This window comes from Oncorhynchus clarkii, chromosome 4, assembly GCF_045791955.1.
Source record: "Oncorhynchus clarkii lewisi isolate Uvic-CL-2024 chromosome 4, UVic_Ocla_1.0, whole genome shotgun sequence".
In the NCBI taxonomy this organism is placed as follows: domain Eukaryota; kingdom Metazoa; phylum Chordata; class Actinopteri; order Salmoniformes; family Salmonidae; genus Oncorhynchus; species Oncorhynchus clarkii.
The window spans coordinates 43,383,074-43,527,252 of record NC_092150.1 but is presented as its reverse complement, the minus strand read 5'-3'; the positions used below and the strand labels follow the sequence as shown (position 1 = coordinate 43,527,252).

The 144,179-nt window shown below is 42.3% G+C and overlaps 4 protein-coding genes across 5 annotated transcripts; 1 reads left to right on the top strand and 3 right to left on the bottom strand.

The window, feature by feature from the left end:
• Positions 1-10,866: 10,866 nt before the first annotated feature.
• Positions 10,867-22,507, bottom strand: LOC139406832 (prohibitin-2-like). Its single transcript, XM_071149904.1, has 10 exons — positions 22,176-22,507; positions 19,965-20,097; positions 19,783-19,867; positions 19,578-19,657; positions 19,217-19,401; positions 13,379-13,508; positions 13,098-13,201; positions 12,864-12,941; positions 12,434-12,510; positions 10,867-11,511 (listed from the first exon to the last, which is right to left on the bottom strand). The coding sequence occupies exons 1-10, from the start codon at positions 22,194-22,196 to the stop codon at positions 11,490-11,492; spliced, it is 915 nt and encodes a 304-aa protein (XP_071006005.1). The 5' UTR covers positions 22,197-22,507; the 3' UTR covers positions 10,867-11,489.
• Positions 22,508-23,706: 1,199 nt separating this feature from the next.
• Positions 23,707-30,395, bottom strand: LOC139407704 (retinal rod rhodopsin-sensitive cGMP 3',5'-cyclic phosphodiesterase subunit delta-like). The gene is made up of 5 exons (XM_071151554.1): positions 30,013-30,395; positions 25,753-25,841; positions 24,760-24,885; positions 24,532-24,637; positions 23,707-24,257 (listed from the first exon to the last, which is right to left on the bottom strand). The coding sequence occupies exons 1-5, from the start codon at positions 30,078-30,080 to the stop codon at positions 24,176-24,178; spliced, it is 471 nt and encodes a 156-aa protein (XP_071007655.1). The 5' UTR covers positions 30,081-30,395; the 3' UTR covers positions 23,707-24,175.
• Positions 30,396-46,063: 15,668 nt separating this feature from the next.
• LOC139406831 (nuclear receptor subfamily 2 group F member 6-like) lies at positions 46,064-54,381 on the bottom strand. 2 transcript variants are annotated; one of them, XM_071149903.1, is made up of 4 exons: positions 53,613-54,381; positions 52,780-52,874; positions 48,864-49,433; positions 46,064-48,182 (listed from the first exon to the last, which is right to left on the bottom strand). In XM_071149903.1, the coding sequence occupies exons 1-4, from the start codon at positions 53,879-53,881 to the stop codon at positions 47,908-47,910; spliced, it is 1,209 nt and encodes a 402-aa protein (XP_071006004.1). In that variant the 5' UTR covers positions 53,882-54,381; the 3' UTR covers positions 46,064-47,907. The 2 variants fall into 2 exon arrangements, with proteins under 2 accessions (XP_071006004.1, XP_071006003.1); XM_071149902.1 differs by having other exon boundaries at positions 48,864-49,436; positions 53,613-54,299.
• A 36,947-nt stretch (positions 54,382-91,328) lies between these two features.
• LOC139407703 (anoctamin-8-like) lies at positions 91,329-143,163 on the top strand. Its single transcript, XM_071151553.1, has 18 exons — positions 91,329-91,596; positions 117,059-117,169; positions 117,642-117,774; positions 121,983-122,121; positions 122,270-122,366; positions 122,596-122,712; positions 124,722-124,849; positions 127,936-128,097; positions 130,175-130,327; positions 130,742-130,868; positions 134,233-134,288; positions 134,428-134,502; positions 136,920-137,167; positions 137,361-137,871; positions 139,749-139,940; positions 140,779-140,910; positions 142,044-142,154; positions 142,492-143,163. The coding sequence occupies exons 1-18, from the start codon at positions 91,428-91,430 to the stop codon at positions 143,161-143,163; spliced, it is 3,333 nt and encodes a 1,110-aa protein (XP_071007654.1). The 5' UTR covers positions 91,329-91,427.
• Positions 143,164-144,179: the final 1,016 nt, after the last annotated feature.

Sequence of the window (144,179 nt, the reverse complement as noted above, 5' to 3'; positions counted from 1 at the left end):
GCAAACACACACCACACACACACACACACATAACCTTCATTGCACACAGACTGCACACACCGTAATCATTCACAATACAGCATGTCTGTGATAAATGAATAAGTTGCTAAAATGTTCAAACTTAAAAATGGGCATTGCATTCCTGCATTATTCAATTATAGCATAGAATTCCATGAAGTCAGAAAATTATCACAGTATTAGATTAGATAACCCCCTAGAATATATCAGGGCTCTTAGAGTTCCATAGTTATGCAAAGGGCGCCATCAGGTGGGGAAAGGGTGGAACTACCTTGTCACATTGTAACTGCGTCAAGTAATTGAGTACCACAGTATGAGTCATAATACCCATAAAACCTAGTAGTAAACCCAGAAATGGTTCCAATCCGTTTTTCCCCATTCAGTCTTTTTACGTCAGAGACTTTAGAACGACTTCATTTAAGGTCTGTGTTTCGTGGAGGCTTACCCTGGCGTGATGTTTTGATAACCGCGCAAATCTCTCTTGGGCAAGGTCACTTCTTTCAATATATTTGCCTGTGATTACACCCCCCCGCCTCCCCCCAAAAAAACAAATGTGAAATGCTAATAAGCCACAAACGTGGCTATCATATAGAACTACACATCCTGTCTCCCACTTTGACATCATCCCTCTGTTGTTGTTTTTTTGCGAACTAGCTAATCTTAAATATCTCGATCTGAACCAAGGATGGTTCTGTGCTATGAACCGGGTTGTAACCACCACTCCGATAAGAACTTGTGCATTTTATTTTTTTCCGACCTAAACAAGAGATGTTTTCCGATGTGAACAAGAGACATCGCTGGAGCTGTGTGATAAGACAAGCCCTGTTTGCTAGCTGCTTACAAGCTATTTTGATTAGTTCAAAGATCTGTGGTTAAATAGGCGATTGTAAAAATTAGATAGCTAGATAACCACTGACTGTAGTTACATGTAGAACGCAACTTCCTTACAAGTAAAAAGAAAACCAGCATAATGATACTTATGGCGGGGGGGGGGATTCAGGCCAGAATTAAGCCTCCTGAAGCTACTGATACCTCTCACCAAGTCACCTAATGTCTTACTAGTGCCATAAAATACCACCATGAATTAACATAAACTTGTCTCCATTGACAGTCTTTTTCTAACGCATCAAACTGCCGAAGCATTCAAGTCACGTTCATGTCAGTTTGCTTGTAAGTTTATTATTAAAGATCTCACCATGAACACCTTAAGCGTCTACATGTACATGATTTTGTCAATTTAAAATTCAGTGCCAGAGTAATCTAATCAATTTCATTTGTCGATTTAGCTAAAATAGGCATATCACCTCCAATACAAAAATTATTAGGCTAGTTGATTTGCAGCCAGCCACAATTACTGTGTAGATATGCCTATTTCTCAAATCAAAACGGACACAAGGGCTTCTTTGTTGGAGGTAGCCCTATCTCAGAAATAGGAGGTTGCCTAGTGGTCTCTAGTGGCGCATTCAAAACAACTTAGAACTCGGCAATCTCTGATTTCCAACTTCACTGCCTTCAAAACAACTGGGAACTTGGGGAAAAAAATGAGCTAAGACTGGGAAAAGTAGTTTTGAACGGTCATCCAACTCGGAATTCAAATTAAGAAACTCAGGCATCTTTCTGTGACTTGAAAATCACTGATGTCATGATTTGACCACGAGTTCCCAGTTTACCACAAGTGTACCATTGCGATTAATGGTATTTACTATCTTCTGCTTTTTATGAATAAACAGGCATCTGAAGAAAAAAAAATGTTTAGATGCCCCCCCCCTCACACACACACAATGTTACTTATCTTACAGATAACGTCAGCTCATTTACACTCCATTCATATGCAAATACATTTTAATCATACACTGGCTTGTCTGGTTGGTATGTTTTCATTTTAAGCTGGCCTTCCCTTATCTACCCTGAAATAATATTATTTCAGTAGTCCTCTTTATGATAAAAAAAAAATCACAACTCATTAGTACACCCTTGTGGTTGAAAATATATATGTTGTAGGTTCTAGGATGTAACAATGAATAATATTGACCTTACAAATACCATCAAGGGACATGTTACAATTTACAATTATGAACACCTTATGAAACAGCTCTGAAAACCAACCTGGCAATATTTAAGATTTAAATATATAAACGTTTATCTTTTTTTGGTACATTGCCTAGAGAGTTTTCAGCTATACTTTTCGTGGCTGTTTATTTACCACCACAGACAGATGCTGGCACTAAGACCACACTCAGTCAGCTGTATAAGGAAATAAGCAAACAGGAAACCACTCACCCAGAGGCGGTGCTCCTAGTGGCCGGAGACTTTAATACAGGGAAACTTAAATTAGTTCTACCAAATTTCTACTTGCAACCAGAGAGAAATAATTCTAGATCACCTGTACTCCACACACAGAGAAGCGTACAAAGCTCGCCCTCCATTTGGTAAATCCGACCACAACTCTATCCTCCTGATTCCTGCTTACAAGCAAAAATGAAAGCAGGAAGCACCAGTGACTCGGTCTATAAAAAAGTGGTCAGATGAAGCAGATGCTAAACTACAGGACTGTTTTGCTATCACAGACTGGAACATGTTCCAGGATTCTTCCGATGGCATTGAGGAGTACACCACATTAGTCACTGGCTTTATCAATGAGTGCATCGAGGACGCTGTCCCCACAGTGACTGTACGTACATACCCCAACCAGAAGCCATGGATTACAGGCAACATTCACACTGAGCTAAAGGGTAGAGCTGCCACTTTCAAGGTGCGGGACTCTATCCCAGAAGCTTACAAGAAATGCTGCTATGCCCTGTGATGAACCATCAAACAGGCAAAGCGTCAATGCAGTGCTAAGATTGAATCATACTACACCGGCTCCGACGCTCGTCTTACGTGGCAGGGCTTGCAAACTATTACAGACTACAAAGGGAAGCACAGCCACGAGCTGCCCAGTGACACGAGCCTACCAGACAAGTTAAATCCCTTCTATGCTCGCTTTGAGGCAAGCAACACTGAGGCATGCATGAGAGCATCAGCTGTTTCGGACGACTGTGTGATCACGACCTCCGTAGCCGACGTGAGTAAGACCTTTAAACAGGCCAACATACACAAGGCTGCTGTTGGGCCAAACGGATTACCAGGAAGTGTGCTCTGTGCACTTGACACAATTATGAAATTGCCTATCCCAGTTACTAATAAGCATAAACCAATTAAGAATATGACTGTAAAAACTGTTAAAAAAGAGATGGCAAATAGGTCTGGCTGTACAACCGATTGGCAAACATAAAGCAAATTGAGAAAGTATGTGAATAAAAAGAAGAAGAAACTACACTGTGAAAGAAAGATAATTGTGACTCACCACCTGGATTCGGTCTGATGTAGCAAAATGTGAAAATGTGTTTTTTACATTGGATAAAATTAGAGACTCAGAGCTACAAAATGGTATATCATACACTGCATTTGAGGAAACAATGGGAAAGGAATTCTGCTTTGAAAGTTGATCAATTTGAGAACTTTTGAGAAAATCGCCTTTGAATGTTTTCGTATCTAGTGAAGAGTTCTTCTTTGTCTACACCCATTCAGCATCATTCACACCCTCTTAAGCTTTAGCCCCACCCATCTTGTTTCAATCTCAGATCGCACACTTGACACTTGTTTACCTTTGGATAACATGAAAAACAGCCTAACCAGATCTGCTGACAACAATTTCATTACGCTTTTTTGTAGACATTTACTGACAGCAGCCATATTCAACGGGTGTTGTACACACGTCAAGTAACGTTAGCTAACAAGCCAGCCAGCTAACGTTAGCTAGTTAAACAACAATGAACAAAGTGCCAACAATGAACAAAGTGCCAATAATGCCTAACATTAGGCTCTAACTAGAAAATCAAACAGCTCTGGGAAATGAATAATAACGTCCGCTTGGGAGCCAGCCAGCTAACATTAGCTAGCTAGCTAACAGTACACTTAGGCTTAAGACATATAGCTAGCTAGCTAAACAATGAACCAAGCTAGGTAAACAATGTTTAAGATCACACACGTAACGTTAGCTAACGAGCCAGCCAGCTAACGTTAGCTAGTTTAACAACAATGAACAAAGTGACAACACTGAACAAAGCGGCAACAATGCCACAATGCTGGGAGGTAACCAACCAGGTCTAAAGCAGTTGCAATGATGAAACTGGCTCTCATGAGGACCACCACAGGAATGGAAGACAGGACCACCACAGGAATGCAAGACCCAGAGTTACCTCTGCTGCAGAGGATGAGTTCATTAGCGTTACCAGCCTCAGAAATTGCATACCAAATAAATGCTTCACGGAGTAAAGTAACAGACACATCTCAACATCAACTGTTCAGAGGAGATTGTGTGAATCAGGCCTTCATGGTTGAATTGCTGCAAAGAAACCACTATTAAAGGACATCAATAAAAAGAAGAGACTTGCTTGGGCCAAGAAACACAAGCAATGGACATTAGACCGGTGGAAATTTGTCCTTTGGTCTGGAGTCCAAATTGGAGATTTTTGGTTCCAACCGCCGTGTCTTTGTGAGATGCGGTGTCGGTGAACGGATGATCACCGCATGTGTACCCACAATCCCCCGACTTCAACCATATTGAGATGGTTTGGGATGAGTCGGACCGCAGAATGAAGGAAAAGCAGCCAACAAGTGCTCAGCATATGCGGGAATTCCTTCAAGACTGTTGGAAAAGCATTCCAAGTGAAGCTGGTTGAGAGAATGTCAAGTGTGTGCAAAGCTGTCATCAAGGCAAAGGGTGGCTACTTTGAAGAATCTCAAATATAAAATATATTTTGATTTGTTTAACAGTTTTTTGGTTACTACTTGAGTCCATGTGTTATTTCATAGTTGTGATGTCTTCACTATTATTCTACAATGTAGAAAATAGTAAAAATAAAGAAAAACCCTTGAATGAGTAGTTTTGACCGGTAGTGTATGTGTTATGGCTTTTACACCCCCTGCTATTTTGTGGCTAAAGAGTTGCCTGTCTAACAGAACATAGAGGGTGTTCTTTAATGGAAGCTCTCCAACAAAATACAGATAGAATCAGGAATTCCACAGGGCAGCTGTCTAGGCCCCTTACTGTTTTCAATCTTTACTAAAAATCATGCCACTGGCTTTGAGTAAAGCGGATGACTCAACACTATACACGTCAGCTACCACAGCGACTGAAATGACAGCAACACTTAACAAAGAGCTGCAGTTAGTTTCAGAATGGGTGGCAAGGAATAATTTAGTCCTAAATATTTCTAAAACTAAAAGCATTGTATTTTGGACAAATCAATCACTAAACCCTAAACCTCTTGTAATGAATAATGTGGAAATTGAACAAGTTGAGGAGACTAAACTGCTTGGAGTAACCCTGGATTGTAAACAGTTTTGGTCAAAACAAATTAATACAACAGTATCTAGGATGGGGAGAAGTCTGTCTATAATAAAGCGCTGCTCTGCATTCTTAACAGCACTCTCAACTAGTCAGGTCCTACAGGCCCTAGTTTTGTCAAGTTGTGTGGTCAGGTGCCACAAAGAGGGACTTGGATGTACACATAGAGCTAGAATTACTGATATGCATGTCAATCTCTTCTGGCTCAAAGTGGAGGAGAGATAAACTTCATCACTACTTGTATTTGTGAGAGGTATTGACATGTTGAATGCACCAATCTGTCTGTTTGAACTACTGGCACACAGCTAGGACACCCATGCATACCCCACAAGACATGCCACCAAAGGTCTCTTCACAGTTCCCAAGTACAGAACACACTATGGGAGGCGCACAGTACTACATAGAGGCATGACTACATGGAACTCTATTCCACATCAAGTACCTCATGCCAGTAGTAAAATTAGATTTAAAAAACAGATGAAAATACACCTTAAGGAACAGCGGGACTGTGAAGCAACACAAACATAGACACCTCCATACAAACACACGCACTATACACAAATGTACACATGGATTTTGTATTATAGATAAGTGGTAGTAGAGTAGAGGCCTAAGGGCACACACGTAATATGTTGTGAAATCTATTATGAATATATTTTAATGTTTTTAAAATGCGCAACTGCCTAAGGCAGGATGAGTAGCTGCTGCCTTAGCAGCAAGCTCGTCTCTCATTAAAAAAAAAATGTGTCAATAATTTGCCCCTTGGTAACCAGCGCACTTTTCTATGTTGTAAAAGGGTTACATGGCCACTGCCCATATCATTGCATAATGCAGAAAATACAAGAGAGTTCAGGGGCCTTGCCTTAACAAAGTTAACAATTTTCCAAAATGTATTTCAAGCTGTCAGGCATTCCCTTGGCAGCAATAGCCTCTCGGTGGATGCTGCAGTGTACCCAAGTGGTGATGGGAGTAACTGCTTGCACGCACGTTACCACTCCACTATGTCTCCCTGTCATGGCTTTTGCGCCATCAGTACAGATACCAACACATCTTGACCACCAAAGTCCATTACTACTTTACTTTAGTACTTTAAAAATATCCCCTCATGTTGTCCTGGTTTCCAGTGGTTTGCAGAAGAGGATTCCTTAATTGACCCCAATATAAACGCAACGGACATATACCATATACGTCTATTGACTCATCCAGCTGCAATGCATATAATTCACTGGCTTGTTTGCGAAGCAGTAATTGTTTCAAAACATATCCTGTCATGTCACTGATGCGTCGTGAAACAGTGTTGTTTGATGGAGACAATGTCTATAATTGTTTTGGCCTTTTCCCCCAGCATTGTCCCAGTCATATCCGCGGCAGCAGGAATAATTAAGTCCTCCACAATAGTATGGGGCTTGCCTGTCCTAGCCACTCGGTAGCTCACCATATAAGACGCTTCTAGCCCCTTCTTATTAATAGTATCTGTTGTTTTTATGCATGTCTTACTACGCAAAAGTTGTCTTTATTCTCGCTCAAAAAACTCCTGTCTTATTTTTCAAATTGTCAAGTTTTGTTTCTAAATGTCTGCGCAAGAGTGAAGGTTTCCCACGAGTGAGTAACGGTTAATTTATTTGGATGTTAATTATTTGACAAGGTTACCTGTATTTGACATTGTGTTGTTATTTCGCTGAACACTAGATGGTTAAAAAAAGAAATTGCCAGTTTTCCGTTAGAAAATATAAATATAGGGCCTCCCAGGTGGCGCAGTGGTCCAAGGCACTGCATCGCAGCGAGACTCTGGGTTCGCGCCCAGGCTCTGTCGCAGCCGGCCGCGACTGGGAGGTCCGTGGGGCGACGCACAATTGGCCTAGCGTCGTCCGGGTTAGGGAGGGTTTGGCCGGTAGGGATGTCCTTGTCTTATCGTGCACCAGCGACTCCTGTGGCGAGCCGGGTGCAGTGCGCGCTAACCAAGGTGCACAGTGTTTCCTCCAACACATTGGTGTGGCTGGCTTCCGGGTTGGATGAGCGCTGTGTTAAGAAGCAGTGCAGCTTGGTTGGGTTGTGTTTCGGAGGACGCATGACTTTCGACCTTCGTCTCTGGGGACATATACCATATATATATATATATATATATATATATATATATAAATGTAATGTTTGAAAATGTGAATCACATTTTGTACCCCCGACGGCATTGTGCTCTATAGCAAGGGAGTCAAGGGAGTCAAACTAACTTTGCCCCAGGGGCTGCATTCGGTCTTCAACGCGTTCTGGAGGGCCGCAATGAAAATGTATTATATTTCCCCGCATTCAAAATTTGCAAAAAATATTCCTCTATCAATCGTTTTTGGAATTTTTGATGGTCCCTGATTTTCTAGCTTTAATTTCAGTGATTATTAGCGAGCTGGACACAGTCAGCATGAATGTAAGTCCATTATTATTTCAACAAAGTTTCTATTTGGTTTTAGTAATTTTAAAGTATATTGAGTTCGTTCCCCCTCCCCAAAAAATCATGACCATTTGAATTTCTTACTCAAACCATCCGTGGGCCCCCTCGCGAGCCATAAGTTTGACACCCCCTTTCTACAGTGTTCAGTTAGTATTAGCATGTTGAGCTAAAGCAGACACCCCTCCAAACAATACCAGGAGCTCATTGGTGGCCTTCAAAGAATGCAAATACAAAGGAACCAATGGGAGAGTTGTACATGATTCTGTCTCACTGAGGGAGTAGAAAGGTTGCGCCAAAAAGTTAAATATCATAAAAGAGTAACACCGCACACACGCAAATGTGCAGAGAGATATAAAGTCAGTTCTGCATTTTCCCCTTGTGATTAGGGGAGGCCGGGTTAAAATGAACCTATACTGAACAAAAATATAAACGCAACATGCAACAATTACATGTTCATATAAGGAAATCAGTCAATTTAAATAAATTCATTAGGCCCTAATCTATGGATTTAACATGATTTCCTTGATTAGTCCCAGTCCCAGCCAATCAGAATGAGTTTTTCCCCACAAAAGGACTTTATTACAGACAGAAATACTCCTCAGTTTCATCAGATGTCTGGGAGGCGGGTCTCAGACGATCCCACAGGTGAAAAAGCCGGATGTGGAAGTCCTAGTCTGGCTAAAACTACATTGGAGGCGGATTATGGTAAATAAATTAACATTACATTCTCTGGCAACAGCTCTGGTGGATATTCCTGCAGTTAGCATGCCAATTGCACACTCCCTCAAAACTTGAGACATCTGTGACAAAATTGCACATTTTTAGTGGGCTTTTACTCTCCCCAGCACAAGGTGCACCTGTGTAATGACCATGCTGTTTAATCAGCTTCTTGCTATGCCACACCCGGCAGGTGGATGGATTATTTTGGCAAAAGAGAGATGCTCAGTAATAGTGATGTAAACAAATTTGTGAGAAATAAGCTTTTTGTGCATATGAAACATTTCTGGGATGTTTATTTCAGCTCATGAAACATGGGATCAACACTTTACATGTCGCAATTATATAATATGTTTCAGTATAGTTCTGTGCCTAAAGGCAACTTCTTCAGTGGTGGAAAAATACTCAATTCTCATTCTTGAGTAAAAGTAAAGGCACCTTTATAGAAAATGACTGAAGTAAAAGTCACCCAGTAAAATGCTACTTGAGTAAAAGTCTAGAAGTATTTGGTTTTAAATATACTTAAGCATCAAAAGTAAATGTAGTTGCTAAAATATACTTAAGTATCAAAAGTACAAATAATTTAAAATTCTGTATATTAAGCAAACCAGACAGCACAATTTGAATATATTTATGGATAGCCAGAGTCACACTCCAACACTCAGACATCATTTAAAAACAAAGCATTTGTGTTTAGTGAGTCCGCCAGATCAGATGCAGTAGGGATGACCAGGGATGTTCTCTTGATATATGTGCGAATTGGACCATTTTCTTGTCTTGATAAGCATTCAAAATGTAACGAGTACTTTTGGGTGTCAGGGAAAATGCATGGAGTAAAAAGTACATAACTTTCTTTAGGAATGTAGTGAAGTAAAAGTTGTCAAAAATATAAATAGTAAAGTACAGATAACCAAAACACTACTTAAGTAGTACTTCAAAGTATTTTTACTTAAGCACCTCACACCACTAATCTTCTTACTGGAACATAAAAGCTTCAGGACTTGTAGTCCAACAAAATAAATATAGATGAGTTCTCTCCCTGTGGGGGCACATAACCACAACCAGATGCTAGAGGCTAATGCTATGCAGCCCATAGAAGGGGAGCAGTGGGGTCCAGATTCAGAAGCAGAAAGAAAATGTTTAAGTGAAAGAAAAATATTCTACATGTAGTGCATTCGGAAAGTATTCAGACCCCTGGACTTTTTCCACATTTTGTTATGTCAGAACTTGATTAATCAAGCAACACACAATACTCCATAATGACAAAGCAAAAACAGGTTTTATACATTTTTGCAAATATATATATAAAAAAAAAAAAAAAACAGAAATATCACATTTACATAAGTATTCAGACCCTTTAATCAGTACTTTGTTGAAGCACCTTTGGCAGCTATTACAGCCTTCAGTCTTCTTGGGTATGACGCGACAAGGTTGGCACACCTATAAATGAGGAGTTCCCTCCCATTCTTCTCTGTAGATCCTCTCAAGCTCGGTCAGGTTGGATGGGGAGCGTTGCTGCACAGCTTTTTTCAGGTCTCTCCAGAGTCGTTCGATCGGGTTCAAGTCCGGGCCACTCAAGGACATTGATACTTGTCCCGAAGCCACTCCTGCATTGTCTTGGCTGTGTGCTTAGGGTTGTTATCCTGTTGGAAGGTGAACCTTTGCCCCAGTCTGAGGCCGTGAGCGCTCTGGAGCAGGTTTTCATCAAGGATCTCTATACTTTGCTTCGTTCATCTTTCCCTCGATCCTGACTAGTCTCCAAATCCCTGCCGCTGAAAAACATCCCTACAGCAATTAAAATGTCTAGTCTCATGGCAAAGGGTCTGAATACTTATTTATATAGGGCATTTGTTTGTTTTTTTAAACCTGTTTCACTTTGTCATTATGGGGTATTGTGTATAGATTGGGGAAAACAAATTGAATCAATTTTAGAATAAGGCTGTAACGTAAGAAAATGTGGAGAAGGGGAAGAGGTCTGAATACTTTCCGAATGCACTCTGTTCGATTCCCATCTCATAGGTCACCAGGGAAGCATATGGCAGTAACACATTCAATCCAGAGGAGCAGTCATGTAGACTTTAATGTCATTGTAAATGTATAGCTAAAGATACCTAGTACAATAACAGGCTGTACTGTTATCTAAGATGTCTGATTAAGTCACGGAAACATATCATTTCTCAGAAACTGGAGAGAAAAAAACTAGACATTTTGTAAGAGTACTTTCCTTACATAACAAATGTACCTGCATGCACCCACACATTAGGTCATGTGAAAAGGCATTATGAAATAAAAGCAAGACATTTGTGCTGTCCCTTTATTTTCAGTCATGTCTCAATCTGCTGCCTTCCTTTCCACTTCAAACTAGTAAGCCATAAACAGTGCAGTTGCATAAAAAAATAAGACTAAGTCATCATTTCACCTTCATTTTACAAGCACATCTTCAAAAAGTATTTATTTTTTGAATACACCATTCCAGTACAGCATTTGTCCAATCAAACTGATGCATTTGATTCCCCAAGAGTCCTGCTGTCCTCAAAACACATGTACACATCTAGGGCCAGACATAACAAGTAGAGTTCCTTATCTATATCATTACAGCATCATCTGCACAACTTATTAATAACAAAGCAGCTTATAGGCTAGTGCTATTTGGTTTGAATCCACAAACATTGATTTCAGATCGTTTCTGGAGTTGACCATGAAGATATTATATCACTGCAGGTTCCGCCTGGCCCTAGCCATGTCATGCATACAGCACGAGCCCCATAGGTCAACTTTACAGAGCAATCCGATGCTTTAGAGTCTTCTCCAGTGAGTTGGTAAGCCACTTGGTTATACAATCAGAGATATAGGCAGTTGGACAGACAGAGACAAACTGGTCTTAGCTGTGGATGGAGCCTCAGACAGGTGGAATGCTAGAGCCTACTTCTTTCCCAGTGATAGACTGAAACACAAGCAAAAGGGGGTTGTAGGTGTTAATGATACTGTAAAAAAGAAAATGTATATAATATTCAAAGTGCTCTAAAAAGTACAGGGATGACAACGAGAGATAGCGTCAGAGGAAAAAGTATGATTTTTAACGGTTTTTCCAAGGCTCTGACAAGACTGATTTCAGTCAAAAGTGCATCAATATGCACGGGGTGGATTGGTTGCTTTGCTGAACATATGGTACTCCCAGGTTTTTCTGTCTTATTCTCAACTGTATAATATAACATGTATGAGGAATGAACGACCGGCATTTGGCACCAGGTCCTGTCTCAGTTTCTGTGAACAGTTACATATTGACATTGAAGATCCTTGGCAACATTAAGATAAGCCAGGAACTATTTCAGTGTGATACAGTCTGACTAGTCATATCCACTCCAGTGACCAGGCAAAAGCAGTGAGATGGAGAGCAAAAACCAGGGTCGTGTTTATTAGGGCACGCGTAACAAAATGTTTAAAAATGTTTTAAGAACAAGTAGCATTTACTACTTGTGGCTCTCTGTGGTCTTCCAATGTGAGAAGAGCAGTCATTAGACATGTTTTTGCTAAAAAAAATCATGTTCTCTTCAAGCTACCATTAATGCCAGTATGGAGTTGCTTCAAAAAAAACTTAGGGCATCTTTAGGGATTTTGGTGGAATTCCTACTTTTCCATGGGAAATGTGATAATGCATTCCTGCACTTTTTCAATAATGCCATTGATTTCTCCCAGCACCTGTACTGCACTACAGTGTTCAAAACTATGGATGTGAACATTCAACATTTCTAACCTTGCTTGAGGCAACTGAAACAAACCATCTGGGCGGTGTTGAGCCATGCAAGAGAGGACAGAGCCAGACTAGGGCATGATGATATGAGAAAGTGAAGCTAAGAGAAACATACTTGTTAAAAGAGTCATCCTGAAGGTTAAGGACCAGGTTGTCTGCGGAAAGGTACACTTTGTTCTGGGACGTTGCCACCTGAAAGACAATACACAAAGACACAAAACACAGTTGAAAACAAAGCGTCACAGAACTAGTCTTGTAGCAGCTCGTAGCATAAGGGAAATAGCCATCCTTCAGCCATAATGATACTGATATAACCAGCTAACTGCACTGTGGGTTACCATTGCAATGAGAACCAAACAGCCACAACAAACACAGGCTGCTAAAATGACTGACCCCATTCTTACTGAAACAATGTCTGATTAGGACAATAACATTACAGAGTCTCTGGGGATGAGTAACTATCCCCTCAATACATAATTAATAAAGTATTTCTGTACAATTATCATGACAGTCACTGATATCCAGTTCCTTTATGAAGAACTCACCGTCTTAGCAATGGCCTGGGCAGCTCTAATTCGTCGAAGCTTCAGGTATCCAGGATTCTTAGTCACTGCTTGTCCCAACTACAACAAACACAGAGCCAGAATCATATAACATGCTAAAGTAAATAAAAAACTATTGTTGACTAGAATAATCATCCTGGTGTTTGAGTTCGTGCAAGGTCATGTGAAGACGAGGGGACAGGTCGTCCAAAGGTTATGGTCAGGTTAATGTTTTACCATCTTGGCAGCCTCTGCCTCTCCCTCCGCCTGGATAATCTTGTGTCTCTGGTCTTGTTTGGCTTTCTCCACGTAGAACTGGGCTCTCTGTGCCTCCTGCTGGGCTGCGGAGACACACAAGCTTTGTTTAAACTCCACGCGTGCACACACAATCTACTAACACACATTAGTGCATTGACTAACCCACACACAGAAAAAAATATAAAAACAGGCAAGTATGCATCCACAGACAGCCGTATACACCCCAACACATGCGCACACAATATGTGGCAGATACATACCAACTTGTTTGGCCTCTACGGCAGCTGTGTACTCTCTGCTGAAGCTCAGCTCTGTGATGGCTACGTCATCCAGGATAATGTTGAAGTCTTTGGCTCTCTCAAACAGCTCTCGGCGAATCAACAATGACACCTACACAGCACACATACGGTTACAGACAAGAAAAGGGCAAAAAAAAAAATGTTGGTTCACGTTTCAGTCCATTTTAAAGGGGTCTGAACTTCCTGATTTGGCCTCGTTTTTCCAGCTTGGTCATTATGAAATGCAGCGTCCATGATTGAAGCCAAACAAGAGTTGTTTTGGGGGATAATGTGAGTGTCCCTTCTAGACAACTTGAAACAGTCGAAACAGGTCGTGTCAAAGTCCCCGAGGCTAGCTAGCTTGCGCTAACCAACTTCTTTCGCCAATTAGCTTCACAATGGCAAAGTTGGTTTGACATTTTATAGCCCATCTCTGGGGATTGTTAGGGACTGTCAATAAATTACACAATGTAAATGGGAAAATATTTTCATATTGCACATCTTTTACAGGGATGCAAACTGTAGAGGTCGACCGATTATGATTTTTTCGATACCGATACAGGATATCGGAGGACCAAAAAAAGCCAATACCGATTCAAATCGGCCGATTAAAAAAATATGTTTATTTGTAATAATGACAATTACACTTTTATTTTAACTTAATATAATACATCAATCAAATCAATTTAGCCTCAAATAAATAATGAAACATGTTCAATTTGGTTTAAATAATGCAAAAACAAAAGTGTTGGAGAAGTAAAAGTGCAATATGTGCCATGTAAAAAAGATAACGTTTAAGTTCCTTGCTCAGAACATGAGAACATATGAAAGTTGGAGGTTCCTTTTAACATGAGACTTCAATATTCCAAGGTAAGAAGTTTTAGGTTGAGGTTATTATAGGACTTTTTCTCTCTACCATTTGTATTTCATATACCTTTGACTATTGGATGTTCTTATAGGCACTTTAGTATTGCCAGTGTAACAGTATAGCTTCCATCCCTCTCTTCGCCCCGAACCAGAAACACATCAACAGCCACCCTCGAAGCATCGTTACCCATCGCTCCACAAAAGCAGCGGCCCTTGCAGAGCAAGAGGAACAACTACTCCAAGTGAGTGACATTTGAAACGCCATTAGCGCACACCCCGCTAACTAGCTAGCCATTTCACATCGGTTACACCAGCCTAATCTTGGGAGTTGATAGGTTTGAAGTCATAAACAACGCTGGCAAACGCACAAAAGTACTGTTTGAATGAATGCCTACCGCCGCCCAGTCAGACTGCTTTATCAAATCATAGACTTAATTATAACATAATAAAACACAGAAATACACAGTAGGTCATTAATATGGTCAAATACGGAAACTATCATTTCGAAAATAAAATATTTATTCTTTCAGTGAAAAACGGAACCGTTCCGTATTTTATCTAACGGGTGGCATCCATAAGTCTACATATTCCTGTTACATTGCACAACCTTCAATGTTATGTCATAATTATGTAAAATTCTGGCATATTAGTTCGCAACGAGCCAGGCGGCCCAAACTGTTGCATATACCCTGACTGTGTGGCAATGAACGCAAGAGAAGTGACACAATTTCCCTAGTTTAACATTGCATGCTAACATGAATTTATTTTAACTAAATATGCAGGTTTAAAAATATATACTTCTGTATTGATTTTAAGAAAGGCATTGATGTTTATGGTTAGGTACACATTGGTGCAACAATAGTGATTTTTTCACGAATGCACTTGTTAAATCACCCGTTTGGCGAAGTAGGCTATGATTCAATGATAAATTAACAGGCACCGCATCGATTACATGCAACGCAGGACAAGCTAGATGAACTAGTAATATCAACCATGTGTAGTTAACTAGTGATTATGTTAAGATTTATTGTTTTTTTTATAATGCTTTTTTAAATGCTAGCTAGCACCTTACCTTGGCTCCTTGCTGCACTCACATAACAGGTAGTCAGCCTGCCACACAGTCTCCTCGTGGAGTGCAATGTAATCGACCATGATCGGTGTCCAAAAACGGCAATTACCGATTGTTATGAAAACTTGAAATTGGCCCTAATTAAAATCGGCCATTCCAATTAATCGGTCGACCTCTACTGTAGAGGGCTCAAAACGGCACTGAAACGTGCAAAAAAATAATAAATCCCTGCTATGGGAAATACAGGTTTTAATCTCTCTAGGATACATGGGACGCTAACATCCCACCTGACCAACATCCAGTGAAAGTGCAGGGCGCCAAATTCAAACAGAAATCTCATAATTAAAATTCCTTCAACATACATTGTATTATACACCATTTTAAAGATAAACTTGTTAATCCCACCACAGTGTCCAATTTCAAAAAGGCTTTATGACAAAAGCATACCATGCGATTATGTTAGGTCAGTACCTAGTCACAAAAAAACAGCCATTTTTCCAGCCAAAAAGAGGAGTCACAAAAAGCAGAAATAGAGATAAAATTAATCACTAACCTTTGATGATCTTCATCAGATGGCACTCATATGACTTCACGTTACATGTATTGTGTATGTTTTGTTCGATAAAGTTCATATCCAAAAATCTCTGTTTTCATTGACGTGTTATGTTTTACCTCCAAAACATCCGGTGAAAGTGCAGAGAGCCACGTCACTTTACAGAAATACTCAACATAAATGTTGATGACAATACAAGTGTTATGCATGGAATTAAAGACACACTTCCCCTTAATGCAACCGCTGTGTCAGATTTCAAAAAAGCTTTATGGAAAAAGCACACCATGGAATAATCTGAGTACAGCGTTCAGAGACCAAAACAAGCAATACAGATACCCGCCATGTTATGGAGTCAACAAAAGTCTGAAATAGCATTATAAATATTCACTTAACTTTGATGATCTTCATCAGAATGCACTCCAAGGAATCCCAGTTCCACAATAAATGTTAGTTTTGTTCGATAAAGTCCATCATTTATGTCCAAATACCTCCTTTTTGTTCACGCATTTAGTACAGTAATCCAAATGCGCAGGCAATAGGCCCAGACAAAGTCAAAAAAGTTATATTACGGTTCGTAGAAACATGTCAAACGATGAATATAATCAATCTTTAGGATGTTTTTATCATAAATCTTTAATAAGGAGAATTTCTTTGTCTTTAGAAATGAAAAGGGAACGGAGCTAACTCACAGGCGTGCGCCTGACTGAGAACATGGCCTTCTGGCAGACCCATGACTCAGTCAGCTCTCATTCTCTCCCACTTCAGGGTCGAAGCCTGAAACAAGGTTCTAAAGACTGTTGACATCTAGTGGAAGCCTTAGGAAGTGCAATATGACCCCACATACACTGTATATTGGATAGCCTAAGACTTGAAAACCTAAAAACCTCAGATTTCCCACTTCCTGGTTGGATTTTTCTCTCAGGTTTTTGCCTGCCATATGAGTTATGTTATACTTACAGACATCATTCAAACAGTTTTAGGAACTTCAGAGTGTTTTCTATCTAATATAATATGCATATCCTAGAATCTGGGCCTGGGTAGCAGGCAGTTTACTCTGGGCACGCTTTCACCCGGACGTAAAAATACTGCCCCCTACCCCAAAGAAGTTAACTAATTAAACAAATAATATGATCTACATGATCAGTCTCTGTGTAAAACAAATGAAATTGGTTAATGTGAACCTAACTCACAGCTAAAAAAAAATGTAAAGAAAGCAATCCAATGTTATTTGTTGCCTTGAGTGCCTGCAAATGACAATCAAGTCTTGAGAAAAAAACAATACTTTAATATTGCAGTTAGCCATGAAAGCTTTTATAATATAAATATTGCACTTGGGGAAAAGATATCTTAAGTAGAAATAGAATAAAACAGGAATTCTATTTTTGCTCTATTATAGTGGCCACTATAGTAGACATAGATCAAGAGCACAAGGCTACATGTGTGAAAAAATAACATTCACTAAGTAAAAAAAAAAAAGTACAATCCCCCTCACTCACAAGTGTTACTGTCAAATTCAACACAACAAAAGCAATATCTTTAGACTACACATTCTGCCAGTGGACATCTGTTCTACAATGTGCCAGCAGCGTATGATACCCTTTGCTGGCATAATTGATCTCTTTCAGGCAGAGAGCCTGGCATACCCCCTTTCATCTACTGTATTGAAAAAGTGAGAAAGAGGGAAAGTGTGTAGTGTTCCTTTCACCTCTATAGCGGCATCCAGCTTAAGCCAGGCCCAGCTCCAGCTACACTTCATCCATGAATCCACTTGTTTAACAAGCAACGTCTCATTTTCACCTAATTCTCTCATTCTGAAAATTAACCACATACTGTAGAGGGAAAACATCAGTTCACAGATAACTAGCTAACATTTCACACAGATTGCTAGGGTCCAATAAGCAACTAAGGCTTTATAACTTGAGGAACGGCAAATAGTCGCATACCAGTTAATACTTTAGCGAATTGGTTAGGTTACTAACGTTAGCGCATCTGACTTTATTAGCCATCTAATTTTCACACCATAAACTCAATTATTTGATCAGTTAAGTTGGCTAATGTTGCTCAACATTTCTCTGGCTAGCTAACAGAGAATTCGATCCAGCAAGCAAGATAATTAACAATGCTAACAATACTTGGTCCACCACCTCAAACTTTCCCAATGCCAATGGTTTTTTGGTAACAGCTCATGAAGTACGCTTCATCACCCTCGTCTCCGTGGTCAGGCTTCTCACCTACCTCTTCGTTATCGTTTAGGGGACGGGCTGCTGTAACTGACAAACTGCCTTTCCACACTACCCCGCTGTATTTCCAGAGTGCGCGCTGATCTGGAAACTAGCAAATGGGTTGTCTCTTCTCTCTTCAGTTGCGTGCTGCATTCTGTTATGTAAACGATTGGCTGAGCCTTAGATACAGCCTGTATTGCTCTAAACACCCATCACTCGTTTGCTTACAGCCAGTAGTGATCCAAAGTTTGTATGTGAAAATTACTCCTAAAGACGCACACATTGTTGTTCTGAACTCACTTCACTCGTGCTAAAGAGGGAGGCTCGCTCAGCTGGTGCTAACACATGCGCAGATCAAATACATCCCGCTGGAACGCAGATAAAGGTGTTTACATGTCCCAATAATTCAAAAGATTGCTCAGAAAATAAGGTGTTTTAATCAGCGTATGCTTACTTCGATTTTGACCTCACGCCGATGAAGTTAAGCAGAGCAAGGTGTTTACATGAATATCGCATAATCTGCCTACTGCCATAATCAGTTTAATATCAAATTATTAGTAAACCTACTCATTGAAATGTAGAGCTATTGACATTTGAAAATATTGTCCCATGTACATTGTGTAATTCACTGATGGTAACTAACCTCACCCCATAGGGATATCAAATGTCAAACCAAATTGACCATGGGCATTACGATCAGGTTATGTGCAGATGCGCTCTGAATTGATGATTACTTGGGTGCTGCCAGCTGTCGGTAGGATTGAAATAAACACAACCCAAGAAATACTGTTACAGTACCCTTCAATCCATAACATACAAGTTTTCCTATCTCCCAGATCTCAGTTTTGGACAAGACTGAATTTATGACCAAAATTATCCTACTTACACCATGTCGTCAATTTTGACACTAGAAAAAAAACAATCCGACTCATATCGACGCCACGTAGGCCATTTTCAAAACGAGAAGTTGCTTTTTAGGGACAATCACTTTTAAAGCAGAGACTGGTTTAGTACACAACCTTTGTACCATACAATCCTGAGACTGTGGCAGTACCGGTACTCTCTGAATGATGAGATTTAAGCTACCTGTGCGAGTCACTCTGCCATACCTGTGCTCTCTGAGTGATGAGCTGCGAGGCATTGAACTTAGCCACCACGCTCTTCAGCACCTCGTTGACGATGGAGGGTAGTACTCTCTCGTCATAGTCCTTCCCCAGCTGCTGGTACATGGCAGGCAGGTTGGCGGCCACAGGACGGGACAGCACACGCAGTCCAATGTTAATCATCTGCAGATCTAAAGAGGTAAGAGAGACAGGGAGAAAGAAGTGTGGGCTGTATCTTCCTTTACCTCATCTTCCATCTTTACTGATCTGAAAGCTTCACATCTTTACTGATCTGCTAGACAATGTATTGGTCTACATGTATCCATACTGGATTCAAATTAATCCACCTATTTCAGCAATCATGTACCTTTGCTTCCAGTTAGTGAAGCAATCTTCCTGGGCCTGGCTCTGATGTCATAGATTATGGGGTACTGGATCCATGGTACCCTGAAGAACAACAAAAACAGTTCAGTTAAATATGGTCATGTGAATTTAGCTTTGCATTGCGTCGAGCCAACTGACAACCCTGGCTTCATTATAAACCCCTGGACAGAGTAAGAGTGTAGGCCTACCTGAAGTGCAGTCCTTCAGCCAGCACTGTGTCCATCTGCATGCCCCCAATTCTGTTGAAGATGATTGCTCTCTGACCTCCATCCACTGGGAACAAACCATTCCACACAACGTTAGAGGAGTGCACTCATTATCGTGATAATAGTGTTACCCATTTCACTATCAGACGCTAGGTTAGGCCTACCTGTGAATGTAGCTTCTTTGACCCCATAGGCCAGAGCTCCAGCCCCAATGAGCAGCTTGAGGCCTATTCCTGCTCCCTTGCCCCCCGCGCCAGACATACGACTGGCCAGGTCCCTCAGGTTTGTCAGGAACCGCTGGGAAGACGGGAAAAAAAAAATGTGTTGTTGCTATTGGACAGAGCTTATGTTTTCACAAAATATTACAAGGCTTCTTTTACCACTGTTTATTTATCATCAGGTCAGTAATACACTGCACATTAAGTGTTTTGGAGGGCTTGTTGTGATGTCCAGCTAATTTATCACCATTATCCCATCTAGTGGTCTTAAGGGGTACTGTGGCCTAGATCTGTCAGTGTCATTGTCTCCATCTCGAATATTCTTGACCATTTATAGTTAGTGATGCACTGATGACATTTTTGGCCAATACAATATCCAATATTTTTCTTGCCCCCCCCCACAAAACAATACCGATATTTTAGCAGCCTTTTAAGCATTCTAGTAGTTATAGTTAACACACACATGGACGCAGCAGTCTAAGGTACAGCATCTCTGTGCAAGATGCGTCACTACAGTCCCTGGTTCGAATCCAGGCTGTTTCACATCCGGGCGTGATTGGGAGTCCCATAGGGTGGCGCACAATTGGCCCGGACCACGCTGGGCTGTCACTGTAAATAAGAATTTGTTCTCAATTCAGCTTTTTTGTTGTCTCACTGCAATTCTTACTCTTTCAAATGACTGCCTGACTTGTTGACTGCTCGATCCACACAACATACATTGTGGGCTAGGTTAGGAATGCTGTGTTGCACGTGTAGTGCAACATTTTACGTGCTGTCTTTACGTCATGTACCTACGTTATAAAAGGTATGCACGGTAGCTTTGACATCGGTTTTCAACGTCGGTGTTAAACTAGACATCGGGCCGATACCGATGTTGGCATTTTTAGCGAATATCGTCCGATTCCGATATGTTCACCGATATATTGTGCATCCCTTATTATTATGTATTATGAAACTGTGGATTGTGCAGGTCTTTGAGTAATCAAGTTTAAGCAGCACTTAAACCAATGTTTTCCACATAAACTGATATGCAAGTAACTTGCATGTTAGCTGACGAACACGCAACTCCGTTTTCTTATATGGCGGCGGAGTTGAGCTTTCTCAGCCACCTGCATGTTTTATGATAACAGGGTTACCATGGCCAAATTGGTCTACTTCGAAAACGATGTCACGGGTCAGAATGTATTGGTCGTGGGGTTTTGGTCAACTTCTAAGTTGCACCACGGCCGCAATGGCATTCTTTAAAAAGTGTATGTATTAATATAATCAGTACCAGTCAAAAGTTTGGACACACCTACTCCTTCAACGTTTCTTTGACTATTTTATACATTTTTGAATAATAGTGAAGACATCAAAACTATGAAATAACACATATAGAAAGAATCATGTTGTTACCAAAAAAAGGTGTTAAACAAATCAAAATATATTTTATATTTGAGATGCTTCAAAGTAGCCACCCTTTGCCTTGACAGCTTTGCACACACTTGGCATTCTCTCAACCAGCTTCATCTGGAATGCTTCTCCAACTGTCTTGACGGAGGTGAAACTGGTTGAGAAAATTCCAAGTGTGCAAAGCTGTCGTCAAGGTAACCTACCTTGATCAATCTCAAATATATTTTGATTTGTTTAACACATCTTGGTTACTACATGATTCCATGTGTTGATGTCTTCACTATTATTCTACAATTTAGAAAATAAAGAAAAGTCAGGGCTGAAAAACACACATTATTCCAAACGACAATATTTAACCATAATTCATCAAGAAACTAGTTAGCTAAAAATTTGACTAGTTATCAGTTATCCAAGCTTGCAACATGAGAACTGGCCTTTTTCTAGTTGGTTAGGGAGCTGTTTACCTAAATTGCCATTGGCAAACCTTCACTTCCATATGAAATCTAAAAAAGACCAAGCTTTAGTTTGAAAGCTGGCATAGTTAAGCGTTGCTGAGTGAGGATAGGCAAGTCAGAATAACGACCTGCGTAGCTAACGTCGTTAGCTTGCTAGCTAAGCTAGCTACCTCGATCTCCTCTTAAAATCATAGTCTAACGTTATAAGGCAATAACACACGTTTGTGTAGAATACAAAACTCATTTCACAATAATAAGGTATGTCTTAACTTTGTCTTTAGTAAGTGTGGTTGCTATTTGAAATACTCACGTTCGGCTCTTTATTTGCCATGCTTGCAGTAGATATCCAAGGTCGTGACCAATGAACGCGTCATCACCATAGAGAATGATAGAGCCTTCTAGTGGCCAAAATGACGTTTTAGCATTGGCAATGCCAGTGAGGGCTTACACAATTTTAATGTAGTCAACTAGACGGGACTTCCAACTCCATTGGCTGATCCCTCCTGGTGACCCTGTCAGAGTCATGTCCAACCGGGTCATGAGGGATCAGCCAATGAGAACATTGACTACTTCAAAATGCAGATAGCCTCAATAGCGCTGCCCATGCTGTCACAGACGCTATAATGACACGGCTACAAAGAGCCCACTCTCTCTCTATGGTCATCAGAGACAACTTTGTCTTTGCATATTCAGGTGAAAGGCTTTCAGGGATTTGGAGTTCAATGCAGCTAGAACTTATATAGCTGCCCTCTTGTGGGTATTTTATGAAACTGGCTTGTGTTCAATGGAGTACATTCAAAGTTAAAGGTAGACTCAAGTGATATGACGTTTTAACACTGCTGCTACTCACTGTTTATCTATGTGGTCACTTTACCCCAACCTATAGGTACAAATTACCTCACTAACCTGTACCCCGCACATTGGCTCAGTACCCGCGTATTTTGCCTCATTTTGTTACTATTTAGTAAATATTTTATTTTCGTGAACTGCATTGTTGGCTAAGGGCTTGTAAGTATGCATTTCACTGTAAGGTCTACTACCAGTTGTGTTCGGCACATGCACATTTAATTTGATATTACTGAACAAAATTATAAACGCAAATCGGTGGTCACGTTTCATGAGCTGAAATATTCCAGAAATGTTCCATATGTACTAAGTGTATTTCTTTTGTGTGCACAAATTTGTTTTACATCCCTGTTAGTGAGCGTTTTTATTTTCGCAAGATAATCCATCTACCTGACAGGTGTGGCATATCAAGAAACAGCATGATCATGACACAGGTGCACCTTGTGCTGGGGACAAAGGCCACTAAAATGTGAAGTTGTCACACAACACAATGTCACAGATGTTTGAAGTTGAGGGACTGTGCAATTGGCATGCCGACTGCAGGAATGGCCACCAGAGAATTGAATGTTAATCTCTCTATCCTAAACCAGTCATTTTAGAGAATTTGGCAGTACAGCCAACTGGCTTCACAACTGCAGACCACATGTAACCACGCCAGCCCAGGACCTCCACCTGCAGGATTGTCTGAGACCAGCCACATGGGCAGTATTGGTCTGCAATTAAGCCCTTGTGGGGAAGGGGAAAAAATGCTTTGTGGTTAGGCCCATGTCCTCTTACAGATATTGATCTGCAGTGTTGCTGAGACTACCTTCAACAGCCCACAGGTTTATCAGTGTTGAGTGGCTGTAGTTAAAATATGAACAGATTAATTCTGCTTTCACACAGGTACCTTGTGCCTCACTTGGCAAGTATGTACTCCCAGGAGACAAAATATCTTATGACGAAGTTCATGCATTCGGTGATAGTTAAGTCAACTACAAATAAAAAGCTATGGCTTTGTCTTTCTGACATATTTTAATCCATAATTCATGTAGTAAACAGTCTATATTACATAGTTACATCTAAAAAATAAAAAAAAAATCGAAAACAATGAGAACATCAGCAACCACATCAACAGAGCAAAAATTACAAATGCAAGGTGATGAGCAGTGTACATCTTAGGGTTACATTTCTGGAATGACAAGGGGAAAAAAAAATTACAAATAAAATAATTTACATGGTTGTCTGTCATGAGCATTGTCATTGCCCATATATATATATAGATATTTACATACAAAAAGTCTTGTCTGACAAGAAGCCAGTGTGACCTTGGTTGGATTTTGGTTTCTTTGTGCTGCTGTCACTGTAGATTGCAAATACACTCCTTCAAACATGGCCTCCTGTGACCACTGAAAAACAACAATCAGCAGTGTATGCCTGGTCCTCCCCACTTCCAAGGGTTGAAAAAATAAATAGTGTTCCTCTTCAGACGTAGAAAAGTCGTACCCGGGAGGTGCTGACGTGAAGGTCGTCATCAAAGAACTTGGTCTCTATAACAACATTCCCACTGCAAGGGAGAGAAAAATAAATGTTACAAATCAGCAAACACTGACCATGAGCTGCAAAGTATAAGGCAAAGCAGTCCCATAAAGGAAATGACAGTTTCCTGCAAGTTTAGCATACAAAAGTGAGGTTAAGGAATATTTCAGCGTAGCCTAATTACTTACTCAAGCTGTTGCCTAGTGTGTGCATATTGTATACTACTGACAAACAATTGCCCAACCCAACTGTAGGAGAATGACCAAAAAGCCCAACATTTATTATTTGTTGCTTATCCTTACGTTAAAACATTTGCGGGCATCATCTGAGACTCTGGCGCTGCCTCTATCAAAGACTGCCATGTGTTTGTGGAGTTGGGAATCACAAAGCCAAACTCAAAGAACCATTCTGCAGGTAGAGGAGAGACACACAAAATACATGTAATGAGTGCATTCACTATGCACAGACATTGCATTCTTATTGAGTATATTTATAATAACAAGATTGAAACTGATCAAATAGAGTAGTACCTTCTAAGCATTGGCCTTTGAAGAAAACCTTCTGTTCAAGATGGAACTTTTCCAGTTTTTCTGATGAAGAGAAATTTAGCTCTCTGGACACAGCTTTGCACTTGAGTATTTTCTTGGGGACTCGAGCTGCAAGGAAATGAATGGGACAGTCAAACTACTAATTAGGAGAGAATAGATGCACTCAACACAACAGCCTGATGTTTACCAAGACCTAGGGTACTTTCTCACATAAGAGATTCTAATATACTTTCTCACTACTGGAATTTTCTATAGACTCTTATATACACAACATTGATAACTATATGGAAAGGTAAATTAATAATAATTTTGACTAGGGTTGGGCGGTATCCAGATTCATACAGTCATACGGAGAGTACAGAAATTGTACTACCAAATGTGCAAACAAGGGGTACAATTTCTATTTTAAAAACAATATGCACAAAACAATTTAGGCAACAGGGATCAGGATCGGGGGGGGGGGGATTGAATGTATTCTGTAACTAAGACGCTTGATCTTGACATCAAGCAACTCAGCAAACAAAATGCATAGCTGGAACCCTGAGCTGGATATAACACATTTGACATCTTATGTTATATTCAACTTATAGTTAGTTATAAGCGGAGTAGCACAAACTGCTTTTTCCCCCCTACGGTATTGAAAAATCATTCTGTTGGTATTTCAAAATATACCGTATACCGGGGTATCACACAAGCCTAATTTTGACATTGGTTAGGGTTGAAGTTCTTGAGGACAAACTGGCAGACTGCTGAGATGGTTAGAATGGCGTGGTCAACAAAGCAGGACTGACACCATGGACAGTCATTAATGAAGTGGTCAGTTGCTGCAAATGCCTTGCTTCTTTAAAATTAAGATTTATTTTGTCTACAAACTTTGTCTACAAATACAGAGGTCATCTTATGGCCTAATAATAATAATAATACATTTTCTACACCAGGAGGAAAGCTGACAGTAATCTCTGGAGGATCCAGTACCTTCATGTTCAACCCCAGGAAGCGACAGGTCCTCTGTTCCCTGCCACAGCACCTTCCCAGTCTCAGCATCACGCAGGTTCATCCAGTTTCTGGGAGACCAGGAGTCAAGGAATACTACACAGTCATAGGTTTGACAGCAGTAACCTTGTCCAAGTTACTTCTATATATGTTGTCTTTGTCTTTAGCAAGTGTCAAATTTCCCTCAGTGCATCAATGAAGTAACGGCAGTATTTCTCAAGGTGGCACACAAGGTAACAGGAAACCCTGACCCATCAAGCTATGATAGTGGCAGCCAACTGAAAAACAATAGGGTGATTTTTAGTTCTCAAAGATTATATTTTCTACATACTGGTTTTAGTCATTTAAGTTACTGAGTATTTTTTGGGGTACAGGGAAACTGGCATGTGTTAAAGCCAAAATTGGAAGCCAGGTATACCCATTTGCATTCTTCCAAAAATCTTCAAGCGCCGCCGCCATGTGTGGCCCTAGTCATTTACACCAGCTCTCACGCCATGTTCTTTTATTGGAGTGGCCTATTTTAGTGGCTTAAAGCCACCCATTATTTAGCTACTACTAGATAACCTATTCTAATAGGTCATGTGGTACAAGCCAAAGCAAGTGGGTAACAGTACTCCAGCTGGTGCAAGTGCTAACAGACAGAACAAAGAATTTCTAACTCAGCTCTGGGAATAGAAAGCCAACTGGAAGACATAGCTGTTGTGTGTCAACTAGAGGGTACTATGTCAGAAGCACCTGAACCCCCCCCCGTCTCAAAACCATATGTGCTGCTCTTCATCCTCCCGCCCAACACACACGGCACAAAAGGTTGTCAAGCACAAGTGTCAGTCAAGTCATTCCCCACATGGGATAAATTCTTTCAAAGGAATAGGGGCCTTGACTGAATGATGGTCAAATGTTAAAACAGCAGGTGGGGGGGGGAGTTGACACGCAAACATGAAGCAAGCAACCTCAGCACTCAGCTTGGCTAGCAAGCTACTGTAGAGTAGGGCCGTCTTAGTGAGATGAAATTTGTGGCGCTTTGAACCACTTAAGCCTTTCAAATCTGACTGCAGCCCAGTGGGCCCACCAACAGCTCAGTTGCCTCCCTCCAAGCAGCTTCCACATCCTTCTAGAATGATCATCAGAGTCCACAGTATGCAGCTTTCTCATCTTAATAGAAACTTCCTTAGAAAACATAGGCCTGGAAAGGCACCCTCTTTCAAACTAAATGACGAGGCTGCTTTGTGTGAAGTGGCTGTTGGCCGTTACCTAGACAAATTAATTGAACAGTTGTCAGCCCTGCTGGACAATGACTGTCTGGGGGACAAAGCAGTGTCTACCCAGCTTACCGTTTATGAATTAACTGTAATACAAGCTGCTGCTGCTACTTTTTCAATGTGAATTGTAAAAGTGGCCTCCGTGTTAAGCGCATTAACTGGCTGCAAAAAAACTATGAAGCCAAATGTTTCCAGTACATTCCAAGGTCAGACTAGGGCCTAGACAACTCATAATAGGCCTGGATAGGGTAGTCAAGTTTAAATGTATTCTGCAGCCAACTACAATTAGGCCCCGGTGGCAGACAAGGTGACATGTCTCCTGGATCACACATACAGACATCCCTGGTGCTAAGCAGGGGAGACCTGCAGGGGAGGGGGGGGGGGGTCCCACAACACTCACAGGCTTCTTAATTAGCCCTTATGGGCATGCTAGCCTCCATAAAGCCCCATCCATTTTTAAAGAGTAGCTCCTTGATGAAAAACACACGTGAATGCATGACCAATACACATGCAATAGACATAAGAAATGAAAATGAATAGGCTAGATCTCACCAAGTAAGCAGTGTAGCTAAAATGGTTTAACATGGTTTATTCAACTCAGTGAAAAACTTCTAAAGTAGCAAATAGCAGAGCCCAGCGTCAACTCAGACTACCACTGTTTGGTTAGCTAGTCCTTGTGTTCATAGTTCTGTGGATCAGTTTGTTCCAGGGACAGATTACATGCAAGTCATGTCCACTCAGGGGAAGCAGAAGGTGGCTGCATCACACACTGCATTCTCCTCAGAGGCCAGCCTCTGCCTGTCTTAGGTATATAACAGAGGCCATGTTGAAGCGCCGTGTTCCTGTACAGGCCTGGAAGCCCGATGTAGCATCATACCAAGAAACGGAACGCAACGGAGTCATGTATGGACTTTGTCAGATGCATGTCTAATTAACCTAGCTACTTGTGTTCATGTGCAGTTTTTTTTTCTCCATACAATGACCTACTGTAGGGCAATGAAGGGACTACTGATGTTATCCTATAAAATACATGTGTACTATGGAAGCAAGGCGGTTCCCAGGAATCAAAGTTTTGAATCTGATTAAGCACACTTTCAGGTTATACTTATAAAGAACGTGACTATTATGCTAGCCTTAGAACCTGTAGTAACTGAAAGCAACTATGATACCCTTATCAGTATCCAAACAAGCAAATTGGTGCTGAAGCTGAGTTGGAGCAGGACCTGTGCTTTCTTTGAATACTCCCCGCTGTGAAGCAACTTCTTGAACTTTCTATAATGATCTTTATTGCATATTGCATTATTGCAAGAGTTCCTGTAACCTCAACCAAATAGTCACTATATGGCACACAGTGATTGACAACTTTGATCAGCCCACCACTGATCAACACAGTTCAAATAAATACACAACTTCTAGATTAATTTGCTGAAAAACCTTAGAAATTGCAGCATCCACAGATTTCCTTCGTGACGTTATAGTCACAATTAACCCGATGCTGGTTACCCAACTATAGTTTTTGTTTTTAGTTCAAAGACTGACAATTCCTCAGAATACAATTGATTGCTTGGTCTCAGGAGGATCAACTTAAACAAAACAGCTTGACCTACAACCCACATGTGTTTTTATTTATTTAACCAGGCAAGTCAGTTAAGAACAAATTCTTATTTACAATGATGGCCTAGGAACAGTGGGTTAACTGCCTTGTACAGGGGCAGAACATATTTTTAGTTACTGGCCCAACGATCTAACCACTAGGCTACCCGCCACCCTTAACTGCATAGGCCTAACTTCTTCACAAAGGTCCTGAAATGAGTATGTGTATGCAGCCAGGGCTCCAAGCAGAGGTAACACGCTAAACTCAGTCACCAGACCTGTTAGGAGGAGGACTATAAAGGCAGCAAATCCCCATCCTTGCAAATCAAGGATTTAAGAATTACCAGCCTAGAAAATGAAGCCTGCCCAAGGAAGGTCACACAGATCCACAGCCTGTCACAACAGTCAGGATTCTTACCTATTCAACTGAATATACCCTTAGTACTACCAAAAAATTTGTAAAGTACAGAGCAGAATTAAATAATGGGCCTTCAGTCCATGTTAAGCCGGTGGAAGCAACGCAGGTGTGATTATTCTAGTCCGCATTACTGTGTCTATTTTGGGACCAGTGGCTTGTGTTATGTAAACCAGAGGGCTCCCACCCAAGCTAGGAGATGAAAATAAATTACCCACAGAAGGTACTTCAAACAAGCTCCACTATGGTTTAACTATATGGTATGATTAAAAATGCTTGTTGAGCTAAGATGGTGATTGCAGGAGGTAAACTGTCAGATTTCCCACTCTGCCCTGCCAACAGCTCCAGGTATGTCCAACAAGTTCAGTATAGATCACCCTTCCAGTCAGACACATATTTTCAATAATATTTTTTTGATTTTAGCCACTGTACAGGCTGTTTAAATATATTAAAGCATTCTCCTGTACAAGTAATAGGCAAAGTAAGACAATTAGCAATATTGTTCTGTATGCATGGACAGATACAGGGAGCATCAGCAAACGGCTACCCAAGTTAAATTCAAGTCAGAACCAGCCAGCTAACTAGCTAAGGCACCCATTTAGCTAACACCTAACCTGTGTGCATGTTCCACTACCTCCTTGTCCAATTTGACTAACTAGCGAAGTTAGTCAATTTATCCAAAGTTATGTACCACATAACGTTACAACTGCAGTGTCTAGCTAGCTAGGCCGGTTATCTAGCTAGGTAACTTGCCAGCAAACCAGCTAACGTTAGAAGCAGGATGGCCCAGAAAGACACTAGCAACCCCGCTAACGTCAAACTGTCAGACTGACAATATTAGTTAGCTAGGTTCACTAACTAGTTTAACGTGTGACAAGCAGCAAGAGCCAGCAAGCAACACCACCTGGCTAGCTAGCTACGGCAGCTAACTTAGATAGGTGAGCAACCAGGCAAACCATTAATTGAAAAGGATACAGTTTAAAACCCTTCAAAATCTCCTTGGCTCTGTCTTCAGTTGAAGACATTATGTCGGAGTCGGACATCTTCAGTTTCTTGAGTGGCTTGTTAGCGTTAACTGATAGGCTGGCTAGCTAGCTACCAAACTAACGTAAATGCACATAAAAATGGCATGAAGTCCGAGGACTCTGGCGATATCGCATTAATTTGCCGTAGATCCCAGTTTAATCTCACTGGTAACCCCTACTGATCCCTTAATCAACCTACCATACGTGGAGTTTGGTCGGAGATTGACAGCAAATTCGTCCGAACACTTTACGCGGTAGCAGAGCACCACACAAAACAACAAATTAAATGAGGCTTCTAGGGAGGGAGTTGGCTGAGGGGACACGCCTCAAATCTCCTCCACCAGTAACCTCACAGATAGAACAATGAGACAGATCTTTCACCGTACGTATAAATCTGAAGCATCCGGTAGGCAATTCCACTCACCACCAAATATGGTTATGAAAGGAAGATCAGTGGCAAGGCAGTGGGAGAAGACAGAGGAAGACGGATTTTGGCCGACATTCTGCTAATTTTCGATTCGATGAAACATTTATCTCAATCATGTTTTCTGTTCCCATTTCTAGAATATGTTAAGAACAGAGTGGACTGTTTTGTAGACTTTACCCTTTGCCAAAGTAAAAAAAATGCGTTGTTTAGGAGTGGAAGGGGCGAAAGTAGTTATGCAAATACATTCTACAACGTGCCAATAGGATTTCGCTAGCTCGTGCTTGGCTCTGCCCAACCCCTTGTATGTTCTGCCCACTATGAGGCTGTGGTCTATCTTGGATTAGATATATAAACATCTTTGGTAACCTTCTTCTTCTGTGGATTTTATATGGCGTCTGGCAACCAACTTTAAGGTGCCTTACAGCCACCAACTGGACTGGAGTATGAACCAGAGAAGGTCCCTTGGAGATCGACAAGTCAATCGCGATCAATGGGTTGCTGACCACTGCATTAGACCATTTTCCTTGTTTGACTGGTGGAGGAGAGTCAGGCATGTTCTACTGATGCTGAAAGACAAATTCCAGATGCACATATTTTAGCATTCGTAGTTGAGGCTTACTCAGACACACTTCTCTAAATTGATGGGTGTAGTGAAAGAGAGGCTATAAACACCCCCCAGCCACATCTAGCTAAGTGGATGGGTCTCTATTGTCTAGACCTATTAACATGTTCAAGAAATACAGTATTCAGAGTCTATATATTACGAGTTGAGTTTATATTGAATCTTATTGTTGTGCTTCAGGTATTTGGATCATCTGATTAGCCTTCCCTCACACCAGCCCTCCCAGGGGGACAGTTTCAGCCCCTCTGAGGAGGCAGGGGAGGGGGGGGGGATAAGCCCTCAGCCAACAGTGGGAAGAGGCGCCGGACAAGCTGGACAAGTCACAGTTGAGCTGGACAAGTCACAGTACGAGACAGAGTATACCACGGGGGGAGAGACTGGCAACGAACTGGACTCAGAGCAGTGGGATAGGTGACACACATGCAGGAAGGAAGTCAGGCAGGCACACACACACATGCACACCAGGGTTTCCGTTAGCCGGCAGTTGCCGTTTGAAAAGATTATAAATAAAACTGTTGACGCCAAAATGAACGGGAGAAAAAACATCCCATTGCAAAATAATGCTAATTGATGGAAATACCAGTGGATGTAAATACATTTGACCATCATGCTTAACGATCTATAAATTCGTTTGAATACACTACCATTCAAAAGTTTGGGGTCACTTAGAAATGTCCTTGTTTTTGAAAGAAAAGCTAATTTTTTTGTCCATTAAATAACATCAAATTGGTCAGAAACACAGTGTAGACATGGTTAATATTGTAAATGACTATTATAGCTGGAAATTGAATATCTATATGGAATATCTATATATATTTTATGGAATATCTACAGAGGCCCATTATCAGCAACCATCCCTCCTGTGTTCCAATGAAACACTGTGTTAGCTAATCCAAGTTTATCGTTTTAAAAGGCTAATTGATCATTGGAAAACCCTTTTGTCCTTCTTTAGACTAGCTGACTATCTGAAGCATCATCATTTGTGGGTTCGATTACAGGCTCAAAATGGGCAGAAACAAAGTACATTCTTCTGAAACGTGTCAGTCAATTCTTGTTCTGAGAAATGCCAAGAAACTGAAGATCTCGTACAATGCTGTGTACTACTCCCTTCACAGAACAATGCAAACTGGCTCTAACCAGAATAGAAAGAGTGGGAGACCCCGGTGCACAACTGAGCAAGAGGACAAGTACATTAGAGTGTCTAGTTTGAGAAACAGACGCTTCACAAGTCCTCAACTGGCAGCTTCATTTAATAGTACCCGCAAAACACCAGTCTCAATGTCAACAGTGAAGAGGCGACTCCGGGATGCTGGCCTTCTAGGCAGAGTTCCTCTGTCCAGTGTCTGTGTTCTGTTTCCCATCTGAAACTTTTCTTCTATTGGCCAGTCTGAGATATGGCTTTTTCTTTGCAACTCTGCCTAGAAGGCAGAGTCGCCTTTTCACTGTTGACGTTAAGACTGGTGTTTTGCATGAACTATTTAATGAAGATGCCATATTTGTGAAAAGATTAGATGTCATTTTTGCCTCCTAAATAAGATAATTGTTTCATAGTAAAACGTAGGCCGACTCAGTGGCCACGCCCAAGTGAACAGACATTGGTTGAGAACTATGAAATACGCCCTTCTCTCCCCCAGTACAAAAACCCGTTGACGGAAGTCAAATTCAGTTCCCAACGACGTGAGGTCTGGTGTCCATACGTTTATAAGGGTGAATTTCAACGTGGAGGTGACGATCACCTGGCTGGAATGGTGAATATCAACAAGACCAGACAATACAGCACGAGCTTGCAACTTGGTATGAACTTTGAACGATTATTCACTAAAGAAGTGATACATCCTAGACATCGAGTTATCAGCTGCAGCTGTAAATGTACGTGGCCTAGGAAATAACAGAATCTCTGAAGAACAACATGGCACTTTTACGTATCCGCTCTACAACACTGACCAGAAAGTTTCTTCAAAGGACAATGGCGATCTCTGCTGGGTAAACCAGTCTTCCATCTTCGACCCATCTATCGAAGTGCAGCTCAGAGTAAATATATATATCTTGCATTTTCCTTTTACAAATGTGCGGTTATTGGAATGCATAAGATTCTGTATTTACGGTTGCATAGCTTCTCAAGGTCCGACCCAATCCCTTTGTCTCTTAGTCTTCCCGCTCTTTCATTCAAACCCAACCCCCTACCTTTGCGTAACTAGCGGTCATACCGGGTTAGCCCACTAGGGGCTTTTCATGACATGATTAGTAATCGATGTGTGATCTATCCTCTGTGTGTGTGTGTGTGTGTGTATATATATATATATATATATATATATATATATATATATATATATATAATTCTGTGTAGGTATTTAGTAAATAGGGGTGGCAGGGTAGCCTAGTGGTTATAGCGTTGGACTAGTAACCGGAAGGTTCAAATCCCCGGGCTGACAAGGTACAAATCTGTCGTTCTGCCCCTGAACAGGCAGTTAACCCACTGTTCCTAGGCCGTCATTGAAATTAAGAATTGGTTCTTAACTGACTTGCCTAGTTAAATAAAGGTTAATAAAATTAAGCCAATTTGTGTATTGCTGATTGAACTTATTAGCTAGGGTTCGTGCAGAAACCAAGTACTTACGACAATCATAATGAGACCGATCTATTTATATAAAAGATCTTTAAGAGAGTGGATTCGGGAGATAACCGCTCTATATAAACTAATGCTTCCGTGGTGCCCCAGGTTATTAATGGTTTAATTGTTGCATAGTTTAATTCAATCACGTAATCAATTAAACGTTCAATTTGATAAAATAGCATGTCATATAATTTAATCACAGTTCGAGACAGGACATAGGAATGATGGTTGCTGATAATGGGCCTCTGTACGCCCATGTAGACGTTCCATTAAAAATCAGCTACAATAGTCATTTACAACATTAATAACAAAGTCTACCTACACTGTATTTCTGATCAATTCAATGTTATTTTAATGGACAAAAAATGTGATTTTCTTTCAAAAACAAGGATATTTCTAAGTGACCCCAAACTTTGAATGGTAGTGTACTTCCACTGGTATACTGTTTTTTGAAAATATTTTATTTCCTCAAAGTTCCTCTTCTGTAAGTTGGCCTTCACACAGGTCTTTCTGTAATTGTGTTAATTTTACAGTGTTATTATTCTTATTATTAGGAAAGAAATCCTTACAGTTAACATCATTCAGTGGAAGTGGAGGAGACTGAAAAGAAAACATATGCCTAAAATATTTTGCCTCCTCTTTCAAAATATAATTTGGTGAATCATTTGTAACGAGTTTCTGTAAAGTCTTTTTGGTATAATTTCTATGTTGAAGATTCAAGAAAAATGTGTATTTTTCACAATTTTCCATCCAATTACCTTTAGTTTCCTGTAAACAATAGATACTATATTCTTTCACTTTTAGCCATGTAAAAATATATCTTATTTTTTTATGATCTTGTGAGCCATTACAATTATAACTGGCTATACTTATTTCCCCACTTAGCATAATGATACCCAAGTTTCAATTATACTTACCACAACCAATGTTTGTAAACATACCATTAAAAAGCACCATGATGATTAAGTGTCCATATAGCTGTACCATAATATTTGCACTGTTAAGCATACTGTAGCTGCAACTTTGTAAACCTCCAATTGTCCTAATATTCCACCCACTAAAACCTCCCCCCATATCTAGGTCTTTTGTCACTAAGACCATCAGACCATCTCCCCGACTCATGACGCACCTTTGCGTCCTAAGGCAAACCCTTGGCCGCCAATTGGCATGGGCCATGGGCCAGAGGGAAATATGGGCAGTCCCATGATAACATAAATATCTGTGAGGGTGCTTTTTAAGAGAACTAACCAAACAACATGGAAAACAGTCAGATTTTTTTTTTTTAGTAACAATAGATAATATTAATAGAAATAATAACAGGACAATATTATAAATGCATTCTCATATTTAGAAAGTCCTAGCAAGTTTATAAGCATGTCAGGCCAGCCTGCTCAGTAAAATGGATTGAATTGTTCTAAATCTTTTGATAAAATGAAGAGAAAACATCCTAAATATGTCCATTGCATGCAAGACCTATTTCATATAGTTCTCATTATATCCTGTTGTATTCCGACAAAAAAAGGAAGGAAAAAGGAACATAGATTCGAACGGCCGCTAATGACTGCAAGTAAAAATTTCTTAGGCATCACACTGCCCAAAAAGGAATACCCAAGATTAACTTACAATCGACTCTGACACAGCCATGGCACGATAGCCAAGAATACATGCAGTACTGACAATCCAGAGCGAGTAAACCTATAAAACCAACCCTCTCTCCACCCACACACATTCCGATTTTTATTCCAAGGTCGTTGCTCTATCAACTCAGCTGTTTTACACCTAGGCCTATATCATTAGGATCAAGAAAATAAAAGGTAGCATGAATAGCTTATATAGAAATATATAATATACCTCTCTCGCTTAGAGAAGTGCTTCCATAAGCCAGTTATTGTGTTAGTTCTACCGTTAACTTTAATCTGTTTATCCCAGTGTTAACCAGCCCGCAACACACTAATAGAGACGTGGACATGTTAGATGAAACAACCAGAGTTGAGAATATTGAGACCATAAAGCTTAACAGATAAGCACATTTTTATTTCAGGAGAGGGGAATTGCATTAAATCTAATTATTAATTTCCAATGATTTACCGTCTGTAAAGATGGGGTGGCGCTAATCTTAAATTATATTCCGATTGTAAACTGTGAGAGGCAATTTCAGTCCCTAGTGGGACTATAGATTGGAGATGGATAATATAAATAGCTATTGCTTAGTTCTAAAAAGTTTAGCCTACAATAATTAATTGATTCAACGGTTATGTGAATGGCAAATAATGGCAAATAATGATAACTCTGGGTTCGCGTCCAGGCTCTGTCGCAGCCGGCTGCGACCGGGAGGTCCTTGGGGCAACGCATAATTGGCCTAGCGTCGTCCGGCCCAGGTGCACAGTGTTTCTTCCGACACATTGGTCCGGCTGGCTTCCGGGTTGAATGCGCGTTGTGTTAAGAAGCAGTGCGGCTTGGTTGGGTTGTGTCTCGGAGGATGCATGGCTTTCGACCTTCGTTTCTCCCGAGCCCGTACGGGGGTTGTAGCGATGAGACAAGATAGTAAATTACTAACAATTGGATACCACGAAATTGGGGAGAAAAGGGGGTAAAGAAAAAAAGACACCAAAACAGTCCAACAAAAAAACAAACGCAACCATTCACACACAGAACAGAAAATAAGCCCGCACAAAAGCAGGCCGGCATAAACGGCTTAAATAGCCCTGAACAAAACCCCAAACGAGAAACAGGTGAAACCAATAAAGACATAACCAACAGAAAAGGAAAAGGGAATCGGTGGCAGACCGGTGACGACGACCGCCAAGCGCCACCCGAACAGGAAGAGGAGCCACCTTCAGTGGATGTCGTGACAGATAGTCTATTCATTTTAAGTGTAAAGTTTATAGGATTATTTCAAGATCCAACCATTATAAACGGAAAATAATTTACTCATAGCTAATTAATATAATATTAATATAATAATATTAATATTAATTTTGCAACATGCAGCAATCCTGTACATTTTGGCAGGCCAGTATCATCTATGGCGGGCCAGTGAGTAAAATATTCAACAGCATCTCATGGTGACCCGCTGCGCTGTTTTCCCCAACTCTTAAACTAACCCTTCAAATCATTTCAAATAATGCTGTCAAATACACCAAGGTATATGTGTCAAATAAGCAGTGTTGCCAATTTAGCATAGGGTAACTGCCCCCACAGTGGTCTAAGGCACTGCATCTCAGTGCTTGAGGCGTCACTACAGACACCCTGGTTCAAATCCAGGCTGTATCACTACCGGCTGTGATTGGGAGTCCCATAAGGCAATTTGCTCTGTTTCGTCCTGGTCAGGCCGTCGTTTTAAATAAGAATTTGTTCTTACCTGACTTGGCTAGTTAAATAAAAAATTGTTTAAAAAAGCACAAGGGGGAGCGCTGTGTGGCAGGAGAGAGGGACGGAAACGGTATGTGGAGACTGCAGCTTTGCCACAAAACAGAAAATTGTTGCTGTGACATCATCGCGGCAACGGCAGAGAGTCACCTATCCACTTCTAGCGACAAATCAAGCAGCCAATAGTGATTTTCACTGAAAAATTGTTGTCAACACTGCAAATAAGCTCTAGGCCTAAACATATAGTAGGCAACAAATGTGAGCTGGTAGACAAACTGGAAGGGTGGAAATAATACTTCCACGCTTGGATGTGGTCGCATCCATGGGAGATGCAAATTCTAGCTGGTCATTTCACTCAGAACTTTCTATGTTGAGGGCAGCTAAACCAAGATTTGGTCCAACAGTAGCATCTTGATTCCTGCATGAAAGTGTTTGCCTTGCCACAGTTTTTCCCTGTGTGCTCCGAGTAGCCTAGATGGACAGTGGTGGACTTGGAAGCCCCACATAGAGGTTAGTCTGAGACCCCCTCTTCCCCGCACCCCTCCTATGCAAGCGCATGCACAAAATGTTTTAATAGGTTATATAGTAAAGATGTAATTCAACTTAAATGTATTATCTTTTCATGTGCCGTGAACACAACCAGTCATGATATTTTCATCTGTTTGTCAAACAAATCACTTAAAAAATAATGTTACCTTTGCACATTAATCCAAAATAATTCCAGCATCCGAACAGTGCACTGTGCCCCTGCCAACTTTCCCTCAATTAGCATTAGGCTGAAACTATCTCACCAGAGAAAGCATCCGAGTGAGCAAAACAGCACCTGTCGGGCTGTATCACAGCCTGGTACGGCAACTGCACCTCCCTCAACCGCAAGCCTCTCCAGAGGGTGGTGTGGTCTGCACAACGCGTCACCGGCAAACTACCTAACCTCCATGACACCTACAGCACCTGATGTCACAGGAAGGCCAAAAAGATCATCAAAGACATCAACCACCCGAGCCACTGCCTGTTCACACAGCTGCCATCCAGAAGGTGAGGTCAGTACAGGTGCATCAAAGCTGGGACCGAGAGACTGAAAAACAACTTCTATCTCGGGGCCATCAGACTGCTAAACAGCAATCACTAACTCAGAGAGGCTGCTCCCCACATTGAGACCCAATCACCGGCCACTTTAATAAATGGATCACTAGTCACTTTATACAATGCACTCTAAATAATGCCACTTTAGTAATGTTTACATATCTTACATTACTCATATCACATGTAAAAACTGTATTTTATACCATCTATTGCACCTTGCCTATGCCGCTCGGCCATCGCTCATCCATATACTTACTTGTACATACTCTCATTCACCCTTTTAGATTTGTGTGTATTAGGTAGTTGTTGGGGAATTGTTAGATTACTGGTTAGATATATTACTGCACTGTCGGAACTAGAAGCACAAGCATTTCGCTACACTTGCATTAACATCTGCTAACCATGTGTATGTGACCAATACAATTTGATTTGATGCTGTCTGGACAAAAAAAGAGAATGACATGCCATACTTTTTTGGTCCAGACGGCATCAGATACATGGGCTACACATACATGTCCTCTGCCTCTGCCTTGACGACGATGGCAGTATTATCATCAGCACCTGTCTTTTTACTAAACAAATGCGTATAGTATCCCCCTGGGATACAATTTGGCTGGGTTTCTACTAAGATAGCCTTGTCGAGAACCAGGCTAATACAGGTAAGCCTGGGGAAGTTCATTGCAGAAAAATAGCTAAATTGGAGTGGAGATCCGCATTTCTTGCTTAGGCAGAGCTCCAATAACAGTCACTAGAATAGTGTCATAGGTGCAACAGTGCATGCCGAATCATTTTACAGTCTATAGTGAAAAAGGCTGGGAAATCGCTGATTAAAACCCCATCAAAATATATTCATGAATGTCGATTTTGTCTTATTCTGACAAAACAGAATCACGTCTTTCCTTGAGATATTCTGCCATTTTCATTAATGTTGCAAACTAGCATTACATATGTATTTTTTTACTTTACCTTTATTTAACTAGGCAAGTCACTTAACAACACATTCTTAATTCAATGACGGCCTAGGAACAGTGGGTTAACTGCCTTGTTCAGGGGAAGAACGATACATTTTTACCTTGCAAAACAATGCAAAACAATGCAAAACGTTATGTTTGGCGTAAAAGCAACACAGCTGAACACACCATCCCCACTGTCAAACATGGTGGTGGCAGCATCATGGTTTGGGCCTGCTTTTCTTCAGCAGGGACAGGGAAGATGGTTAAAATTGATGGGAAGATGGATGGAGCCAAATACAGGACCATTCTGGAAGAAAACCTGATGGAGTCTGCAAAAGACCTGAGACTGGGACGGAGATTTGTCTTCCAACAAGACAATGATCCAAAACATAAAGCAAAATCTACAATGGAATGGTTCAAAAATAAACATATCCAGGTGTTAGAATGGCCAAGTCAAAGTCCAGACCTGAATCCAATCGAGAATCTGTGGAAAGAACTGAAAACTGCTGTTCACAAATGCTCTCCATCCAACCTCACTGAGCTCGAGCTGTTTTGCAAGGAGGAATGGGAAAAAATGTCAGTCTCTCGATGTGCAAAACTGATAGAGACATACCCCAAGCGACTTACAGCTGTAATCGCAGCAAAAGGTGGCGCTACAAAGTATTAACTTAAGGGGGCTGAATAATTTTGCACGCCCAATTTTTCAGTTTTTGATTTGTTAAAAAAGTTTGAAATATCCAATAAATGTCGTTCCACTTCATGATTGTGTCCCACTTGTTGTTGATTCTTCACAAAAAAATACAGTTTTATATCTTTATGTTTGACGCCTGAAATGTGGCAAAAGGTCGCAAAGTTCAAGGGGGCCGAATACTTTCGCAAGGCACTGTATTTAACTAATTATGTGAAGGTAATTGGTTGCACCAGATCTTATTTAGGGGCGTCATAGCAAAGGGGGTGAATACATATGCACGCACCACTTTTCTGGGCTTTTTTTTGTTTCATTTTTTATTTAGTTATTTTTTTCATTTCACTTCACCAATTTTGTGTATGTCCATTACATGATATCCAAATAAAAATGTAATTTAAGTTACAGGTTGTAAAGCAACAAAATAGGAAAAAACGCCAAGGGGGATGAATACTTTGCAAGGCACTGTATGTAGGCGTCATAACCAGCTATAAAATAATGCAATATAAGTCGAAATATGTCATGACAGTGTTATGACCATATTATGACAGGTTATGTCAGCTGTTAAGACATATTAGGACATGGTGATGACCGTGTCATAATGTGTTATGATGCTGGGTTTCAAGTAAAGTGTTACCATGTTTGGTATTGGCAAGTTTTAGGAAATAATTATGTTAATTCATAGTCATTTGCAAAAGAAATCCACAAAAAAGCCACGTGTTTCATTGCTTTCTGTGTCTTACAAAAAACACGTATTGAAAAAGTATATGTTGTTTTCTAGACCGCACATTTAAACATCTGTACCTTGGATGGTGCCCACATTGATCATGCCCCTGCTTAGAAATATCTGGGCATTTGGATAGTCAATAAGTTGTCTTTTAGAAAGCATATCGATGAGTTAGTGAAGAAGCTGAGAAAAAATAGTCTTCTTCTATAGAAATAGGTAATTCCTCTCGCTTAATAGTAGAAAGCAATGTCATGATTGTTCTGTGAGGATCAGAATCAGTGTTGCCAACAGTGTTGCGACTTTGACGCTATATTTAGCGAGTATTCAGACCCCTCTAGCGACACATTTTCAAAAAATCGACTAGCGACAAATCTAGTGACTTTTTCTGGTGTTATTGGAGACTTTTGGCTCTGACGTGAAAGCAAGTATCATTCTTACTCTTCTCAACAAGCAGCGGGTGCTGCCGTGGGCCCCACCCTTGTCCCAAAGCACTCACAGGCGGCCACGTCCTCGCGCAGCAGTCCCTCCCAGCTGCAGTCAGAGCAGTAGATGTTCACCCCTCCGCATCCAGACTGCAAATGAATCCCGCATGCGGGAAACCGCCGCTGGCTGAATGAACACCCATAGAGACCAGACAACTAAGAAAAAGGACATTGTGACCTCTTGTGGACAATCAGAGCCGTACACCCACAGGAGACCTCACCAAAACCTTTTCCAAGAATTCTTGGTTCCGACAGAGATAAACAACGAATGAAGGCATTTCATACATAAATACATTCATGATTTCTTACTACAAACATGCGGCGGGTTCGTGTGAAAAGTATATGATTAATGGGTGAATAGTTATAGAATGTGTCCAGAATAAGTGTCCCTTTTTCTCTATCCCTCTCTTCATTGGTGAGTGTAAGCGGAATTGTCAGTCCACTAGGGACCTTTGTCTCATGTAAGTGTGTGTGTGTGTGTGTGTGTGTGTGTGTGTGTGTGTGTGTGTGTGTGTGTGTGTGTGTGTGTGTGTGTTCTGTGTTAGTATTTAGTCAGCTGGTAAATAAATAATTTAACAAATTTGTGTAGTACTGCATAATGAGCAAGGCTGGGGTTTTTGCAGATCCAAGAAGGTTATGACTAGTCAAAATGATTATTTTTATAAGAGGTAATGATTAATAAGATGACTGTTTATGATGAAATAGGTCAAGACCTTGTAGAGTTTAATTTGGGAGATGGTAACTCTCTAAACAACTTATTCCGTTGTGCCTCAAATCCTAATGAGTTAATTGTTACATTATTAATTGAATTGGGTAAAAATTAAGCATAGTTAGTGGATTAAATAAATAACAGTCATCAGATGAATGAAAGTAAAGTCACAAGAACATTGTGCATATAATATTAAAAATGATGAAATAATTTTTGCTAAGAGAGGAATGTGATTTTAGGAGTCATAAGAGAACTTGCAATCTTATCCTTTGCACAGTAAGTAGCCACACCCCGAGTGAGGTCAGAGAGCATGTCAGCCTGATGGAACCATCCTTTCAACCAGAGTGCATAAAAGGACTGTTTAAGAAGTAGCATAGGAGACCAGAACATTGGACAGGTTGAAGCTGTGCGTGTGAAGTGGTCTGAATCCTGAACCCTGAGTATCAACACGAGGTGTAGGCGAGAAGCTCATCTCCCAGACAATCACTGATACAGTTGATTAGCGGTCTTAAGTCAGATATTGAGAAAGGTGAATCTAAGTGAGACCATCCTACTACGAGTCTCAAATCACTGTATACTCCTGACACGGCTGGCTAACCATTAAAACTTCTTCGGGCTAGGCCAGTGGGACACCTGTCGACAACTTCCGGTGAAATTGGAGGGCCCACAATTCAAGTAAATAATCATAAAAATTATGGATATTAAACATTTAGGTACATACAAGTGTCTTATATTGGTTAAAAGCTTAAATTCTTGTTAATCTAACTGCATTATCCTATTTACAATAGGCTTTACAGCGAAAGCATGCCATGCGATTGTTTGAGGATGGCGCCCCACGTCAACATATTTTTCCACAGGCACAGGCTTGATAAAATCACAAATAGCGATTAAATATTCACTTACTTTTTGAAAATCTTCCTCTGATTTGCAATCCAAAGGGTCCCAGCTATAACATGTAGTGTCATTTTGTGAGATAAAATCCTTCTTTATATCCCAAAAAGTCTGTTTAGTTGGCGCCATCGATATGAGTAATCCACTCGTTCAACATGCAGAGAAAGGAACTTAAAAAGCGACAGCTAAACTTTGTTAAAACAAGTCAAAATATGTTTCTATTCAATCCTCAGCTACCCTAAAATGTAATTAAACTATAATATATTTCATACGGAAAGAAGTATGTTCAATAGGAAAACGATATTAGCAGGTGCGCGTCCTCTTCGTACAAAACTCAAAATTCTTCCTTGTTTGGGAAGAAACAAGCCTGAAACCTTGAACAAAGACTGTTGACATCTAGTCGAAGCCATGGGAATTGCAATCTGGGAGCTGGATTTGGATATGTCCCTATAGTTTCCATTGTAAGAGCATGGCCTCAAAACTATTTTGTGGGGATTTTCTCCTACCATATCTATTGTGTTATAGTCTCATACATTATTTTTTACATTTCTGCAAACTTGAAAGTATTTTAAAGACCATTGGTACCAATTAAATGCATATCCTGGCTTCTGGGCCTGAGTAACAGGCAGTTTACTTTAGGCACGTCAGTCAGACAGGAAGTGGAGAAAAATAGACCCTAGCCTGAAGAAGCCTAGGAGCATCGTCCAGAGTGAACAACCGTAAGAAGACGGGAAAGGGAGGACCCCTTTTTAGACAATAAAAGCCTTACAAGCGTGCCTCTGAAACACCAAACCAATACTCTTCCGAAGGAGGGCTAGATAAATGGCGAATGGCACTCACACGTAAGTACATTCATGATTTCTTTCTTCAAACGGGCGGCGGTTCTTGTGCAAAGTATATGATTAATGTGAGAATAGTTCTAAAATGTATCAACGATAAGTGTCCTTTTTACTTTCTCTCTCTCCCCCACCCCTCTTCATTTTCTGTGTATCAAGCCGCCGTATTTTTAAACAGTCCGCTAGGAACCGTTTTCTCATGTATTTCGTGTGTATGTTATCCTGTTTTCTCAGTTAGCTAGTAAATAAATAGTTAAATCAATTTGTGTAGCACTGAATCATGAGTAAGGCTGTTGTTTTTTTCAGATGTTGTTTTTTGTCATGTGCCTTTTACTGAAGAGTGGCTTGCGTCTGTCCGCTCTACCATAATGGCCTGATTGGTGGAGTTCTGCAGAGATGGTAGTCCTTCTGGAAGGTTCTCTCATCTCCACAGAGGAACTCTAGAGCTGTGTCAGAGTGACCATCGAGTTCTTGGTCACCAAGGCCCTTTTCCCGCGATTGCTCAGTTTGGCCGGGCGACAAGCTCTAGGAGGGGTCTTGGTGGTTCCAAACTTCTTCGATTTAAGAATGATGGAGGCCATTCTGTTCTTGGGGACTTTCAATGTTGGAGAAATGTTTTTGTACCCTTCCCCAGATCTGTGCCTCAACACAATCCTGTCTCGGAGCCATACGGACAATTCCTTCGACCTCATGGCTTGGTTTTTTTCTCTGACATGCACTGTCAACTGTGGGACTTTATGTAGACAGTTGTGTGCCTTTCCAAATCATGTCCAATCAATTGAATTTACCACAGGTGGACCAATCAAGTTTTTAGAAACATCTCAAGGATGATCAATGGAAACAGGATGCACCTGAGCAAAATAAAAAACAACCACATTCCTCAGTTCAGAGGTCCTTAACCAACATTCTGATTTGCCCGAAAGGCACTAATGCATGAAACTGTAGGGTATTCTGAAGATTGTTCCATAATTGAGATGCGAATTAACTTAAAGCCATTTTACCTAAATCTGTAATGACAGAAGGAATTTCAAGTTAGCCATCCTTGTGACTGGGTATGGTGTCTCATACTTCTTTCTATAGGTTAGATACATATATATATATATTTTTTTTAAATGCATTCAAACATCATTTATATCATACACATTTATTAAAGATAGAGAAATAAACTGAAATCCATCCCCCTGTATCAATACTTGGTGGAAGTACCTTTGACAGCCATTGTGAAACAAAAAAAGAAAGAAAGTCTCAACCAACTTTGTAGACCTGAGAAATCATGTATACTGTACATTCTTCTTGGCTCATGCTCTGTAAAGTTGGTTGGGTATTGTTGAATCTTCATATATTTACATGAGGATTTAATCAGAACTGAGTCTAGGGCACTTGGGGGCATTCACCTTCATATTGGTGAGCCACACCAGTGTAGATTTGACCTTGTGCTTATTGTTCTGCATAAAGGTGATTTTTTTTTCTCCCAGTGTCAGGTCTCAAGCAGAGGCTAAAACAATTGTCCAGAAACAGAAGGGGTTCAAACTGTAGAACCCAGTTCCTACATGTGAATATAAAAATGTATTTTATCAAACAAAACTATGCTACATTTTATCTCTGGGACCCTCAGGATGACCAATCAGAGCAATATTACTGAAGGGAAGTACATTATTTACCTCAGAGGTAAATGTATCAAACCAGTTGCCATGATAAATGTTTTTGTTGTTGTTGTGCACTCTCCTCAAACCATTAGCATGGTATTTTTTTCACTGTAATAGCTACTGTAAATTGGACAGTGCGGTTAGATTAACACGAATGTAAGCTTTAAGCTTTTTGCACATAAGACATAAGACATGTATGTCTATGTCCTGGAAAGTTGGCTGTTTCTTACAACGTCATTCTAGTCACATTAGCGCAAGTTAGCAACAAACAGTATCGGTATAGGGACACCAATCCCTTAGAGGTTTTAATGCATATAAGGAGCTAAATTGATCAAAATTGGATCCTGCTTTGAATTCCAGGTCCAATAAAACTAATGGGCTTCATATAACCTTTTTATTGAAGACACAGGTAATGCTAATGTTCTGTTGTTATTTCAGACATGTATGCAACAACTCAAGTCATCTGGCTATTCAAACACAAAAACAGGTCTCCAACTTCCATTTAGAAACTCAAATATATTCAAATGCTACTGAGAGCAATGTTACAACCTAGTGCTCTCAATGTTAAAACAATAGCAAAAGTTACGCAACTATTAACACAGCCATCCCACTTGGCACACCCTGGTTGAACCAACGATGTTTCCACCAGGGGCACAACTTTCACTGGGGAAGCGGGGACCCCCCACATTCTGAAATTGCACCCCCAAAAAAGGCCAGTTTTATTGCTTCTTAATCAGAACAGCAGTGTTCAGCTGTGCTGACATAATTGCAAAAGGGTTTTCTAATGATCAATTAGCCTTTTAAAATGATAAACTTGGATTAGCTAACACTACGTGCTTGGGACACAGTGATGGTTGCTGATAATGTGCCTCTGTACGCCTATGTAGATATTCCAATAAAAATCTGCAGTTTCCAGCTACAATAGTCATTTACAACATTAACAATGTCTACACTGTATTTCTGATCAATTTGATGTTATTTTAATGGACAAAAATGTTGCTTTTCTTTCAAAAACAAGGACATTTCTAAGTGGCCCCAAACTTTTGAACGGTAGTGGACATTCACCTCTGCCAGCTTCTGCCAGTTTTCGGCACCATAGCATGTATTGTAGCATTTATGCTATCACTAAATATACTATGGAGATGTCCAGAGTCCTTCATTTGCATAACATTCAAAGATTTACATTACCACATATGCATAATGTATCATTACATTCCCAACTATAAGCTCAACATTCATGTAAATCAATACCCAAAGATTTACATAAATAGAGGGCTCAGGAGACAACAGCATACAAGGAAAGTATGTGCCATGGCTGTGGCATCACAAACCCTTACGGCTGAATCTCAAATGGCACCCTATTCCCCATACAGTGCACTACTTTTGTCCAGAGCCCTATACACTGTAGCTATGGGACATATGGTCCCATTTGAGACCCAGGGGACCTAACACAGCAGCCAGAGAGTCACACAGAGCCTGGGGTCAGACAGAGTCACGTTGGGGGTCATGGGGATGGAGGTAGTAGTGGCACACGGGCTTCAGTTACAGTTTGCGTTTCAGAGCCCTGTTCTGGGGCCAGAATGAGGTAGAGAAGGACTAAAATGAGGTCATAATACAGATCAAGAAGTATACACCAAGTCAAATGTATGATTTCCTTGGAATACACACGGAACACCTAAATTGTTCCAATGGTTTCCTTCCAGTTCCATTCATTGGTATTTCCATGTGGCTCTCTCTGAGTGAGTAGCAATACAGTACTCGTCTACTACGTCCTTTAATGCCTAATGTGGTCAAAAATGTGATTTTCCTGTGTTTTATATATATTTCCATACTATGAGGTTGGAGTAATACTGTGAAATTGTAAAAAATTATGATAATGCCCTTTTAGTGTAAGAGCTGTTTTAAAAGATTGGCTGAAATTTCAGCCTGTTTTGTTGGGATGGAGTTTTTAAAAATATTTTTTTAACCTTTATAGGCAAGTCAGTTAAGAACAAATTCTTTTTTTCAATGATGGCCTAGGAACAGTGGGTTACCTGCCTGTTCAGGGGCAGAATGACAGCTCGGGGGTTTGAACTTGCAACCTTCCAGTTACTAGTCCAACGCTCTAACCACTAGGCTACCCCGCCTGACCAATAAGAAAGAGTTCCAATCCTCTCTGCCAATAACAGCTTGTTTTCAGTTTTTCCCTCCCCACTCAGACCACTCCCAGACAGTCCTAGCAAATTTTTTCTTGAGAATTGGCTATTGGCTAAGAAGATTTTATTTTGATTTTTTTTTAAACTATTTTAATTGAAAACAATCACAGTAAGGTACTTAATTGTTACCCAAATATGATTTGATATTGAGATAAAAATGGCTTTATTAGACCTTAAAGCTGCAATATGTAACTTTTTGGGTGACCAGATTCACATGGAAATGCTAGTTATAGATCTGTCATTCTCATTGAAAGCAAGTCTAAGAAGCATTCGATTTATGTTATATTTCTATGCTTCCAATTCTTAAGTTTAGTTTTTGCGTCTTTTACTTTCGGTTTTGTATACCAGCTTCAAACAGCTGAAAATAACAAAAAAAATTCATACTGGTTTAGATGATACAATGATTCTCTACACTGCTTTCTTTGTCACATAAACTGAAATTAGGCAAACTATTAGAATTTTAGCAACCAGGAAATGGCAGAGCGATTTCTGCATATTGCACGTTTAAGAATTATGGCATCACTGGCTAATAATCCCTCTCCATCTTGTTCTAGGTTCCAACCAGGATCCTCTTCCAGGATCCTGTGTGTCCTAGGCTTCTGTTCCTCACTGCCCAGGGACATATGGCCAGCTGATGGAGCTCCCAGACAGCTGCATGTCCCTGATGAGGGTCTCGATGGGCATCTTGCCCACCAGGCGCATGAAGAACAGCTGGGAGATGAGATTAGCGGGCACGGCCCTGAGAGCAGGCAGGCGGAGGAGAAGACTTCCGAAGCGCTGTGGCTGACCCGGGTACTGCATCCTCTCGTACTCCGTCAGAGCCACCTGGGCCTTCTCCTGCAGAGACTCCACATGGACGGGGTCTGTCAAACCACACGCATCTAAAGAGGACAAACCAGGACACACAGACAGACTTAAGCATGGACTTAAGGTCAATCAGAAGTGCAGAAATGGTCAGCACTATAGTGCAGAACACAGGCAGGAGCAACAGTAATGGAAGAGAATATGACTTCTCAAACAACTTGAGATCAATGAGACATGCTGATTGAAAGGTCAGTTGTGCTTCTGCAGAGGTGTAGGTCAATATTTATGACATGGACAGAGATGTAACACTTTAAAAAGCTGTTCATATGAGAAATGTGGACCTACAGACTGAACTTTACATCAGCATGACTAATGTTGTCTAGATTTGAATACTAATAATGGGTTTTCTGGGAGTTAACGGAACACTCATTCTAAAGCTATGAGCCTGGGCCTATATCCCACTTTCTCTCATATTCTCGCTTTCTAATCTGAGCGCAAGCAAGAGTTATAATTCTTGCTAGGAATCAATTCAGCGATAGTATTCCTAGGGATTGTGTACAGTGAGGCACTGCAGTATATCAGTATTTCTTGTAAGTTGGGGGACATTTTGAAAACGGAGCCAAAAGAACCCGCCCAGAGTGACTCACTATGAACATTAAAACCAGCAGAGTAGCAGCCTGTTAGGACTAGGTGTTGTATTTCTCAGGTGTAAGGGTTTTGGTTTGGACCAGAGAGTGACGACCGACCAGTACACTGACCTGGAGAGAAGAGGGTGATGGCCTTGAGGCAGCTGTACTCTACTGAGTCCACTTGGAGCCGGGTCAGCTTGTCCACCTGGTCCTGGAACAACCTCACCTGGTCCATGAAGGACACCACCCTCTCCGCCGACATGGGCTGTGAGTGGAAGCCGGCCGCGGCCAGCAAAGGAGCCATGTGTAGCGGCAGGGCGGACTGGGCTGCATTCAGGGTGAACAGCTCGCTCCAGCTCAGCCTCAACAGAGCCACCTGATCAGTGACAGGCAGCTCAGGGAAGAAGGGGATGTTCCTGGCCCACTCGATGGTGCTGAAGAGGAGGCGTGCCGCCAGCTCGCAGATGTTGTCGATGCCCATGACGGAGCCTCCTCCAGCACCATGCATCTGCTGCTGGCCGTACTGGGATCCGTAGCGGATGCTGGGGTAGGGCTCGGCGTGGAGCAGCTGGGAGATGAGCTCTGACATGGGCTGGCCGTTGAAGAATTCGCCCCCTACTGGCCTGGTACCGCCACCTCCGCCGACCAGAGAAGTGGGACTGATGCCTGGGTGGGATGGAGGGATACGTCCACGCTGGACTGCTGGAGGGAAGAGAGAGAGGGCGGAGAGGGGAAGAGGGGGAGAGAAAGGGCTTTGTAGAGGTTGTAGAGGCTAATGCAAAACACGCTGGCAAGCTAACGTTCACCATTGAACATAACAGGTGTTTGTTGATGGAAAAGTATGCTGACTCTAGCCCTTTAACGCCAAATGTTACATACACGTAACAGTGTATTTAAACACCTGGTAACGTGTCTGTACGCAATCAAAACATCAAATAACACCAGTCTCTTCTAGATGAAATCCTAATAGATACTTTTGACACTATCTGGTGGCCGATCATTGTAATTACCAAACCGGAAATCGTCACTCTAAATGGCACGCCTCTGCATCTTGTCAACATGGCAGTTCTGCTCCCCCGAAACGGTCTCGTAAAAGGTGAGTTTCTGAAATTCAATGCATGCAAAATGCTCATTAGATGTCCAGAGATGCTTGAGTGAACTTTCTAAGAACAATATTCAATTTCGGCAAAGTATAGAACACTCGAAAAAGTCACTTTGCATATATGTAACATTGGGCGTTAAGTGCTACAAACCACACATTTTAGCAGTGGTATATTGGCCATATATCACAATCCCCAGAGGTGCCTTATTGCTATTATAAACTGGTTACCAACATAATTAGAGCAGTAAAAATAAATGTTTTGTCATACACGTAGTATAAGGTCTGATATACCACGGCTGTCAGCCAATCAGCATTCAGGGCTCGAACGACCCAGTTCATAATGCTTTATATACAATGACATTGTTTGTACATCACGTAAAATAATGAAACCTTACATCCAGAGTCTGGATATCTTTATTAAACATATATTTGAGTGATAACTGCCTAGAGGCCCAATTTGCATGTTCAAAAAAGTGAGCCAACTGCCCATCTCCACAGTAATATATATAATAGACACCAATTAGAGTCGGGAGTTTTGAATACTGGAGCTAGCGTTCGCATGATATGCAATGCATTTTCAAACTGGTTGAACTATGTCCATTTTCTCAAAAGTTTTGTTTGTGTGTTAATATTTGCATGGAGTGAACAGTATGTGTATACTCTGGCTGGCAGTATTTCATACATGAAACGCATGGACTTTTTGCAATGCAGAAATAATGACACACTGAAGATAAGCAACTTGTGCAATATACTGTGTTTGATGCTGCTTTTATTACTTGTGTTTCAGAAATAACGAGTTAGATTTCATGATGAATGTTTACATTTACTGCAAGCTGTTCACAATGCAGAAATACATATAGTTGAAACTGTGGAATTTGCACCCCTTTCTGCCCAATGTTACGTATACACTATATATACAAAAGTATGCGGACACCCCTTCAAAGTAGTGGATTCGGCTATTTCAGCCACACTCGTTGCTGACAGGTGTATAAAATAGAGCACACGGTCATACAATCTCCATAGACAAACATTGTCAGTAGAATGGCCTGTACTGAAGAGCTCAGTGACTTTCAACGTGGCACCGTCATTGGATGACACCTTTCCAACAAATCAGTTCGTCAAATTTCTGCCCTGCTAGAGCTGCCCCGGTTAACTGTAAGTGCTGTTATTGTGAAGTGGAAATGTCTAGGAGCAACAAACGGCTCAGCCGCAAAGTGGTAGGACACACAAGCTCACAGAACGGGATAGCTGAAGCATGTAGCGTGTAAAAATCGTCTGTCGTCTGTTGCAACACTCACTACCGGATTCCAAACTGCCTCTGGAAGCAACATCAGCACAAGAAAACTGTTTGTCGCGAGCTTCATGAAATGAGTTCCCATGGCCGAGCAGCCGCACACAAGCCTAAGATCACCATGTGCAATGCCAAGCGTCGGATGAAGTGGTGTAAGCTTGCCGCCATTGGACTCTGGAGCAGTGGAAACGCGTTCTCTGGAGTGATGAATCACCATCTGAATCACCATGTCCAGCTTCACCATCTGGCAGTCCAATGGACGAATCTGGATTTGTCGATGCCAGGAGAAAGCTACCTGCCCTAATGCATAGTACCAACTGTAAAGTTTGGTGGTGAAGGAATAATGGTCTGGGGCTGTTTTTCACGGTTTGGGTAAGGCCCCTTAGTTCCAGTGAAGGAAAATCTTAATGCTAGAGCATACAATGACATTCTAGACAATTCTGTGCTTCCAACTTTGTGGCAACATTTTGGGGAAGTCCCATACAGAAATGGTTTGCTGAGATCGGTGTGGAAGAACTTGACTGGCCTGCACAGAGCCCTGGCCTCAACCCCATCGAACACCTAACTTCTAATCGGCCAACATCAGTGCACAACCTCACTAATGCTTTTGTTGCTGAATGGAAGCAAGTCTCCGCAGCAATGTTCCAACATCTAGTGGAAAGCCTTCACAGAAGAGTAGAGGCTGTTATAGCAGCAAAGGGGGGACCAACTGGTCCATGTATTGGCAAGGCAACAATGTCACATTGTTGATAGCAGAAACTGTCAGGTACCAGTGCTATGCTTACACTGTCTAACAACTAGTTAGTTGGACATTGGTTTCTTTCAACCTCCGTTGCTGTGAATTATTCCAAGTTTCAGACAATGTCATTCCATTTCACTGCTAGCCTGGATAGTCTGTTATTGCTATACTCAACTTGTAGTCTTGCTAAACTAGTTCAATACAGGGTCTGTCAAACTACCAAGGCTAGGCTGTGGTTAGCTGTGTCTGACTTGTCATTGAAGTATTATTGACTACAAACAGTCTGGAAGTAAAGTAGACCACTACTATCCCTGGTGAACAGTGACCTGTTACCCGACGAAGGTGATCCAAGCGTTTCCAGGTCATGAGGAAACACTGTGGCCAGGCTGCGTCAGTGCTGTCATTGGGTCAGATCCCTGCATGACTATCCTTGCTGAATATAGCTCTGGGCTGTTGCCAGCTCAATGCAGAATAAATATGACACCTAGGAGTGGCTGGCTGGCTGCCTGGGTTATCCAACCTATGTACTGCCTGGGAAATGCCTCTGACACAACGGGCAGAATGATACGTACTACGTAGCAGGGGTACTTAGAGTAGGGGTCAGAGAGAGGGAAAATAAGGATAGAGTTCAACTGGATTTACAAATACTATAGCTACATGAATGAAACATGTTTAAATTCAAAATAATAATTAGGTGGGTGCTTATATTTGTCCTATTTCACACAAGTGTGTATTGACAGAATTGTGAAATGTCAGCTCTGTTTATCATGGCAGGGGCATGTTTTTGTAGAACAAACTTGTGCTGCTGTCCGTTATGGAATATGGAACATTGGATTGGCAGTATCTCTGCCTCTGCTTTAGGCATCGTCTGAGTGGCAGAGATGTTGTGCAACAGATAAGATAGGATAGTTACCTTCTTTGCGCATGCCAACACTTAAGCATTTCTTCAGCCGGCAGTATTGGCACTGGTTGCGGTGATGCTGGTCTATCTGGCATTCTCGATTCGACCTGCACAACAGAACATTAGACAGAATGTATTGTCCTGATCTCTCTTTCTCTCTCCTGAATTAATAGTCTTAGAGTGGCTGCTCTGGCTGTGTGAAAGGAGTTATAGGCTGGAACATAAATACATGGTTTTGTGGACTGCAGAATACAAATGCTTCTCTGTATAGGTCTGTAAAGCTTTGAAATATATCTTCCTGTCCTGTATGATTCACAACTTATGAAACAGATTGAGAGCACTGTAACTACTATGTACACTGTGCAGTAATGGATAAACAGTTTTGATTGAATGTGGCCCTTAGATAACGATAAACAAAGGCTCACATTCCTCAGAAGTGTGATATGGTAGTACTGTAAGAGATTTTACTAACTGTACAGTAGGTGGGAGTGGGAAATGCACATTTGTTTGGTTCTGATACAAAATAAGTCTGTTCGCCATGTGTATATTATACACCTGAAAATCTTTTTATTTGTATTTTTTAACTTGAGATAAAGCTGTAACACAACCTAACACAAAGAGGACTCCCCAAGGGAAATATTATCTAACAAGTTACAGGGTCTGTAAGCATGCTGTACATATACTGTATGACCACCAAGAATAGGACTTTTAGGGATCCATTACAGTAGCCTATTAACACAGTAACCTTTGACATTAAATTGTGTGTTTCTTAGACTGCCTTTTTGAAATTGTTGTTTTTCACATTAACGTATTTTCTTGATATTTTACGGAGCGGCTTCACTGACCTGCAGGAGTAGTTGAGGTTCCTTCTGATGCTCCTCTTGAAGAAGCTCTTGCAGCCCTCGCAGGTGAACACCCCGTAGTGTTTCCCGCTGGACTTGTCCCCACACACCACACAGTTCACCACGCATGCCTTGTCCTCGTCTCCCTCCTCCACATCACTCCCGGCCTGGGGTGAGCCCTCCTCCTCATCCCCACGCAAGTAAGCCTTCTCCCCCCCCAGTCCGTTGGTCTCTCCATTAGGGTTGCCCCATCCCCTGATCACCATGGCCATATCCGAGTGACACGGCTGACACACACAAAGAGGTATTGGTTTTTAGTCAGCTTCCAAGCAAAACTGACAGCGTTATGAAAAGTCAAAACAACTGAAACTGCACATGTTCCAGACTCCTTCTCTTGACCTCTTTCCCCTTCTGTCTCCGTCAAATGACCCGGAGATCCCTTTCACTCCTCTATTTTTCTACCGCGGTGCTGTCCTTCGACCTCTCACTCTCTTGTTCTTCTCCTTCACTCCTCTGTTTTTCCTATGACCCCTAGACAATGGCTCCTCCTGAAAGTTCTGACACAACAAGCAGTTCAGATTTCAGGAGGGAGAAAAGGGTGCAGCCTGCCCTTTCACAGGAAACAATAAATTACACTTATAGGCTCATGCTCTCGCTCGCTCTTTCTCCGTCTCTGTCACTTCCGCCACACTAGGAGGAGGGTCTATGAGGGGTAAAATAGGACCCCCCTTCTTCATTTGTCTCTCCTCTCCTTACACCACGCTACTTTCTCCCTGGACAAGCAGGGAGGAGCGAAGGAGAAGACCAGAAAGAAAAGGACTGCTCTCCTTCAAACTGCCCGACTTACTTTACCCTACTTACAAACTAGTCGGACCAGTTCTGGGCTGTGTGTAGAAAGTGTTATCAATCAATCTTACAGGCAGCAGCACCGTTATAGCTTGGCAAGAAGGAGCTCAAATTGGTGTCAAGAATTTCTTATACGTATGTACCACAAGCAGATATTCAGAAAATCTTGGAAATTAAATGTTGTCATTCAACCCCATAGAAGGTTGAGTCACAAAAACATTTATAAATAGCACTTTTTTTGTTTCATTAGCTTGGCAGCACTATTCTATCCCCCCAGACAGACAGCCAATAGTCAGAGATGACAGACAAGCCAGGGAACAACCACACTGAATCTAAAGGCTCACTATTTACAACAAAGATTTTAAATAGATCATGATAAAGTCACGCACAGCTCCCTCTGGTCCTGCTAGTCTGTACAAGTTCAAAGTGCAGTGACGTCCCCTCTCTTGCTCTCTTCCGTGCTCTGTTGCTTGTTGTGAAACAGCGTCTGCTTCTTGCTCCTCTCCTGCTCCCAGGGATCTGTGGCTTCAATAGTTCAAACAACCAGAAAAAAACAGAGTGGAGAAATAGAGACGTCCCCTCTCTCTATTAGCCCTGAGACAGAATGGGAGCTTAGACAGAATGGGAGCTCCCCTTAGCAAGCCTCCCCTTGTCCCTCTGTTTCTGTTTCTCTCCCTCCCTTGTTTTGTCAGTGCTTGTCCATCCAGCAGTAATGGCTTCAGGCCTAAGCTTCTCTGCATTCCCGTATGCACAGTCACAGTGTCACGCCCTGGCCTTAGTTATCTTTGTTTTCTTTATTATTTTGGTTAGGCCAGGGTGTGACATGGGTGATTTATGTGTTTGTCTTGTCTAGGGTTTTTTGTAGATTTATGGGGTTGTGTTCTTTTAGGTGTCTAGGTAAGTCTATGGTTGCCTGGATTGGTTCTCAATCAGAGGCAGGTGTTTATCATTGTCTCTGATTGGGAGCCATATTTAGGCAGCCATATTCTTTGGGTATTTTGTGGGTGATTGTTTCCTGTGTCAGTGTTTGTGCCACACGGGACTATTTTCGGTTTTTACGTTTTGTAGTTGTGTTCATGTTTTGTGTCTCTTATTAAAGAACCATGAACTATAACCACGCTGTGTTTTGGTCAGCCTGGAAAGCTGTGACACACAATGTACAATTGCATTTTTAAAAATTGTTTTGTCCCTTTTTTCCTCTGGCCCGGCTTGAATAAATTAGGCAAACCAGCAGAGGAAAAACACGGTCACAGACAATAGTAATACCTAGCTGTTGCTCGGACCATAGTAATACCTAGCTCTCTCTCTCTCTCGCGCTCATTTAGTTAGTTCACTTCCCATTTCTTCCAAAGCTAGCAACTGTATGGTTAAAAAAGGTTTGCATTGTCAGGTAAAGGTCTCCTGAAGAAGAGAGGAGAACAAGGACCCTGCACCCAAGGAGTCAGATAACCTCACAGCCTTCATATTACAGAACAACCTGACAGCCTTCATGTTACATATATATTTGGACCAGCATTCTATGGTCCAACAATATAGAGTATGTACTGTTTTACTAGTCAATGGCTTGAACGACAATCTGGTCTTGCATGATTTCTTTGGAAAAGGGGTCTGTATGCAAATACAACTTGATTTCATTTTAATTTTGATAAGAGGAAAACAGTTATAATTTGCCTCATCTTTAAAGGAAGAGTCACTTATAATGTACATTGAGGTGTAGCATGAAGTGACTTTAACCCATATAACCCACACAAGTCACAGCTAACGTCCCTGTGCTACGGATAGCTCTTTTGTTTTGATAGGAGGTTATCAGCGGCAAACCTAAGCTGTGTTAAACTGAATTAATGCCCTTTCAATTAAGGCCACGAGTGTGTGCTTTTTGTTGGTGTATGTTTTAATATTTTGAGATCATGGGGAATAGAAAAGATATGTACACTGCTTGTTTCTCTAGATTCCCAGGAGCTTTGGGGTGGCTGTTTGTAAGAGGAGTGAGTGTGTACTTACCTCTGTTGTCTTTTTGCAAGAGAATGTGTGCCTTTTTGTGCATGTGTTCATGCACTAATGTGTGTGACTCTGCGTGTGTGTATGCACTCACGTGTGCATGTGTTCAAGTGCTTGTGCGCTCATGTGTGCGTCTGTGTCTGTGAGTCCCTTGCTCTTTGAACTGTAGATCAGGAATGCAGCTGCTCTGCATGGAGTCTGCTGACGCAGGGTCTGTATATTCTCAACACAGCCAGAAGCCCAATAAAGAGTGGAGAAGAGGGGCGCACAGATACAGCATGCAGTAACTGTCCCTAAGCCTATCACCCTCCACTATGTTGACCTGATCCCTATATGTCAAGCACACACACACACACACATACACACACACACACACACACACCTTAAAGCAGGCTACGCCTGAAATAGACAGATGGGGTGAATATCGGTATCCAAAAGAACAAACGTCTTAATCAAGCAGTTCTGTATTTGATGCAGGTCTGGTATTTTGACCATGCTAGTGAATGTGTTGATGGTGTGAAGGAATTTGGCCAGTGGGTTTAAAGTTGAAACCTGTTTGTGACTGACTTTCTGGCTGGGTGAACAGCAGTGCATGACTCCCAGCACCGCTCGACCCATTCGTGTCACTAACCTTTGGCCCACAACTCATTCTCTTTCTCTCGCTCTCTATCTCTCCGTCTCGTCCCTCTCTAAATTCAGTAATTATATCATTCTCTATTTCCATCCTGCTCTCATTATCTCCTTTTCTCATTCTCTCCTTTCCTATATCTGTCTTTCTCTCCTTTCATGATCTTTCTCCTCACTCATTCTCTCCCTCTCTTTATTCATTGTCACTCTCTCAGCGCTGCGGTGCCTTTTGACCTTAGTTGAATGACGGCGCAGCATAAAATAAACAGGCCAGTGGAACCTGCCTCAGAAAACCATCTGCTGGGGGGCAAGACATAACACACAACGCTTTGAGTCCAATCAATATTCACCCCATTCTCTCCTCCCCAAGACCTGCTGTAGGTTGGTGGGAAACTACACATTTGGTGCATTTGTCATTTAAACGAGTGTCTCTCTGTAGGTTGTCAATAATGGAATGTTGGACGAGAGGGGTCGGTGGGTGTGTGTGTGGTCTTGTTCTTCTATCCTTGTGAGGACCTGAAATCCCCAAAAGTCCCCACAAGGATAGCAAAACAAGGAAATGTCCACGTCCCCACGAGGACAAAGGGTATTTTAAACTTAGGAGGTTTAGGGTTAGAACTAGGGTTAGGGGTTAGGCTTAGGGGTTAAAGGGATACTTCTGGATTGTTTATCCACTTTCCCAGAATCAGATGAACTTGTGGATACCATTTTTATGCCTCTGTGTCAAGTATGAAGGAAGTTAGAGGTAGTTTCGTGAGTCAATGCTAACTGCAGTGTAATGACATTATATTTTTGCTAAGGTGTTGTCTGGTCTGTTGCATTGCTCAAAACTAGGGGGGATATGTTTATATCTAGTCACACCAAACCCTCATGTCAGTAATACTGTAGTACTAAATACATAGTTAATTAGAAGTTGATCATTACTTGTATGTTTTCAATTATATTTTGTTCAAGAAATTGCAAATCAAAGTGTTTTACATTTAACCATACAATTGTAGATTTATATATATTTTTTTGAACACATTAAACAGCATTGTAACAGAAGACAATGCTATATACAGACATTCCTGTTGAAATAACATTGAATCATCATCTTCTAATATTACACAATGAGCTTTCCATGTTAAGACTAAGCATTACCATAACCCATAACACTGAGTCAGACCATTTTGACCACGGTATCCATCTCCAATCTCCTGTTAAATCTCCATTTCCAGTTTGTTGTTCATTAGTTACTGTGGGTGGATGGAGTGGATGGCGAGACAGAGGAGTGGTTGGTTGAGGACAGGCAGACTGAGGTCCTAACGGGTCTAATTAAGACATCTCAGAGTTAGACTAATGGGATTATCAGCCATACAGAGCAGCCCAGCAGCCAGAAACTACGCCCCTCCATGGCCTTCAACTCGCCATACCAGAATCCCATAATCTCTTTACAGAGAGGCGCTGGCCTTATCTGAGACCATATCTGGGACCATCTGGGACCTTGCCACACTGGCCTTATCTGGGACCTGACATGATCAGGGCTTAGACTGGGTCTCAAATGGCACCCTATTCCCTATATAGTGCACTGCTTAGAGCCATAGGGTTCTGGTCGAAAGTAGTGCACTATATAGGGAATAGGGTACCATTTGAGATGCACTTGCTTAAAAGACTGAACAGGAAATCTAATGTAGGTTGTAGACCTAAACCCCACAAAGCAACTTGCTGTTGTAGCCTGCCCTGTGTATCTTGTGAGACCCATTTGTGACTATCATGACGGTGGCCATCATGTGTCTGACTCTGAACAGCCACGTGTGTGATTGTGTTGTGTGTGGAGATGCCTGGGTCCCCATATCTTTCTGGGCTCAGTGATGATGGGATCATTTAGCCGTTGGTAACCTGTATTGCTGGGTGTCATTACATGAGTGGGTGAGAGCACATAGCAGATGTGATGTGTTGTTTTAATAGGTCAGATCTGCTTTTTAAGAGAAAAGAGAAAAGTGTCCCTCTCTTACCCCTCTATAGGGCTCTACCCTGTCAATCTGTGGAGTGGTGTTATCACAACACTAGTCAGTGTAGTGTTGTGTGACACAAGTAGCCTTACAGGGGAGAGGGGAAGAATAGCTGAAAGGAAGAATAGAATGGGTGCAAGTGAGAGAGAGAAAGTGGGATAAGGGGTGAGCTCATGCCTCTGAGGAAGAAAGGAGTGGGGCACAGCCTGTGATCTCTTCATACACCTTATTCAAATTAGAAACGGATGCAAAAAGTAAATGAGGTAACCCTAGGGTCACTGCACTCTGTGTGTGCATTAGTGTGTGTGTGATTGACAGCCTTTGCCATTTTTTTTTTTACCTTTTTATTTTAACTAGGCAAGTCAGTTAAGAACAAATTCTTAGTTTCAATGACGAACTAGGAACAGTGGGTTAACTGCCTTGTTCAGGGGCAGAACGACAGCATGAACGACAGCAACGTCAGCATGATATTCCAAACCAAGGGGATAAGTCATTCAATAATTCAACACTGTAATTTTGAAACATTCCAGAAATGAAAAGATGTTATCGGAGAGAAGATGCTCAACCCTATCACCCAACAGCTTTCTTGATACTGAGGAATCAGACATTACTATAATGAAATAAGCCTGAGGGTTCCCTTCACATCATAGTTACTGCAACAACGCCATAGACATCGAGAGTAAGAGTGAGTGCATCAATATATCCTTTCCCCTTCTCGTGACGTCTTTGCCAAGAAAGCAGAGTCAACCAGAGGTTAGACCCTTCCCGTTGGATTGAAACCCTTTGACGAGCATGAGGCACATCTGTTATAATGGCATTTATTATAACAATGGCCACAATGACCAAGAGAGACCAAAGGAGAAGGGAGCAGGGCAGCAGACCTGCCCTGATGACTTTTGCTGCCACAAAGCGCAAGCCCAGGCAAGAGTCAGGGTGACAGGTGCTTACCTTCTAGTCTGGCCCCAATGAACCCTCCAGTCAGAGGCTTTTACAACAGCCAGGCAGTGCTGTGACCTGGTGGGTGTGACACTAAACCCTTGCCTTAACCTCCTGACCACTGATCACAGCTGCAGCCGGCCGGTCGCCTAGGACAGGGCAGAGGGGTAGAGAGGATTAGGGCGAGGGAGGGAGAGAGAGAGAGAAGGGAGAGGGGGGGAGAAGAAGGAGGGGTGAGAGAATGGAATGACAGAGAGTTTGAAGATGGAGGAAGAGAGCAAAAAGGAAAAAGAGGGCAAGCCACCCATGTGAAAAAAAATACTATAGTGTACTAAAACTGTAGTATTACTATATGTACAATGCATTCAGAAAGTATTCAGACCCCTTGACTTTATCTACATTTTGTTACGTTACAGCCTTATTCTAAAATGTATTTTAAAAAAAAAGAATAATCCCTCATCAATCTACACACACTACCCCAAAACAGGTTTAGAACTTTTTGCAAATGTAAAAAAAAAATATATATATATATATATATATATATATATATATATATATATATATATATATATATATCACAAATATTACGTAACAATTCAGACCCTTTACTCACACATTTGGCAGCGATTACACTCAATTCTTCTTGGGTATGACGCTACAAGCCCAAGATCCTCTCAAGCTGTGTCAGGTTGGATGGGTAGCGCTGCTGCATTGCTATTTTCAAGTCTCTCCAGAGATGTTTGATCGGGTTCAAGTCCGGGCTCTGGCTGGGCCACTCAAGGACATTCATAGATTTGTGCCAAAGCCATTCCTGCGTTGTCTTGGCTGTGTGCTTAGGGTTGTTGTCCTGTTGGAAGTTGAACCTTCGCCCCAGTCTGAGGTCCTGAGCGCTCTGGAGCAGGTTTTCATCAAGGATCTCTCTGTAAGTTGCTCTGTTCATATTTTCGTCGATTGGTCTCCCAGTCCTTGCCACTGAAAAACATTGCAACGGCATGATGCCTCCACCAGCATACTTCACCGTAGGGATGGTGCCAGGTTTCCTCCAGGCGTGAAGCTTGGCATTTAGGCCAAAGAGTTAAATCTTGGTTTCATCAGACAAGAATACTGTTTATCGTGGTCTGAGAGTCCTTTAGGTGTCTTTTGGCAAACTACAAGTGGGCTGTCATGTGCCTTTTACTGAGGAGTGGCTTCAGTCTGGTCACTCTACCATAATGGCCTGATTGGTAGAGTGGTCCAGAGATAGTTGTCATTCTGGAAGGTTCTCCCATCTCCACAGAGGAACTCTGGAGCTCTGTCAGAGTGACCATTGGGTTCTTGGTCACCTTCCTGACCAAGGCCCTTCTCCCCCAATTGCTCAGTTTGGGCAGACAGTTTTAAGAAGAGTCTTGGTGGTTACAAACTTCTTCCAATTAAGAATGATGGAGGCTACTATGTTCTTGGGGACCTTTTTTTGATACCCTTGCCCAGATCTGTGCCTTGACACAATCCTGTCTCGGAGCTCTATAGACAATTCCTACAACCTCATGGCTTGATTTTTGCTCTGACATTAACTGTCAACTGTGGGACCTTATATAGACAGGTGTGTGCCTTTCCAAATCATGTCCAGTCAATTGAATGTACCACAGGTGGACTCCAATGAAGTTGTAGAAACGTCTCAAGGATGATCAATGGAAAAAGGTTGCACCTGAGCTCAATTTCGAGTCTCATAGCAAAGGGTCTGAAGATTTACGTAAATAAGTATCTCTTTTTTTTTTTTTTTATACATACAAAAAATAAAAACTGTTTTCACTTTGTCATTATGGGGTATTGTGTGTAGATTGATGAGGCAATTTTTATTTATTTAATCCATTTCAGAAAAAGGCTGTAACGTGCCAAAATGTAGAAAAAGGGAAGGGGTCTAAATACTTTCCCAAAGCACTGTATATACTATAGTAATCATTGTAGCGTTTTTGTAGACTTTACTGTTGTATTCACTGTAGTGGTTTTGCAGACATGACTCGTATTCAATGTAATGTTTTTGCGGTCATGAATGTAGCATACTGTAGTGTATTTGCGGACATGACTAGTATTTACTGTGGTGTTTGCGGCCATGACTGTAGTATACTATATTATTCACTGTAGTGTTTTTGCAGACTTGACTGTAGAATACAGTTGTGGCCAAAAGTTTAGAGAATGACACAAATATTAATTTTCAAAGTCTGCTGCCTCAGTTAGTATGATGGCAATTTGCATATACTCCAGAATGTTATGAAGAGTGATCAGATGAATTGCAAAGTCCCTCTTTGCCATGCAAATGAACTGAATCCCCCAAAAACATTTTCACTGCATTTCATCCCTGCCACAAAAGGACCAGCTGACATCATGTCAGTGATTCTCTTGTTAACACAGGTGTGAGTGTTGACGAGGCTGGAGATCACTCTGTCATGCTGATTGAGTTCGAATAACAGACTGGAAGCTTCGTCAACATTCGCACCTGTGTTAACGAGAGAATCACTGACATGATGTCAGCTGGTCCTTTTGTGGCAGGGCTGAAATGCAGTGCCACAAAAGTGTGTGGCTTGTATGCTGCTGCATAAATGATGTAATATGCCAGGGAGATACATATATTGTAGCTAAGAAAGTAATACTAAGTGTATGTTGTGTTGTAAGCTGTCAAGGGCTTCACCCTAATAATTTGGTCCCTTTTCCCCTCATAACGTAGCCTACTGTTCTGACTTGGTAGTGCACATGTAGCCTATAACCTCTTCAAAAGTGCTGAACAAATAGTTATATTGACTACGTCCGTCTTAGCTTGCTTGCTCAATCGAAATTACAGATTGCCTCTTATCTGCTCATCGTTCCCTTATGCAATAGTTTGAACATCTCAATTGTCAGTAGAAACCACATGTTGAAACTCTAGGGGCAGTATTTCATTTTTGGATGAAAAACGTTCCCGTTTTAAACAAGATATTTTGTCACGAAAAGATGCTCGACTATGCATATAATTGACAGCTTTGGAAAGAAAACACTCTGACGTTTCCAAAACTGCAAAGATATTATCTGTGAGTGCCACAGAACTGATGCTACCGGCGAAACCAAGATGAAACTTCAAACAGGAAGTGAGCAACATTTTTGAGGCACTGTTTTCCATTGTCTCCTTATATGGCTGTGAATGCGCAAGGAATGAGCCTACACTTTCTGTCGTTTCCCCAAGGTGTTTGCAGCATTGTGACGTATTTGTAGGCATATCATTGGAAGATTGACCATAAGAGACCACATTTACCAGGTGTCCGCCTGGTGTCCTGCGTCGAAATTGGTGCGTAATCTCCAGGTGCAAGTATTCTTCCATGTGGATTCAGAGGAGAAAGCAGACTTCCACGAACGATATATCATCGAAGAAATATGTGAAAAACACCTTGAGGATTGATTCTAAACAACGTTTGCCATGTTTCAGTCGATATTATCTCCTACACAAATAATGTTTTTGGAAAAACTGAACATTTGCTATCTAACTGAGAGTCTCCTCATTGAAAACATCTGAAGTTCTTCAAAGGTAAATGATTTTATTTGAATGCTTTTCGTGTTTTTGTGAAAATGTTGCCCGCTGAATGCTACGCTAAATGCTACGCTAGCTATCAATACTCTTACACAAATGCTTGTTTTGCTGTGGTTGAAAAGCATATTTTGAAAATCTGAGATGACAGTGTTGTTAACAAAAGGCTAAGCTTGAGAGCTAGCATATTTATTTCATTTAATTTGCGATTTTCATGAATAGTTAACATTGCGTTATGGTAATGGACTTGAGGCTGTATTTACGATCCCGGATCCGGGATGGCTAGTATCAAGAGGTTTTAAGCAAGTCAGCCATATCAGCTACGTTTTTAAGAAATGCAGTAAATGAGGCAGAATGAACTGTTTCGCTGCCAGACAAGACTCCACTGATAGGCAGGTGTAGCAGTGGTAGATAGCCAGGTGCAGCGGTGGGAAGGATCCACTCCATGGTGCTGAAAAGAAAGTTCTGCTGTTGGGACAGCTTTATGTAGGCCCTAACAGTTTGTGGGCACCGTTTGTCACCGTTATAGTGCAAATAATTTATTGTTTAGTGTTCTGTTGTGTACGGGCTTTGCTGGCATGCATCTAACATTTTTTTGGGGAGTTTGCCCCACCAAGACTTACATACTAAAATCGCCACTGCAAAGAAAACATGTGCATATGTTGCGTACGACAGCTTGATAAATGCCAATAATTTGTTGTGCATGCAAATCCTAGAATCTCCAAGTACTCCTGAATTTAGTGAAACGTTTAAGCTCTGTTGATAAATGAGGCCCCTGTGGCTGTATTCATGACGCCGTTTCTGTTGCAAAATGTTTCTTAAAAAGAAGCAAACAGAACGAAACAGAGGGACCTTCTAATATAAACTCTTGTTTTAGTAGCAAAACGTTCCTACTAATGATTACACCCCTGCCATATGCAAAGACAGGTAGGCAGACACACAGGATCATAGTGATGTAACCTTGTCTGGATGTGTGTTTGTCTCCACAGCGTCTCCTGGTGTTCAGGAGGTTGACAGCTCCTCAGTTCTCAGACTCATGGCTGCTGTCTCTCCATGACCAGACTTGGGAAGAGGAATGAACTGCTGTGAGCGTGTGTGTTTGTAACTTTTCCATAAACAGCAGTTGAGGCGTGTGTGTGATGTGTGTGTGTTTTAGCCACCTGCTATGTGTCTCCAGTGTGGTATGACCTGCTGTTTTCTGCCCTTGTACAGTGACAGTAACTCACTGTAGGCCTCACACTCCTCGCTGTCAATCAAACATGGAAAATGTGTCATCCGTTTACATAGCAGCACACAGTAACACACTAACACCCAAAGCACAGTCATAGATGAAAAGGTATCAACATGGAATGAATGTAAATATATCACTAACGTAGGTTACAGTGCTACATTGTAATAGTACACTAAACAAAAATATAACAGCAGCAAGCAACAATTTCAAAGATTTTACTGAGTTACATTTCATTTAAGGAAATCAGTCAATTGAAATATATTCAATAGGCCCTAATCTATGGATTTCACAACTGGGAATACAGATATGCATCTGTTGATCACAGATACCTTTAAAAAACAAAAGTAGGAGCGGTGGATTCGAAAACCAGTCAGTATTTGGTGTGACCGTTTAACTTGTGCAGCGCAACACATTTCCTTCACATAAGAGTTGATCAGGCTGTTGATTGTGGCCTGTGGAATGTTGTCCTACTCCTCTTGGCTGTGCGAAGTTGCTGGACATTGGTGGGAACTAGAACACGCTGTCGTACACGTCGATCCAGAGCTTCTCAAACATGCTCAATGAGTGACTGGTTGTTTAGTATGCAGGCAATGGAAGAACTGGGACATTTTCAGCTTCCAGGAACTGTGTACAGATCCTTGCGACATGGGGCCGTGCATTATGGCGGCGGATGAATGGCACGACAGTGGAACTCAGGATCTCGTCAAGGTATCTCTGTGCATTCAAATTGCCATCGATAAAATGTAATTCTGTTAGTTGTCTCTTATGCCTGCCCATACCATGCCGCCACCATGGGGCACTCTGGGCACTCTTCAAGCCCTTGAATAAGTAGGTGTGTCCAAACTTTTGACTGGTACTGTATATAAACTCAGCAAAAAAAGAAACGTCCTCTCACTGGCAACTGCGTTTAATTTCAGCAAACTTAACATGTGTAAATATTTGTATGAACATAAGATTCAACAACAGACAAAAACTAAACAAGTTCCACAGATTAACAGAAATGGAATAATGTGTCCCTGAACAAAGAGTAATAGTCAGTATATGGTGTGGCCACCAGCTGCATTAAGTTAAGTCACCCAACTTATTGTGGGAAGCTTGTGGAAGGCTACCCAAAACGTTTGACCCAAGTTAAACAATTTAAAGGCAATGCTACCAAATACTAATTGAGTGTATGTAAACTTATGAACCACTGGGAATGTGATGAAAGAAATAAAAGCTGAAATAAATAATTCTCTCTACTATTATTCTGACATTTCGCATTCCTAAAATAAAGTGGTGATCCAAACTGACCTAAGGCAAATCATTTTTACTTGGATTAAATGTCAGGAATTGAGGGCCTCCTGGGTGACGCAGTGGTCTAAGGCACTGCATCGCAGTGATAGCTGTGCCACCAGAGAAATGGAAATGTAGCGACGAGACAAGACAGTAACTACTAATAATTGGATACCACGAAATTGGGGAGAAAAAGGGTGTAAAAAAAAAAGTCAGGAATTGTCCACCACTACTAGGGTCAGGTCAGTCTGCTACACCCTGAAGGGAACAGAACACATTAGAATTGTACATTTTTGTTGAATCAGAACATTTTCTGTATCTTTATGCGGACTCTCCCCCACCCATACGGACTAGCAGCAGCAGGATGCTTATTCTGACCACCTCATTCCTGCCCTTCCACAGGTTATGAGCCCTAGATCCCCTGACAGACACACAGAAAGTCACCTTAAGTACAATAACTATCTGCACTTCCTAATGGGCCCACTCTCTCCCTGCAGTCAGCCGGGTGAAGTCTGTGGGGGAAGGTGTGTGTGTGTGTGTGTGTGTGTGTGTGTGTATGCACATTGACAGGGCCTACAGTATGTAGTCTGATCCCTGGGTGAGAAGGAGTGTGTGTGCTCGGGGAGGGGTGTATACACATTTCTCCTTCCCCAAACTGTTGCCACAAAGTTGGATGCACAGAATCATCTAGAATGTCATTGTACCCTGTGGCGTTAATATTTCCCTTCACTGGAACTAAGGGGCCTGGCCCGAACCATGAAAAACAGCCTCAGACCATTATTCCTCCTCCACCAAACTTTACAGTTGGCTCTATGCATTCGGGCAGGTAGCGTTTTTCTGGCATCCGCCAAACCTAGAGGAAAGGGTGGTTACTTTGAAGAAAAAAATATACATTTTGATTTGTTTAACACTGTTTTGGTTACTACACGTTTTCTTATGTGTGTAACCCTCTCCCCAGGCTCAAATGTGACTCTCACAATGTTACCTTACTTAGAATATCACAACAGCATGGGATATTAGGTGAGAAGGACATCTCCAATAAGAATCCATATTGTAAACTCGCTAGGGTGATGACAACTAGAGTATTAACTTCAGATACAGTAGAACGAGTCTAGATGTTGGTTATTATATAAGGATATGCTTTCCCATGCGTTTAAATTCAACTGAAACAGTAAATGACTCCACCAATGCAACAGACATAAGGTTCAAGATGTAACGTTATATTATCACATTTCGAATGTACCACATGAAAAGAAATTTAAAATAATAAACCCCAATGATTTTTCACAACCCATGTCCAAATTACTTGCCAGCTTGCTTAAACCCGTTGACGCGCGTTGGAGCTAAAAAAAAATATGACACATAAAGTCCCGAAGCACCCCACCATTGTGATTACTCGTAGATATTTCCTCAGCGAAGTATAGCAGTTCCGTGCAGGTGTCCTCACAAGATCCACAGCAAGCACAGCTATCAATGCAGAGTACAACAGATATCCCATGGAAACATGAACTCGTTAATCTTCCACAAACAATTCTCTCCAGGTCTCGAACGATGCTAGGCTAACCTCGAGTTGCCAAATACTTCCACGATGCGACGGTAGCTTCAGCCTCTGCTAAGTCTTTCTTAACAAAATAACAATACTCTCTTATAAAATCAAATCAGTATTTCCCTTCAAAACTCGGTAGATATGGGCTTTGTTCTATTTTTATCGTCTTCTTTCATAGTTGTTGTTGATCAACAGTGATAATGTCTCTCCATCTCTCTTTCAACGTCTCCCTCTTTCGTTCAACATCTCTTTCCCAGGCCTCCTGTTAACCAGGTCAACTCTGCCATTGGCCACAGCTTAACAAGCGACCTTTTTGGTCAAAACTTAACTATTCACTTGTACATTAAATAAATATTTTTTCCAAAAGAAATGCATTAACGACATTACAATTCAGGAGCATTTCGATCACTTTTTAAATCAAATACCTATTAATTATAACAAATAAACTCTATACTTGGTTTTAATAAGGGTATTACATGTGTTATTTCATTTGACTGGTACTGTATAATTGTTTTATTCTTCCACTTTGAAATAGTATTTTGTGTAGAATGTTGGCAAAAAAATGACAGTCTGGCAACAAATTAATTCTACATCATTTTAATGGCTTTCTCCATTCTGATTGTTTTATACGCAAACAAACTAGGACACAACTGACAGTGAAGTAGTCCAATTTGTCAATCTTTTCATTTATTTAGCACTGTATCAAAACATTGTTATAGACTGTATTGTAAAAATCCATACCGTATGTGGATTCATACCAGGTAACTTAAAATTGAATATATCACCCAGGTTTATGGTGACTTTCTTCAGAAGGTTGTGGTATTTTGAATCTAGAGCATAATAATATTCAGCCACTCTTGGAGGAGAGAGAGAGTTGGATGGGGAGAGAGAGGGATGGGGAGAGAGAGAGAGTGAGAGAGGGATTACGATACAAATAGAGAGGGAAAGAGAGAGAACTGAGCCATCTCCAAGGATCTCATTTTTGCTTCGCGACGGTGAAATTCGCATCTATAAGGAAACCGAAAGCATTCTTTAGATATTTTTTATATCCCATATCTATCTTATTTCATCCTCTTGGAAACATGTCAAAATTAGATAATCGACAAACACATCAACCGTCTCCTGCCATGGGATATTTTCATCCAGACTCACATGGCTTAATTCAGCTTTAGTCCGGCTAAACTATACGTACATAGTGTAAAGTACTATATGGTAGCATCCCTACCTCCCAGCTGCCCAGCCAAAAGACTAACAGCCAGGCTCAGTCATTAATCGGTGTCAGAGCCAAGGGCATGAGTCAGGCCCTGGGAAAGACAAAGCTCAATAGGAAACAATAACAGGACTTTATCTGGAGTCTGATAAATACATATATTATTCGGATAGGAAGCCCTGTGGTGAGCCTCCAAACACACATGGTTGCATAAATGTCATTAGGCAGTTATTTTCTCTCAAGGGACATCGGACTTAAGCAGTATTGTGAGTGTGCGGAGTCTTTCTCTGTGAGTCATTGTCATTCGTGTGTGACATTTGCAGATTGTTTTAGGTGTGTATTCTCTAGAATTAAGTGTATGTGCATGACTAAGTGTACTCATACATTGATGTCAATGGGAAATTGAGGGTAATACTTTGTCTTTCTCTGTGTGTGTGTGTGTGTGTTATTCTAAGTGTGTTGACGGTGTGTATTATTCTTAGAGAGTGTTGAGCAGGCTGCTCTTCCCAGCATTGCTAGCTGGACATTATATATATATATATATATATATATATATTTTATTGGTGCTGATTGGGGATTGGTGAGTAATCAAGGGCTAATTGCTCACCAAGTCCCATTATATATGTGTATATATATATTGTGGCGTACAGCAGGTCAGCCACCAGGGGGAGACTCGTTGAGGCCTGGTGAGGCGATGGCTTCATCTGCTGGACGTGCCAGGTCTTGACGGGCTCTCCTGCCAGGACTAATTGGGGCTGATTTGGGATTTGTGAGTAATCAATGGCTAATTGCTCACCAAGTCCCATAAAGCTGCCAGAAGGGCAGCACACAGGGAAGAGACTGGGGGGAGGAAATGAGTTCCGTATAGTTGGGGATGGTAACAGAAGGGAGTTCAGTTTTTGATCCCCACAGGATACAGCAAGACCCCATGCCTAGAAGGCGGAATCCCGGAGAGGGTCTCTTGGGGGAGACCTATTCTTTTGGACTATTATTTTTATAAACACCTTTGAAACTGAGCTAATCCTACTCTGTCCGTGTCTGATCTGTGTAAACGTTTTGACCCAACCCCCTGGTCTGCCACTCTCTCTCTCTCTCTCTCTCTCTCTCTCTATATATATATATATATATATATTATCTAACAGTACAAAACAAAACATACAAAAGACAACATACAGATGCACACAAACATCAACAACATCCCTCCTGCCCAGACCCACCTGTTCTCACCCATATCTCCAGTGCCTGCACTACTCTCTGCCACATGTCCTCAAATTGCACCATTTTGTTCCTTTGAGTCTCCCACACTCTTTCAAAATTCAGATAATGAAGCATATGATTTTTCCATTATCTTAATGATATAGGATTGGGAAACAATCACGAGAAGAGTATCGTCCAACCCATCAGGGATTTCACTGCTCCAACACATGACGTCTTGAAATATGCAGACAGATGGATTAAAAGGAAATTTACATTGTAATACTTCTAACAGTCAACTTTCCAAACCCGCTCATAATTTTTGGACTTCATAGCATCCCAGTGCTTAAGACATGACTCTGTTGTTGTTCTGTAGAATTTGTGCATTTTGGCTCTTGTATAATACATTCTATACATTAGTATATACTGGATTGAGCTTAAGTTTTCGTTCCCTGTAATTTAGTTTATGTTCCAGCAGTCCCTCCATCTTGTGCCAATATCAGTTATTTTTAAGTCTTGGTTCCAATAGTTTACATTTTTTTCCTAAGAGGTTGTCAGTTGTATAGACTGTCTGCAAGGTTCCTTCAAGATTGCTCTAATGTCCGAAAGATTTTAAATCTACATTTCATGATATGAAACTTGTAAGTTGCATGTATTTGAAAATATCTACATTGGTCAGTCCAAAATAGTGTTTTAATTCTGTCATGGAAATAAATGTACTTCCTATTACTAACAGGCTGACTACACCGCTCGCGTCGCGTGTGCGAGCATTGCAAAAATACATTTAGAAATCTATATTATTCAATTATTGCACCCACACTGCTTGCGCGCACCAACGAGCGTCTACGTTGCCAAAGGCTAAAATAGAAGTCAGCTCTATTTGTGACGTAGATTGCGCTGCAAGTCCTGCCTCTCCCATCTCCTCATTGGTTTATAGAAGCAGGTACCCACGTACCATCTCCTCATTGGTTATACCCACGTATAAAAAAAGACGTACGAGGTCAGTGGCGGTAATGCATCTAATTTATGGAAGTTGCTAATCGCAATATAAAGTCAAGAGAAGAAAAAGCCTAGAAGGAGGAGAGATGACTAGAAATTATTCGGTTGACCGTTTTATGTGTGAATTAATTGTCGGAGTTGAGGACCTTGTGCATTTCAGGTAAAATAACAACTCAATATTTATATCCCAGGACAAATTAGCTAGCAACAGCAAGCTAGCTAAATAGGACAAATTAGCTATCAAGTGCAAGCTAGCTAAATTGCCATACATGTTTAATCCTTTTCAACCTGTCCCCAAATTAATGTAATTGGTTCAGAGTTTGTTTTGATATTTTAACCTGGGTGCTGTGATAGTGTTTGGTGTGGGGGGACAAAATACATTTATGCACGATGGCGCACGATGGAGCACGGGCACAGCCGGTTTGGGTTCCATGTAAGTCATTTACGGTTTCTATGCCTTAGTTTTCCATATGGACCAGTTAATCGGTGCCTTCTGAAAAGCTATCCAAGGATCGTTCCATAGGGTGGTGCTTTTTGAAAGATATTGATTCTTGAATAATCTGTTTCATTTTCTTCCATATTGTTATGTTTGTAACTATGAAGTTGTTAATCTGCTTAGCTTTATCCTTTGAAAATAGACACATGAAATGATTCTGGGTGTGAGAATGCGTATCTTCAATGTGTACCCATTGTTCCTCTTTAGTGCATTTAACAATATGTCTCACGTAAAAGCCTTTGGTGGCAAGTTGATACAATTCCCAAGTCTGGGAGGTTAAAACCACCCTCAGACTTAGGGAGATCTAAAACTTCCCTTTTTATTTTATGAGTTTTATTTTCCCATAAAATGTCTGTTATGGCCGGGTATACTTTTTTAAAGAATATCTTGGGTGGGGTAATTGGTATTACCAAGAATAAATGTAAAAACTTTGGGAGCTATGTCATTTTGAGGAGGTTTATTCTACCTGAAAGATTTTGTTGTTTGTTGTCACTTAACCATTAGAGTTGATGTCCGCACCCTCACAAACATCAATTAGCATAATAAAAAATCCCAATAAAAATCTGTCAGTTTAAGCTAGAGATACTGGTTATTTGCATTGGATGCGTCTCAATCAGTAGCGACCCGTCATTCAGGGCGGGGCAGGTGGGGCAGAGCCTGTTATTATGGCATTAATACGTGTCACATTTCAGTTTGCAAACAATATAATAATATATATATAAAGCCGCATATAAACATGGTCTCTTTTTTGCTTTCTTGAGTAAGGCAGTTCCAAAATGCAAGTGTTTCAGCCCAGCAGTACTTTTTGTGGTGTATTGGTAGCCAGCGGAAAATACAGAGCATAGGGGTTGGTAATCTTCTCTAGTAGCACCGTGATTGGCTCTCATGGTGACACTACCTTACCGCAAAATCTACAGGGAGAGCTTGAAAGTTCAAGCCCCATTGGGTGCTGCCATAAATTGACATAGAAATGACTATCCAAGAAGGCTAGGTCATTGGCCACAGATAAAATGACCTCAAATCACATTATATCTACCTTTGATTGGACAGATCATGACAACATCATACTTTCAAAATCTTAGCTAGCAAGCTAGACAAGCAGTCATTTTATTTTTTTATTTTACTAGGCAAGTCAGTTAAGAACGAATTCTTATTTTCAATGACGGCCTAGGAACAGTGGGTTAACTGCCTGTTCAGGGGCAGAACGACAGATTTGTAACTTGTCAGATCGGGGGTTTGAACTTGCAACCTTCCGGTCACTAGTCCAACGCTCTAACCACTAGGCTACCCTGCCGCCCCTCATCATGAATCACGTCGACAATCTACTGGCAAATCCTTTTCAATCCTTGTAATATGAAGAGAAATTATAGATAAAGCGTGTCGGTTCTCATCGGACTTTGGACATGAACATTACACAACAAGTTGGAAATCGCAAATTCAATAATGAGTGGTTTGAAAGAAATCAGTGGCTAACTGCAAGCATTGCAAAGCTTCAAAGTCACTCAGTCACGGATCCCTCCGGAACTTTCATTGTGCACACCTGGCCCCTATACCCACTGATTGTATTTGTACAAAGTATTAACTTAAGGGGGCTGAATAATTTTGCACGCCCAATTTTTCAGTTTTTGATTTGTTAAAAAAGTTTGAAATATCCAATAAATGTCGTTCCACTTCATGATTGTGTCCCACTTGTTGTTGATTCTTCACAAAAAAATACAGTTTTATATCTTTATGTTTGAAGCCTGAAATGTGGCAAAAGGTCGCAAAGTTCAAGGGGGGCGAATACTTTCGCAAGGCACTGTATGTGCCCTTTGTTCACCATGGTCTTGTTGATTATTGTTCCCATGTCCGTTGGTCGTGTGAGTACCTATGCGCTGGTGCAGCTGTTGTGCTGTGTGTTTTATATATTGTCTATTATGGGTATCGTCCCTTGTCGTTTTTCGAGATACTCCTCGCTCTTCTGTTTGGGTTTCAACGCTGTGGTTTTGTATAGTGTTTGGTTGGTCTTCGTCCCTGTGCCTTCACACAGCACGACGTAATTTGGGCTTAATAAATACCCCTATTACGCATTCCTGCATCTGTCTCCCGACTCATTTATACCAGCGTGACATACTGTATCAAGTCTAAGACTTTTGCCACTTTGTTTCTTATGAGCTTTTATTATTTTATTGTTGCAATTTGGGTCTGTAGTCTTCAGGGGAATCCCGATGTTTCTGTTTTTAAAGAATGTGATTAAGCCAGTGGCTCAGATGGAACAATGTAAGTGGTAGATACATTTCCTTTAAATGTTGATGTGGTTGCATTGTCAACCAAACACAATTCAATATTGCTTTTGTAATACAGTAAATAGCCTAATGTGAAGGTTCCTACAAACTAATTAAACATTCAACGTTAAAATGAGTAATACAACACATCCATGGCCACATTTAAGGTTACTGTAACAATAAATATCTTAAGTAATCATATAAAGTGTGCATGTTCAAGATGCTGTAATAATTTGCTTAAAATCTCAAATGGCATTGAGCACTTGCACCATGTTTTTTTTATGTAATCTAAACTGCAATCCAGGTCATCTAGTTCTGCTATTCAATGAAGCAGTGACAACACAATCTGTTGTATAAAAGTGATGGAATGTCTATAGTATTCTCTCGGGTATGCAATCTGGTTTCTGCACAGGTTATGGGTGTGTCACTGCAACCTTAAAGGTCCTCAATGATGTCACCATTGCCCTTGATTCTAAGCAATGTTGTGCTGCTATTATTGACTTGGCCAAAGCTTTTGATACGGTAGGCCATTCCATTCTTGTGGGCCGGCTAAGGAGTATTGGTGTATCTGAGGGGTCTTTGGCCTGGTTTACTAACTACCTCAGAGTGCAGTGTATAAAGTCAGAACATCTGCTGTCTCAGCCACTGCCTGTCACTAAGGGAGTACCCCAAGGTTCGATCCTAGGCCCCACGTTCTTCTCAATTTACATTAACAACAACTCTCATCCATTTATATGCAGATGATATAGTCTTATACTCACCTAGGCCATCCCCGGATTTTGTGTTAAACACTCTACAACAAAGCTTTCTTAGTGTCCAATAAGCCTTCTCTGCCCTTAACCTTGTTCTGAATACCTCCAAAACAAAGGTCATGTGGTTTGCTAAAAAGAATGCCCCTCTCCCCACCGGTGAGATTAATACCATCTGAGGGTTTCGAGTTTGAGGTAGTCAACTCATAAAAGTACTTGGAAGTATGGCTAGACGGTACACTGTCCTTCTCTCAACACATATCAAAGCTGCAGGCTAAGGTTAAATCTAGACTTGGTTTCTTCTATTGTAATCATTCCTCTTTTACCACAGCTACCAAACTAACCCTGATTCAGATGACCATCCTACCCATGTTCTTTACCATTCGGTCGTCAGATTTGCCTCCAATGCTCCTTTTGGACACATCACTGCACTCTATACTCCTCTGTAAACTGATCATCTCTGTATGCCTGTCGCAAGATCCACTGGTTGATGCTTATTTATAAAACCTTCTTAGTCCTCATTCCCGCCTATCTGAGATACCTACTGCAGCCGCCCTCCTCCACATACAACACCAGTTCTGCCAGTCACATTCTGTTAAAGGTCCTCAAAATGCACACATCCCTGTGTAGCTCCACTTTTCAGTTCACTGCAGCTAGCGACTGGAACAAACTGCAAAAAACACTCAAACAGGACCTGTAGAAAAGGCCCATGGAGTTGGTGGAATAATCCTTTAATTCATTGCCATTTACTCAGCTGGGCCAGGGGTGCTTTAATTAGGTCAGGTGGAAATGTCCGACTGATGTCAACTCCATAAAAGGAGGAAATTGCCATCGCCTGATCTCGCTGCTTTCTCTGCCTTAACTCCATCTTATCCAGAAGTTCTGTGCGTCCATGAATCCACGTAAGTCCACCGACTCTGTTAGTTCAGATGAAAGGTATCTGTTGCGATCCGGAGATGGGCCATCGGTTATTGTTTATAGTTATTACCGCGGAGCGCGGCTTGGAGCGCACGCTTCAAACATATTGTGTAATGTGAATTGTCAATGATCACGGCCCTACGGATCCTCATAGGCCAATTATGCAATCGATATGGTTCATATATATTGAAATTAATTATATGTACACATGAAGACAAGTGAAATGAGAAACGTCATTGTTTGCTAACTGATCGACTTTGATAATGGGGATTTTAGATAGAATAAAAACAGTGAATGATTATTCATTTATGATTTATGATAAATAGTTACGAGCCTAAATGACTCACGGATGATTACTATTGACTTCTTAATGAACTGGACTGTTGAACTCCCTAAATTATGTTAATAATGAATTATATGATTTGATCTTTGATTATGAATTTGATTGGATACATGTTATTTGTTTCCTTTGTGATGCAACACAGACTACTCAGTAAATATACCACTTTATGGTTAAAGGAATTCCTGCCTCAGTCTCATCCATTCCTCTGTCACCTGACACGTGACCACCTGTTCACCTTCACTGTTAGTCATCCTACCTGTCCAGCTACCCACACAGATTCCACTAATCTTTCAGGACTGTTTTATCTCCATCTCTACATTAAGACTCAATCATGGACACGCTTACTGACAGTTGTGGCTGTTTCGCGTGATGTATTGTTTTCTCTATCTTCTTGACCTTTGTGCTGTTGTCTGTGCCCAATAATGTTTGTGCTTTGTGCTGCTACCATGTTGTGCTGCTGCCATGTTGTGTTACTACCATGTCATGATGTGTTGCTACCATGCTGTGTTTTCATGTGTTACTACCATGCTATGCTGTTGTCTTAGGTCTCTCTTATCTCTTATGTAGTGTTGTGGTGTCTCTCTTGTCGTGATTTGTCCTATATTTATATCAAAAAATATATTTTTAATCCCAGCCCCCGTCCCCGCAGGAGGCCTTTTGCCTTCTGGTAGGCTGTCATTGTAAATAATAATTTATTCTTAACTGACTTGCCTCATTAAATAATGGTTAAAATATATATAACAGCACAAAGGGCAAGAAGGTAGAGACAACAATACATCACGCGAAACAGCCACAACTTGAAGAAACTTTCAAGAAACAAAGTCCTTGAAATGTTCCTGAATTGACTGACCTTCATGTCTTAAGATGAAAAAAAGAAAGATGGACTGTCGTTTCTCTTTGCTCATTTGAGCTGTTCTTGCTATAATGCATTAAGAAGGAAATAAATTATGTGAATTAACTTAAGGGACACCTGTTAATTGAAAAACACATTCCAGTTGACTACCTCATGAAGCTGGTTAAGAGAATGCTAAGCGTGTGCAAAGCTACCATCAAGGCAAAGGGTAGCTACTTTGAAGAATCTCAAATATAAAATATATTTTGATTTGTTCAACACTTTTTTTTGCTACTACATGATTCCATTTGTTATTTCATAGTTTTGATGTCTTCACTGTTATTCTTCAATGTAGAAAATAGTAAAGAAAAACCCTGGAATGAGTAGGCGTGTCAACTTTTGACTGGTACTGTGTGTGTGTGTGTGTGTGTATATGTGTATGTGTGTGTATGTGTATATATATATATATACAGTGCCTTGCGAAAGTATTCGGCCCCCTTGAACTTTGCGACCTTTTGCCACATTTCAGGCTTCAAACATAAAGATATAAAACTGTATTTTTTTGTGAAGAATCAACAACAAGTGGGACACAATCATGAAGTGGAACGACATTTATTGGATATTTCAAACATTTTAACAAATCAAAAACTGAAAAATTGGGCGTGCAAAATGATTCAGCCCCTTTACTTTCAGTGCAGCAAACTCTCTCCAGAAGTTCAGTGAGGATCTCTGAATGATCCAATGTTGACCTAAATGACTAATGATGATAAATACAATTCACCTGTGTGTAATCAAGTCTCTGAATAAATGCACCTGCACTGTGATAGTCTCAGAAGTCTGTCAAAAGCGCAGAGAGCATCATGAAGAACAAGGAACACACCAGGCAGGTCCGAGATACTGTTGTGAAGAAGTTTAAAGCCGGATTTGGATACAAAAAGATTTCCCAAGCTTTAAACATCCCAAGGAGCACTGTGCAAGCGATAATATTGAAATGGAAGGAGTATCAGACCACTGCAAATCTACCAAGCCCTGGCCGTCCCTCTAAACTTTCAGCTCCTACAAGGAGAAGACTGATCAGAGATGCAGCCAAGAGGCCCATGATCCCTCTGGATGAACTGCAGAGATCTACAGCTGAGGTGGGAGACTCTGTCCATAGGACAACAATCAGTCGTATATTGCACAAATCTGGCCTTTATGGAAGAGTGGCAAGAAGAAAGCCATTTCTTAAAGATATCCATAAAAAGTGTTGTTTAAAGTTTGCCACAAGCCACCTGGGAGACACACCAAACATGTGGAAGAAGGTGCTCTGGTCAGATGAAACCAAAATTGAACTTTTTGGCAACAATGCAAAACGTTATGTTTGGCGTAAAAACAACACAGCTGAACACACCATCCCCACTGTCAAACATGGTGGTGGCAGCATCATGGTTTGGGCCTGCTTTTCTTCAGCAGGGACAGGGAAGATGGTTAAAATTGATGGGAAGATGGATGGAGCCAAATACAGGACCATTCTGGAAGAAAACCTGATGGAGTCTGCAAAAGACCTGAGACTGGGACGGAGATTTGTCTTCCAACAAGACAATGATCCAAAACATAAAGCAAAATCTACAATGGAATGGTTCAAAAATAAACATATCCAGGTGTTAGAATGGCCAAGTCAGAGTCCAGACCTGAATCCAATCGAGAATCTGTGGAAAGAACTGAAAACTGCTGTTCACAAACGCTCTCTATCCAACCTCACTGAGCTCGAGCTGTTTTGCAAGGAGGAATGGGAAAAAATTTCAGTCTCTCGATGTGCAAAACTGATAGAGACATACCCCAAGCGACTTACAGCTGTAATCGCAGCAAAAGGTGGCGCTACAAAGTATTAACTTAAGGGGGCTGAATAATTTTGCACGCCCAATTTTTCAGTTTTTGATTCGTTAAAAAAGTTTGAAATATCCAATAAATGTCGTTCCACTTCATGATTGTGTCCCACTTGTTGTTGATTCTTCACAAAAAAATACAGTTTTATATCTTTGTTTGAAGCCTGAAATGTGGCAAAAGGTCGCAAAGTTCAAGGGGGCCGAATACTTTCGCAATGCACTGTATATAATATCTGACATTCTATTCATGTTTGAACTTTGTGCTTTTAAAGCTCCTTAACGGGATTGATATGACAACAGCCAGTGACAGTGCAGAGCGACAAATTCAAACAACGGAAATTCCTCAAACATACATGTATCTCATACCATTTTAAAAGGCAATCTTGTTAATCCCACCAAAGTGTCCGATTTCAAATTGGCTTTACAGAGAAAGCACCACAAATTATTATGTTAGGTCACCACCAAGTCAGAGAAATTCTGCAATTTTTTTCCAGACAAAGAGAGGAGTCACAAAAAGCACAAATACAGATAAAATTAATCACTAACCTTCATGTTACACCCTACATATGCTTTGTTCGATAAAGTGCATATTTATATAAAAAAAGCTCAGTATATGTCACGAATCCCGCTTCCTGAGTCTGTGTTTGCCTGTGTTTCTGTCCTGGAGTGTGTTTCCGGTGTCCTGGAACGCACCCTGTCTGGTTGCCGGGCGAATTAGCTTGTTGGGAGATCGATGTTCACCCGCACCTGTATCCCATCAGTAATCTGCACACCTGTCCTGATCATCACCTCTCCCCTTCAAAAGCTCTGACCTGACATCCATTCCCTGCCGGATCGTTAGCCATGAACAGTATGTTGTGCCACAGTATCAGCCTCAAGTTGGATAGAATTTGTTTTGTTGTTTTTTACGTATTGCTTGCCTTAAACTTACCTCCGTTTGTTCTGTCTTCAGTTACTCACCCGGATCATTTACCCCATTCCCGCCTGGTCGGAGGAGGATTCCGCTACCCCATTGGATCCACCTATTTACTCCCATCAACTCACCACCGCTGCCCGCTACGCCACCTGGATATATCTACCCATTCACATTCACTTTCAGCTTTTGTTATTGAACTGCTGCGTGGAAGAGCTCTGGAATGGGCTTCAGCCGTTTGGGAACGACAGGAGACCTGCATGGCTTCATACCAGGAGTTCACGGGAGAGATGAGAAAGCTTTTTGACCATCCAGTCCGAGGTAAGGACGCAGCTAAACGTTTGTTCACTCTTCGCCAAGGAGCTCGCAGTGTGGCAGACTTTATGATCGAGTTCAGGACATTGTCTGTGGAGAGTGGTTGGAATGAGGAGTCACTACAAGCGGCTTTTTACCAGGGGTTGTCGGAGCAACTCAAGGACGAGCTGATATCCTATCCAGAGCCTAGTGATCTAGACAGCTTGGTCACCTTAGCTATTCGGGTAGATAATAGTGTCTGAGAGAGAAGGAGGGAGAAGCAGTGGGGTCCATCTAATCAATCTGAGACTCGGTTACCATTCGGGTCAGGAAGTGGACCAGAACGGGTTGATCATTTTCCTTCACACGGGATTAGTGGAGGAGTCCTGCCGCCAGATCCTGAACCTATGCAAGTGGGGCGGCACGGGTTAACTAAGGACGAGCGCCAACGTAGACGTGAGACCAACAGCTGCCTCTACTGTGGTAGCTCGGGACATTACATCTCCGTTTGTCCTCAGCGCCCGTTAAACTGCTCGGCTCGTTAAGTTTGGGAGGTTTGTTAGCGAGCCAGTTTCAACCTCTCAAGAGCCCTGTCAGACCTCGTTTTCCTGCTACCTCATAAATAAGAATCAGAGTTTAGCGATTAACGCTTTCATCGATTCAGGTGCCGATGACAGCTTCATTGATGCCGACTTAGTGGAACAGCTGGGGCTTTCCAAGGAGCAATTACCGGAAGCCATTGAAGCAACCACTCTGAACGGCAGTATTCTGGCACGGATCACTATGAGGACTGAACCGGTTAAGATGTTGTTGTCGGGGAATCATTCAGAGGTTATTTCTTTTTTCATTTTGCCTTCCCCCCATGTTCCTCTGGTTCTTGGATACCCCTGGCTAAGAGAACACAATCCTTCGTTCGATTGGGTGACTGGTAAGGTAACTAGTTGGAGCATTGAGTGCCATGCGAACTGCCTCAGAACTGCCTGTTCTCATGCTGTCCCCAGTCGGGTCAGTGAGTCTGCTCCTCCTGATTTGTCCTTGGTTCCTGAAACATATCACGAGTTGGGTGAGGTGTTCAGTAAGCAGAAAGCTCAGTCACTTCCTCCCCACCGACCTTATGATTGTACAATTAAGCTGTTCCCTGGAGCTGCCTTTCCCAAGGGACGGTTATACAGTATTTCTCAACCTGAGCGGGAAGCCCTGGAGACCTACATAAAGGAGTCTCTTGCTGCAGGTCTCATTCGTCCCTCGTCATCACCCCTGGGAGCTGGATTTTTTTTGGTGAGTAAGAAGGATGGCTCTCTTCGACCGTGTATTGATTATCGGGGGTTGAATGATATTACGGTCAAGAACAAGTACCCCTTGCCCTTGATGAGCTCCGCTTTCGATTCTTTACAAGGTGCTACTGTGTTTACGAAGCTTGATCTACGCAATGCGTATCATCTGGTTCGGATCAAAGAGGGGGACGAGTGGTTGACTGGATTCAATACACCTATGGGACATTTCGAGTACCAGGTGATGCCGTTTGGACTTTCCAACGCTCCAGCAGTGTTCCAAGGTTTGGTGAATGACGTGCTGAGGGATATGATCGGTCTGTTTGTGTTCGTTTACCTGGATGACATCCTGATTTTCTCCAAGGAGCTTTCCAGCCACACCCAGCATGTTAAGCAGGTCCTGCAGCGGTTATTGGAGAACCGTCTGTTTGTGAAGGCAGAGAAGTGTGATTTTCACGCCCACACTACATCCTTCCTCGGGTACATCATCTCCAGGGGTGAGATCAAGATGGACCAAGAGAAGGTTCGGGCGGTTCGGGATTGGGCCCGCCCCGGTACGAGATTGCAGCTCCAGAGATTCCTGGGATTTGCGAACTTCTATCGGAGGTTTATCCGTGATTACAGCCGGGTGGCCGCCCCTTTAACTGCTCTGACGTCTTGCACCAGAATTTTCTGTTGGACTCCTGAGGCAGACCGAGCATTTCTGAACTTGAAGAGCCGATTCACCAACGCGCCGATTCTCTCTCAACCTGACACTTCCTGTCAGTTTGTTGAGGTGGACGCGTCTGATGTGGGGGTGGGCGCCATCCTGTCCCAGCGTAGCTCCACTGACGGTAAACTCCATCCCTGCGCCTTCTACTCTTGTCGTCTTTCACCAGCTGAGAGAAACTACGATGTGGGTAACCGGGAGCTTCTCGCTGTGAAGCTTGCCTTGGAGGAGTGGCGTCACTGGTTGGAGGGAGCGGAGCAACCGTTTGTGGTCTGGACTGACCACAAGAATCTGGCTTACGTGCAATCGGCTAAACGTCTCAACTCCCATCAGGCCAGGTGGGCTTTGTTTTTTGGACGCTTCAATTTTTCCCTGACGTTCCGACCTGGGTCGAAGAACGGCAAAGCGGACGCCTTGTCCCGGATGTTCTCCAAGACGGATGAGAGTGGGGCCAAGACTGAGACGATTCTTCCCCAGAACCTTGTCGTGGGAGCCGTTACATGTAGGATTGAGGAGGATGTGATGGCGGCCCTTCGGACGCAGCCCGGTCCCGGTAACGGTCCACCCGGTCGGTTGTTCGTGCCTGAGTCGGTCCGTTCTGCTGTTCTTCAGTGGTCCCATGCCAGCAAGATAGCTTGTCACCCTGGCGTTGCTCGGACTATGGCGCTACTGCGCAGACGATTTTGGTGGCCTGCCATGGGAGAAGATACCCGGAGGTTTGTTGCCGCATGTCCTGTTTGTGCTCAGAACAAAAGTACCAATCGGCCCAGCTCTGGGCTTCTTCACCCCCTACCTATTCCTCGGCGACCCTGGTCGCATCTGGCCCTGGATTTTGTCACGGGATTGCCCCCTTCTGTTGGGAACACGGTCATTCTGACCATTGTGGACAGATTCAGCAAGTTTGCTCATTTTGTCCCTCTCTCCAAGCTTCCATCTGCCACGGAGACGTCCGAGATCCTGGTTAGGGAGGTTTTCAGGGTCCACGGATTGCCCAGTGACATTGTTTCTGACCGTGGTCCTCAGTTTACCTCTGCTGTCTGGAGATCCTTCTGTTTGGCCATTGGAGCTACAGTCAGTCTCACTTCTGGATTTCACCCACAATCTAATGGTCAGGCGGAGAGAGCCAACCAGAAGATGGAGTCCACGCTGTGTTGTCTTGTCTCCTCTGATCCCACCTCTTGGTCATCTCAATTACCCTGGGTCGAGTATGCCCATAATACCCTTCCTTCATCTGCCACTGGGATGTCCCCCTTCCAATGCCTGTACGAATACCAACCTCCCTTGTTTCCTTCTCAGGAGAGGGATCTTTCGGTTCCTTCTGTCCAGGCCCACATTCGGCGTTGCCACCGGACCTGGCATCGGGCCAGGAAGGTCCTCCTTAGAGTTTCTGACCGGTATCAGATCCAGGCGAATCGTCGCCGTATTCCTGCTCCCGCTTATACCATCGGAGATAAGGATTGGTTGGCTACACGGGATCTTCCTCTACGGACTGAGTCGAGGAAACTGTCACCAAAGTTCATTGGTCCGTTCGTGGTGGAGAGAATCATTAACCCTGTTGTGGTCCGACTCAAATTGCCGGCAACGCTTCGAGTACACCCCACCTTTCATGTCTCCTGCCTCAAGCCGGTTCTCCTCAGTCCTCTGTTGCCCCCTCCTCCTCGTCCTCCTCCTCCTCGGATGATCGGAGGTGGTCCTGCCTACACGGTGCGCCGCATAATGGATTCCAGACGGCGGGGTCGAGGTTTCCAATATCTCGTGGATTGGGAAGGATATGGTCCAGAGGAGAGGAGTTGGATTTCTCGGCGTCAGATCCTTGAAGACGACCTGCTTCGTGACTTCTACCGCCTCCACCCTGGCACTCCAGGTAGTCCGCCCGGTGGCGTTCGTCGGAGGGGGGGGTACTGTCACGAAACACGCTTCCTGAGTCTGTGTTTGCCTGTGTTTCTGTCCTGGAGTGTGTTTCCGGTGTCCTGGAACGCACCCTGTCTGGTTGCCGGGCGAATTAGCTTGTTGGGAGATCGATGTTCACCCGCACCTGTATCCCATCAGTAATCTGCACACCTGTCCTGATCATCACCTCTCCCCTTCAAAAGCTCTGACCTGACATCCATTCCCTGCCGGATCGTTAGCCATGAACAGTATGTTGTGCCACAGTATCAGCCTCAAGTTGGATAGAATTTGTTTTGTTGTTTTTTACGTATTGCTTGCCTTAAACTTACCTCCGTTTGTTCTGTCTTCAGTTACTCACCCGGATCATTTACCCCATTCCCGCCTGGTCGGAGGAGGATTCCGCTACCCCATTGGATCCACCTATTTACTCCCATCAACTCACCACCGCTGCCCGCTACGCCACCTGGATATATCTACCCATTCACATTCACTTGTAAATAAATACTCACCTTCTTCCTACTCTCCTTGTCCTGGTCTGCTTCTGGGTTCGATTTTGAAAGAACGTGACAGTATACATTGGCGCGTTACATTCACTAGTTCCAAAAACATCCGGTGATATTGGAGAGAGCCACATCATTTTACAGAAATACTCATTATAAATGTCGATGAAAATACAATTGTTAGACATGGAAATATAGATACACTTCTCATTGCAACCGCTGTGTCAGATTTCAAAAACTTTACAGAAAAAGCAAACCAAGCAATAATCTGAGTACAGCTTTCAGACAAAGCAGCCAGAAAGAGATCTGCCATATTGGGTAGTCAACAGAAGTCATAAATAGCATTATAAATATTCACTTACCTTTGCTCTTCATCAGAATGCACTCCCAGGAATCTCAGTTCCACATTAAATGTTTGCTTTAGTTCGATAATGTCCATAATTTATGTCCAAAGAGCTACTTTTGTTAGCACGTTTGGTAAACAAATCCAAAGTCATGAAGCGCATTCCCTAGTTGCAGACAATGTTCCTGTCCGTAGAAACATGTCAAACGGTGTATGGAATCAATCTTTAGGATGTTTTTAACATAAAACGTCAATGTTCCAACCGGAGAGTTCCATTGTCTTCAGAAGTGCGATGGAACAGAGCTCCCTCTCATGTGAACGCGCATGGTCAGCTCATGGCAGACCTTACTCATTCCCTTCTCATTCAGTCCCACTTCACAGTAGAGTCCTCAAACAAACAAACGGTTGACATCTAGTGGAATCCTTAGGAAGTGCAACAACCAATATCCCACTGTGTATTCAATAGGGGCTGGGTTGAAAATCGACCAACCTCAGATTTCCCACTTCCTGTTTGGATTTCTTCTCAGGTGTTTGCCTGCCATATGAGTTCTGTTATACTCTGACATCATTCAAACCGTTTTATTAACTTCAGTGTTTTCTATCCAATAATAATATGCATATATTAACAACTGAGACTGAGGAGCAGGCCGTTTACTCTGGGCACCTCTGGGCACCTTTCATCCAAGCTACTCAATACTGCCCCTGCAGCCATAAGAAGTTAAATGGTTGAAAGCGCTGTGATAGACATTTGGGTGACAAAAACCAGACATTGTTTTTACGTTGGATTTTGGTTGTGCATTTGTATGGTTGTAAGCATGGTGACATGACAACACATTAGAAATTCAACTCTTTTGGCTGTCATTTTGAGTAGGTGAATATAGGTTGTAATCTCACTGATCAATGTCTCAGCTAAATATGACCCAATTATCCATGTTGAAATGAGGGGGTGTGCCCAGTGGGTAGGCTCTGCCTCTGTTTTTAACTTGTATTTTTGGTTGAGTTGGAGATGTGAATCCAACATATCATTTGTTACTTGTGAACAAGTTAATATGCTACATTTATTGTATTTCAAAAGTAATATTAAATTGTTTGGTTGTCAACGCAACCAAATATCAACATTGGAAGGAGATGTATCTTCTCCTTGGATAGTTCCATCTTGTGCCACTGACTTAGTTTGACTTTAATTATAGTTTGAATACACATTAATTATTGATATGTTGGATTCACACCTCCATCTCAAACAAAAATCTAAGTTAAAGAATAGGACTAAATCAAATCAAACTTTAAATGCACTTTAAATAAAGAGAATGAATATCAATTATTAATTTGTAGCCAAACTGGGATTAAAGGCAGACTAAGTCAGTGGCACAGATAGAAATATCCAAACAGAAGATACATCTCCTTCAAATGTAGATATTTGGTTGCATTGACAACCAAACACAATTCAATTTGACTAAAATATAATTATTGAAATCAACCAGTCCTATATGTATTGTCTATTTGTATCTTAATCCTGTTTTGAATTGAAACAATGTATCTTGATGATATTAACAGTGAATCTATTTCATTTTTAAGTGGAGATCTCTCAAATCATTCTCATGATAGCATATTGGTAATAATCATTGACAAATATCAAAGCTAAGCAGGGCTGGACTTGGTTAGGTTAAAACCCTGGATGGGAGACCAAAGGGTAGCTGTAGATAGATCTATTCTCCAGTAGGAGGTGCTGCCCAGCCTATAGTTATTTTCTGATAGTGGATATAACGTTGAAGACGAGACATTGTTTCAAAGGTACAAATTTAACATACTTCGTACAAGGTTTGTTTATGTTGAAATTTGGTTACCATGATAACATCATCCGGTGGTAGAAATGTCACCCTCATAACAATAGTTTAGGTTGATTACTTTTTTCAAATCCAATGTATTTTCCCCATAGAATCCACATCACAATACATCTAACAAATTACATTGAAACAACGTTGATTCAACCAGTTTGTGCCCAGCAGCTATTGCTTAAGGTGGGGGAGGGACAATATTTAACCTGTGTACTTAATTATTCAGTAGACTCCATAGAGGACAGCTGTCACCTTACTTGAGCCATCAGCACCAAGTCTTTGTCTTCATACTGTACCTCTGACTGTATGTGTAGTAACAGCAGTCATAATGTTGATGTATACACTGTAGTGGCACATGAAACGCGCACCTTACATACACACACAACAGATAACAGGTTGGGTTATTTTTCTTCATTTTTTTTTTAACCTTTATTTTACAGGTAAGTCAATTAAGAAGACATTCTTATTTACAATGACGACCTAGCCAACATATCAACAAACAACAATTACACATACATACATACATACATGCATGAAAAGCAAACACAAAACATGAAAAGCAAACACAAAACATGAAAAGCAAAACATTCATATGAAACAAACACATTCTTCAGTAAAAAAGAAAGCAGTTGCCACTGTACTGAAACCAGTTTTTTATAGCTAACATCTGCCTGAATTGCCATAGAGGCACCAAGTCCACCAACTTTAAGGACTTTTGTAGATCATTCTACATGAGGCACAAAAAAACTAAAATAAGATTTTCCTAACTCGGTGGATATTGAAGCGATCTCCAGGGTTAGCCATCCTTGAGTCCGGGTCTGGTAACGTATACTGTAAGTCTGAAGGTCAACAATGAGGTAAGGTATGGCAGAAGTTTATGCAAGAGGGCTTTTTAGACAAAAAGAGTGCAATGTATCGATCTATGAGACTTCAAGGAGGGATAGCCTACTTTCTGATACAAAACGCAATGATGTATACTGAACCTATTACCCGTAATAAAGCACAATGCGCTATGATAAACTGTGTCAAATTGGTTTCAGTACAGTGGCAACTGCATTCATATAGACCACATATGTCAGAGTCAAGGCCCGCGGGCCACATCCGGCCCGCAAGAAGGTTTTTTACGGCCCCTGGGATGATCTTGATTTATTATTAGAACCGGCCCGCAGCAAGCCGGCAGCCCGCAGATCTTTTACACGCACCAATACTACATTTCCCACAATGCAAAGGTGACGCACCGAGCAGTAGGCTGCTTCATTTCAATATTTATTGGCACAGCAGTCGTCAGCATCACAGTAAAATTAACTTTCAGATACCCATCAAAAATGGCAAAACGGAAGGTGGATACTGAGAACCGGGGGTTTCAAACAAGGTGGGAGTCGGAGTATATGTTCACGAAGGTAGCTGGAAAACCTGTGTGTCTTCTGTGTGGAGAAAGTGTGGCGGTACTGAAAGAGTATAATCTGAGACGACATTATGAAACGAAACACGCGGACACACACGCGGACGCAACTGTCAAGGCCAGTTTTATTTTGGCAGAAGAGATCGCTAAATCAGCCCGGCCATTTACGGAGGGGGATTTCATCAAAAACTGCATGATTAAAGTTTGTGACGAAGTTTGCCCAGAAAAAAGGCAACTCTTTTTAAATGTGAGTCTGAGCAGAAACACCATTGCCGAGAGAGTAGACCAGTTGTCCATCAATCTAAAAGAGCAGCTTGTGAAAAAGGGAAAAGATTTTATTGCATATTCCTTGGCTGTGGATGAGAGCACCGACATTTCTGACATTGCCCAGTTGTCAATTTTCATCCGCGGAGTGGACTCCAACCTAAGCGTGACAGAGGAGTTTTTGGCTTTACGTCCTATGCATGGCACAACTACGGGGCATGATTTGTATGAAGAGGTGTCAAGATGTGTAAATGAGATGGAGCTGCCTTGGGAAAAACTCGTGGGTTTGACAACCGACGGAGCACCTGCGATGTGTGGACACAGGAGCGGACTGGTGGCGAAGATACGGGAAAAGATGCAAGAGGAAAACGCGACAGGTGAGCTGACAGCTTATCATTGTATCATACACCAGGAAGCGTTGTGCGGTAAAGCCTTGAAAATGGAGCATGTAATGAGCATCATCACGCGCACAGTTAACTTTATCAGAGCCAAAGGTTTGAATCACCGCCAGTTCAAGGCATTTCTGACGGAGTTAGAAACGGAGCAAGGTGATTTGCCTTATCACACAGAGGTGCGATGGCTAAGCCAGGGAAAGGTGCTTCAAAGATGTTTCGAGCTTCGTGAGGAGATTTGTCTGTTCTTGGACAGCAAAGGGAAAGACACAACACAACTCCGAGACGAAATGTTTCTGTGTGAAATGGCTTTTCTGTGTGACATTACGAGTCATCTGAATGCAATAAACTTGCAGCTGCAGGGTCGGGATCGTGTCATCTCTGATATGTACAGTACAGTGAAGGCATTTAAAACCAAACTGACTCTGTGGGAGACGCAGATGCGGAAAGAAAATTTGAGCCACTTTCCCAGCTGCCAGACCATGAAAGAGAAGCTCTCTACCAGTGCGTTCCCGAGCACACAGTTGGCTGATAAAATAGGTATGCTTGCCGCTGACTTTCGACGCCGATTTGCTGACTTTGAAGCACAAAAAAGCAGGTTGGAACTGCTCGGTAACCCATTTGCTGTTGACGTGGAAAGCTCACCACCAAACCTCCAAATGGAGTTGATTGACCTCCAATGCAATGATGCACTGAGGGCAAAATATGCGGCAGTGGGTGCTGCGGAGTTCGCCCGTTTCCTCCCCGGCACAATGCCCCAGCTGCGCATCCAGGCTGCTCAAACGTTGTCTATGTTTGGCAGCACATACCTGTGTGAACAACTGTTTTCTTTGATGAACCTGAACAAAACATCACACAGAAGTCGACTTACTGCTGAACACCTCCACTCAATTCTGAGGATTTCTTCAGCTCAGAGCCTTACCCCGAACATTGATGAACTTGTGGAAAAGATGGGACACCACCAAGTATCACCCTCAACCTCAAACAAGTGAACATTACTGTGCAATCACATATTTAGAGTTTTTACTCAGTTCAAGTTTAAAAGTTAAAATTTAATATTTGTTTTCACTGCATGTTACTTCTCCTTAAACAAAGTGTTGTTTTTGATTAATAGATTTTTGCACTTTATTTTTTTGTATTTCAATCCAATTATATTTTAAAAATATTTCAGTTGAGTGGATGATAGAAAATTGCTATTATTGTTTTTTCTTTGAAGTAAATTTAGCCCACTTTTGCTAAAATAGAAAATATAGTCTACTGATGGTGCCTTGAATACCGGTTTCTTTCATTTAATGTTCATGTTATGGGGATATTTATATAAAGGAAATTTGTCTTTTGTGTCTGTTGAAAATTAAAGATTACTGACAGAGCCATAAGAAAATATTGCTTTATTTATCTGATCATATTGTAATATATTTGTTAGGTTTTCAGTAGGTTCAATTAGGTTCACTAGACTATATGCGTCATTTAAAAATTTTTCAATGAACATTAGTACAGTCCGGCCCTCGTCTTGTAGCTGATTTTTTTATTTGGCCCTCCGTCCATTTGACTTTGACACCCCTGCTGTAGATCATGAGCTATTCTTTTTATTTTTCCGATTGCCATTATTTCATGTTTTTTTTTCACGTTCATTGTATATCCTGAGATTTTAGAGTATTTTGAAAATATTTTTAACAAGTGGGGCATTGAGTTTTCAATATTGGTCAGGTATATCAGGAGATCATCTGCAAATAAGATTAGTTTATATTCATGCTTACCAATACTGGCACCTGTTACATTTGGTTATTGTCAAATTATTTCTGCAAGCGGTTCAATTGCCAGTGAAAACTGGAGGGAGAGAGGACAACCATGTCTTGTGCCACTTTCTAAAGCAATTTCATCAGATAATGTATTATTTGTGTATATTTTTGATTTAAGAAACATTTATATAATATTTTTTATTACATTTATTATTCCAGCTGGAAAGTTGAAAGCTTCCAAATTTGAAATAGAAAAGGCCATTCAAGATGGTCGAAGCCTTTTCGGTATTAATAACAGACATTATTGATAAAATATATATCTTGTTTTTTAAGCCTTACTTTTTTAATATAGTAAATATCCTAATGTTAAGGCTATAAACTAAAGTAACATTCAACCTGAAAATGGAGTAACACATCCACAGCCACATTTTGAGGTTACTGTAACAATAAATGTCTTCTTACGCAATCATGTAAAGCATACATGTTCAAGATAGAACCCATAGGTCATCACAGGTCAGTGGTGATCTTCACAATTGCTGTAATAATCTGCACAAAGTATTGAACAGTAGTACTACTGGTAATGCATCTCAACTGCAATCCAGCATCATTTGGTTGTGCTATTAGATGAAGCAGTGATATCACACTAATCTGCTGTATACATAAACACAATATAGATCATTGTATTCCCATTTGAACTTTGCTGTCCCTTTAAATGGTTGAAAGAACAGTGACAGACATTTGGGTGCCAATTTAACCAACAATCTGACATTGTTTTTCCCTTGGAATTTGGTTGTGGTTTTACTAGTAGATGGTTGAAAGCATCATGATAATACATTGGACATTTTACTAACTTTTGTATTTTTGAGTGGGTGACTATAGGTTGTAATATCATTGATCAACGTCTCAACCAAATAGTACCCAATTATCTACGTTGAAATGACAGCGTGACCAGTGGGATTGGAAAGTAAATCGTTTAGTATTTTGACTGATATCAGATGGGGGGTGGCGCTTCTGCATCGGGTAGTCGTTCTATAAAAAACAATTTGCTCTCTGGCTGTTTGCAGAGGTCAGAGAAAGTGAAAGGTGTATTTATTGAAATGCTCTCTTGGAGGGCAAGGAGGAAAATAACGATATTTTATTTCCAGTGCATGTGTCTGTGTGTGGTGGCTGGCTGTAGCCTACGTGTCGTCTCCCCTTTTCTCTTTGTCCCTCCTCGATACTTAAGAATCAACCGAGCAATATCCATCTGCTGCAAACCAGGATGAGCCACCAGCACAACAACCATCACTTCACGTTAATTTAACCTCTGTCTCTCTGACCCACTGGTCTGTCGCGGTCCATGCTTTGCCTGCCTGAGATGCGATTTCATTCTCCCTTTTCCCGGAGAGTATCGTCCGTTACACCCCACTGAAAGAGCATGCCTGAGACCGGGGCGACGGGAGCAGCAGCTGCAGCTGCCAGTATCAGCTCCTCCGACAGCAGAGACGGCACCGAGGGCTTTTGGCACAGACACCGATCGCAACGCGAGGGAGAAAAGACAGATCCAAGTTCTGCCTCCTCGCAGCAAACGTCCTCCGGTGTACTGGGTGAGCCCGTATTTCAAAGGGTCAGTTTGGCTTGTGGGCGGAAATGTAATGTAGTTAGAATTGCGGCGACGGGACGGGTAGATGCGACGGGAAACGAGACGAGCAATATAGGACCGGCGCCGCACCGTCCTTTCGTCTTTTCAGGCACATGGCCACCATAGAAACAGCCCACATCATATATTGTTTGTAGAAGGGTGTATTTGTCCTTACATTTACAGTATCATCGTCGCTGTCTCTAGGCTAGCCTGCTAACACTCACTCCATATGTGTGTGTTGTAGGTTTGACATGTGGGAGGTTTAGCCTGTAATATCCAGCAACAACCTGGAATTACCATCCACTGTGCAAAAACTGGTTGAATCAACGTTATTTCCACGTGAATTCAACCCCAAAAATATAAACGTGGGGACTTTGAATCAATGTGGAAAACTGATTGGATTTGTAAAAAGTCATCAACATAATGGCATTTATTTTTTTCACCCAACTTTTAACCTAAATCCATCCAATGGCATGGTGGGATGTTTTGTTGATTTCACCTTGATTTCACTTAGGTGACAACTCAACCAAAAGTAAATTAAAAACTAGACGTTGAACTGATTTCTGTGCCCAATGGGCAGCATTTTATGGATTAGGGCTGCTGTATTTTGAGTTTTCAAATGGTCTGGTTTTAACCGTTTACCACGAAAACTTAGGCTATATAGCCTGTTCAAACTAAAACGCATTTCCCACAATGACAGTTTACTATTTTGTTATTTAAATTAAGTATTTTGTGAAGATTCTTTGGCATTGTGCCCTTCTTCTATCAACCTACTGGGCACACCACATAATTTCAATGTGGATAATTGGGTAATATTTGGTTGATGTTGATCAATGAGATTACAATATTTATTTACCCATGCAAAAATAATTTGTTGAATTTCCAATGTGTTATCACTATGCTTGCAACCATCTAAAAGCATCAACAAATTCCAATGGAAAAACAATATCTGATTTTTGGTTTAGTTAGTGTAATGATCCTCTTCCTGTAAATGACTGGACCAAAGCTCAGCGTGGCACATGTTCATGATATTTTATTAACTCAGAACACTCGAACAAAGAGGAAAACGAACAGTTCTGTAAGGAAACTAAACCATACAGAAAACAACGACCCACAAAACCCATGTGGGCAAAAGCTACCTAAGTATGGTTCCCAATCAGAGACAACGATAGACAGCTGTCCCTGATTGTTTATTTATACAACATTTTATTGTGTTATCAGTGTGTTAATAGCAGAACCAAGTGGCCTGGATTGCAGTTGAAAATACATAAAAATATAAGTGCAAGTCATCAATGCCGTTCAAGATTTTGCGCAGATTATTGCAGCAATTGTGAAGATCTCCACAGACCTGCTATAACCTATGCATGCAATCTTGAACATGCACACTTTATGTAATTACATAAGAAGACATTTATAGTTACAGTAACCTCAATGTGGCCATTTTAATGTGGAATGTTAGCCTTAACTTTAGTATTAAAAAAGTAATATTGAATTGTGTTTGGTTGACAACGCAACCAAATATCAACATTTAAAGGCGATGTATCTACTGCTTGTTGATTGCTCCATCTGAGCCACTGTCTTAATCCCCTTCTTTAACTTTTATTTGTGGTTGAGTTGGAGACATGAATCCAACATATAGTTTGTTAACTTGTCTAAGTTAATAGGCTATTTATTGTATTTCAAAATTATATTGAATTGTGTTTGGTTGTCAACGCAACCAAATATCAACATTTGAAGGAGATTTGTCTTCTGTTTGGATAGTTGGTTCCATCTGTGCCACTGACTTTGTTTGTCTACAAATTGATAATTGATATGTTGGATTCATGTCTCCTTCTCAACCCCCCAAAAAGTTAAAGAATAGGGTCTAAATTAAACTTTTAAATGCACTTTAAATAAAGTTTGAATTATTCCTATTCTTTACCTTGATTTTGGGTTGAGATGGAGACTTGAATCCAACATATCAATTATTAATCTGTAGACAAACTGGAATTAAAGCCAGACTAAGTCAGTGTCACAGATGGAACTATCCAAGCAGAAGATACATCTCCTTCAAATATTGATATTTGGATGCGTTGACATCTGAACACAATTCAATATCAGTATATATCATTACATTTGAAATCAACCAGAGCTTGAAACCCTAGGCCTATTTTATTGTCTATTTTTAGTTCAATTCTGGGTTGAATTGAAACAGATGTCGATGATTTTGTCTTACGTCAGATGGCATCACTCCAACGCGATGCACTTCCCTCATCCGATCTGTCTTGTAGGACGTGGGACTCATCCTAAAATGTTAGGATTCCCGATCATCCGCTATTCAATTTTTTTTTAAACTTAGTTCCTCATTTTTGATATCACTGCACTCTATGACTCTATGAAATATGCAGAATAGCTAGCTAAATTATTACACAGCAGGGGTTCAAACTGTAGAACCCAGTTACTACATTTTAATATAAAATTTGATTTCATCAAACAAAATGATGCTACATTTTTATCTCTGGGACCCTCATGATGACAAATCAGCTAGATTACTGAATGTTAGGACATTATTTACCTTCAGAGGTGAATACCGATCGCATAGAGGTTAAGAGTGACTGTTGTCAGAAATCCGTCCGTAGATCAGCGTGTTTCTCTGCGATCGTTGGGATCAGCTGAGAACAGCACAAGCTGAACTGACGGGAGGCAACAGGCAGCGCTAGCAGCTTCTTCAAAATGAGAAAAAAATATCCAGAAAACCACATTGTAGGATTTTTATTGAATTTATTTGCAAATTATGGTGGAAAATAGGAATACAAAAAAATAAAGAAAATCGTGCTGTCTGGTTTGCTTAATACAAGGCATTTCATGTATAGCACTTTTACTTTGTACAGCGCATTCGGAAAGTGTTCAGACCCCTTCCCTTTTTCCAGATTTTGATACGTTATAGCCTTATTCTAGAATTGATGAAATTATTTATTTTCCTCATCAATCTACTTATTTGTTATAGCCATTGAATGTAGTTGTTTCTCATGACCAAGCGAAAACAGTTTTTTAGAAATAAAATATAAAAACAGAACCTTTATTTACGTAAGTATTCACACCCTTTGCTATGAGACTCGAAATTGAGCTCACTTGCATCCTGTTTCCATTGATCATACTTGATGTTTTTACAACTTGATCGGAGTCCACCTGTGGTAAATTCAATTGATTTAACATGATTTGGAAAGTTACACACCTGCCTATATAAGGTCCCACAGTTGACAGTGCATGTCAGAGCAAAAACCAAGCTCGAAGGAATTGTCCGTAGAGCTCCGAGACAGGACTATGGGGAAGGGTAACAAAATATTTCTGCAGCATTGAAGGTCCCCAAGAACACATTGGCCTCCATCATTCTTAAATGGAAGAAGTTTGGAAGCACCAACTCTTCCTAGAGCTGGCCGCCCGGCCATTTTAAATCCACTTCAATCAGTGTAGATGAAGAGTGGGAGACAAGTTAAAGAAAGATTGTTAAGCCTTGAGACAATTGAGACAGAGACATGGGTTGTGTATGTGTGCCATTCATAGGGTAAATGGGCAAGACAACATGTAAGTTCTTTGAACAGGTCATGGCAGTACACACAACAGTTTCCCGTGTGTATCAAGAATTGTCCACCACCCAAAGGACATCCAGCCAACTTGACACAACTCTGGGAATCATTGGAGTCAACATGGGACAGCGTCCCTATGGAATGCTCGATACCTTGTAGAGTCCATTCCCCGACGAATTGAGTGTTCTGAGGGCAAATGATGGTGCCAGTCAATATTAGGAAGGTGTTCTTAATGTTTTGTACACTTCGTGTAGTATATATTATGGGCTGTATTTCCCAGTTGGTTCATGGGGGAGAAGAGCTGGGGAGTCAGTGCAGACTTTCATCATGATTAACATATCACATAACTGCTTTCACACGTGTCAGTGTCTGTCAGCGCCACGCCGCCACACAGCATGTTGAGTCCTGATGCCTGATTCCCCCTCAGCCCTGCTCTCTGTTTTAGCCGGGCGGGGAGGATTGGATGTTTCTTCTCCATGTTTTAAGCAAGTCTTCCTAATCCTTTTTCAGTTAGCCTAAAGTAGCTTTGATCCATTAAGACACCGTCCTTTGTGACCTCACCCTCTCAGTCCCCTCCCTCGTCCTCCACATTAATTACATGTCCATCATATAACATAGTCATCTTAGGATGAGTCCCAAATGGTACCCTGTTCCCTATGTGGTCCACTACTTTTGACCAGGGGAATAGGCTGCCATTTGGGGCGTCTCCGTAGTTTCAGAAAGTATTGACCACTCCAGTGCAGAGTGGTGGTGCTGATAAGATACAGATGGTTACAGTAGTGAAATCAGGGCATGGGTTTTATGGTGGATATTCATTCAACCAGAACATCAGTGTTTTTGTTTTTGTTGTTTGGAAGGGACATCCATTCTTAAAGTCAAAGGCAAGCAAAAGTTTCTGTGGAGTTTCCCTAACCTGATTTAATAGGTATTGGTTGTGAAGAGGGTTACTCCTCTAAACATGTACTTGAACTGTGCTTATAACAAGTATATGTTCTAATTCCCATTGGTTTTACTGCATTTCTCTCTATAGATCAAGTGAAGCACTGATCTGAGCGATACGAGTCCCCAAGTTAAGACCAAACTCGAACACTCATGGAGAACAAACTCTGAGCATGAGAGTGTGGAGCACGGGAGTTTGCATATTGAGAAACTCCCCTCCTGTCTAAAATGATCAGATCACGAGAAGGGTTTTCACTCTGCCGACTCAAACAACCTCAGAAAGTGGCACTCGATCTATTCTGAGATTTTGGTGAGATAGGATAGGGGGTCCATTTTCGTTTGTGTAAACTTATTTAAGTTTCTTTCTTCAGAACTCGGCCTTAATAAAGGTGATTCTCCTTGTGCAATAAGGCACAAGTAAAATGTTGTAAAAGGAATAGATCGGTATTTTGTCAATCGTGGATAACGTTTTTATGTCTGTGTCCAGTATAAAGGAAGCTAGAGGTAGTTTCACAAGTCAGTGCTAACTCGTGTTATAGACTCATAGACTTCCAGTCATTGCACTAACGATAGTTTGGAACTTCCTTCAAACTGCATGCAGATACAAAACAATGGTATCAACAAGTTTATCTGACTCTGGGGAAGTAGATTGCCGAAATCCCGAACTATCCCTCTAAGCAGGGATATGCACACTGTCTCAGCACACATCATCCACACACCCTTGGCACTGACAGGGATTCCACTTTCTCTGTTTCTCTCTTTTTACCCCTCAGCAAGGAGTCCTCCGCTCTGCTTTAAGCAGATTTAGACAGGTCCAATGTCACACAAGTTGGTTTAAATACACTCTTAGAAAGAAAGGTGCTATCTAGAACCCAAAAGGGTTCTTTGGCTGTCTCCTTAGAGAGAAATAGCAATAGCTTCTTTTTGTAGGCACCAACTCCACCGTGGTTCGTTGGACAAAGCCTATGAGGAAAATGTTTTTGTAGGATTAATCTTCATCTGCTTACGTCCCTTTTTGTGAATATTATATAATAATAAAAAACAAATGACATACAGGCTTCATAAGTCATAGTCATGTTAACTGACTGCTATTATCTCAAAGAACCAAACGTATAAGATCTCCTAAGCCTGTGTTAACCTCAGACCTTAATTTCATTTATTCCAAAACCCTATTCTTTCCCCCTTTGTTTTTACCATAGGGATGGCTGAACGAACCAGAGCTAACTTATTTCCTGAATTTAGGACTATAGGAGAACCCTTTGAAGAACCCTTTTTGGTTCCAGGTAGAACCCTTTCCACAGAGGGTTCTATCTGGAACTAAAAACGGTTTCTGCCTGGAATCAAAAATGTCTCCTATAGGGGACAGCCGAAGAACACTTTTTTTCTAATAGTGCACACCAACCCTCTGTGACAGCACTGAAAGGCAAGACAATTTATGCAAAAGCATCAAACTCACCACCACATTTGTAGAAGCAAGAACCTACACTTTTTACTGTAGACATTGCAGTAGACATTCTATCTGATCCTATTTTATTCTAACGTCACAATACGGTGTAGAGTATTCCATTTGGCTACTGGGGAGCAAGAAGACCCCCCCCCCCCCCCCCCCCCCCCAGCTTCTCAGAAAACCATTGACAATTATGTGCTGTTTTCAAGAGATTGTTAAATAAATGTTATAGCTAACTATTTGGTTTTAATATCACCGCTTTAAGAGCATGGCGAGAACTACACCATCATCAGAGTATTTTTTTTTTTTGAATTTTACCCCTTTTTCTCCCCAATTTCGTAGTATCCAATTGTTGTAGTAGCTACTATCTTGTCTCATCGCTACAACTCCCGTACGGGCTCGGGAGAGACGAAGGTTGAAAGTCATGCGTCCTCCGATACACAACCAACCAAGCCGCTGCTTCTTTAACACAGCGCACATCCAACCCGGAAGCCAGCCGCACCAATGCGCCGGAGGAAACACCGTGCACCTGGCCACCTTGGCTAGCATACACTGCGCCCAGCCCGCCACAGGAGTCGCTGGTGCGCGATGAGACAAGGACACCCCTACCGACCAAGCCCTCCCTAACCCGGGCGACGCTAGGCCAATTGTGCGTCGCCCCACGGACCTCCCGGTCGCGGCCGGTTACGACAGAGCCTGGGCGCGAACCCAGGACTCTGATGGCACAGCTGGCGCTGCAGTACAGCGCCCTTAACCACTGCGCCACCCGGGAGGCCTTTTTTTTTTTTTTTTTTTTTTATGCTCTCACAGACCTGTAACTTCTTCTTTAAGAGGCTCCTCTGTCCTCCACTCGTTACCTGTATTAATGGCACCTGTTTGAACTTGTTATCAGTATAAAAGACACCAAGGGCCTCCCGGGTGGCGCAGTGGTTAAGGGCTGTGCCATCAGAGTTCCTGGGTTCGCGCCCAGGCTCTGTCGTAACCGGCCGCGACCGGGAGGTCCGTGGGGCGACGCACAATTGGCCTAGCGTCGCCCGGGTTAGGGAGGGCTTGGTCGGTAGGGGTGTCCTTGTCTCATCGCGCACCAGCGACTCCTGTGGCGGGCTGGGCGCAGTGTGCGCTAACCAAGGTGGCCAGGTGCACGGTGTTTCCTCCGGCGCATTGGTGCGGCTGGCTTCCGGGTTGGATGCGTGCTGTGTTAAGAAGCAGTGCGGCTTGGTTGGGTTGTGTATCGGAGGACGCATGACTTTCAACCTTCGTCTCTCCCGAGCCCGTACGGGAGTTGTAGCGATGAGCCAAGATGGTAGCTACTACAACAATTGGATACCACGAAATTGGGGAGAAAAAAGGGGTAAAATTAAAAAAAAATAAAAAAAGACACCTGTCCACAACCTCAAACAGTCACACTCCAAACTCCACTATGGCCAAGACCAAAGAGCTGTCAAAGGACACCAGAAACAAAATTGTAGACCTGCACCAGGCTGGGAAGACTGAATCTGCAATAGGTAAGTAGCTTGGTTTGAAGAAATCAACTGTGGGAGCAATTATTAGGAAATGGAAGACATACAAGACCACTGATATTCTCCCTCGATCTGGGGCTCCACGCAAGATCTCACCCCGTGGGGTCAAAATGATCACAAGAACGGTGAGTAAAAATTCCAGAACCACATGGGGGGACCTAGTGAATGACCTACCATCAGTAACACACTAAGCCGCCAGGGACTCAAATCCTGCAGTGCCAGACGGCCCCTGCTTAAGCCAGTACATGTCCAGGCCCGTCTGAAGTTTGCTAGAGAGCATTTGGATGATGCAGAAGAAGATTGGGAGAATGTCATATGGTCAGATGAAACCAAAATATAACTTTTTGGTAAAAACTCAACTCGTTGTGTTTGGAGGACAAAGAATGCTGAGTTGCATCCAAAGAACACCATACCCACTGTGAAGCATGGGGGTGGTAACATCGTGCTTTGAGGCTGTTTTTCTGCAAAGGGACCAGGACGACTGATCCGTGTAAAGGAAAGAATGAATGGGGCCATGTATCGTGAGATTTTGAGTGAAAACCTCCTTCCATCAGCAAGGGCATTGAAGATGAAATGTGGCTGGGTCTTTCAGCATGACAATGATCCCAAACATACCGCCTGGGCAACGAAGGAGTGGCTTCGTTAGAAGAATTTCAAGGTCCTGGAGTGGCCTAGCCAGTGTCCAGATCTCAACCCCATAGAAAATCTTTGGAGGGAGTTGAAAGTCCGTGTTGCCCAGCAACAGCCCCAAAACATCACTGCTATAGAGGAGCTCTGCATGGAGGAATGGGCCAAAATGCCAGCAGTGTGTGAAAACCTTGTGAAGACTTACAGAAAATGTTTGACCTCTGTCATTGCCAACAAAGGGTATATAACAAAGTATTGAGATCAACTTTTGTTATTGACCAAATACTTATTTTCCACCATAATTTGCAAATAAATTCATTAAAAATCCTACAATGTGATTTTCTGGATTTCTTTTCTCATTTTGTCTGTCATAGTTGAAGTGTACCTATGATGAAAATTACAGGCTCTCTCATCTTTTTAAGTGGGAGAACTTGCAAAATATGTGGCTGACTAAATACTTTTTTGCCCCACTGTACTTGCTGTATAACTCTGATGATAGAGCTACATTTGGAATAATCTGACATTTTGTAGTTCCGACTACGCTCTTCGAGGTGATATTACAACCCAATAGTTCATATTTATTTAACAATCCCTTGAAACCGATGTGCAGTTGCCAGTTGAGGGTCTCCTAGCCCCCCAGCAGGCAAATCCCACACTCTGTGCCTTATTGTGACGTTTTATTGATAACTACCTATTTACAGACTTCTCCTCTCATAGCACCATAGACTACTGCTTTATAGGAAAAGCACAGTGATGTTTTTGATATTTTAACAGCCAGTCCATTGCACAACCTGGTTACAATGTCTTATGAGAAGTGATCCAATGTTGTCAGGGTAAAAAGAGCCTACAAACTAGCCTGCATAGTGTGTATAGCTTATACTTGGGCTAAATCCATGATGAAGTAGCTATAGATATTATGAGGTATACTTAGGTTAACATTTAGGTCTACATTAAAGGGCACTTCATTGAATATAACAGGCTTTTAAAATTCAATATTGGTTTACAATTTCTACTTACAAGTATCAAAGGGAAGCAAAGGGCATTCATTTCATGGAACGACCCAAAGACCGGGTAGATTTAAGATAGCAGTTGCTGTGCATTCTACGGGACATATTTAGGGATGATGAGAGTAGTTGTGAGCAACCTGGTGGGGCCCTCCAGTCCGTTCTCTGTCTCAAGTTGCTGTCTTGTGTTTCTATCGTTCTTCCAGAGATGAAAAATGCAAGAGTGGAACTGGTCATACATTTATCTTGTCTGTCTGAGGGTGAAATCTAGTCAGCCTGCCTCTTACTCAAGAGCCTGTGGTTATGGTTTTGACTGGCTTGTGGATGCATGTGGACTCTGTTCCTAAAAGTTATGTCTATTCTAGACATGAGAAATGTTTGCATTTCATCTATAAACATCCACCTTGCCAATACAGAGAGGCTTTTGAATGTCTTTCTTGAACATGTCACCCTATGATCGCTGCCTGCAGAGTCAATACTGCTGTACTTTGGTGTGTGTAAATAGATATTGCAATTCTCATGGAAACTGAGAATCCCTCTCCTTTATCCTCCCTGAGCAGGGGGGGATTTTTGTAGTTGTTGCTAAGCAAGGCCAGTAGAAGTACAATGGTGATGGAGCCATGCAGAGGAAGGCTGTTTTTTAGCCTCAGTCATGACATGGGAAATATCACCAGATCAGCTCCTCTCTACCCTCTACTCTACCCTCTACCGAAGAGCTTTTTAGTTAGCCTACAGGGGAGAGGAACACTTTCTGGTCCATTTTCAGGCATTAGTATTTCAGCACCAGTTCATCACTGTCTCTCCTCTTTTCCTAATTGGTTATTCCAAAAATAGATGACAGATTCAGTTCTGAATACGTTTTATATTAGTTATCTTTCGGTGCATCGGCAACGTGATTAAAACACAGTTGCTAACCAAACTCCTCGCTGTGGTTCTTGTGCCACTTTTGACCCCTCAGCAAAACTAAAACAAGAGGGTCGCCTGCTTTTGTGCAGTGTTGCATGAGAACCTCTCACAAATAGGCTGTCAGGAAAATGCAGTGCAAAACCTTCTCTATACCCTGATTCTGCACCCGACATTTCCACTTTAGAAATCTAAGTGTTTTTGTCTTATGTTGATGTCCTCAGAATTGCGTCAATACAGGACTAAAATCAAATCATACTACTAGATTGAATCCTGTCACTCGTCAGATGAAGCAGGGCTTGCAAATTATCATGGATTACAAAGGGAAATCCAGACGCGTGCTGCTGATAATGCAAGCCTACCAGATGAGCCAAATGCCTTCTATGCTCGCTTCAAGGCAAGCAACACTGAACCATGCATGAGAGCACGACTGTGTGATTGCGCTCTCCGTATCCGATGTGAGTAAGACCTTTTAACAGGTAACATTCACAAGGCTTCAGGGCCAGACGGATTATCAGAACCCGTACTCAGAGCATGCGCTAATCAGCTAGCAAGTGTCTTCACTGACATTTTCAACCTTTCCCTGACCCAGTCTGTAATACCCACATATTTCAAGTAGACCACCCTAGTCCCCGTGCCCAAGAACGCCAAGGTAACCTGACTAAATAACTATAGCCCATAGCACTCACATCTGTAGCCAGGAAATGCTTTGAAAGACTGGTCATGGTACACATCTGTGCTTCCAACTTGTGGAAACAGTTTGGGGAAGGCCCTTTCCTGTTTCAGCATGACAATGCCCTGTGCACAAAGCGAGGTCCGTACAAAAATTGTTTGTTGAGATCGGTGTGGAAGAACTTGACTGGCCTGCTCAGGGCCCTGACCTCAAGCCCATCAAACAACTTTGTGGTGAATTGGAACGCCGACTGCGAGTGGATCTAAGGGCTGTAATTTCTACATCCTCGGGGTATCGATCTGCCTGGGAACCGTCCATGAACATGTACTGTATCTACCACTACAATAGGACCTTTCTACAGATAAAACCTAGGCCTATAATAGCAGTGATAAGAGCTCGAGATCAGCAGCCCAATTACTGACTGTAGTGTCCCACTGCCATTATTATTGACATCCACATCCTCAAAGACGTCACATAGATATCATTACTACGGTATAGGGCATCAGTCTCAGCACGGATATGAGGGTTAGGGTTGCTGGATATACAGTATTATGATACTATGCGTCACTATAGTATGTGTGATAGTGTGTGCGAGTTAAAAGCGGAAATTAGATCTAGAATGACTTTCTATAAATAGATATTCTGTTATCAGTGTGGTTGTACAGTATGGAGATGAGCGTTGCTCAGAGGCAGAGCACAGCAGCAGTTTGGCAATTTTAACTAATTCATCAGGAAAGTGAAATGTTCTCTCTTTTAGACAGAAATACAATTATTACGAATCTGGATTAAGACTGTCTAGCAGTGACTGTCATCTCATCGCTGGTCTACTATAGTATTACATTACATCATATTAAGTAAAATGTACCATGTTATTTGACTGTTAGAGCCATGGGCTATACACATGAAAATGCAGTAAAGGGTGTAAATATGTAATATTGTAGTAATAAGAGTTATGTCATTCCTTATTGACCTTATGAGAAGTAAACTGATGAGATGTGAAATGAGAGAGGTGAAATAAGGGACACAAATAATGCCCAGCTAGCACATATTGTTCTGAGAACCATATCTTTCTTAGGTGTGAATTTCAGTACTTCAGCTTAACGTTTCCTACAGGTTTCCTCATGGTTCTATTTAAAGTAATGTTCTCACATTTTTCAGAGAATGTTAAGAAACAATGTTCTTCTGTGGGAATTTCAATACATTAGCATCACGTTTCCTCAAGGTTGTATTTAAAGTAATGTTTTCAGAACAAAAAGAAAACCTTCCATAGACTCAGTCGGTATTACACAGAACGTCGCGACCCTGCCTGGCTCACAGCAAGAACTTTACATTTTTCAAATGATATTTTCTTGTCTGCTTGTTTTAGTAATTACAACATTACATTTAAAAAAAAGTACATGTCTAAAGATTACTTTTCAACATTGCCTACTCACGAGCATTCTCACTACTTAGAAAAACATAATATTGTAGGACATTTGTCACCAACCGGTCGATCAGCTGCCCTGCACGCCGGGCGAAGTGTTCCCATTTTGAACCATTTCATGTGTCTGAAGCAGTGTTGTGTTCGAGACCACTTAAAGCAAGACCGATTTCAAAACAGGAACAAATAGATTTGGAGTCAAGACCGAGACCGGGAGGGGGGACAAGGGGTCCATGATTGTAATTTTTGTCAAATTGTCCAGTTTTTCAGAACAACATATGAATTCTTAAGACATTCATAACAGTGTGGGAGAATGGGCCTTCTATGCCTTCAGAGAAGGGATAAGTATTTATAAAATAATAACAATATTTTCAATGTTCTGATTTAATCTCTTCAGTTTTGTTGGAAAGGAAAGGGTTAACACTGAAGAGGAAAAAAAGATCCAATCAGGATTTTTCTTTGCTAGTCTCTGGGGAGATAAACCTAGTCAGCCTTTGGCTAGATGGATCAGAAGCAAGATAGAAGTCATTTGCCATTCAACTGTAATAGGGCAACAATTTGTAGTGACTGTAGCATCAACCAATCACATTTTGACTTAATGGGTGGGACCGTTTTTACAAAAACGTATGGATACGTCTGCCTTCTCAAAGGCCAACCGGTCTCTGCGCAATAAGCTAGCAGTAGTTTTCCCATGGTCTAGTTAACTAGTTTTTGTTGTCGGCTAGTTTTCAGTGGCTCCAGCAGGTGTTATCAAAGAGGATGTTGTTGCTAACTTGTTAGCTTCTCCCTTTTCAAGAATAACTTTCAACAAAAAGTTAAGTTACAAATGATCATCATCTGGTGAGTGGAACTGTGTTTTTTATTTATTTTTTAATTGCAGCTCGCTAACTGTTAGCCATCTCTTTGAAAATAACGTATGTGTGTGAAACATTGTTGCGTTCAAACTTTAGGTCACCAATTACATGTTTTTGGCGACATGTTTTTGCAATGAAGTAATTATGTAACTTCTTATTGGGAAATGCTTAATTGTTGTGTTTTTGTATTCTTATGATTGGGACCTACTGGCTTATTACTGTATGTATATCCTATAACATCATACGCTGTGTGATTGCTGTCTTTCCATCGGCCCTATGCAGTGGTGCACTGGTGCCTGGAGAGGTGGGAATACTCTAATTTTGCCAAAAAGTTCCCAAACGGCCCACCCAGCGAAGGAAAGGCACCCTGTGTGAAAATCATGTTTTCCTGTTTTTTTTTTAACGAGTTTTCACATAGATTTTGGGGGATTTTCACTTTCAAAATCAAACTTTTTTGTAATAGAGAAAATACAAAAATGTGATGTTCTAAGTCCACAACAATGCTTAAGCCACATCAATTTGATCGGGCTTAATTTGATTTTGACTCAGAGAGTGATCTTGACAAGGTTGGTGACCACTGGGCTTCCCTCATACCCCTTTTCATGACGATTCTAGCAGCCACTTGAGTGAGTGAGTGCTAGATAGCTACCGACCTGAACATTAAGCTAGCCAAGATCAACAACACAAACGGACTATAGAGCTACAAGTAGTGAGTTGAGTTACAAACAGACTGTACTAAACAAATTAAATGTCTTACCTGTGATTAAATGTTTTCTTTACACATTGCTACGTGTAGCCTACTTGGACACAGCGTCCCCACGTTTCCCACTCTCTCAAACGAATAGCCTAACTCTTTTCGCAGGCTCTCTCTGGTCTAATCAAACCAAGATTCAACTCTTTGGCCTGAATGCCAAGCGTCACATGTGGAGGAAACCTGGCACCATCCCTACAGTGAAGCATGGTGGTGGCAGCATCATCCTGTGGGGATGGTTTTCAGCAGCAGGGAATGGGAAACTAGTCGAGACAAAGATGAACGGAGCAAAGTACAGTTCCTTAATGAAAACCTGCCCCAGAGTGCTCAGGACCTCAGACTGGGGCAACAGTTTACCTTCCAACAGGACAATGACCCTAAGCACACAGCCAAGAAAATGCAGGAGTGGCTTCGGGACAAGTCTCTGAGTGGCCAAGCCAGAGCCCGGACATGAACTCAAATTAACATCTCTGGAGAGACGTGAAAATAGCTGTGCAGAAACTCTCCCCATCCAACCTGACTGAGCTTGAGAGGATCTGCAGAGAAGAATGGGAGAAACTCCCCAAATACAGGTATGCCAAGCTTGTAGCGTCATACCCAAGAAGACTCAAGGCTGTAATAGCTGCCAAAAGTGCTTCAACAAAGTACAGAGTAAAGGGTCTGAATACTTATGTAAATGTGATATTTCAGTTAAAAAATATATATAAATTAGTTCTGTACATTGAACAACACAGCAGCTTCTCGACATGTTTTGTTATCTCTGTATAACCAAAAACAACAAAGTTGCCTCTTTTACAGTAGGGGTCAATAGGAAAGAATGTTGGTTTTTGCCCAATTTGTGGGTGTGGTCGAGGAGAATTCCTTATTATTGTGTGAATACCTACCGGGACTATAAAAACACAACAAAACATTGACGTCCAAAGAACATTATAAGAATTAATTTAAAACATATACATTCTGTTTGCAGCATCAACCAAACTCTCTCTGTCTTCTATCTTGGTAAGTGTGTTCAGGTGTGGTGGCCGCACTTACTAATTGGCCTCAGCTGATCTTAATCAGTACTTGTTTCCTTTGAAAGGGGGGCTGATTGAATAGACAAATGATCAGCTTTGTGTGAATAAAAAAAAACATAGCTCAGTGGACTAATTTCGTTGATAGAGAACAGAAGATCATAGGTTCAAATGTCCCTGATGCCACAATAATAAAAACAATGTTTGCATCATTAATGCTCATGCAAATTAATTTCCATGTGTCCCATTTGTGCTTAGCGTTCAAAGCAGTTCATTCAAACTAAGCTAGCAGTGTTATTAAAAATCTTATTTTCAGAAAGGTTTTTTAAAAAGTAAAATAACAATCAATTCCATTCACAGAATGTTAATAAAATCTCCCTGGAAAACTTTCAGGGAACCATAGTAAACATTCGTTCTCAGAACATTTAAATAGCGTTCTGTTTTACCAGTCAGGAAACGTATGGCTTCGTTCCCAGAACCAATGGGAAACCAAAAATGTACGTTCACACAACTTCCAAGGAACTAAATGTGCTAGCTGGGTGCATTGTAATTGTGTTTTTTTTACTCACTGTAACCTAATAATAGAGAGAGCGGGAGAGAGAGAAATATAAATGGACTTGAGTTTTTCAATTCTTTATACAGATAATACAGGTCTTTGAGGTCTTTGCCTCAAAATGGAAATAGATTTAAATCCCTTATTTCCTGAAATAGTTGGTCATTGCTAACAGTCCCACTGGACACAGACCTCAGTTCAACATCTAGTTTTAATTTACATTTGAAATCAACAACAAATGTCACCATGTCATTGCATTTAAATTAAAAGTTGGGTGAAATAAAATGAAATGCCTTTGTGTTGACGACTTTTTGCAAATCCATTCAGTTTTCTACGTTGATTCAACGTCAGATTTTGGGGGGTTGAAATTATGTGGAAACAATGTTGATTCAACCAGTTTTTGCCCAGTGGGGTGTCAGTCGGAAGTGGGTCAGTGCCTCCAACGCTAATGCCCTCTCTCTTTAAGCATCTTACTGAAAGACAGCTTGTGCTTGGTTTAGTTCTGCTCACCTCCTTTGGTACCCTTTGGCTTCCTTACGTTTTTTTTGGTTGAGAAACACATCAAAAACCTATACCTCCTTTTCATGGAAATGTTTTCAACTGTAGGTTATATCTCATGACTTTTTCCTTCTGTAAATTCCCTCTCTTGAATTAGGGTTATCACATCAGACTTAATAGTTCAGACCCCACCCAATCAATTATCCCCCTAGTGATTTGTCTATAGGTGCACAACTTCATGTTACAAAAACATAGTGCTACATCTTGCAATGCCCAAACGGCCTTGCATCGTCATGGTTGTACTGTTGATCTGTTAAATCCTGTATCCCTTTGTTGCTGTGGTCATTAGAGGATCTTCCTCTTGTGTTTGGGGGCTTTTGCTGTGACAACTATGGAACACGGCTGTCCGTTGGAGTTGGACACACACAAGCTGCTATTCATTAACTATATTCAGAGCCACTCTCTTATTAATCCCCCTTCATCACAATGGCCAATTCAGCCAGTTAGATAACCAGCAAGCTGTGGATCTGGGAAGAAGTCTGTATGGAGTTGTGCGAAAGGGGCTCCGCTCCACACTGGCACTCTTTGATGATTGTTACCTGGATGAATAGCAGGCATTGTGGCTCTGGCACTTTACTGTTCAGACTCTGCCTTCTACTGCTGCTCTTCACTGTCTGATCTAGCCCACTCTTCTTTATACAGTGTAATATACTGTGTTGAAGGTCACACTCAGTTATGTTCTTGAACCTCCATTTTCTATTGACAAAATATATGGTTGTTCAACTAGCACAAATTAGTGAAAGGCTTTAAAACCTTAAGAGCCCCACATTTTGAGAGAGAGGGGGAGAGAGAGGGGCGGGAGAGAGAGGAGGCGGGCAAGAGGGGTAGCAAGAGGAGGGGTAGCGAGAGGGGGCGGGCGAGGGGGCAAGAGAGGGGCGAGAGAAAGAGGGGGCGGGCGAGCGAGAAGGAGAGGGAGAGAGAGGGCGAGAGAGGAATTATAGGAACAGAAGACCTTCTAATTGAAGAAATGAGCATGATTAGATAATTTGGCCCAGAAACAGCAGATGTTCTTAATGGGATCATTGCTATTACACTGTACTGGTATTGTGGCTGTGGACATGGTTGTTAGTCATACAGAATCAGGTTAGTACATAGGGTAGTGCTGAATCCCAAATCAATGGGCAGCTGTCCAGTTCTTTCAGATCTTCAGCGTAGTCCCTAAAGGGCTAGGGCTGGTTTTGGGTTTTAGAATGGGGTTCGGTATATGTCATTCCTCTAAAACCACCCCTTGAGAAACAGGTGCCGCTCAAAGCAGTTCCACACACTCCCTTCCCCCTGGTCTGCCTGTGAGGTAATAGTCACTGTTGCTAGGGGGAATATGGGATAAAAAAGAACTCTAACATGCGGACTACACTGGGCACGCGTGTCATCAAAGGCTTGTTGATTTTATCCATCCACACCAGACACGATCAGGACACGCAGGTTGAAATATCAAAATGAACTCTGAACCAACTATTTAATTTGGGAACAGTTCGAAAAACATGAAACATTCATGGACATTTAGCTAGCTAGTTTGCTGCTACTAGCTAATTTGTCTTGGGATATAAACATTGGGTTGTTATTTTACCTGAAATGCACAAGGTCCTTTTTTCCCTTGATCTTTGTAGAATTTTGACCCACTTTGAGTCACACAAAAAAAGGTGTGTTCTCTACTCCAACAATTAATCCACAAATAAAAGGGGAAACTTAGTTTGTTTCTAATCTCTTCTTCTGTGGACTTTTTAAGGTGCATTACCACCACCAACTGGACTGGAGTGTGGACCTCAGTTCAGCTTTCAATCTCCCACGTGGATATATGCTCCTAAAAACCAATGAGGAGATGGGAGAGGCGGGACTTGAAGCGCTTAAAACGTAAAAAATAGCACAAAGTCCTATTTTAGCGCCTAACGACGCAAACACGTGTGAGCAGTTTAGATTAAATAATTGAATAACATGCATGTGTAAATGTATTTTGCAACACTCACACACGTAACGCGAGTGGTGTGGTCAGAATGTAACTCACCCTAGAGGTGTTTCTGTGTGAGAGTTCTGAATTCTATATTTAGACTCTATTGTTAATATGTAGTCTAAAATTCCATGGATTGACAGAGAATACATTTTTTGGGGGGGTCACTACATAACATATACTTGGAAAAGGTCCCAGCAGAACCTATTTGTAGTTTATGAATGCTGTTATGAATGTGTAATAAACATGTTATGAACTGTTCCTGGTTCATGAACGCACATGTATGTAGTCAGAATTTTGTTATAAATGTGTATTAAGCAGTTAGTTTCAGGTCTGTTTTGCAGTATGAATATGAGATAAGTTCCAGGTCTGTTTAGTCAAAGTTGACATCCCATCTGTGTTCTGTGTATGCAGTAATTTAGTATGTGAAATTTAATTACTTTGGCTGATGCTTAGCTAACATGTAAACGATCCTACTTGTTTACATGTAGGCCGAGGCCTCAACATTTGACTTTTTAAACTACTGTAGTCTATGTAACCATTATTTGAAGTGAACTTACTGTAGCAGTGGGGGGAGGTTGAGGTTAGTGAATTTACATGTTGGTTTGCATTTCCTTCAGCATTACCACCCCCCCAAAAAAAATTCTACATCAAGCTCTTTCCTCAAGAGGACTTACAATAATACATTATATTCCATTTAGTCCTATGCCTTGCTTTTCTATAATTATATTGTTTCTAACTAATTTTTTATTATTATTATTATTATTATTATTATTATTATATATACAGCACCAGTCAAAAGTTTGGACACCCCTACTCATTCCAGGGTTTTTCATTATTGTTACTCTTTTCTACATTGTAGAGTAACAGTGAGGACATCAAAACTAAGAAATAACATATATGGAATCATATAGAAAACAAAAAAGTGTTAAACATATCAAGATGTATTTTATTTGTGTGATTTATTCAAAGTAGCCACCCTTTGCCTTGATGCCAGCTTTGCACACTCTTGGCCAGCTTTGCACACTCTTGGCCAGCTTTGCACACTCTTGGCATTCTCTCAACAAACTTCATGAGCCTTGTTAAAAGTGAATTTATTGAATTTCTTTCCTTAATGCTTTTGAGTCAAACAGTTGTGTTGTGACAAGGTAGGGGTGGTATACAGAAGATAGCCCTATTTGGTAAAAGACCAAGTCCTTATTATGGCAAGAACAGCTCAAATAAGCAAAGAGAAATGACAGTCCATCATTACTTTAAGACATGAAAGTCAGTCAATCTGGAAAATGTCAATAACTTTTAAAGTTTCTTCAAGTGCATTCGCAAACATCATCAATCGCTATGATGAAACTGGCTCTCATGCGGACCGCCACAGGAAAGGAAGACCCAGAGTTACCTGCACCTCAGATTGCAGCCCAAATAAATGCTTCAAGTAACAGACACATTTCAACATCAACTGTTCAGAGGAGACTGGGTGAATCAGGCCTTCATGGTCGAATTGCTGCAAAGAAACCACTAGTAAAGGACACCAATAAGAAGAGACTTGCTTGGGCCAAGAAACACGAGCAATGGACATTAGAACGGTGGAAATGTGTCCTTTGGTCTGGAGTCCAAATTGTATATTTTGGGTTCCAACCGGCGTGTCTTTGAGATGCAGAGTAAGTGAACGGATGGTCTCCGCATGTGTGGTTCGCACTGCAGAGGATGGAGTTGTGATGATGTGGGTGTGCATTTCGGGTGACACTGTCGGTGAGTTTTTTAGAATTCAAGACACACTTAACCAGCATGGCTACCACTGCACTCTGCAGCGATACGCCATCCCATCTGGTTTGCGCTTAGTGGGACTATCATTTGTTTTTCAAAAGGACAATGACTCAAAACACACCTCCAGTTTGTGATGGAGTACTGCGTCATATGACCTGGCCCCCACAATCCCTCAACCCAATTGAGATAGGTTGGGATGAGTTGTACTGCAGAGTGAAGGAAAAACAACCAGCAAGTGCTCAGCATATGTGGGAACACCTTCAAGACTGTTGGAAAAGCATTCCAGGTGAAGCTGGTTGAGAGAATGCCAAGCGTGTGCAATGCTGTCAAGGCAAAGGGTGGCTACTTTGAAGAATCTAAAATCTAAAATTATATTTTGATTTGTTTAACACTTTTTTGGTTACTACATGATTCTACATGATTCCATATGTGTTATTTCATAGTTTTGATGTCGTCACTATTATTATTATACAATGTAGAAAATAGTAAAACTAAAGAAATAACCCTTGAATGAGTAGGTGTGTCCAAACTTTTGACTGGTACTGTATGGAATATTATTCAACATTACCGGAATGGTGATCGATCATTGGAGCCCATACTTGAGTACACATAACAGAGCAGGTGCCTTGGCCTCGCTGTCGCTAGATAAGCCCTGTTCTTAAAACAGTGATTTCCCAGTAAAATGCTTGAGTTTGTCTGTGACTGCTGACCTTGGGTCTGTTGATAGGGGCTGTATTTTCCCCCGTCCCTTCAGCAGCATGGTGTCAGGTGCGCTTGTCTCTCCATGGTATTTTGGTGGAAATTACGACCTCCTCTTGCAGGTGAGCCAAGTGAGCAGAGCACACACACATTTGTTTTGCTATCCTTGTTCGGGAACAAGCAATTGATTCCAATTCAAAATCCTATTTTCCCTAAAGCTAACCTTAACCCTTACTCCTAACCCTAACTCTACTTGTAACCCTAAACCTATCCCCTAAGCCTAACCATTTTCCTTGTAGGGACCGGCAAAATGTCCCCACTTAAGCCCTGATGGGCAATGTCTGGGAAAATTAGGGCTCTCGAGTGGCGCAGCGGTCTAAGGCACTGCATCTCAGTGCTAGAGGTGTCACTACAGACCCTGGTTTGATTCTAGGCTGTATCACAACCGACTGTGATTGGGGGTCCCATAGGGCGGCGCACAATTGGCCCAGCGTCATCCGGGGTAGGAATTTGTTCTTAACTGATTTGTCTAGTTAAATAAAAATGGAGACACCACCAGTGTGAATGGGTTTTTCTATGAGCATTACTCAAACACAGAGACGAACACACACACTAAAACCCACACACACGTAAGCTGCACAGCAGTCTGCCTGTCAATTTAGTTCATAAATCGAGGTATTGTGGAGGTGTTGGCTTTCAGACGGTGTGTGTGTGTGTGTGTGTCTAGAGCAGTGAATACAGGCCTCATTAGAATGCTTGTCAGGCTGTTCTTTTTCTGCCAAACTGCAGCTGCATGGGGAACAGGATGGATTTAGAGACTGTGAATAATAACTCTTGAGATGAAACTGAAATAAAAATATTTTTACATTTTGTTTCTATTGTTTTCATTTGTTAAATCACTATTTGGAATAGAATAACATCCTGAAACAAAATCCCACTGGGCACAGTGTTGATTCAACCAGTGTGCCCAGTGGGATGAAATTCCTTAACTCTCTCTGTAAGAACTCCAAATTCAACTCTACATGTTCAGACTGCCTATGTAACAAAGTGATGCAGGCATGAAGGTTATCTAGTGTTACAGAATAACAATCCAAACCGTATTTTACCTTGCGATGTACATCTTGACAGTAGGGGGGCTATTTTTTTTTCTCTGGAACAACCCCTGGGCATTCTTTCCAGGAAGTAGTCCTACTCTGCCCTTCTATCATCCTCAGTCTGTTCCAGGAAGCAGAACCACACAGAGCTGAACAGTGTATTTCTCAAACCAGTCCTTGGGGACCCCTAGCTATTCAACATATTTTATACATATTCCAAATATACACTCTAGACCACCTAATTCAACTGGTCAAGGGCTTGGTGATTAGCTTAGTTGACTGTTTGACTAGTGCTGGTATAAATCAGATATGTGGCTAGAGGTCACCGTGGACTGGTCAGAGAACAGTGTTTTAATGTGGCAGGTGATTATAGGGCTGTGGTATCTAGTTAAAATCATGATATGATTTTAAGAAGTTAAGTGTCAAAGGCTTTTATTGGCAATTAAATTAAGTTGATGCAAGTCCGGGCTCTGGCTGGGCCACTCAAGGACATTCAGAGACTTGTCCCGAAGCCACTCCTGTGTTGTCTTGGCTGTGTGTTAACCCTTCTTTTTCAAGACCTCTGTAAACCGCCCTGGCATGCTGTCAATTACCTTCTGGACCACATCCTGACTGATGGCAGCCCATTCTTGCATAATCAATGCTTGGAGTTTGTCAGAATTAGTTGGTTTTTGTTTGTACACCCGCCTCTTGAGGATTGACCACAGATTCACAATGGGATTAAGGTCTGGGGAGTTTCCTGGCCATGGACCCAAAATATCTATGTTTTGTTCCCCGAGCCACTTATTTATCACTTTTGCCTTATGGCAAGGTGCTCCATCATGCTGGAAAAGGCATTGTTCATCACCAAACTGTTCCTGGATGGTTGGGAGAAGTTGCTGTCAGAGGATGTGTTGGTACCATTCTTTATTCATGGCTGTGTTCTTAGGCAAAATTGTGAGTGAGCCCACTCCCTTGGCTGAGAAGCAACCCCACACATGAATGGTCTCAGGATGCTTTACTGCCATGACACAGGACTGATGGTAGCACTCACCTTGTCTTCTCCGGACAAGCTTATTTCCGGATGCCCCAAACAATCGGAAAGGGGATTCATCAGAGAAAATGACTTAAGCCCAGTCCTTAGCAGTCCAATCCCTGTACCTTTAGCAGAATATCAGTCTGTCCCTGATGTTTTTCCTGGAGAGAAGTGGCTTCTTTGTTGCCCTTCTTGACACCAGGCCATCCTCCAAAAGTCTTCGCCTCACTGTGTGTGCAGATGCACTCACACCTGCCTGCTGCCATTCCTGAGCAAGCTCTGTACTGGTGGTGCCCCGATCCCGCAGCTGAATCAACTTTAGGAGACGGGCATGGCGCTTACTGGACTTTCTTGGGCTCCCTGAAGCCTTCTTCACAACAATTGAACCGCTCTCCTTGAAGTTCTTGATGATCCGATAAATGGTTGATTTAGGTGCAATCTTACTGGCAGAAATATCCTTGCCTGTGAAGCCCTTTTTGTGCAAAGCAATGATGACGGCACGTGTTTCCTTGCAGGTATCCATGGTTGACAGAGGAAGAACAATGATTCCAAGCACCACCCTCCTTTTGAAGCTTCCAGTCTGTTATTTGAACTCAATCAGCATGACAGAGTGATCTCCAGCCTTGTCCTCGTCAACACTCACACCTGTGTTTAATGAGAGAATCACTGACATTATGTCAGCTGGTCCTTTTGTGGCAGGGCTGAAATGTTGGGATTCAGTTCATTTGCATGGCAAAGAGGGACTTTGCAATTCATCTGATCACTCTTCATAACATTCTGGAGTATATGCAAATTGCCATCATACAAACTGAGGCAGCATACTTTGTGAATATTAATATTTGTGTCATTCTCAACTTTTGTTCACGCCTGTACTGTTCAGTTGCCGTCATTGTAAATAATAATTTGTTTTTAACTGACTTGCCTAGTTAAATAAAGGTTGAATAAAATAAAATCAATTCTATGAACCAGCTTCACCTGCAATGCTTTTCCAACAGTTTTGAAGGAGTTCCCACATATGCTGAGCACTTTTTGGCTGCTTTTCCTTTCACTCTGCCTTCCAACTCATCCCAAACCATCTCAATTGGGTTGAGGTCGGGTGATTGTGGAGGCCATCTGATGCAGCACTCCATCACTCTCCTTATTGACCAAATAGCCCTTACACAGCCTGGAGATGTGTGTGTGTGTGTGTGTGTGTGTGTGTGTGGTCTCACGCACACATGCAGACACACTTGTAGGAATAAATGCATGCACGCTTGAACACGCACACACATACACAGTAATAGAGAGAGATAGTCAGTGTTGACAATGTAGAAGGAGAAAGAGAGTGTTGACAATGTCTCCCAGAAAGGTAGGGGTTAAGTCCGACTCCCTCGCTCTTATGTTGCAGAGGGAAGGAGGGTGACATTTAATTCTGGCAGATAGAGAGGGGACGGGTGTACAATGCTTTCGGAAAGTATTCAGACCCCTTGACTTTCAGTTGTACAACTGAATGCATTCAACTGAAATGTGTCTTCCGCATTTTAACCCAACTCCTCTGAATCAGAGAGGTGCGGGGTTCTGCCTTGAGTTTCATCCATGTCATCGGTGCCCTGGGAACAGTGGGTTAACTGCCTAGCTCAGGGGCAGAATGACAGAGTTTTACCTTGTCAGCTCGGAATATCACATTTGCATACGTATTCAGACCCTTTACTCAGTACTTTGTTGAAGCACCTTTGGCAGCGATTACAGCCTTGAGTCTTCTTTGGTATGACGCTACAAGCTTGGCACACCTGTATTTGGGGAGTTTCTCCCCTTCTTCTCTGCAGATCCTCTCAAGCTCTGTCAGGTTGGATGGGGAACGTCGCTGCACAAATATTTTCAGGTCTCTCCAGAGATGTTAGATCGGGTTCAAGTCCGGGCTCTGGCTGGGCCACTCAAGGACATTCAGAGACTTGTCCCGAAGCCACTCCTGTGTTGTCTTGGCTGTGTGCTTAGGGTAGTTGTCCTGTAGGAAACTTCCCCACAGCATGATGCTGCCACCGCCATGCTTCAGCGTAGGGATGGTGCCAGGTTTCCTCCATACGTGACACTTGGCATTCAGGCCAAAGAGTCCTATCTTGGTTTCATCAGACCAGAAAATTTTGACAAACTCCAAGTGGGCTGTCATGTGCCTTTTACTGAGGAGTGGCTTCCGTTTGATCACTCTACCATAAAGGCCTGATTGGTGGAGTGCTGCAGAGATGGTTGTCCTTTTGCAAGGTTCTTCCATCACCACAGAGAAACTATTTTGCTCTGTCAGAGTGAAGATCTGGTTCTTGTTCACTTCCCTGACCAAGGCCCTTCTCCCCCAATTACTCAGTATGGCCGTGTGGCCAGCTCTAGGAAAAGTCTTGGTGGTTCCAAACTTCTTTCATTTAAGAATGATGGAGACAACTGTGTTCTTGGTCATTCAATGCTGCAGAGTTCTACAGACAATTTCTTTGACCTCATGGCTTGGTTTTTGCTCTGACATGCACTGTCAACTGTGGGACCTTATATAGACAGGTGTGTGCCTTTCCAAATCATGTCCAAACAATTGAATTTACCACAGGTGGACTAAAAATCAAGTTGTAGAAACATCTCAAGGATGATCAATGGAAACAGAATGCACCTGAGCTCAATTTCGAGTCTCATGGGAAATGGTCTGAATACTTATGTAAATAATGTTTTTCTGAAAACATAAAACATAAAAAACTGTATTCACTGTCAATATGGGGTATTGTGTGTAGGTAGAGTGATGAGGGGAAAAAATATTTAATCCATTTTAGAATAAGGCATTAATATAACAAAAGTTGAAAAAGTCGAGGGGTCTGAATCCTTTCCAAATGCACTGTGTGTGTGTGTGTGTGTGTGTGTGTTTGGCAGATTGTGTGTGTGTGGTAAAGCAAAAGGATGTGTGTGTGTGGTAGAGGAAAAGGATGTGTGTGGAAAGGGGAGGGGGTGGGAGGAGAGGAGCACTGACTGACAGTTTGAAAATAAGTGTCCTAATCTGTCATTCTGCTTCAGTATTGGAAGGTGACTGTCGTTGTGATTCTCTTTCTCTCTATGTCTCTTTCTCTCTCCTCTCTAGATAAGTTATTTGGGAAGCGGCTGCTGCAGGCTGGGCGGTACATAATGTCTCATAAATCCTGGATGAAGACCGTGCCCACTGAGAACTGTGACATCCTCATGACTTTCTCAGGTGTCTCTTTGTTTTTGTTTACCTACATGTTTGCATGGCCATCCAGGACTTTGAAAAGCAGAAGTACGCAGAAGTCATTTTTCATGTTGGTCTCTGTGGCCTGACTTTATGAATGGTGATAATGAAATAGAAACATTAGCCATCCCAGTACATAGATATGCTGTGCTACTCTTCTCAGTCATTACTGGAACATAATGCTCATTAGACAATCACTCCAGGCTAGTGTGTAGTAATGATACTAATATGGGTTATTTACTCTTTTGAGATAATGATGCTACCTCTGAGTTTAATTAAAAACAGTGTTTCTGTGTTGGTTTATGTGGAACAATTTCACAGTAAAACTGTTGTTAATATCTTGAAGGTTGGAATTTTCATTTAAACTGTTATTATGATGTAACCAAATAATTGTATTTTTTTAAACATGCATGTACTGTATGTGTTTCATCTCCATTCTATTTCTTCCCTGTGACAGACCAGACAGATGACCACACGTTGCTATGGCTACTGAACCACCTGCGTCTGGGCATTCCGGAACTCAACATCCAGATCCGACATCACAAACGCACCCGCGTCCATGCCTTCTTCGTTACGGCAACCTATGAGAAGTAAGAGGGGGGGGCATGGCCAGCTAATGTACAGTATAGACAATGACATTGCGTGCTGCAGTATGAATTAATTGTCATTATTATTGTTAGCATCTAAATGGATCCGGGGATAGAGGGTAGTTACCGAGGCTTTAGTAAACCTGTTTGAATTAGTGTCTTGAATGATCACAAATAGAACATTTCCTACATCAACAGCAGAAGGTTAGTTAGTTAGTGTATTAGCAATACTAGTGTGGCCTCCCGTTGCTGTATTAAAACCACTGCTAAGAGATCTGCACAATTTTGGTAACTATCCCCAAATTCCCTGGGTTTCCAGAAATCCTGGTTGGAGGATTCCCAGATTACCTCCTTCATTTCTCATTATTCCAGGAATGTTCCAACCAGGATTTCTGGAAAACCAGGGAATTTGGGGAAAGTTACAGAAATTACATTGTAGAATGTTGGAAGGACTTACATTCTACAATAGCTTCAACTCTTTCTAAACACTGTACTGTACATGATACTATTATGCTGTATCTTACCTCTCTGGGTAAATACCAGGGGATTTAGAGATGACTCTGGGTAAATACTCAACAACCAAAGTAAGAGCGCAGCGGGCATTAGCCACACTACCCCACAATGCAGTTCACTCTGTGTTAGAGGATGACTGCTGTGCTGACTGATCTGTTTTCAAGGGCTCTTGACTATCCTATCCCGAGAGTTTTAAGGGTGGCTTTCACCTCTTAACAAGTGAACGGAGTAGAGAGAAAGAGAGAGAGCTTTCTGTAAGTGTGTCAGTGTGCGTTACTCAAGGCAGATGGCTGTACCAGCATGTGTGCGCACACAATCTCACATACACAGTCACACATACTTGCACACTCGTTCTCAGGTGTATTGGATTACCTAAATTAACGCGATAGAAAAGCTAATGTATGTAATCTCATTTACTGCTGCTGAAACGATTCAAACTTGTGTTGAACCATGAAAGTGATATGGAAATGCTAAAAGTCGTGAGATAGAAGGTTAAAAGAAAATTATACACGTTCACTTATTTATTTATTTATTTCACCTTTATTTAACCAGGTTGGCCAGTTGAGAACAAGTTCTCATTTACAACTGCGACCTGGCCAAGATGAAGCAAAGCAGTGCGACATAACCAACAACACAGAGTTACACATGGGATAAACCAACGTACAGTCAAAAACACAATAGAAAAATCTATGTGCAGTGTGTGCAAATGTCGTAAGGTTAGGGAGTAAGGGGTAGGGTAAGCGTAGGGTAAGGCCATAAATAGGCCATAGTGGTGAAATAATTACAATTTAGCATTAACACTGGAGTGCAGATGATGATGATGATGATGATGATGATGATGATGATGATGATGTGCAAGTAGAGATACTGGGGTGCAAAAAAGCAACAAAAAAATAACGATATGGGGATGAGGTAGTTAGGTGTGCTATTTACCTATGGGCTGTGTACAGGTACAGTGATCGGTAAGCTGCTCTGGCAGCTGGCTTAAAGTTAGTGAGGGAGATATAAGTCTCCAGCTTCAGTGATTTTTGCAATTCGTTCCAGTCATTGGCAGCAGAGAACTAGAAGGAAAGGCAGACAAAGGAGGTGTTGGCTTTGGGGATGACCAGTGAAATATACCTGCTGGAGCACGTGCTATGGGTGGGTGTTGTTATGGAGACCAGTGAGCTGAGATAAGGCAGGGCTTTACCTAGCAAAGACTTATAGATGACCTGGAGCCAGTGGGTTTGGCGACGAATATGTAGCGAGGGCCAGCCAACGAGAGCATACAGGTCGCAGTGGTGGGTAGTATATGGGGCTTCGGTGACAAAACGGATGGCACTGTGATAAACTACATCCAATTTGCTGAGTGTAGTGCTTAGGGGCTATTTTGTATGATATCGCCGAAGTCCAGGATCGGTAGGATAGTCAGTTTTACGAGGGTATGTTTGGCAACATGAGTGAAGGAGGCTTTGTTTGCGAAATAGGAAGCCGATTCTAGATTTAATTTTGGATTGGAGATGCTTAATGTGAGTCTGGAAGGAGAGTTTACAGTCTAACCAGACACCTAGGTATTTGTAGTTGTCCACATATTCTAAGTCAGAACCGTCCAGAGTAGTGATGCTAGGCGGGCGGGCAGGTGTGGGCAGCAATCGGTTGAAGAGCATGCATTTAGTTTTACTAGCATTTAAGAGCAGTTGGAGGCCACGGAAGGACTGTTGTATGTCATTGAAGCTCGTTTGGAGGTTTGTTAACACAGTGTCCAAGGAAGGGCCAGATGTATACAGAATGGCGTCTTCTGAGTAGAGGTGGATCAGAGAATCACCAGCAGCAAGAGCGATATCATTGATAAATACAGAGAAAATAGTCAGCCCGAGAACCCTGTGGCACCCCATAGACTGTCAGAGGTCCAGACAACAGGCCCTCCGATTTGACACACTGAACTCTATCTGAGAAGTAGTTGGTGAACCAGGCGAGTCAGTCATTTGAGAAACCAAGTCTATTGAGTCTGCCAATAAGAATGCGGCGATTGACAGAGTCGAAAGACTTGGCCAGGTCGATGAAGACTGCTGCACAGTACTGTCTTTTGGTGACTGAGGAGCACCCATGACCAGTTCTGAAACCAGATTGCATAGTGGAGAAGGTATGGTGGGATTCGAAATGGTCAGTGATCTGTCAACTTGGCTTTCGAAGACTTTAGAAAGGCAGGGCAGGATGGATATAGGCCTGTAACAGTTTCGGTCTAGAGTGTCTGACCGCGGCAACTTTCCAATCTTTAGGGATCTCAGACGATACAAAAGAGAGGTTGAACAAGCTGGTAATAGGGGTTGCAACCATTTCGGTGGATAATTTTAGAAAGAGAGGGTCCAAATTGTCTAGCCCAGCTGATTTGTAGGGATGCAGATTTTGCAGCTCTTTCAGAACATCAGCTATCTGGATTTGAGTGAAGAAGAAGCGGGGAGGGGGCTTGGGCAAGCTGCTGCGGGGGGTGCAGAGCTGTTGGCCGGGGTAGGGGTAGCCAGGTGGAAAGCATGGCCAGCCATAGAAAAATGCTTATTGAAATTCTTGCTTATCGTACTTATCTTCTAGCAGATGGCAACATTCATCAATTCATTCACTCTTCTCTAGGTCTGAGTTGGCTGTTTTTTCCCGCAAGCAGGGCAGAATTTTTCATTACTGGTGATGTATTATTTTCTAAATTAGCACAGAGCAAGCTGCATAGAGTACAACTGGCTAGGCTAGCCCTCTCAGCCGTATTAGACTGGGTTATTTATCCCAGGTTAGCAGTCGCCAATGACAACGGGACACTACACGCAGGTAATGACTTCTTGAATTGAAAGGAAAATAAGGCTATAAACTTTTAATCCAATAGAAGCTTGGTTGCTTGGACGTGTTCAGTCACGACCCCTCGTAAAGAGTGTTGGCAGTAGCAGGATACCTCTCTAAAACATACTGGCTTCATCTGGATAAGAAATTGTGGATTTGAGTAAATGCAGTCTGTGTTACCCTATAAATAGATATAATCCTTCTTAGATCGTTGATCGGTTTCAGTCATTGTTGAGTTCAGTACTATGGACTATATTGTAAAGCAGTTTCATTCATGACCCGAGAGGGCCATAACAGTGTGATAGATGTGTGCTGGTAACTGGCAGCTAATAGGAGTGTGGCCTCACTCAGGTGTGTGTGTGTGTGTGTGTAGCTGTGTGAGTTGGGCTTATCATTCTGCAGAGAGAACAGAGCACAACTGCATAGAGTCAGCCTCTAGAGAGAGGAGGATAGGAATGGAGGAGGAGAGGCGAAGTAGAACCTAGAATACATACTGTTGTCATTCGAGAATGCTGTCATTCAGAGTTTACTCCGGCTTTCCTTTGCTGCTCTGTTCAGTGTTATTTGGTCCCTCCATGTGCATCTATCATGGGATGTGCATATGGAATTCTTATCAGATGTGTGGCATGTCAGGACAGGTCTTATTCACATTAGACCATGTATTCCAATCTTTGTGTGTATGTTCTTGTTTTTATTGCATGTGGGTGTGCGTGTGTGTGTGTGCGTGTCCTAACACCTGTCTGTTTGCTTGTCTGTCACTCTGTGCCACTCTGTTGGTTTGTGAGTGTGCGTTTCTCCATCCCAACTCTGCTCCAGCCTTGTGGGCCCGTGGAAGCCTGTGTGTGTTTCCCTAACTCTCTCCCTCTTACTCTCTCTCTCTCCCTGTCTCTCAGTCTGTTGCGTGGGGCAGAGGAGATGGGTCTGAGAAAAACAGTGAAGCCAGAGTTTGGGGGAGGAACACGCAGCTTCTCCTGTGAAGAAGACTACATCTATGAGAACATTGAGAGTGAACTATGCTTCTTCACATCACAGGTCAACACACACACACACACACACACACACACACACACACACACACACACACACACACACACACACACACACACACGTGATAAATAACCTTGTCTGAGAACCTGAAGATTTGATTCTGTCTGACCAGTCGGTCCCTATCTCTCCTCAGGAGAGGCAAAGCATCATCAAGTACTGGCTCGACAATCTACGTGCCAAGAATGGAGAGGTGCTTCACAACATACAGTTCCTGGAGGGACAGCCAATCAGTGAGCAGCATTTGTTGTTTGTTTTGCCTTTGTTAGTCACTGTGAAGTAAATAATGTTGTTTAACTTGTTTATACCCAGCACTGTGTTAATCCCAATACCATACTGTATACTGTAAACAGGTGTGTGTGCGTGCATGTGTGTGCGTGCTCCTGAATGCTTCTATGTGTACCACTTTGTACTCTGTGTGTTGGAAAATAAGAATTAATGTTTGTATGCGTGTTCCACCAGTCCCAGAGCTAAGTGTGCGGGGCGTGATCCAGAAGGTGTTTCCGCTCCATGAGCAGAGGATCCTCAGTCAGCTGATGAAGTCCTGGGTGCAGGCCGTGTGTGAAAAACAGCCACTAGGTCAGTACCAGTGGAGGATGCTGAGGGGAGAACGGCTCATAAAAAAGGCTGGAATGGAGTGAATGGAATGGCATTAAACACATGGAAACCATGTGTTTGATGTATTTGGTACCATTCCACTTTTTCTGCTCCAGCCATTACCACAAGCCCGTTCTCCCCAGTTAACACTCTCACACACACACAGAACTGTTTGTGTACTTTTCCTCCGTCTTGGTAGACGAGTGTTTGCTGGAAGTGAATTGTTAGTGCAGTCAGGCTGTGCTGGGTGAATCTTTCATGATGTACAGTTGAAGTCGGAAGTTTACATACACTTAGGTTGGAGTCATTAAAACTTGTTTTTCAACCACTCCGCAATTTTTTTGTTAACAAACTATAGCTCAGCAAGTCGGTTAGGACACCTACTTTGTGCATGACACAAGTAATTTTTTCCAACAATTGTTTACAGACGGATTATTTCACTTATAATTCACTGTATCACAATTCCAGTTGGTCAGAAGTTTACATACACTAAGTTGACTGTGTCTTTAAACAGCTTGGAAAATTCCAGAAAATTATGTCATGGCTTTAGTCAATTGGAGGTGTACCTGTGGATTTATTTCAAGGCCTACCTTCAATCTCAGTGCCTCTTTGGTTGACATCATGGGAAAATCTAAAGAAATCAGCCAAGACCTCAGAAAAATAATTGTAGACCTCCACAGGTCTGGTTCATCCTTGGGAGCAATTTCCAAACGCCTGAAGGTACCACGTTTATTTGTACAAACAATAGTATGCAACTATTAACACCATGGGACCACGCAGCCGCCATACTGCTCAGGAAGGAGACGCGTTCTGTCCCCTAGAGATGAACGTACTTTGGTGCGAAAAGTGCAAATCAATCCCAGAACAACAGCAAAGGACCTTGTGAAGATGCTGGAGGAAACAGGTACTAAAGTATCTATATCCACAGTAAAACGAGTCATATATCAACATAACCTGAAAGGCCGCTCAGCAAGGAAGAAGCCACTGCTCCAAAACCGCCATAAAAAAGCCAGACTACAGTTTGCAACTGCACATGGGGACAAAGATCGTACTTTTTGGAGAAACGTCCTCTGGTCTGATGAAACAAAAATAGAACTGTTTGGCCATAATGACCATCGTTATGTTTGGAGGTTAAAGGGTGAGGCTTGCAAGCCGAAGAACACCATCCCAACCGTGAAGCACGGGGGTAGCAGCATCATGTTGTGGGGGAAAAGGAAAATTGGATGCACATGAAGGGACCAAATATGTGGATATATTGAAGCAACATTCAAGACATCAGTCAGGAAGTTAAAGCTTGGTCACAAATGGGTCTTCCAAATGGGCAATGACCCCAAGCATACTTCCAAAGTTGTGGCAAAATGGCTTAAGGACAACAAAGTCAAGGTATTGGAGTGGCCATCACAAAGCCCTGACCTCAACCCTATAGAAAATTTGTGGGCAGAACTGAAAAAGCATGTGCGAGCAAGGAGGCCTATAAACCTTACTCAGTTACACCAGCTATGTCAGGAATGGGCTAAAATTCACCCAACTTATTGTGGGAAGCTTGTGGAAGGCTACCTGAAATGTTTGACCCAAGTTAAACCATTTTAAGGCAGTGCTACCAAATACTAATTGAGTGTATGTAAACTTCTGACCCACTGGGAATGTGATGAAAGAAATAAAAGCTGATAAATAATTAGTTCAACTATTATTCTGACATTTCACATTCTTAAAATAAAGTGGTGATCCTAACTGACCTAAGACAAGGATTTTTTGCTTTGATTAAATGTCAGGAATTGTGAGAAACTGAGTTTAAATGTATTTGGCTAAGGTGTATGTAAACTTCTGACTTCAACTGTATATGTGGTTCATGTGACCTTAAACCTAAGGTCAACCGAGGCCAAAACTCACCAGAAAAAGTTTATTCACTCACAGAATTGTATGTTGAATTGAACTATAAATGTTTCATTGCTAACTGTCTCTCTCCCTCGGTCCCTCTGTGGTGTATCTAGATGACATTCATGATTACTTTGGGGTGAAGATAGCCATGTACTTTGCCTGGCTGGGGTTCTACACCACATCTATGCTGTATCCAGCTGTCATAGGCTTTGTGCTCTGGATTCTGACGGAGTCTGATCAGGTGACGTTCACACTGGGCCTTATCAAGTGCCTTTAAGTGCCTCTAGCATCCTGTACACGGGGTGTACTTGTATATCAAGCTGCCTCACTACAGAAACAGGAGATACATTGCCTTCAGAAAGTATCCACACCCCTTGACTTTTTTCCACATTTTGTTGTGTTACAGCCTGATTTAAAATGGATTTACACAATACGATTTTCCATTGCCTTGTAAAGAAGGGGACTTATTAATAGATGGGTATACAAAAAACAGAAGACATTGAATATCCCTTTCAGCATGGTAAAGTTATTAATTGCAATTAGGAAGGTGTATCAATACAGAGACAACAAGGATACAGGCATCCTTCCTAACTCAGTTGCCGGAGAGGAGGCCAGTGGCGTTCACCTCGAGGCCAATGGTGACTTTAAAATAGTTACAGAGTTTAATGGCTGTGACGGGAGAAAACTGAGGATGAATCAACAACATTGTAGTTACTCCACAATACCAACCTAATTGACAGAAATAAAAGAAGGAAGCCTGTACAGAATAAAAATTATCCAAAACATGCATCCTGTTTGCAACAAGGCACTCACGTAATAATGGCAAAAAAAATTGTAAAGCAATTACATTTTTGTCCTTAATACAAAGTGTTATGTTTGGGGCAGATACAACACATTACTGAATACCATTCTCCATATTTTCAAGCATAGTGGTGGTTGTATCATGTTATGGATATTGTTGTAATCATTAAGGACTGGGGAGTTTTTAGTATAAAAAATAAATGGAATGAGGCTAAGGCAAAATCCTAGAGGAAAACCTGGTTCATTCTGCTTTCCACCCGTCTCTGGGAGAATAATTCACATTTCAGCAGGAAAATAACCTAAAACAAAAGACCAAATCGACACTGAAATTGCTTACCAACAAGACAGTAAATGTTCTGGATTGGCCAAGTTACAGTTTTGACTTAAACCTACTTCAAAATCTACGACAAAACCTGAAAATGGTGGTCTAGCAATGATCAACAAACAATTTGACAGAGCTTGAATAATTTTGAAAATAACAATTGGCAAATGTTGTACAATCCAGGTGTGGAAAACTCTTCAAGACTCACCCAGAAAGACTCGCAGCTGTAATCACTGCCAAAGGTGCTTCTACAAAGTATTGAGGTGTGACTACATACCGTATGTAAATGAGATATTGCTGTATTTATTTTTCAATAAATGTGCACACAAAAAATCTAACGTTTTCAGCAGGGGTTGGAACAAAAATAATTTTTCAATTGTTTCGATCTGAACAGAACCATTATTTTGGGGGGTTTTGTTCCACTGTTCCGACAGGCAAAATAAAGTCCTGAACCGGTTCGACTCCCAAAAAGTACAATTTTATATTGTTCCTTTCTGTTCCTTTTTTAACCTGTGAAATCAACAGGTTTTTACATTTAGCTCATTAAATTACTTCAATCCGTGCGGAGAGCGCAGGCAAGCTAGTTGTTTACATTCGTGGTGGACAGACAAGTGTAGCCTATGCTGCAATATGCAACTTAAATTTTGTGGGTGGGGAGAGAGTGAAAGAGGATTGAGTAGGTGGCTTGAATCGCTGGGCATGTTGTTATGTCATGCATTATATGAATTATACCTAGGAGTGGCTTCTATGGAGGAACCTTGAAATGTCCTTTGAGCTAGCTAGCTTACAAGCTTGAGCTAGCTAGCTTGTGTGTGCAGAGCAGCACAATAATTAAAAACACGTCTTACCTTTTAGTTAGACAGGCCTTAATTAATCCAATGTGATAAATAGACCTATGGTATCCTAGCACTGAAAAAGTTTATCCATTCTTCTCTACTAATTAAAAATCTCTCTCCTTATCTTCTGAATCAAGCTTGTAACATCAGTACAGTAGCCTATGCTTCGGGAGGGGGAGGAGCAGGTAGCCTAAACACGCAGAGGCAAAGATTTTCAGCTTGCAGGCAGACACTTATCAAGGCACAAGGCAAGACCCAGATGCAGACGGTTGGAGTCTTAACATGTTTATTAATCCAAAGGAGTAGGCAAGAGAATGGTCGTGGACAGGCAAAAGGTCAAAACCAGATCAGAGTCCAGGAGGTACAGAGTGGCAGATAGGCTAGTGGTCAAGGCAGGCAGAATGGTCAGGCAGGCGGTTACAAAGTCCAGAAACAGTCAAGGGTCAAAACCGGGAGGACTAGAAAAAGGAGAATGCAAAAAGCAGGAGAACGGGAAAACTGCTGGTTGACTTGGAAACATACAAGACAAACTGGCACAGAGAGACCGGAAACACAGGGATATATGCACTGGGGAAAATCAGCGACACCTGGAGGGGGTGGAGGCAATCACAAGGACAGGTGAAACAGATCAGGGCGTGACACACTGGTATATGTTTCTGAGTGACAGAGTGAGGGCTTTGTATAGGTGCTTTGTTGTATTTTGTTGTGGGACTAGAAAAAAATGTCTGAAACATAAAACAATGTTATTAACCAGTTCCCGTGCTTTAAAAGTAACGGTTCTGTTCCCGGAACAGTATGGATTACTTTAGTTTCAGGTTACGTTTCTGTTACTGGAAAATTGCGTTCTTTTACGTTTTTCTGTTCTGTTTCCTGAACCGGTTCCAACCCCTGGTTTTCACTTTGTCATTATGGAGTATTGCGTGTATAATCCATTTTCAATTCAGGCTGTAACACAACAAAATATGGTAGTCTAGGGGTATAAATAACTTCTGAAGGCACTATAAGATTCTGCCCCTATGGGCAGTTCTGGCTCAGACAAGCCTTACTTGTCCAAGGCTTACTTACCACTTACTTTTCAAGTGTACTGTCTGGACACAGATGTTAATTGTGATACACTCATCTGCTGTCTAACAGACTTATGCCGTTCTCTAACGATGCCTTTTCAATGGAATCACAGAGTGAGATATCGAACTGTTGACACTTGAAAAAGTAGGAAGTATTTCAAAGTAACCTCAGATATGATGATCCCATTTCTTTCTAAGACGTTTTCCTTTTCCTCCAGTCCTCCTTTAGTTTTTACACAGGTGTTAGAGGTTACATGTTTCCTATTTAAAGATTCACCTGTGTATTCTCTGTGTGTTCTCTCAGACAAGTCGGGATATCTGCTGTGTAGTGTTTGCTCTGTTCAACGTGGTGTGGGCCACGCTGTTCCTGGAGAGGTGGAAGAGGAGGGGGGCGGAGCTAGCCTATAAGTGGGGTACGCTGGATACCCCTAACGAGTCCCTAGAGGAACCACGGACACAGTTTATGGTGAGGAGGACATGAGAACATTTCAAATCAAATAACATTTTATTTTTCACATGTGCCGAATACAACAGGTGTAGACCGTACAGTGAAATGCTTACTTATAAGCCCTTAACCAACAATGCTTTAAGAAGATTTAAGAAAACTAAGTGTTAAGTAAGAAATAGAAAATAAAAGTAACAAATAATTAAATGGCAGCAGTCAAATAACAATAGCGAGGCTATATACAGGGGGTACCGGTATAGAGTCAATGTGCGGGGGCACCGGTTAGTCGAGGTAATTGAGGTAATATGTACATGTAGGTAGAGTTAAAGTGACGAATCATAGACAATAACAGAGAGTGGTAGCAGCGTAAAAGACGGGTCTGGGCAGGCCTTTGATTAGTTGTTCAGGAGTCTTATGGCTTGGGGGTAGAAGCTGTTGAGAAGCCTTTTGGACCTAGATTTGGCTCTCCGGTACCGCTTGCCGTGCGGTAGCAGAGAGAACAGTCTATGACTAGGGTGGCTGGAGTCTTTGAATTTTTAGGGCCTTCCTTTGACACCTGGTATAGAGGTCCTGGATGGCAGGAAGCTTGGCCCCAGTGATGTACTGGGCCGTATGCACTACCCTTTGTAGTGCCTTGCGTTTGGAGGCCGAGCAGTTGCCATACCAGGCAGTGATGCAACCATGCTCTCGATGGTGCAGCAGTAGAACCTTTTGAGGATCTGAGGACCCATGCCAAATCTTTTCAGTCTCCTGAAGGGGAATAGGTTTTGTCGTGCCCTCTTGATGACTGTCTTGGTGTGTTTGGACCATGTTAGTTTGCTGGTGATGTGGACACCAAGGAACTTGAAGCTCTTAACCTGCTCTACTACAGCCCCGTCAATAAGGATGGAGGCGTGCTTGGTCCTCCTTTTCCTGAAGTCAACAATTATCTTCTTTGTCTTGATCATGTTGAGGGAGGGGTTGTTGTCCTGGCACCACACGGCGAGGTCTCTGACCCCCTCCCTATAGGCTGTCTCGTCGTTGCCAGTGATCAGGCCTACCACTGTTGTGTCATCGGCAAACTTAATGATGGTGTTGGAGTCGTGCCTGGCCGTGCAGTCATGAGTGAACAGGGAGTACAGGAGGGTACTGAGCATGCACCCCTGTGGGGCCTCCATATTGAGGATCAGCGTGGCGGATGGGTTGTTACCTACCCTTGCAACCTGGTGCCGGCCCGTCAGGAAGTCCAGGATCCAGTTGCAGAGGGAGGTGTTTAGTCCCAGGGTCCTTAGCATAGTGATGAGCTTTGAGGGCACTATGTTGTTGAACGCTGAGCTATAGTCAATGAATAGCATTCTCACATAGGTGTTCCTCTTCTCCAGGTGGGAAAGGGCAGTGTGGAGTGCGATAGAAATTGCGCATGCTTGGAGTCTTTACTCACATCGGCTGCAAAGAGCCTGATCTCACAGTCGTCCGGAACAGCTGATGCTCTTATGCATGTTTCATTGCTACTTGACTCGAAGCGAGCATAGAAGTAATTTAGCTCGCCTGGTAGGCTCGTGTCACTGGGCAGCTCTCTGCTGTGCTTCTCTTTGTAGTTTTTAATAGTTTGCAAGCCCTGCCCCATCCGACGAGTGTTGGAGCCGGTGTAGAACGATTCGATCTTAGTCTTGTATTGACGCTTTGCCTGTTTGATGGTTCGTCGTAGGGCAGGATTTCTTATAAGCTTCCGGGTTATAAGCTTTAGGGGCTTCCGATTGGCTCAGCAGTCAGTCGGGTTCAAATCCAGGCTGCATCACATCTGGCCGTGGTTGGGAATCCCATAGAGCGGCGCACAGCGTCGTCCGGGTTTGGCCGGTGTGGGCCGTCATTATAAATGAGAATTTGTTCTTAACTGAATTGCCTAGTTAAATAAAAGTTAAATATATATATATTTTTAAATAGTCCCGCTACTTGAAAGCGGCAGCTCTACCCTTTCTTGCTTTTCTCTTCCGTCTCAGTTTCCCTCCACCTTTCTCCTCCTACCCTTTATCCTCTCTCTCACCCTTTCCCTCTTGCCCCATCCCCTCCATCTCCCCTCTCTCCCTCCATCTCCTCTCTCGCCCCCTCCCCCCTGCAGGGCGTAAAGCGGTGCAGTCCCATAACAGGCTGTGAGGAGTTATACTACTCTCCGTGGAGGAGGAGGATGTTCAGGTGGCTGGTCAGCCTGCCCATCTGTATCCTTTGTCTCTGCTTTGTCTTCCTGGCCATGCTCATCTGCTTCGAGCTGCAGGTATGTCAGTACTGCTCCTTCTGGCTGCTGCTGCTCTACCTACATAACTGCCTTCCTAGTGTCTAGGGAGCTTCCCCAAAATTCACAGGTTTTCCAGAAAACCTGGTTGGAGAATTGTGGATTTTGTGCTTATTCCTTCGTCATTCCTGGAAAGTTTCCAACTGGGATTTCTGGAAAACCTGGGAATTTTGAGAAAGTTAACGGAATTTAACAACCCTACAAAAAAAATTCCTTCAACCGTAGAAAGGATTTGAAGGGAAATATACCTGTGGAATTGATTGTGACGGGTCGCTGCAGTGAAATGTCAACACCCATGCGTTGTGCCAATAGAGTTAGCCCACTTGGTGGGAATTGTAACGTGGCTCATATTAGCGAGGATTGCAACAATATTAGGCAGCTGTTGTTGTCTCACAGGAGTTTGTGATGGGTATCAAGGAGGTACCTCGCTTGGCCAGGTTCATCCCTAAGATCATGCTGGCCATCACTGTGACCGCCTGTGACGAGGTGTACCGGAAGATAGCCTGCTGGCTCAACGACATGGGTGAGAACACGTAGGCAAATACACACACACACACACATGAACACATATGGCTGTGTTAGGGCTATTTTACCAAGAAGGAGAGTGATGTAGTCCTGCATCAGATGACCTGGCCTCCACAATACCCCGACCTCAACCAAATTGTGATGGTTTGGGATGAGTCGGACCGCAGAATGAAGGAAAGGCAGCCAACAAGTGCTCAGCATATGTGGGAATTCCTTAAAGACTGTTGGAAAAGCATAACAGGTGAAGCTGGTTGAGAGAATGCCACCAAGACTGTGCAAAGCTGTCATCAAGGCAAAGGGTGGCTACTTTGAATAATCTGAAATATATCAAATATATTTTTATTTTGACACTTTTTTTGGTTACTACATATGTGTTATTTCATAGTTTTGATGTCTTCACTATTGTTCTACAATGTAGAAAATTGTGAAAATAAAGACAAACCTGTGAATGAGTAGGAGTTCTAAAACTTTTGACCGGTAGTGCGTTTTTCAGGACCGTGTCTTTCAAAGATAATTCGTAAAAATAGAAATAACTTCACAGATCCTCATTGTAAAGGGTTTAAACACTGTTTCCCATGCTTGTTCAATGAAACATAAACAATGAATGAACGTGCACCTGTGGAATGGTCGTTAAGACACTAACAACTTAGACGGTAGGCAATTAAGGTCACAGTTATGAAAACTTCGGACACTAGAGGCCTTTCTACTGATTCACCAAAAGAAAGAAGCCCAGGGTCCCTGCTCATCTGCGTCAAAGTGCCTTAGGTATGCTGCAAGGAGGCATGAGGACTGCAGATGTGGCCAGGGCAATAAATAGCAATGTCCGTACTGTGAGACGTCTAAGACAGCGCTACAGGGAGACAGGACGGACAGCTGATCGTCCTCGCAGTGGCAGACCACGTGTAACAACACCTGCACAGGATTGGTACATCCGAACATCACACCTGCGGGACATGTACAGGATGGCAACAACAACTGAGTTACACCAGGAATGCACAATCCCTCCATCAGTGCTCAGACTGTCCGCAATAGGCTGAGAGAGGCTGGACTGAGGGCTTGTAGGCCTGTTGTAAGGCAGGTACTCACCAGACATCACCGGCAACAACGTCGCCTATTGGCACAAACTTTCGCTGCACCAGACTGGAATGGCAAAAAGTGCACTTTAATGACGATTCGCGGTTTTGTCTCTTCGGGGGTAATCGTCAGATTCATGTTTATCGTTGAAGGAATGAGCATTACACCGAGGTCTGTACTCTGGAGCGGGATCAATTTGGAGGTGGAGGGTCCATCATGGTCTGGGGCGGTGTGTCACAGCATCATTGGACTGAGCTTGTTGTCATTGCAGGCAATCTCAACGCTGTGCGTTACAGGGAAGACAACCTCCTCCCTCATGTGGTACCCTTCCTGCAAGCTCATCCTGACATGACCCTCCAGCATGACAATGCCACCAGCCATACGGCTCGTTCTGTGCGGGATTTCCTGCAAGACAGTGTTCTGCCAGTACTTAACGCAGCTGGTGGCCACACCAGATACTGACTGTTACTTTTGATTTTGAATCCCCCCCCTTTGATCATGGACACATTATTCCACTTATGTTAGTAACATGTCTGTGGAACTTGTTCAGTTTGTCTCAGTTGTTGAATCTTATGTTCATACAAATATTTACACATTTTAAGTTTGCTGAAAATAAACGCAGTTGACAGTGAGAGGATGATTATTTTTTTGCTGAGTTGATATATACACTGCTCAAAAAAATAAAGGGAACACTAAAATAACATATCCTAGATCTGAATGAATGAAATATTCTAATTAAATACTTTTTTCTTTACATAGTTGAATGTGCTGACAACAAAATCACACAAAAATTATCAATGGAAATCAAATTTATCAACCCATAGAGGTCTGGATTTGGAATCACACTCAAAATTAAAGTGGAAAACCACACTACAGGCTGATCCAACTGATGTAATGTCCTGAAAACAAGTAAAAATGAGGCTCAGTAGTGTGTGTGTGGCCTCCATGTGCCTGTATGACCTCCCTACAACGCCTGGGCATACTCCTGATGAGGTGGCGGATGGTCTCCTGAGGGATATCCTCCCAGACCTGGACTAAAGCATCCGCCAACTCCTGGACAGTCTGTGGTGCAACGTGGCCTTGGTGGATGGAGCGAGACTTGATGTCCCAGATGTGCTCAATGGGATTCAGGTCTGGGGAACGGGCGGGCCAGTCCATAGCATCAATGCTTTCCTCTTGCAGGAACTGCTGAAACACTCCAGCCACATGAGGTCTAGCATTGTCTTGCATTAGGAGGAACCCAGGGCCAACCACACCAGCATATGATCTCACAAGGGGTCTGAGGATCTCATCTCGGTACCTAATGGCAGTCATGCTACCTCTGGCGAACACATAGAGGGCTGTGCGGCCCCCCAAAGAAATGCCACCCCACACCATGACTGACCCACCGCCAAACCGGTCATGCTGGAGGATGTTGCAGGCAGCAGAACGTTCTCCACGGCGTCTCCAGACTCTGTCACGTCTGTCACATGTGCTCAGTGTGAACTTGCTTTCATCTGTGAAGAGCACAGGGCGCCAGTGGCGAATTTGCCAAACGTCCTGCACGGTGTTGGGCTGTAAGCACAACCCCCACATGTAGACGTCGGGCCCTCATACCACCCTCATGGAGTCTGTTTCTGACCGTTTGAGCAGACACATGCACATTTGTGGCCTGCTGGAGGTCATTTTGCAGGGCTCTGGCAGTGCTCCTCCTGCTCCTCCTTGCACAAAGGCGGAGGTAGCGGTCCTGCTGCTGGGTTGTTGCCCTCCTACGGCCTCCTCCACGTCTCCTGATGTACTGGCCTGTCTCCTGGTAGCGCCTCCATGCTCTGGACACTACGGTGACAGACACAGCAAACCTTCTTGCCCCAGCTCGCATTGATTTGCCATCCTGGATGAGCTGCATTACCTGAGCCACTTGTGTGGGTTGTAGACTCCGTCTCATGCTACCACTAGAGTGAAAGCACCGCCAGCATTCAAAAGTGACCACAACATCAGCCAGGAAGCATAGGAACTGAGAAGTGGTCTGTGGTCACCACCTGCAGAACCACTCCTTTATTGGGGGTGTCTTGCTAATTGCCTATAATTTCCACCTGTTGTCTATTCCATTTGCACAACAGCATGTGAAATTTATTGTCAATCAGTGTTGCTTCCAAAGTGGACAGTTTGATTTCACAGAAGTGTGATTGACTTGGAGTTACATTGTTGTTTAAGTGTTCCCTTTATTTTTTTGAGCAGTGTATTTTCTTTTTATTCAGGTGATGATGATTTTTTCTGTGAATGCTGACATTATATTTCTTCCCCCACAGAAAACTACAGACTCCAGAGTGCCTATGAGAAAAATCTCATCATCAAAATGGTTCTTGTGAGTGGTGTCATCTTCTTCCTTATTACATGGAAATTGGACTCACTTTTCACATGACAAATGATTGAAATACAGAATCCACACTTATACTTTCTCTCTAAAGTTTTTCAACTCGCATGTTTTGTTTCTTTATTTGCAGTTTCAGTTTGTAAATTCTTATCTCAGTCTTTTCTACATTGGATTCTACCTCAGAGACATGGAGCGTCTGAAAGAGGTAAAAGCCACTGAAATCCAACCATGTTTCCTCTCCTTCCAAAAGTTACCCAAACCATTTTCACCTCCCTGGTCTTCCTTCTTTAATCCCTCTACCTTCTTCACATGTTGCTCTCTCTCCATTCTGCCTATTTCTCCATCTGTCTCTGTGTGGTGTGGGTCTTTGGTGCTGGTCTTGTGGTGTGGTCCTAGATGTTACTGGTGTTCTCACTGGGCAAGAGTCTTCTCAGGCAGCTGAAGGACAATGTGCTGCCATATCTCTTTCCCAAGATCCAGCTACTGGTCTTCACCATCTGGGTCATCAGGGCCTCTTTTAGGTGGGGTCAGGGGTTAGTCATCTCGACATTACCTGCCCAGCACCCCACATTTTTTATGGGCCTAATCATAGAATTACAAATAGAATCCCTATTTAATTCAATATGATCTCTGTGGGCCTAGTTGTGAAGATTTGTCTTTAACTTTTAAAATGTATTTATTGTGGCATAAATGCAACCCATTATGATGTTTTCATATGATTGTCAATCACTCACTTCAAAGGGCTCCTTTACTAGGCTGTTCATCCACTCGCAACATATTTCCAGCCTCCAAACAGTGGTGAATGGAAAGAGACACCTGTTACACAAAACACCAAAAAGTGTAATAGCGATTGACATTAGGCCAGATTATATGTGGCCACTACTGTGATCGGCTCATGTTTTGCCAGGACGCCGTACCGAAGCACTTTACTTTCATCCGCGCTTATTTGTTTAGAGTTGTAGTCTGTACGTTTGTTGTGCTTGTCGTTTGTAGCATCTTTATGCATCGTTGGCATTGCATAGAAAGCGTTTATATGTTTAGGTGAATCTCTCGTGGAAAGATTATGCGTCTAAGAATCTGTCGGGACTGAATGGGATGCGTAATATAAGAGTAGCAGTAGTCCCAGTGTTTTGGGTTTTTCGATAAATCACGATTTCGCAGTTGTTAGTATCTTTCGAAATTCGGAAGAGGAGGGACATTTGGCCCGTAACTTGCGAAGAGAGAGGGTGGAGCTCATCGTTCTAGCATTTCTTGATCTCTTAACATGTATGGACCCAGAACTTAATGCTATGTTGATTTACAAAACACATAACACACAAAACCAATGCTTCCCACAGTTGTTTTTTGTTCTACCTGTTAATTGTGTATATGATGTCAATTTTGAGGCATTTGACATGTCTGTTAAGCAGTGTTATGTTATGGGTTTTATAGCGTCTGACTACCTGTGGATTTGGGCATTTGACCTATAAGGTTTGTGTCGTGAAAGTCATGTGCCTGGCACATCACTCTGTACTCTTTTCCGTCTGTCTTTCTTTCAGCCACTCTGTTATTACTGTCTTTGGGTGTTTCCTGTATATTCCCTGTGTTTTATTTCTGTAAGCCAAAAATGTCTGGGATATCTTTTCATACTGCACTTTCTGTTCGTGTTAAGGAACGTTATAAGCACTGAATGGGCCTTTGTGTAAACTGATGGACTGACTATGGGCTGTCTGTAAATGTGCTATCTGTGGTTTGTGCGTTGACTTGGTCATGGTTTGCAGTGAAAGGACACTGTGTCTGTGTCCTGGGTATTACCTCTGGGCCTGAGCACAATGCCCTGTAGTTATTCCTGCAGTAGTAGTTTTACATGTCATGGTTTTGCTGTTGCACATTTGACTAGGCTGCATACAGAGTAGTGTGTGTATCTACTGTATTTGAATGGGCGCGAACTGCTTGCGGTTTATATAGAGGATTGTTTTCAGTCCATCATATATAGTACCAAGTGAATATTATACACTGAGTATACCAAACATTAGGAACACCTTCCTAATATTGAGTTTTGCCCTCAGGACAGTCTCAATTCGTCAGGGCATGGACTCCACAAGGTGTTGAAAGCGTTCCACAGGGATGCTGGCCCTTGTTAACTCCCATGCTTCCCACAGTTGTTTCAAGTTGGTTGGATGTCATTAGGGTGGTGGACCATTCTTGATACACACAGGAAACTGTTGAGCATGAAAAACCCAGCAGCGGTGCAGTTCTTGACACAAACCGGTGCGCTTCGCACCTACTACCATATCCCATTGAAAGGCACTTAAATATTTTGCCCATTCCCCCTCTGAATGGCACACACACAATCTATGTCTAAATGGTTTCCTCCCCTTCATCTACACTTATTGAAGTGGATTTACAAGTGACATCAATAAGAGATCATAGCTTTCACCTGGATTCACCTGGTCAGTCTATGTCATGGACTGGTGTTCTTAATGTTTTGTATACGCAGTGTATTTCTGCAAAGGAATTCTATTTTTTACCATCTTATTTGTTTAGTGTGGTGCCTACCTACTTATGGGAAACTCCACCCATGGTATTCAAACCCAGTGACCGATCATGACAACTCTGACCTTTAAGCCTTGATCCTGTCAGATGCTGGCCACCCTTCTGATCACCCGGCAGTTTGTCCAGAACGTGAAAGAGGTGCTGCAGCCTTACCTGTACGAGCGCCATAAGCTGGGCGAGCTCACACTGCACGGCGTCTGGGACCTGCTCCTCTCAGCCCTGCTCAAGTACTGCCGGCTGGCCGCAGGAAAGGCCCAGGCTTCACCCACCGACCAGGCCGTACCGAGCCACGGCCTGAGGGGAACCAGATCCGGGGTGGGACAGCCTGGCCGCAGGTAATGCTGACACAACGGCTTAGATTCATTCATGAATAAGTTAAATTAGAGCTTTTTTTAGGGCATGTTTCTTTGACTATAGACAAGCCTATGTTTTGAATTGTTTGAGGATGTGTGACCTATTCACATTTACATACTTTAGTCTAATCAACACTATTGTAAGTGGAAGCCTAATCTTTCTGCTGTTCTATAGGGAGAAGAAGTGTCTGAACGGGGGATGTGGGGTGCCTGATGAGGAGGAAAGGGAGAGGGAGGAGGGAGACAGCGGGAGGTTCAGTGAGGGAGAGAACGAGGAGTTGATAGACTGTGGCCTGAAGCTGAAGAAGGTTAGCTTCATAGAGAAGGTGGACAGGAAGTCGTCTGGAGGGGGCTGCGTCCCTACAATAGAGGATAGTTTCCTGGAGGATGGCAGCCCCACCATGGTGGAGAAGGGGATGGACCCGGCCTTGGTGTTCGAGACGTATGATGATGCCGATGTCAATGAGATGAAGGACACGGGTGGTTTGGCCAATGAAAATGTGGCAGCTGCCCCACTGCCTTCTGGGCCAGAGAGCACGGTGAGGGTGCGTCATCACAGAATGCAGAGGAGTTTGGAGAGACTAGACTCTGAGACCAAGAGGAAGTCGTGGATCGACCCCCCAGAGGAGCAAGAGAGTACGATTCTGGCACAGGCTGAGATTGAGAGCTGCATGCAGACTTATGAGGTAGGACAACACACACACAAACACACATACATAGATACAGTTGAAGTTGGAGGTTTACATACACCTTAGCCAAATACATTTAAACTAAGTTCTTCACAATTCCTGACATTTAATCCTAGTAAAAATTCCCTGCTGGTGAATTATGGCCCATGCCTTCTGACAGAGCTGGTGTAACGTGAGTCAGGATTGTAGGCCTCCTTGCTCGCACACGCTTTTTCAGTTCTGCCCACAAATGTTCTATAGAATTGAGGTCAGGGGTTTGTGATGGCCACTCCAATACCTTGACTTTGTTGTCCTTAAGCCATTTTGCCACAACTTTGGAAGTATGCTTGAGGTCATTGTGCATTTGGAAGAACCATTTGCGACCAAGCTTTAACTTCCTGACTGATGTCTTGAGATGTTGCTTCAATATATCCACATAATTTCTCCTCCCTCGTGATGCCATCTATTTTGTGAAGTGCACCAGTCCCTCCTGCAGCAAAGCACCCCCACAACATGATGCTCTCCATAATAATCTCATCATGTAGGCTTTCCTACCCGCACTGTATCTAAGAGCTGTTGGCTAGAGCACAAATGCCAATACCAGAGTGGGCACATGCTATATAGTGCAACATTTTTATGAGAAAACCATCAGTAGAGTTGAAAATGCAATGGAAACCCATTTGACTTCAAAGGGTATTTTAAGTGCACTACATCATCACGCAAAGCCTTTTTTTGATAGAAACACATATTTGATTGAATCATATCTGGTGGGAAAATGGATATTATTTAATGCAAATTTTAGAATATGCACATTATAATCTATCACCAATTGGATGGAAACCTAGCTACTACTGGTGAAAACTTGGAGAAATGTTGGTTAAGTGGGTTAAAATCTTCCTACAAGTCAGAGGGTGCACAGGGGGCGTGTCAAAATGCTGTATGTCAGCACTTGAGCAAGTCTTTATTCATATAAAAATAAGATTTATTGAATTCTCCATGTGGTCTATATTAAAAGGCACTTAATTTAATATAACTGGCTGATATTTTTTTCATATTTTACCCCTTTTTTTCTCCCCAATTTCATGGTTTCCAATTGGTAGTTAGTCTTGTCTCATCGCTGCAACTCCCGTACGGACTCGGGAGAGGCGAAAGTCGAGAACAGTGATTTAAGTCCCCCCGAAAACAAAACACAACCCAACCAAGCCGCACTGCTTCTTAACACAATGCCCACTTAACCTGGAAGCCAGCCACACCAATGTGTCGGAGGAATCACCGTACACCTGGCGACCGTGTCAGCGTGCCATCCTTGGCCCACCACAGGACTCGCTAGAGCACGATGGGACAAGGACATCCCTGTCGGCCAAACCCTCCCCTAACCTGGATGACCCTGGGCCAATCGTGCACCGCCCCATGGGTCTCGCGGTTGCGGCCGGCTGCGACAGAGCCTGGACTCGAACCAGGATCTCTAGTGGCACAGCTAGCACTGCAATGCTGTGCCTTAAATCACTGCGCTATTTGGGAGACCCCTAATATAACTGGCTTTTAAAATGCAATATATTGGTGCACAATTTCGTATTAAAATATCAATGGGACGCAAAAGGCACTCTTTTCGTGGAACAACCCTACAGTGCAGATACAGTATGTATTACCACCAAGAAATGTAAATACATGGTGTCTGTGTCTTGAACTGAGAATCAGTAAGATATTACTTTAGGTCTTTTGACGTCACTGTGCGAGGCAAAGTTAGCCATGACTAGTTAACTTCCCATACACGTACAACTACATTTCTGTAACTTCTGGCCCTTACTGAAACAATAAAGATATTAAACACTGTGATAATCATCTATCCATGTCACAGTGCTGACAGTGTCTGTTGTGTATTTTGTCCCTTCCAGGACACCTTCCAGGACTACCAGGAGATGTTTGTCCAGTTTGGCTATGTGGTTCTCTTCTCCTCAGCCTTCCCCTTGGCGGCCATGTGTGCTCTCATTAACAACATCATAGAGATCCGCAGCGACGCCTTAAAGCTCTGTACCGGCCTGCAGAGGCCCTTTGGTCAGAGGGTGGAGAGCATCGGACAGTGGCAGGTAGAACAGTCTGTTCAAGCTCAGTACTTAATATAATGTCAAATTGAAAGAACTTACAAAAAAAAGTAGAAATGATACTAAGGGACAGTGGCAGGTAGGACTGAAGTACAGGTAGGACTGATGGACACTGGTAGGTAGGACTGAGGGACAGGTAGGACTGAGGGACAGTGGCAGGTAGGACTGAGGGACACTGGCAGGTAGGACTGAGGGACACTGGCAGGTAGGACTGAGGGACAGGACGGATAGGACTGAGGGACACTGGCAGATAGGACTGAGGGACACTGGCAGGTAGGACTGAGTGACAGGTAGGATTGAGGGACAGGATTGGTAGGACAGAGGGACACTGGCAGGTAGGACTGAGGGACAGGTAGGACTGAGGGACAGGATGGTAGGACTGAGGGACAATGACAAGTAGGACTAAGGGACAGTGACATATATGACTGAGGGACAGTGGCAGGTAGGACTGAGGGACGGACAGTGGAACGTAGGACTGAGCGACAGGTAGGACTGAGGGACGGCACATGTAAGACTGAGGGACAATGACAAGTAGGACAAGGACAGGTTGGACTTAGGGACAGTGACAGGTAGGAATAAAGGACAGTCCTAAGACCGGCAGTGGGAACGGGGGACTGGTTATGGAAAGCCACAGTGTTCACGGGCTTTTGCTGCAGCCCAGCACTAATATTTCATAAACAGAGCCCTGTCCTTTAGTATAAACCTAATCATGAATTTACCCTGTGTAAGCTTTGAAAGCATGTGTTATACTGCATGTAAATACAGTAAGCCTGTCTGTTGTGTGTGTGTGTGTCTCTCTCTCTCTCTCTCTCTCTCTCTGCAGACAGCAATGGAAGCCATGGGTCTAATCGCCATCATAGTCAACTGTTACCTGATTGGTCAGTGTGGTCAGCTGCAGCGACTCTTCCCCTGGCTCAGCCCTGAGATGGCCATCATCTCCATTGTCATCCTCGAAGTACAGACGCTACTACAGTAACACACCTGACATCAGCTAATGCCTAGGCTTTAGCTCAGTTGGCTGATTGGGTTTTTGAGTCTCACTCTGTTTCAGTGTTGGCAGGGTTTAAATAGGGATTTTATAGGAGGTAGACTAACACTCAGCACTGATCCAGAGTCAGATTTGATTGGCGTCTTCTAATAGTTGAGGGGAGGATATATGGCTGGTCAACTGATCTCAGAGCAGCTCAACCTCTCAATTTGACAGCAGCCCAGCAGGCCTTATAGACTTGTCTCTTTAAAAGTCACCTCGGTGAGCTGTGGTCATAGTAGCATCTTCCAAGACACATTTCAAACGTTTATTATGACCTGCAGCTGCACCAATGCGTTTTGTCATCAAGCCGTCCTCAGTGTGCAGTATACTAGCAGGCTTTCAGATGAGATTAAAATTAAGTCAATATAATAAATATGACAAATAGTTTGGAGACTGCTGGGCATGTCATTTGCAATTTCATATGAGCTTCCTCCTTTATTTAAATATTTCGTAAGTAAAGATGTCAAAGTTGTTTTACATCCCAGAGAAGGGATTTTCATTAGAACGGTATCTACCATGTTGAAGCTAGTCTTGCTCACTAGTCAGCAGCAGGTGTGTCTTAAGCCCCTATGAAAGCTTAGAAACAGGCAATACTATTTTGAAGCTAGCCACAGCTACCTCGATGAAATGTATCCTTCTCTGAGGCAGCTTTCAGCTATTCAACTAAGTGCCCATAGCAGTAAAAATGTGTAAGTGTGAAATAAGGCAGATCATTCCTGGCTACTTCTGTGGTTGTGGACAGGGCAGGTGGGTGGTGAGTGATGTGAACCCTACTCCTAGCCAGAGACTGTACGTACCTGTAAGAAAGCTCAAGTGTTACATTATCTCTGGACATCTCCACCACTCTGTCACACTCCCGGTGGTGAGGTATAAAGGGGAGGGAGTGGGGTGGACAGGATAGGACAGTCTCAACATGCTAAATAAACACAACACAGCACTGCAGCCAGTAAACAGCTCACAGGTAAACAGCTCTCTGGCTTGGGCCTGCTAACTGAAAATGCCTGACCAGCCTGGTTTTTTAAATGTTATAACGTTCTCTCTTGCTCGCTCTCTCTCAGCACTTTGCCATCCTGCTGAAGTACATCATTCACGTAGCGATCCCAGATATCCCCAGCTGGGTAGGAGAGAAGATAGCAAAACTGGAGTACCAACGCAGGGAGGCCTTTAAGGTAAATTGTCCATGCCTGAATCACATTGGTGTTATGAGGAGTTCATTGTATCAATCAATCAATAATCAATCAAATTGATTTAGAAAGCCATTTTTTATATCACCAGTCGTCACAAAGTGACCCAGTAACTCAAAGTGATACAGTAACCCGGCCTAGAGCTCAAAGAGCAAGCAGAGGCACATTGGGTAGGAAAACTCCCCAGAAAAGAAACCATCCTCTTCTGGCTGTACCTGGTAGAGGTGAAGAGTGAATAGATAGTTTCTCGGTTCAGAGTGTGCACAGTATTGTCAGACTTTGATTGTATGAGTTGTTGTAATGGTTGATTCTCTCCCTACAGAGGCACGAGCGGCAAGCACAGCAACACTATCAACAGCTACAGAGGAGGAAGAGAGAGGAGGAGGAGAGGCAGAGGCAGGCGGAGTATCAGGCTCGCAGGGAAAGGGAGAGAGATGAGGGGAAGGACTCCTCCGGGGGAGACCACCACCACGACAAGAGCCATAGGGGGAAGTCCCGCACTGGGGGGGGTGGAGGGGGGGACAAGCCCAAGAGGCCCAGCTCCCTCTTGGCCAACAACAACGTGATGAAGCTCAAACAAATCATCCCCTTACAGAACAAGTTCTCCTCAAGCAGCGCGCGCTCCCCTCAGTCTCCCACTGGAAACGAACCCAAGCTCCCCGGGTTCCTTAGCTTCAAGTTCCTCAAGTCGCCCGAGAATAAGAAGGAAGCGGCGGCGATTGCTGCTGCAGTAGCGGCAGCCACGGCAACGAATGCCACGATGTCTGCGACCGTCCCAAGTGGTAACCAGGAGTGGTCTCAGTCGCCAAGCAAGTCATTCAACCCGGGGAAACTGTTTAACTTTGGCAAGTCGGAGGGGGGAGAGAGGTCCCAGGTGTCTGACAAACAGCCCACCAAGTCTGACCTGAATGGGGTGACGGGCGAGAGCCGTTCACCTGGAGGGGACGTAGGGGAGAACGAACACCACACAGACTCCCCGGACCGTAAAGTCTAGTCTCTCTTTGGAAAGAGATAATAAACTGCTGTGAGAACTTAACTTGATATATCTACTACAAGGAAAAAATAAGTGGGGTGAAAAGGCCAAGCCTCTCCATGCTGTCTGAGGTTGTGTATGTAGACACTGCCTAGAGGCTGTGAGGGGAATGGGCTGATGGTGATGGTGATGAAAACATAACCCGTGCGCGCTTAGAGACACACACATACCTCACTTTTGTCTGCAATACATATAGACATGCATGAGCTGTGTTTCTAAAACTTTTTTTGGGGGAAAAAGGGAGAGCAGTTTATCTTGATTTATTCTCATCTGAAAATGTAAATCATCTTGGTGGCCATCTTGCCACTGAAACATAATAGCCTGGTTTTGGGGAGAGAAGGAAAAACATTTATCAAAGGCATAATGAGACCTTTCGTAGCATCCACAAAATGGTCGCCTGATCTCATACAAATGTTGAACTATGAAGGCCTATCAGCTTTTCTACTTAAACGAATCGGCTTTGCTAGCCGTGCAATATCAATCAGTGTTTAAAATTTGAGCAGTACTGCAAAACACGTGAAGTTCATTCTCATCAGCCTCATCTCCCATTTAAAGACATACATGAAGTGCCATGAGCTTTATTTACAAAGCAAAAAGAACCACCCGAGCTTAGTATATACCTCCCAAGAAAACAACAGGAATATCTGAAGTGTATGTCTGACAGTGAGAGTGGATGTTGTGAAAGGCCGAGATGAAAGTCGTTTGATAAAAGACAACCAACACATACTGTCTCGTATCAGTATGTGTTCTAGGGAGAGAATGACAGTTGTTTTGACTGATGCCTGCCCAGGAAACTGAGAGTCCGATGAAGGAAGACGCCACAGGATGTTGACATGGATGTGTGTGTAGACTAGACAGTATACAGTATGCGCTATGGAGAGTTTGGGTTACTGTAGTCTACTGTGTGCCATTCTAATATCTCCCCATTCAAGCCGGTAGAGAGACACATTATAGACAGTATACTAATCATGGCACTC

Bases quoted from the DNA above. Each gene is read 5' to 3' on its own strand.
- LOC139406832 (XM_071149904.1), bottom strand. From the start codon at position 22,196: ATGGCAAATAAAGAGCCGAAC. The intron at 20,098-22,175 runs GTGAGTATTTCA...CCGTCTTCCCAG, and splicing joins TGGCAAATAAAGAGCCGAAC to CGGTTCCTGACAAACCTGAG. The intron at 19,868-19,964 runs GTAGGCCTAACC...GTTTGTTCCCAG, and splicing joins CAAAGAAGCTACATTCACAG to TGGATGGAGGTCAGAGAGCA.
- LOC139407704 (XM_071151554.1), bottom strand. From the start codon at position 30,080: ATGTCCGACTCCGACATAATGTCTTCAACTGAAGACAGAGCCAAGGAG. The intron at 24,638-24,759 runs GTACTACTCTAT...CTCTACCTGCAG, and splicing joins CAAAGGCCAATGCTTAGAAG to AATGGTTCTTTGAGTTTGGC. The intron at 24,258-24,531 runs GTAAGGATAAGC...TCTCCCTTGCAG, and splicing joins ATGCCCGCAAATGTTTTAAC to TGGGAATGTTGTTATAGAGA.
- LOC139406831 (XM_071149902.1), bottom strand. From the start codon at position 53,881: ATGGCCATGGTGATCAGGGGATGGGGCAACCCTAATGGAGAGACCAAC. The intron at 52,875-53,612 runs GTCAGTGAAGCC...TCTGTTGTGCAG, and splicing joins AACCTCAACTACTCCTGCAG to GTCGAATCGAGAATGCCAGA. The intron at 48,183-48,863 runs GTCAGTGTACTG...TGTCCTCTTTAG, and splicing joins CATCACCCTCTTCTCTCCAG to ATGCGTGTGGTTTGACAGAC.
- LOC139407703 (XM_071151553.1), top strand. From the start codon at position 91,428: ATGCCTGAGACCGGGGCGACGGGAGCAGCAGCTGCAGCTGCCAGTATC. The intron at 91,597-117,058 runs GTGAGCCCGTAT...TCTCCTCTCTAG, and splicing joins AACGTCCTCCGGTGTACTGG to ATAAGTTATTTGGGAAGCGG. The intron at 130,328-130,741 runs GTATGTCAGTAC...GTTGTCTCACAG, and splicing joins TCATCTGCTTCGAGCTGCAG to GAGTTTGTGATGGGTATCAA.